Source organism: Tachypleus tridentatus, chromosome 6, assembly GCF_004210375.1.
Source record: "Tachypleus tridentatus isolate NWPU-2018 chromosome 6, ASM421037v1, whole genome shotgun sequence".
In the NCBI taxonomy this organism is placed as follows: domain Eukaryota; kingdom Metazoa; phylum Arthropoda; class Merostomata; order Xiphosura; family Limulidae; genus Tachypleus; species Tachypleus tridentatus.
In genome coordinates this window covers 111,821,961-111,934,933 of record NC_134830.1, presented here as the reverse complement: position 1 = coordinate 111,934,933, position 112,973 = coordinate 111,821,961, and the positions used below count along the sequence as shown (strand labels likewise).

The following is a 112,973-nucleotide window of genomic DNA, read 5'->3' as shown; positions in this document are numbered from 1 at the left end:
AAACTTGTTTCATAAATATTTAATTTCGGAAATGGCCGTGACGTAAGTCTTGCCCATGGTAACATTTCGCTGTGAAATTATTGAAATTTCAACGTGAACCAAATATATTGGTGCAGAACATTTCCCGTCGCACCAAGACTCGCATCTGCGGCGACATCTGCTGCATTGGTATAAGCAAATCGTTCTTATAAAGTACAGTGTCCCTCCTTAATCCCACTGCTGTTAAGGACTTATCCCCACTTTAGCCTAACTGCTGTTAAGGGTTTTACTTTCTCTCTGGCTTCCTCCTGCTTCTTTTTATATCTTGTTTAAGGATTATTTCATATTTTCGCTTTTCACTAATAACTTTATTGGGCGAAAATTCAACTTGTTATAGAAACAAACATTAGAAACACGATTTTGTACATGCAAATAAAATATGTCACAGTGATAAACAGTGAGCATGTGTGTTTTAATGGAAAATTTACTATGTTTAATTAATTTTTACGAAATTACTCTGGTGTGTGTATATATATATATATGTAAGTATAAATCAGCACTAAGTTCTGACCAACAAAAAATACAGGAAGTAAAAGTTACTGGTAAAAAAAAAAATTGAGATTCATATTTCAGTTGTTGTAAAATAAATAAACAAAAATTAGTGTTGTCGCTTTTACCGATTCTCATCATAATATGATGCAATACACAAGAAAACAACAGTAAATATAATTAATGCCGTGACGCTTGGAAATAGATCTATTGATTCTCTTATCTTTGCGAAATTAACGTTGAAGAACGAAACGTAAAAAAACAGCAACAAAAATAAGTGATAACTTTTAAAAGTAATCACGTTTTGTTCATTGAATATACCTAGATATAGTTCCAACTAAAACAACAATATTAAACTGTTTATTGTGAATTTTCGCCCAAAGCTACACGAGGGCTATCTGCGCTAGCCGTCCCTAATTTAGCAGTGTAAGACTAGCGGGAAGGCAGCTAGTTTTCAACACCCATCGCCAACTCTTGGGCTACTTTTTTACCAACGAATAGTGGGGTTGACCCTTACAATTTTAACGCCCCTACAGCTGAAAGGATGAGCATGTTCAGTGTGAGAAGAATTCGAATCAATGATCTTCAGGTTTCAAGTCGAGCATCCCTAACCACGTGGTCATGCCAGGCCGAATATTAAACTAACCAAAATGACTAAGAAATAGATTTTTTGTTGTTTATTAACTAGATAAACGTCTAAATTTTGATGTTTTAAACTAGCTTTTAACGTTGAAGTGAAAAATCGAAGTAAGGCATGTAGTTTTCTTTAATAAAGTATCGTCATAGTAACCTCACTTCTGGATAAATTTATACACCAATACACACCTATGTAACAAAACAGCTTTTTCATCGATTGCATAAGCATAGCTCTGTTAACATGAAAACTAACGTAGACATAGGTTTCTTTATATTTTATAAAATATCAACATACTATTCTTATATTTCGATACATCTTACAATAAGTTACATACATGAAAGTAACGGGTGTCATAAACCTTGTAATCCCAGCAACTTATTATTACATTTCTATGAAAAGAACAAAAACACAACTGTATAACATAACTGATGAGTGTAGTGAAATTCTAGAGTTTTAACTCTTACATACAAAGAACGTGCAGTTCGAAAACATGGCTTAAGAAAATCTTTCTTTTCAATCCCCCAATGCCTTCCACTTTGTAATTAGGAAAGTTTGATAAACAGCTCAAACTCTGAGTTGTTTGTTAATTCTGTGAACTTCTTCAAGTTACATGTCCAAGTCATTTGATCCGTCTGCTCTAAGTCTTTTCTACTGAGAGCTTAAACATTTATATATATATATATATATATACTTTCAAGTTTATCTTTATATTTTGTATTATCAAGTCTTTTATACATACATATGTGATATATATATATAAATAAAGAGAGAGAGTATAAAACATAAATAACACTGTATCATTTAAGAAACAGAAGGGAATACTAAATCAATATTAAATCAATGATGACTGTGCAGCTGCTCTGACAATTCAATGCATTTTTTTTAGACACATCCAAGCACTTACTACGCAATATCTAGATGCAACTTTGTGTCTGTAAAGCTATTTACGCCTACAAGGCAAATACTGTCTAGAAAAGAAAGAAAACGATGGTTCCTCTTGATACAAAGATACACAGTCATCAGTCGACTAAACGTGTCGCATCTTTTAAAGGCCACCAAACAAAAGCCACCTACTGGGGAGTTCCATTGATCGGCAGTGTCAGACTCTCCATTCCATCGGAGGTGTCGAATCTAAACACAAAGTCTGCTAGTTTCTGCACGAGCCAAGCGAGCTCCCACGGGACAGGAAAGGCTATTGAATCGGTTCTCTCTTCTACGATTAGTTTGCTACGTTAGAGGATGTATTTACCTAAAGCTCCGGTGGTGTCCAAAGTAGGACATACAGGAGATAACGGCATAATCCAGCCTTTATGAAAACTGTTTCTCCCGGAAAAGGGTTCAACGATACATCTACTTTGTATTAAGCAGTGGGATAAAATTGTGTTTACATTGCTATAGAAGAAGTGGTTGAAAAGTTCACCGTTTCTGTAGCAGCGAACACAATTGCAACAGGCAGATCAGCAACGTATTCAGATATAGAAAACTTCATTCTGAAAAAAAACAAAGTAGCTCTTACTAACAAGAAATAGCTATTCTAATGACGAAAACGTCTTAGATCTACTTTAAATCTGTGCTCAAGCGTGGATCTTGTTATTGTTGGCCCTAACTTCAAAACACAAACAATTTTTTAGTTGAACATGTAACATACATATGGAATCAAAAACATTTACCTAAGTGTTCAATATAAATGTTTGAAAACTAATGTGATACACATATATTACTGTATAAACTATGCTATATGTATATATATAACAGTAGCGAATTGATAACAACCTTAGTCGATGTTAGAGTTTTCAGTTTTTTTACGTGCAAGCGAAAGGGCGTGTCTTTAACAAAAAATGATTTTGTAATGTGCTCGGATTAACCATTTCAATATGTGGTTTGACCGTTTGAGCCTTGAAACGTAGCTGTTCAACTCATAACTAGAACCAGAGAAAACACCAACTATATACAACTTTAACATGTTCGTTTGGTGAAATAACATTGGCAACGATCAGAAACAAGACAAGTGAAGACAGAAGAGAAAATAGCAACGTTAACTCGCTGTAATGAATATATTCATTTGAGCGACTTTTGTTTCAGGTGACTTTTAATAATCATCTGACAATTTTTAAATATCTCCTTCCCCCTGCTGTAATTCTGAGAACTTATAAAACTAAAAAAGTATTTTTTCTTCTGTACCTACGATGGGCAGACTAAAATTAGCCAGTTATGTAGCTTCGCACAACAAAAAACAAAACCTTATCATTTTTTTTCTGTGATTATCCGATTATCTATTAATTTATCGTGTTGCTATTCACAATGCCGGTATTTAGTATAATGTGAGTCATCATGTTGACAGCAAGTTTTACGAAATGGTTTGACTGAACTGTGAGAAACGTTAGTTATACTATTTAACTCTGACGCCATCACAACGTACCACGTGGTCGAAGTAATCATAATCATAAAAGTCAAATTCAGTTGATCAGTCAGTCGATCACGCTCGATTTCTCCTAATTTCTCGAGATACATATTTTCTTCTATAATACTGCCGGCTTAGCACCGTAAGGTGGTTAAGATACTCGACTTGTAACCCGAGAATCGCAGGTTCGAATCTCCGTCACACCAAACAGGTTCGCCCTTTCAGCCGTGGGACGTTATATTGTGGCAGTCAATCCCACTATTTGTTAGTAAAAGAGTAGCCCAAGAGTTGGCAGCGGGTGGTGATGACTAGTTGTCTTCCCTCTAGCTTTACACTACTAAATTAGGGACGGCTAGAACAGATAGCTCTCATGTAGCTTTACACGAAATTCAAACACAAACTATAATACTTCCCCTTTTTTTCTATTGCATGTTCGCATTTTAATTAAATTCAATCGCTAACATAGGCGTAAATAGCTCCTAATTTTTGGCACTTTTTCTGCTACATAAAAGCCTGTTAAGGAAGGAGTTGTTTTGCCAAGGATTTATTTTACTCAAAGTGAAATTAATTTGTTGTTTATCATAGAGAGGGTTCCCCAGTGATACAGCGGTATGTCTGTAGACTTCCACCGCAATAAACTGGGTTTCGATACCAGTGGTGGGTAAAGCACAGATAGCCCATTGTGTTTACTTACAAACAACCAAATATTATGAAGGGAAGTTTTTGAACAATGAACAAGTATTTACAAGAAATGTGGTTTTAAGATAACTATTGTAATATTATATGTAACTGATATTATAAACAAATTACTTGGAATCAATGAACGCTCGAACAAGATCAATATTTGGAAGAAACACTCTTTAGGTAAAGAATATCTTGCTCATCATAAGCTATGGTTTTCTGAAACTAGAAGGCCTTTATTTTTATTACGACTATTCACGGGCGGTAAGTTACAAAAAACTTATTGTAGAACTCTCATTTCTGACGGGCTTTTATATTAACTCACATGACATTATTTATAAATTCATCAGTAAGGCGAACTGCTTAGTACCATATAATATGACATTTCTAGAAATAATATTTTAACTTGTTGTTCTATCCCTGAGAATCCGTCATTAAATTATGTTTAGAATTATTATTACATAATAATTTGTTGTTGTTTTTTATCTTTTACGCCTGTAACATTGAAAGATTATTCTTTGGATTTAAGCTATGTACTTTTTTCTGTTCTTGAAAATACTGAAAACGTTTAACGCTGTAAAATATATAAGAAAACGCTCATGTTCTGACCGTGCTAAGTAATAAAGCGTCCACAGTCTTACAGAGCGTTATAACGTGTTATATATCCACAAATATCATACAAAAACACACTACCTAAGTTTATATACCTATATATTTGAACATTGTTTTTTAAAGTTAAGCCATCTAAGGTTATATTGCACATTTTCAGACTGCCGCAGTGTAATGTTACACCATATAGCAGTGTGTTGTTGATTCTTCAGTGTAATGTTACACCATGTAACACGCTCATGCTTAAATACTTACAGTAGCGCAGCACAGGCTTCAATCGTAAAATAAGAGCTAAACATTTTGATCGTTTGACTCAGAAATCCGTGCAAGTCTGCACAGGAACTATCTTCGTTAGCCTTTCCTAATTTGGAACTGTTCTACTATTGAGGGAAAGCACTTAGTCAAAAGAACAAACCAACCGCGGGATTTAATGACACTCTTATAGCACACCACAGCCCCATAACGCAAAACGTGATTTTGTTCAGTAAAGGGACACAAGAAATGGACCCTCATATCCACAAGTCGGTATATTAACTAATAGGCAATGCCCGACCTAAAGAGAAACCAAACAAGAAGCGATTAAAATATTTATACCACATTTGTATTAAATACATTTTTACGAATTTGACTTCTACTTTTCCAGTTCATGGTAAAGTAGTTGTGTCAAAGTTGTAATTGTCACCTCTGTATTTTTGTGCATGTTGGTAAATAACCTGTGGTCTACAGGTGAATGCACTCAAATTGCTTCATAATAGCCCCCTACTGGCACAGCGGCATGTCTGATGACTTTCACTGCTAGAAGCCGGGTTTCGATACTCGTGGTGTGCAGAGCACAGGTAGCCCATTGTGTTTAACTACAAACAAACAATGCTTCACAATAATTAGTCTCAGATGTTTGCTGTATTCGGCTGATTTTCTTAAACATAAATACTACCAGAAGGTAATAAAGTAGCAAAAAAAATGAAGCCCCACGATAACATTCATGATGCTAATATTGCCCCCAAAACAAACGTCACTACATCAAGTTATAATTTTCAAAGCGGCACGTTTATATAGGAACTAGATTTCTTCAAAACAGGTAGTGGGTTCTAAACAAGCAATCACAGAGCATCGATGACATAAAATCGAAATACAATGACATTAAGCCTACAAGAATACCCCCGGTCACACTATCAGGAAATATTGTTGAATTCGGAATTCTTGGTTTGTTAATTTCATTCAACTTCACCTGAGGTAATTTTTACCTGTTAGTTATAATGAATTTGAACTATTTATTTAGTTTAGCGCAAGGATGTGTGGGATCTGCCTAACAAGGAGGAATCGAACCTTAAACATTAACATTGTAAGTCATTGACTCAAAGTAAAGTAATGAAACAGCCTACACGTTCCGGATAGATATGTTCGTTTTGGTATGTTAATAGTCGTGTAATTCACGTTAAAGTTGTTTCTATGATGTCTAACTACAGATGTCATCTTCTTCACTGAGATTATCTACAACTCTAAACTATCAAAACAAGACATGATTTCTTTAAAATATGAGCGACATATTAATTAAGGATTTTTTTTTCTATAGTATGTTAGAATCACATAAATTTACACAAAATTTTACCAAATTAACGAGTTTAATATGAGCATAAGTCGCTGCTTTTCAAAAGGAGAGGGTTCGGCATGGACAAGTGAGGGAGTTATTATGTAACGGTCAATCCCAATATTCGTTGATTAAAGAGTAGCCCAAGAGTTGGCGGTGTATGTTGATGACTAGTTGCCTTTACCTAGACTTTTACTGCTAAATTATGGACAGCTAAGGCAGATAGCCCTGCTGTGGCTTTGCGTGAAATTCAAAACAAGGCACTCGACTCGTAATCTGAGGGTCGGGGGTTCGAATCCTCCTCACACGAAACACTTTCGTCATTTTAGTCGTGGGGGCATTATATTGTCACGTTCAATCCCACTATTCGTTGGTAAAAGAGTAACCCAAGACTTGGAGGTGGGTTGTGATGACTCCAGTCTTACACTGCAAAATTAGGAACGGCTGGATTAGATATCCGTGAGGTAGCTTTGCGCAAAATTCAAAAACCAAACCACTCCTCTGAACTTTTCATTTGACATTTACTACTTCTATCATTGTTTTTAATCGTCTCGTTCCTAACTGGTACGTTTAAGAAATTATAATGCAAAAACTCGGGTTTCGATACCTGCGATAGGCACAGAACAAACAGACTATTCTCTAATTTTTTCTTTAACAACAAACAATCAGAATATTTATTTCCATTCTTCATTTCACTCCACTTTGATGAATTAGTTTCAGAAATTTTATTTCTCAACAAACTTCAGGAACAAGAATTATGTTTATAGCGTCATCTGTGTTGATGAGAATAGTTACATAAAAGTTCTGAAAAGTTTACGCATTCTTGAAGAACGTGAAAACTGGAATACAAACTAAAATGAAATTCATAATTCCAAGAAAACACTCACGAGCATATAATATGATTACTACAAATGAAATATTTGTTATTATAATTTTTATTTTACCAATTTATTTTTTAAATGCAAAAGATAACACAGCTAGCACACTTTCCAGGAAATCCAGCGAAAATACGTACGGAAACTGACTAGATAGGTAGATTAATGGGGCTGAAGTGTAATCTCGGACATCAAGTTCGTGCGGTTCGGATTAAAAACTGTTGGAAAATCGATATGTGAAATGGTCGCCATGCTTAGTCACGCGTAATAGGCAATGCATGAGACCATAAATAGTGTGTAACGGTGGATAATATATCATATAAAAACATTCGAGATAACTCCGGAAGTACTACTAGACCATGAAAAGTGATCATTTGAAAGGAATGTAAAAACATTCGGAAATCGTCTCTATAACAAATCCACGATGAACACGTATGAACAACGCCATCTGCGTGAGCTCAGTGTAGTGATGTTCTCCTTCAATTCGAATATTTTAGAATAAATTTCCACCCATTCTACACAATTCACGCCAAAAGCCCAAAGGTAAAAAAATTCTCATCCAATATATTTTTTCAACCGATGCCTTTAAATGGCTTTTGTGTTTTTATGCTTCAACATTTGCAGTAAGAAACGATAAAGAAACAAACAAAGAAAATACACAAGTCGTCAAGTTATATCAATTATTTACTTCTTAATTACTTCAACAGAAGAAGATCTGTGTCTTTTAATCAGTCCTAGCTATCTAGGAAGGCCATGGGCCGGATAGAATAGTTAAAAATAATACTTTAATTAGCCCAGAATTTTAAGAATTGTCAAGAGTTCATTTTTATAATTTCTTTAGAAAAACCACAGTTTTGTCCTCGTCTGTGAAAGTATCTTCTTTACTTCGATATTTTTAAACCTTGTGAAAAATCTCTTTGATGTCTGAAATCGATCCAAACGAAGTGCACCCCCAGTGGCACATTGATATACCTGCGGACTTATAACACTAGAAACCGAGTTTCGATACCCGAGGTGAGAAGACTACAGATAGCCCATTGTCTAAATGTGTGCTTAGTTACAAAAAACAACAAATTTTCTGTTTTTATAAGGATAAATAGAAATAAAATGTATACATTCGAAGAGTTATATAATCAAAAACTGTTGTTTTCAATTAAAGAGTTCTGTATAATGTTACAAGTATATACACGTACATATTTGTAATTGATAAAATGGGATAAAAACTTAGAGTGCCTTACAAAATTCTTCACCCCTTGTACTGGTGATTAGTTTTATTTATCTTCTTATGAAAGACATAACATAAAAGGTCAAAATATTCATTATATTAATGTCAGACCAGTTTCTAATAATTACGCAGAACAGATGGTGCATTGTCACCCAATTAGTGATACAACAACAACAAAATTTAAATACACGTTGCAAAAGTCTTCATCTTCTTGCCCATAACCCCAAAATACCAAGTCATAGCATAAATTCTCACCCCATAATAACAGCATTACAGCCCATTACACAGATTCTCATCTCATAACAGCATACCAGAGCATAACACAGATTCTCAGCCCATAACAACATACCAGAGCATAACACAGATTCTCAGCCCATAACCACAATATGCCAGGTCACCCCACAGATTAATACAGACACGGATTCTACAGATTTGTCTAAATGCCCTTTTTTATTTGTTTGTTGTTAAGCATAAAACTGAACCGTGGACAATCACGAATGTTAGTGATAAAAAATTTATCAAACCTACAAGTGAGGCACTAGAGTGCGTTTCTTTGTTTCTTAAAGCACTAAATTTATAGTTCTCTATGATCACATTATTTTTATCCTAAAACAACAGCATTTTAGGTCATTACATAGATTCTTACCCGATAGGCACAGTCTACCAGGTCATCCGACATAGCTGATTTATTGTCTTATCTACTTTTGTATAGTGAGTTCTATCATTTGCTGCTATGCCTAGTGGCGTTCACAACCAACGTGATTTGGCAATATAAGGCCAAGCAGAACAGCAAAAAAACAATGATCTCATTATTTTCAATCAGCCATCTCACAATAAATAGTTTTTTTCCCGAAGTCTGTTGTTTGCATAAATTAATGTCTTAAAAAAGATTATTCTAGAATGAGTTCGAATATCTTAGAGAAGATTCTTCTAGAGTGTGTTCGAATATCTTAGAGAAGATCCCTTTAGAGTGAGTTCGAATGTACTGAGAAGATTCTTCTAGAGTGAGTTTGAAAATGTTAGAGAAGATTCTCCTAAAGTATGTTCGAATAACTTAGAGAAAATTATTCTAGAGTGAATTTGAATATCTCGGGAAAGGTTCTTCAAATTCCTTTGTGATAGCTGTTTATAAGATTCCAAGACTTCACCAAGAAACTGCTTGCAAATGATACAATAAGAGATCCATGTGATCTGTATGAACCCAGCAAGAACGGATAATATATCTTGGTGTGGTAGTAACTCTATTTTCGACTCACAAAAACCTAGAAATAAGCAACTCGAAACAAATCACCAGCGGTCAAGAGCAAAACGAAACGCTTTCCATTTTAACATTTGAAACTTTTATTGTTGTTGTTGTTGTCTTTACTTTACTTGCTTTAACTTCCAAACATGAAAATACTTTCCAAAGAAAGAAACTTTCAGAAAAGGTACAGGTTTAATCGTGATTTTCTATTGTTTTCATTATTTGAATTATCGGAAAGTTGTACTCTTGATAAAGGCCTCAGTTTTCGCTTTGATATAGTATACAACTGGATTTCTTTTTACTTCTTTTTCTCAAGCTATAAGAAGATTGACTTCAGAAACCCTGGAAATAAAAACGAAATACGTGTTTGTTTCTGAATGTCGTGCAAAACGACATGAGGGCTATCTGCGCTAGCCGTTCATAATTTAGCAGTGTAAGTCGAGAGGGAAGGCAGCTAGTCATCACCACCCACTGCCAACTCTTGGGCTACTCTTTTACCAACGAATAGTGGAATTGACCGTCACATTATAACATTCCCACGGCTGAAAGGGCGGACATGTTTGGTGCGACGGGGATTCGAACCCGCGACCCTCAGATTACGTGTCGAACGTCTTAAACCACCTGGCTATGCCCGGCCTGTATGTGTGGATGGCTGTTGTTTACCTAATAAACTTACTCATATACAAAACTACTGTAAGTAAATGCAACTTTCAAAACTATGTGTAGAATGTTTAGTTTTGTCTAACTTTGGTTATTTACATGCCAGCAATTCCCACGAACTAAGAAAATCTTCTTATATTACTTAAAAAAAAAAAAAAACTGTAGATGCAATATATATATATATATACATATATATATAGTTTTATTACATTTAACGTCATCTATTGATTTCTATGAAATAAATGTCTATCACGTGAAAAGGAGAACGTGAGATAACAATATGAATCCGAAGAGTTTGTTTGGAATTAAGCACAAAACTACAGAATGGGCTGTTTCTGCTCTGCCCACCACGACTATCGAAACACGGTTTCTAGCGTTGTAAATCCGAAGATATACCGCTGTGCCACTGGGGTGAAACTCGAGGAAGTTTATCACATATTATGGTTTTCATGTAATAGGTATATCATTTTAAACGAAAAACGCTATAGTAAAACTGAAACACAAATAATTAAAAGAATGCTCTACATATGGCCGTTCATTAAGCATGTTTGTATTTGTGTGTGTGTTTCTTATAGCAAAGCCACATCGGGCTATCTGCTGAGTCCACCAAGAGGGAATCGAGTACCCTGATTTTAGCGTTACAAATCCGTAAACTTACCGCTGTACTAGCTGGGGATTTCTTTAAGACAGAAAGTTTCTTAACAAGTTTATTAAAGATGTATATTGGCTTGTTTTAATTTACGAAACAAAACATGTTGCGACATACTTGTAAAATGTAAAAATTGATCCAATCAGTTACCTGTTAACAAATAGGTAAATACGTGCTTTATATAAATATTGAAAGAGGTGCTAAAATAGTATTACTACGTTGTTCGAAGCAATGTCATGTATGCGTTATAGTGAATGATCACTACTCAGCCAATACAACCTAAGACAACTGGAGTGAATATATATAATATCTAGGACGTCATCAGTTTGTATAGCTGAAGTTTATACACGTAGCTCTTCATTATAGTGTTTTCCACTTGATTTACTTCATAAGCTAGAATGGTCTCGTAATTGAAAAATCATCGACTCCCTCTCAAGACATCAGGTGGTGCTTTGCATCAGAAGAATTATTTAGTAGGTTGGAAAGCAAGGGCCACAACATCCTTTGTTGTTAAATGTTCCAAAAGAATTGTTCACTGCTTGCTGGATCCTCAACACATTTTAAGCCCATTGTTAGGTAATGCCTGCCAAAATAGCCAAATTAATGGTTAGCTTCCTCATCACTCGAACAAGAAAGAAGATGGAAGATGTTCAGATTACGATCCGCCAGAGTCAAAACAGTTGCATCTGGTGTCCACACCGAGGCTCCGTCAACAGTTGATCACAGTATCATTTCCAAATGCTAACATTATTTTCTCTTGTGTTTTTTTTCAGTACGTACGTGTGTTTTGTTTTTTGTTGTTGTTGTATTATTAAAGATAATTTCTATATACATAAGTGTTTACTTGTATATTGCTTTTCTTTGTTAGAGGGTATTTCTAGTGATTATATTTTAGTCCCGAAGGATTTATTTTCGTATGTTTTAAGATATGTCATGTTCTGGTGATTGGGGTACTTTACTCGCAATGTGCGAGTTGCTAGTTCGAATATCTTCACTAAATATGCTCAAATTTTAGTCTAATGGTGTTATTATGTGACTGTCAATAGCATTAGCCTAATAGTGTTATTATGTGACTGTCAATCGCACAGCTAGCAGTGGGTGGTGTTGACTAGTTGCTTACACTAGTCTAGCACCTTTAACATTAAGGACAGCTAGCAGTAGACCTCGAGTAGTTTTGCATGAAATTCAACAAGCAAGTAAACATTTATTGCATTTATCTTCTTTGTTAAAGGTCTTCCTTTTGTTGCTTTTATTATTTAATTCTGTCATGGCATTTGCTACATTTTCGATTATAATTAAAATGATTTATTTTTACTATGTATTTAATTCTTTAACTGTAGTGTATTTTTTATATGTTAAGTAAAATTTGTAAAAGGTTTTTCTTTTCAGTTATATCTGAACTTGTAATGTTTCCTTTCAATGTTGATCTGTTCTCAAGGTTTTGTGTTACTTCGTTATGCGTTCCCTTCTGTTTCAAAATATGGTTAAATGACGTACAATCAAGAGGAATAGTTGAATAAAGGCGATTTTGGGGTTTAATAAAAGTTCTCTCCTGGAGGCAGGACTTTTGCTGATGCTGTAAAAGTCTATGACTTCCTTCTAATTTTGGCCAGTGACGCAAGAAGCAGAAATGCTAATATCTGATGCAACTAGGCCGTTGAAACAGATTCTTCTCCTGAAGATCAACCTCAGTGCAAGATAATCATAAACAAGTGAAAGACGTTATCGAAATGTGGTACCTGTTGATCCTGAGACTGAATATTATGGTCTGTACAGAACTCCCATTTTTTTACTAGCTGCAATAAGTTCGCCACAACTCTGCTCAAAGTTACAAAAAAAATAGGAGTTATCTCTCCAGCAAGTAAGATCGCATGCAAGCACCTAATGGTGAGAACAATTATCCATGGGGCAGTAGAAAGTCTATCTAAGCCGAAGGTTATCGTGTCAGGGCAACCTCGAATCACAGGAAAACCTGTAGTTGAATAGGCTGGGGGCTGATGCAGAGAGCAACTAATTGTTCTGCCACACTGGATCAGGGACTGACTATTCGTCTAAGGAATTCCTACTATCCCGTACCTACAATGCTGATGACATCCCGACCGCCGAGTGTTTGTATGGGAGAGCCTATGACTATAACCAAGTATCCCAAGATAGAATCAAAGTAAATTATGCCCCCAAATCCTTGAGAACGTTGGTAAATGTCCAATACTCAGAAGAGGTTTCTTTTCAATACCTGAAAACTCTAATACATATTACATAAAGAAAAAAGTTACTTCTACTAGATCAAGTAACTTTTTTTAAAAATTGATCAGGCCTATTAATATTATCTATCAGACTGTTTAAACTCAACATTCTTTATATTGCAGGTAACACCGACTTGACACATAGCAACTAGTAACTTGTCATTTTTGTTCAAGCATGGAGGTCTTAACCTCATGATACCATATAAAATATGATTAAAGACACTAGGTGTTGACCTCCTTGCACAACGTGCAGCATTACAGCCATACTACCCATGGGCAGAACAAGTTTGATCTTAATATAATAGCAAGTAACAAAAGCAGTTAGGACAACATCAATTGGCCCGGCATGGCCAAGCGTGTTAAGGCGTTCAACTCGTAATCCGAGGGTCGCGGGGTCGCGTCCGAGTCGCGCCAAACATGCTCGCCCTCCCAGCCGTAGAGGTGTTATAATGTGACGGTTAATTCCACTATTCGTTGGTAAAAGAGTAGCCCAAGAGTTGGCGGTGGGTGGTGATAACTAGCTGCCTTCCATTTAGTGTTACACTGCTAAATTATGGACGGCTAGCGCAGGTAGCCCTCGAGTAGCTTTACGCGAAATTCAAAAAAACAAAACAACAAACTGTAAAACACACAATACTTTAATATCATCTGCAAATTTAACTAATTTATTGACTATTCCTTCATTTATTTTATTAATGAAATAAAAAAGGATAAAAGTCCTAAGACTGAACCATGATGTATTCCACTTGTGACATTAGTCCAGTTTGACTGAACTCCATTTGTAACAACCTTCTGCTTTCTTCCATCCAGCCACCCTTTCGCCTCATTTGCTAACTTATTCTAACACCTATAGAGATAATCTCTTACAAGAATTTTTTGTAGCACCTTGTCGAATGCTTTCTGAAAGTCAAGATACATCAAATCTACACTCTTACCTTCATCTACATATGCAATAACCTTTTCGAAGAATATTAAAAGATTAGTATGGCAAAAGTTTTCCTTAAATGAAACCACGTTGACTATCCAATAAGGTCTTAAACTTAGTAAAAAGACCTGGCAAAGCAACTTTTAACAAACTTTCCTAAACTTTCTCACAATTGATATAAGACTAATGGGTGTATAATTACTAGGACGATTTTTATAACCTCTCTTGCAAAGAGGAGTTGCATTAGCTAAGTTCCAATCCTCTGGTACCTCCCCACCATTCAAGGACTGAGAAAAAATAATAGTAAATGGCTCACGAATCCAATCTTTAACATTCTTCAAAACCCTTCGGAAAATATTATGTGGCCCATGAGTCTTATCGTTTTTTAAACTTTCCAAAAATTTTCTTATCAGCTCAGAATTAATGCAGCCAATTTGATTTCGTTTCTATCATATTTATTAACTGTTCAGGATGTAGAATATGCTTAAATTTTTATTAAAGTGTAAAACATTTCAAACTGTAAAAATAACAGATATATGCCACTTTGTGTAATAAAACATTTTTTTCATAGTTAAAGATGGTAACATATTCGTCTTCGTTGCAGTCTTTGAACAGTGTTTCAAATAATAATTTTTTTGTCATGAGAATATTAGTTTGCCACCTATTGACAAATATATACATATATTCTTCATTGTAAACAAAACATTAAAATATTAAAAGGCTTCTTAGGTTCACGTTATCCATTTAATCATAATTAATTTTTACTGGAGATATTAAAAAACTAATACTGCATTATTAATCGACTGAACATGAAATTACGAACAGTATACACAGATAGAAAACTAGAAATATAGTACCATTGCTTGATATTGGTAAGTGAAGGCTAAATTGCAATTGTTTTTAAGTAACTTCTAGGACTAAGCTTACTTTTTTTGTGAGACTGGAGCCATACTATTGCTATTAATAAGTAATAGTAACAATCAACAATAAAGATAATTTTGTAAAATTAGATCAGAGTAATGCTACTGTCGCAGCTGTTCAATTAACAATATAATAATACATAGTGGAGTTAAAACCATTAACCAATAATCTAAAATAAATTTAGTTTGGAGACGGCTTGACATTGAGTGGGTAATAAATTTGTGGAAAAAAAAGTTTAGCATAAAACAAATGTTAAACATTTCGATGAGGTTTTACAATAATCACAAAACTTTGTTGAAACATTTTATACTTGTTTCTATGTTAATATTTTCATAAAGTTTTCTTCATTACCCATTCAACTTCAAGTTAAAAGTTCAAACTCTCTCCAATCTTTATTAGTCTCAACTTCGAAGTAGAGTTATTGTCATCATATTCAAATTGTAAAGTGTAATAAGTGCTTTATTTTTTACATGTCACTGTTATTGTCAAGATAGTTGTGATGTGAGGTAAAATAAAGTGTAATCCAGGTTGCTATGTGCTTCTGATCAAAAGCATCTTGCAATAAAGTTGTGATCATGTAGTAAATAATTTTGTTTTTCAAATTAGCTGTAATTATAGTAAGTGTAAGGTAATGCATTTTGGCTGTAGTGATTTGGATGGCATGTTTAAAATGGACAAGAACCAAACCAGTAGTATTACTGAAGAAAAACATTTTTGACATAGTGATAGATAAGTCACACAAGCCATAAGACAGTGCTGTGTCACTAGTAGTAGTAGTAGTAAAACTAACAGAATTTAAACATGTTTATAAACATATTGATTACAAATCAAAAGAGGTTATTATCTCTATACGTGTCACTGGTTGAGTCTTGCTTTGGATATTGTGTACAGTTCTGGCCTCCTTATCATAATATCTGAGAAAGTATTTTGATTTTTTGGAAGATGTTTGTAAGAGAGCTACTAGTAAAATTCCTGAGACAATAGGAGTTATATTAGAGAGAGAGGTTTTCTTGTGTTGATTGAGAAAAGAATAGTAAGGTTTGATCTTAAGTGTACTGGATTATTTAGTGAAGGACCTAACTTGTGAAAGATAGGCTAGGCACAGGTTAAAATGGTTTTACTTTTCTGACACTAACAGAATGGCTTATTTGTTTATTGAATATGTTGCTATCAGTCACAGTGAAGGCCAGAACTTTACAAGAGTGTAAGAGGTAAATTGATGCCATCACTGGATCTAACTTTCAAATCTCTTAGAGCAAGAAAAGGAAGTAGAATGTGAAGTTCTTCTGAAGGTGAATGGGTGATCCAGTCCAAATATAGAAATTGTTTCAATCTGATCATCTCATAAATTTTGTGTTTTATGAAATTTCTGCACTTGTGCATTAAATTTGTTATCTAGTTAACCACGGGTCCTTCATTTTTAACATTTTTTATTTTTGTAGCACTTCCTAGAAAACAAATATTGAGCAATAAGCAAAAAGTCAAAGTCTAGTAAACCATGATGAAGCATATCAAACTTAATATATGGAGCATTTTGCAGAACCAACATAGTTGTGGTTATATTTTGAACATGTAAATTTATAATGATTTTTGGAAAATAATCTTTAAATTTAAAGTAACTACTTGAATGAATTATTGGCTTAAAAACAATTCCAAATTGAGATTGAGAATAAATCTTACAATTTAAAACAGTTTTAATAATTTGCTTTAATTTTAAAGTATGTTTCCCTGTATAAGGCAAAATATAATACACTTTTTATAGTTCATTTGTTAATTTCAGTGGTGTATAGAGCCTCTGAATATTTCTTAATAGTATTATCAATAACATAAAAAAGAAAATGTTTTTATAATAATTTTTTATATTAATCATCTCTTCTTTTATTCCAGAAAGATGTATATTGTAGGCCTGAGGTATTAAAATGTGCATTAAGTTGTTAAATTTTAGGAAACTGTCAAAGCAAATGTTGGTGTATGGTAACAATGATATTCAAACAGTCTTCCTAAGTTATCTATTTTTTCTATCCAGATATGGTAGAGTCAATGTATTTAGTTCTTTGAGAGCATGTTCTTGTATAAAACTGAGGGTATCATGAGAATGAAAAAGTAAAATCTGGGTTTGGCCAGTAAGAAATACTTTCAGCTTTTTGGAAACTGTCTGCTGAGATTAAAGTTAAATAACTCCTCATATTTTTCATATACATTTTGAATTTAAAGATAATTTAAATATTGTAACTTTTTAAATTATTCTGGTTATATTTCACTTATGCTTGGGTTTGGCCATTGTAGGAATGAAAACATCTTGTAAGAGTGCCACATAAACATTAAATCATTTAGTTACATTTTTGTCAAATTGTTACAAATAGTGAGAAGAAATTACACTCATTTAAAGCAAAGAATGGTAAAAAGTGGTTATTTTCTCATTTTGTCACAAAAGTAATTGGCATAAACCTTTACTGGTTTATTTATAATCCAAGTAAATAGCTTCTTGGATGTAAATACCAGTAATAAGTGATTCCATTTAGAATATTTCTCTTGCCCAAGAAAACTTTCATTTTGTTATTTTGAAATTTTCTTGTTGACACCAGAATAGATTAATGATTGTCATATTTGATTTTGAGTCACAGAAAAATCATTAACATTGTAATTATTTACATTACTGCTAGAGTTCACAGAGAGAAAGAGTAATTTTATCTGATTTTTTTATTTATTAGTTCTTTCCATACAAAAAAGTAATAATAATAAATAATTTAAAGGTAAAAAATGGATTTTAATGCTTGTGTATCATACAAAATATAAAGATATTTTTAGTATCTTAAAAGTTTCTAATAGAAACTTCATTATAGGGTAAAGAAACATTGTTGGAATGTTAAATAACTTTTTCATCTCCATAGCCTAAAAGAGTTGTGGAAATATGACATCTATCCACCCTTCTATAGACATCTTTTTTTCCACACTATAACTATAAAAGCAGATTTTAATCAAATCATGGTCACTTTCTTTGGAGCTGGAGAAGAACCTATTTATACTGGGACTCAAAAGTCTAAGGTCAAGGTAACTGTTTCAAAAAAATAGAAGTCTGCTTTTTGTGTAAAAGAAAACATACCCACAAATGCATACACATACATATACTGTTCAACAATATTAAACCTAAAAATAACCTAGTAGTTAGAGGAGGGTTTAGTCATTTTACTTATGATTTTTATAAAGAAGGAGAAAAGATCCAGTTGATCAGTTACCAAAAAGTGGAGATAAACTTTTTTTGAAAGATCATAGAAAATACTGAGACTAAAAATCCTATTCTTATTGAGAGTTACTTTAATATGTACAGTAGTATTAAGATACTGCATGTAGATTCATGTGAAGTTAGCAGAAAATTTAAAAATTGACTTTTTGGTGTAAATTAGATGGTAGTGACAAACAGACTTCTTTTTAGCTGCAGTGATTTGTCTAATAAAACTAAACCTAATTATTAAATCCAATTGTCTTTACTCTTTATATAATAAAACTATTAAAGATTTTCACAGTGTGTGTTAGATATTGCATAATTTATTGAAAATATGTTTACTCCAGTCACAGAGAAACATAGTACGATGTCAGCTTTTACTGTTTGGAAAGAAGTGTTATGATTACACTAGATTTTCTCTTTGCAAAGATTGAAATAATGTATAAGGTGGAGACTGGAGTATTGTAAGATATTATACCAAAAAACCTCTACTTACAAGCATTTTGAATTTTTTTCAAATAATCATCAACATGAAAGTCATAAAAAATAATAACTTTTATATATATAAAAATCATCATAAACTTTTAAGTGGAAAGCTGTCAATACCAATATTAATATTCTACAGTGTAGACTGAAAGGAGCATAATAAACACACTGGTACTCAGAAAACTATAAATCAAACAAGTTAAACCTTAGTGTACAAGTTCATATTTTAGCAGCATGTCATAACAGTCAAACTTGTAATTCCTTTCCAGGGTTTCCCACTTAGTTGAAGCTAGTTGTAATGAAACAGAAGTTCTGTTTTTGTAAATGCATTAGCAACATAATGGTGTGACATATTGTTAGACTGTTATTAGTCAGTGTCTAGTAATTCTTAACAAAGTTATTAAATCAAGGAGTTATTCAGCAATCAACATTTTTTCTTGAGAAATAAAGAATAATGAGTATTAACTTGCTGTAACTTTTTAAAGCATTTTTATCCCAAGTAACACTACTTATGTTTGTAGCTTGAATTATGTATGTAAGCAGTATATTAATTCTTTCTCTACAGGTTTGGTATAATACACAAGTTTCTACACATTTGTACACATAAGTATTTGCTACAGTATCAGAAAATCTGATAGACTTTTATTAAAGATTACAAGTACTTTGTGTACAAAAAATACATATTTTTTAATGAAATATTTTTACTAAAAATTTGTTTATGAAAATACAGTATTTTTCATTACATTTTAGGTTATTTTATATACTGTTACTATGTGGGTTCTGTCACTTGACCTACATCGTGACCATCATAAAAATATCAGGAAGTAAATATAAATTATGCTTTTTTTGTGCTAGAATGATTACATATTATAACACAAAAATACAAATGTTTAGTCTAAGTAGCTTAAGTCTTATAATGCTATATATTTACATGTATTTTGAGACAGATGCATAAAATACATCCTGTAAACATATATTCATATTTTGTCATGTGCACTTGTATTCTCTTGTTCTTTTTCAGTAACCAGATGCCATAAAGCAAAATGTTTTCCCAAGGTAAGCCAAGTTCCAAGAATCTGTTTTTAGAGCAGACTAAAGCTGCTAGAGAAGAAAGGGCCCAGGAAAGGAAACGAGAAAAAGCTGTCTCTGTGATTCAGGTAACTGTGAAAATTAATTTTCTTTTAGCCAAAATATTATAAATGGGTGCATAGAGAAAATCAAGATGATTAAACTTAGTAACTAAACTATCATATAATAATAATATGACTATCATTAAAATAAGTATATATGCTACTTACACCTGTTTAAATATTTTATATCTTGTAATATATAACTTCAGATTATTTATTCAGATAAATTCAGAAGTGTTAACTTCTGCACCACCAAGAGCCATTACCTGATGCACAACTATCATGGAATTCATGCACATGCCACAAGTCTTAAACTCACACCCCTTCATGTGTCTGTGTGTATTGCATCAGCCTATGACATAATCATCATAATGCTATAGCTTTCCACCAGTAAGAGAATGACACGACCTATATGCTCAGTAATCCCTACTTGTGTTTAGGTGTGATTTTTTTATGTGCTTTTTGAGCTACCTGTCACTTTCATTGGCTGCTACTCTTTTTTTTCACCTTTTACAAAAAAACAAACAAACAAACATAGCACCTAATGTGGTTCTGCTTTTCCACCTGACTCAAACTTCCTTTACTTAATTGTAGTAGTCCAATGCATTGTCTTTTGGTGAAAACCAACTCCACATGATTGTTCTTAGTGGCAATGATCCACACATATGCTGTAGTATTCTTTCCTCTGTATATCCCCTCTGTTTTTCTTATGGAATATGAGAGAACCTGCACTTATCCACTTCTGAACCTCTGGGATTGTTGATATGTGAAGTTTTTTTTCTATGAGTGGATCCTTCCCACTTGGTAAAAAACTAGTTCGATCCACTTGTTTCAGATGTGAAACTGGAATGTTGTTTGGATGTGTAGCACAGAACATCCCCAGACAGTTCCTGGTGGATATGCCCAGCTGGATGGGAATTGGATTTGCCTTGGGATGCAGGTTAGGGTTATTCCTTCTACCATCTGTTGTTTATTATTCCCAGTTTGACAAAGGATATGGTCTAGTGTTCCATCTAAGCTGTACAGCCATACAACAACCAATCAAATGCCATGTATTTAATTATTTCAGCCATGCACATCCTCAGTCTCAACACACTGATGGCCTTAATGACTGTGAAAGATAATAAGCCTAAAGCCCAAATAACCAACTGGAAATATTGCAAAGTGGTCTAATGATTCAGTTGAGTTTATACTCTAAACATACCCCACCACCCACCTAGAAAAAAAAATGGTAGTGCACATCTGCACATTTACTTGATACTGGTGCACATTAAAAAAAATCATTCCATGCATGGATTGAAAAAATTAGAGGAAACATTGGTGTGTTCTACCAGATACTGCTCCACTGGGAAACTCCTGATCTTGTGGAAGTCTCATCTTATAGACTTTATATTTTTGCCACTATTTTAAAAAGGAACCAATCTCTATAATAGATCAGCACCACCCCCTCCACCATCTTCATGGTGTAGAGAGGTAATTAATATTTTTGAACTTAATATTTTCCTTCCTTGAAAATGTATTTTAGATATATATTTACTTCTCTACATCACCTCCCACCCTTTCTCCCTGCCTCTATAATCTTTTATTTACCTTATCAAGAATGAGCCAGTAATGTCATGTGTTGGTGCTCATGGAAATTACACATAGAGGTTATGTCACCCTCTGACTGATAAAGAGCTACAGCATTTAAATAATTACATCATAGGTTGGCATAATACACATAGACACCTTTTGGGGTGGGAATTTGTTAAAGGCTTGTTGCTTGGCCAGGAATTTCCACTGCAGTTGCATGTGAGGTAATACCTCTTAGTGGTGCAAAGAGGAAAATATCTATCTGAAATACTTTTTTAGGTAAGAAAAATATTAACATTTTGTCATTGGGTATTTAATGACCTTCGTATCTCTGCTTATTTGTTTCTGTAACGTAAATTGTTATCATTAACAAGTTTTAAGTTTAAGATGTTGTATTGGGTTGGACAGCATCCATGGCTGTAAATATTTTATGTTTGGCATTTCAGTTTCTGCAGAACAATAGAATTTTATGTAGTTAGTTTTTTTATTGATTTATGCGAGTAACAATAATGGGAATTTCCTATTTTATGTTCTAAATGCTACTGTAAGAACATGGAAGTATAAATCAACTAGAAATATGTTTCCCTCATTTGTGTTACTTATCCACCACTTAAACAACATAAATGAATAACTTTTTTAATTTTCATAAAATTAATCAAGGGAACTAAATTATTTCAAGGTTTATGTTAATATTCATCAAAAATATTTTTCATTCATTAGTTGTTTCCAGATGTTGGATAAGGCCACTTTGAACTTATCCAGTTTGGTTTTAAAAATAAAACAAACCAATAACTAATAAACCAAAAATAAACAACACTACAGTTTTTGCTAACTTGAATTAGTTATCAGTTATGGAGTATTAATCTGGTACTTGCAGGCTGCACCTTAACCTGTTAAGGGAGAAAGTATTGTACGTTTTCATGCACATGCTATATATAAACCTTTTTAATTGATAACACCATGAATCAATGAGAAGGATTTGAGCAAAAGCATGATTTATCTAGATACTATGTATGTGAAAAATAGAAAATCAAAATGAGTAGTTGAATATGAAAGTAATATTTAGGTAGGAGATTATCAAGAAATGGACACACAAGCTCCACAAAACTTTCCTATTATAAATGATGTAGAAAAGCTAAATGGAACAATTCTATTCTGAAGGGAAACTAAAAGCAGATTTATACATCAACAGGTTTATGATTATAAATTAAATCTTGACTAACTTGGCTACTAAAAACATTTTTGGCTAATAACTTCCACCTAAAACTCACAAAATTTCTAAAAAAGTTTCGTAGTGTAAACCCAGGATTATGATCTCATACCAAAGTACACTCAACAGGAAGTTTATTATTTATAGATCAACTGAAAACTGTTGGGTGAACACAGTTTACTGATACCAAAGTACACTCAACAGGAAGTTTATTATTTATAGATCAACTGAAAACTGTTGGGTGAACACAGTTTACTGATCTTTTTCTATTTAAAATGTATACATAAGTTAGAATATATGTGTTGATATTTGGTTTATTCACACAGGCACATGTACGTGGTTTTATTGCTAGGCAGAAACTGAAAAATGAGTTGAGGAAAAATTTTGATGAAATTTTTAAGAAGATTGAAGAAGATGAACAACCGCAGTTGGCCCCCGGTAACTGTTCTTTATCTTTGTTACAGAACTTTTATCCCTAATATTTAATTATTTAACATACATACTATAATAAATAGATAATTCTCCTGTAGATGGTTGAACTTAAAACTTTGTAATTGGATTCTATCAAAATAATATTAATTCTGGGATTGTAATTATATTCATACAGTATATAATATCAGTATAAAGGTGATTGTGCATGTATATATATTTAGTATTACTAAAATGTGATACTCATTTTTTGTTTAAGCAGTAAATGTAAATCATTGTATCATATGACAGTATGTCTGGAACTTATAATGAGACTGCATTATCTCCAAGAAAAATTAGTAATAATTAGAACTGGACAATTAATTTTATTAATTTATATAATTGATTACCTTGATTAATGCCACATAAAATAATCAGTTAATTAGAATTACTGTGGAACTGATTACTGTAAAAAATAGCCAACTAATGAAAATTAGTGTTTCCAATTATTATTCATTATAGTTATTCCAACAACCCATTATTATTTTTTCATTATCTCAATTTTTCCATCTTTGGGTGTGCATTGTCTGGTGATTATGAGGTTGCCTTATGATTTGAGGATATTGGATTTAATTCTTGTTGCCACTAACTTGCTTGCCCTTTCTGCCACAGTGGCATTATATTTGTTTTTACACCAAAACTAATTAATCTACATTGCATTCTTAATATTGAACTTCCAAATAAAGGGAAAGTAACTAGTTAATGGCAATGACTGCCAAGTTTTGAACTGCTTTAGTGTTAAAATAATTTAAATTTACTGTTTCTTTAATTGTTATTTTTCTTATTTATAATTGCATAACTGCATTTTTTAATGATGAATAAGTTGTAAGATCAGTCCCACATTGTAATTTGTTTAACTTTATACTTTAGTGTTAGATAAAACTATAAATCACTTTTCTACATTGTGTATGTGTTATGTTGTAACACCATATCTCTTAGTTTTCTAAATTTGTATTCTGATGCAAGTTATGACAGGCACTGGCACATCTCAAATCCAAAACTTTCTGATAAAGAAGCAAATTCTTGCAAACCAGTATTCTTTATCTGCTTAGTCATGCCAGCTTTTTGACAATATGATACATTACAGTTGTAATTGAACTAACTGATTTTCAATAAACAACAACAAATCAACAAATTAATATAGCATCAAAATGTGCAAATATCAACCACTTTATTAATACAAGAAAACAAATCATGGCATTTCAGTTTTTTTCCACATTGTACTATATAGAATAATATTTTAAAAACATATTATCTGATTATGTACTATAAATATATATATATAGGCTACTGTTGCAATATATCCTTAATAAGACCTAAAAATAATGGCAGCTACTTTCTGTGGTGGCTAGGATGAGCTGGCTGCTCATCATGTGGAAGGCTTTCATTTAACCCACTTACTATCTTGGCCATTTTGTGTCTTTTTCAACTCAAATATCTGTTGAGCTCTGCCTTCTCTTTCATGACTTAATTAAAAGGAATTTTAGTTCACCATGCTTGTGAGGTACTATTGCTTTTGAGGATTTGAACTTCCATAACATCATTGGTTCCCCTCAGATGCACCCATTTACAATCCTTTCAGAAGGAATTTCGTTGATCAAGATCCTCTTTCAATCTCATTTCCTTTACTCCTTTTCTTTGCCCCTCGGTGTGGATTCCTGTACATGGTAAGGGTACCTCCAAGGAAGGCTCTGTTCTTTCAGTTTACCTTCTCTGGGATCTAAACATCCACCCACATATTTGCTGTGCGAGGCAACCCATGAAGGGGAGGAGAAGATCCTGGTGGTTGAGGGGGTACAACCCTAACACACCACTTTGGTCTTGAAATCCTGTAGATAGGCTGCTTTGGGGTGGCCCCCTGGGGTCAGTCAGTTGGTCCACTCAGGCTACAATCAACCAAGTACCAGTGTTTGATGTTCTCAACAGGTGTTGTGGATGTTGTATCTGATGCTGGTGTTTGGGGTGCTCACAAAACCCTGGTGTTGCTGCAGTGTCCTTGTTTGACATTGTAGTGCATCCCCTCGTAGGGCTCAATGGTGGGTGGGGTCAGTGGGTGCTGAAATTTCCCTTTCTTTATTAAGGATACTCCAATTAAAAATCTTATTAAAATAGTGAAAGAACAGTCTATAGGTAAATGACCACATCTTGAAGATTCTGAGCAACAATCCTCATCATCTGTGCCACTTGTTGTCTTTCATTTTCTTATATTGCATTCTCTTTTAGACAAATCTTTAGGGCAAATGTCTCCCTTTTTCATTCAGAAGGGACTAGAGGGACTTGATGGATCTCCAAAGTTAGTAAAGAAGCTTCGATCTGGTGACATATTGGTGGAAACATCAACATCTCAACACAGTGAACTCCTCTTGCATTCAAAGGCAATTAGGGATATATTTATTGAGGTTACCCATCATACTTTGACTTCATCATGAGGAGTTATTGTTAAGAGGGATTTGAAGAACATCCCAGAATCAGAGATTCTCACTGGTTTCTCCACCCGAGGAGTTTCTGCAGTGAGGCGTATATCTACTCACAAAGATGGAATTATGGTGCTGACCAGTGTCCTCATTCTCACATTTACATCACCATGTCTCCCTGCCACCATCAAGACAAGTTATCTTAATTGCAGAGTATGGACATACATTCCAAACCCTCTCCAATGTTTCCAGTGTCAGCAGTTTGGTCACTCGAAGACGTCGTGTCCTGGTTCCTTGACGTGTGCTCGTTGTGGTGGCAAGGACCATGATGCCCGTGAGTGTGAAACAGACCCTCATTGCATCAATTGCAATAGCTTTCATCCATCCTACTTTCTTTCTTGCCCTAAGTGTTGGAAGAAAAAGAGGTGCAGCATTTGAAAACGATTCACAATTTTACTTATCCTGAGGCTCGAAAATTGCTGTCCACTATCTCATCTCGGGTGTATGCTACTGCACTTCATTCCACAACTACAGTGGGACTGCAGACAGATCTCTCTATGCCTCCAAAAGAATAATTCTCCAAATAAACGAAAAGTCTTTTGACCTCCATGGTTAAAAACGTTGATGAATCAACTTCAACACCTATCTCTGTTCTTTACATACATTCCAACAAACCCCAAGATCCACATCCTTTGGTTCCAGGTACAGGCATTTCCTCAGATACATCTTCTTCTCCCACCCCAAGATGCAAAACAATGATTCATTCACGTCCTCAGTCACTTGAATCCCCTTCCAACAGCAAAGACCTGCCTAATCAACCTAGGGTAGGATCCATGGAGGTTGATAGACTTCCTTCGAATAAGGACAGTAAGGAAAAAAGACTTGGTCGTAAGCAGGAGGGTTCTCCACCCAATTTGCCTATACATAAATAGAAATGGCCACCCTGATACAATGGAACTGTCAAGGTTTACGTTCTAATCTGGATGACATCAAAACACTGATTGCTTCCTACCATCCTGTATGTCTTTCCTTACAGGAAACATTTCTGAAACCTGCCAACATAGTCACCTTTCAGTGGTTTTCTTTGTACAGAAATGACAGGTTGTGTGATGGATGAGTGCATGGAGGGGGGGGCACTGTTGGTTGATCAGCATGTGCCCACCCTGTCTTTGCTACTCAATACACCCTTGGAGGCCATAGCCATCCGTGTTTCCTTTGGTCATACCATCACTGTTTGTTCTTTCTACCTGTCACCTGGAAAGACATGTGATCAATCAGACCTTAATGCTCTCATTGAACAGTTGCCATCTCCCTTTCTCTTCCTAGGGACTTTAATGGACATCATCCCCTCTGGCAAAGTGCTAATATTGATAGGAGGGGTCACTCTGTAGAGCGTATGCTCTCTGATCACAATCTTTCTCTTTTCAATACTGGTTCTTCTACTTATTTACACGCACCTAGTCAGTCTTTTACTGCTGTTGATCTCTCAGTTTGCAAGTTATGTAATGTTAGCCAGACACAACTGGAAGGTCATTGTAGTAAAAATAATTAATATATATAAGTATACAAGGTTATGAGACTGAAGCTATTTATACTAAAGATTTGTATTTTAATATTATAACCTGTAGTTATTCTAGAATGAAAAAAGCATAATATATATTTATTTTCTAATTTTTTTATGGTGGTTACAAGGTTGATCAAACCAACAGACCTCACATAGTTGTTGTAGAGAGAATAAGACACTGACAGACACTTAGCTGTGGTAGAGAAAATAACAGGCAAAATATAGTCTTACTGAAAACAAACATTTGAAATTTATTTAGGAAGTTTTAGAGATTACACAAATAATATTTGAATTTTTTTTTGATGAAGAATGGTATTTAATCATAACACTTCACACTGAGACTAGTAATAAAACACTTAATATTTTTACAAGCAAATCTTTAGTAAAAATACTTCATTACAAAATCTGATTTTTTTTTTGTGTACAGAAGTCAATCAAATTTTGTGAGATATACATACACTGCATCACAAGTTACAGCATAAATACTTTACATGTACAAATGCATATAGGAACTCGTGTATGTTTTACCAAGCCCATCCCAAAATAGTTAATGAGCTTTATTATTCATTGGAAACCTTACAAATAAATTGTTTTAAAAAATGTAAATGATTAATAATCCAAACAATTACTGAATCAAAAGATTCCACTAGTTACCCAGTTCTGATAACAGTACTTGTGATTCAGTATGATGCATTATTTCTACATTAGAAGAAGGAGCTTAACAGTACATAGCCTGAAGGTATGCAAGAGTAGTTCCTGGTTCAAAAGTTAATCATAGTGACAGGATTACAATGTACAATCTGAATGTAATGAATACCATCCTATATTAAAAGTTTTTGTATATGCTTCAGTACTTATAAAAACAGCACGAACTGTTTTATATATATATTACAGTCAGCCTCCACTTATTATGTTAAGTAAATTATTGAATGAAACAAGTAAGTTGCCAACCTATTCACAAAACTCTAGCCATAATCTTTTTTTCTAAATATGTATTGTTTGGCTCTATGTTTTTATATGGAACCATGTGTTATTATATGCTCTGTATTATATTACTGTAAGTCATATAACTGCCATGTTTTTAAGCTGTTCTTATAACTGTTGTTTCTCTTCCTCAAGCTCTAGAAATGAATGAAGTCATTCAAGGATTTATGTTTGTCTTGCATCCATCTGATGACAAGGAAGTAAGTTGATGTTTGCACACTGCTTACAAAAATAAAAAGAACAAATTGTACTATGTCACTGTCATTTACTAGAGAAGAAAAAGAACATCATTAACAGATAACTTAGAAATAACAATTTTAGTTATAGTTTGTAATTAGAGCTATAGCAGTTTTACTACTTTTATACACTTATATAGTCATCAGTGTGATATACTATGTTGCTTTAATGTGTGTACATATATTAGTTGGTAATATAGCACTTATTTGTCAGCAAAAGACTATATGTAAAACTCATACAGGGAAATGTTTATTGATATGAAGATATCTGCTATGTATATTTGTAACTGGATATACTTATTTAACAAGTTTTTGATGTAGTTTCATGTGTTTTTTTATTGTTGTTACTAAAACCTAGAAAATGTTAATAAAAGATAAAATATTTTACAAAAACACATTTCAAAGTTTTATCATCTAATTCCATAACTATAAGTGAAATCTTTTCTTCAACTTACAAGATCAACAACTATTTTGTGGATCTAATAGTTTATAGTCTATATATTTCAAGTTGGCTCACAACCTATTAATAATCTCTCAAAATTCACATTCTTAATCAAACATCAGTTTCAGAGCAATGCATACATGTTTCTCAGACTAGATCCTCTTAGAAAAACTGCAGACTTTTGATTTTTTTTTCATGTAAATTTCTTTTCAACTTTTTCTGGACTGAGGGGGGGGGTGTCATTGATATCCCATAATTTTTCTTCTCTCATTAGAAATACTTGAAAAGCTTGCACAAAAATTGTAAAAAAATTGACTAAATATTATCCTGTTTTGGTTTGTTTTAAATATCATATTTTTAATATAGGTTTTCTGTTATTTTTTATGTTGTGAAATTTCCAACATTTTTACAGTGTGTCGAAAAAATTAAAAACATACTTCCTTTAATGTTAAAATGTAATTTTTTTTAACTGTTGGTTATATATGCCAGTCAATTCCAACTTAATTTCAGTTTATTAACTTGTTTTTATATATGTTATTTTTCCAATTGTAGTTACCACTTCAGGCTATAAAATCTAAAATAAGAAAAAAACAAAAACATCAGAAATTGAAAGAAAAAAAACAGTAGCTTAGTATTTTATCTTTCTGTTCAAACTAGTTCATAATAATATTCCTAATCAAGATTAATAGATATTTAATAGAATAATAGATATACTTTGTATTCAGTAGATTATAAGTTGAATTTATTTATGCATGTCAGTGGAATATTTTGACATCACCTGTTACACTCTCTAAATGTAACTAAAATGACAGATGTTTTGTCATTAGAAGAAAATGTCAATGGCTTTTAAACATTTACAGGAACAAAAAGAGCACCTAAAGAAACTAAAATATTTCAGTTTTTTATTTGTATTCAAGTCTTCCTAACTTCCCATTGTATCCAGTTCTTCTGTACATGAGCTACATATATACTGTTTTTTCGTCTCATAAAATCATAAATTGCTTCTCACTCTATTTGCTCTACATTGATGTAAATACTTTATAATATGCACTCTGTCCTTAGTATTTATACTCTGTCTGTAGCTATTTTCAAAGCTGAGCTTCATATTAGTTGTTCAGTACATATCCTGTGGCATCTTTTTTAAAAAGGTTGCAGTGTAAACCTGTAATAATAATATCAGGTAAATCATTACAGAAACAAGACTTGGATGATTAAATTCTCATTAGATATTAACTTATTAGTAAATAAAAACCTATGCTTTGCAATAGGTAGAAAAATTCTAAAATATTTGTGTATTTGTGTGTTTTGTGGCAAGTTTCTCTGAAGGTGTACAAAAGTGTAAGTTTTCACATTTTTTAAAATTAAATCAAATAAAAGTTACAAAATGACAAATAGCAATTCTTCAAATACTTTTGAGTTAAAAATTATTGAAATTTAGTTAGATTTATTATTTTTACTTAAGTTGTGGAATATGATATGTAGTTATGGTCTCACCATTCAAAAGATGGTCTGTGGTTTGGAAAGGATTGATTAATGCCTAAACATAGTATGTCACATTAGATAAAAGAAAGTGTGATGCACTCTTATTGGTGGAGGATTGTCACATGATGATTTGCATGCAAGACGTATTTGAATGAGTTAGTTTCAGATGGGTGAAAGCTTCAAGGCTTATGGCATGTGCAAAGAAATTTTCCACATATAGGGCAACACTGAACCAGAATAGCTATTTATATGAGCCGAGATAAAAACATATTGGAAGTACATTTTCAGTATAGGAAGATTATAACTTTTGTGTATTCTATACTACTTTGTTGTTAAAAGTGCACTTCTTTCTACTTTCTGAGTTTTCATTCATGGACTTGTTTCTTCTCTACTTCATATTTTGATTCAGGGGCAAATTTTATATATTATATTCTATTGTTATTGAATCTTCTGTGAAGTATTTTTGCTTAATGTTTTAAAATATAACAGTTTCGGATGTCTATGTCAACACACATCCTCAACTGCAACTTTTAAAAATTGATTTTGTTTAATGTTAATTTTTATTTATTTTTTGGCTTAATATCAAATTCTAAGGTGATATTTTAAATTTTCTACTTAGATATAAATAATTTTAAAATGGATAATTGCATTTTAGCATTTAAATTGTTTACCAAAATGATAGATGTTATTAGTTGGTTCCTTTTATATGAAACAGGTTTATCTACATGTAGATATATCAGGTCATCACTTAAGTAATGTCTGATTTCAGGTTTAGAAAAAGAGAAAGGATTTCAAACACTTTTAATGTTGTTTAATCAATAATGCATATTCCGTTATTATTAATTACTTCCTGCCAACAATTCACAAGCTTCTGAATGCCACTTCTATAAAATTCTTGGGGTTTGTAGGAAAAGAATGTAGAGAGGATAGTTTTGTTCCAAGCTCTTTTCTATCAAGATAGTTGTATAAACTTCAGAATAGATGATAACCATATGGGGCAAAGTCTGGAGAATAAGGAGCATGTGGAAGTTTTTTTCCAGTCTAGCTATTCAATCTTTGCAGATGTGATCCTTGCTGTATGGTACTATGCATTATCCTGGTGTAACACAACACCTTTACCTTTCATTGAGAGACTCTGTACCTTTAATGTTTTGTTTGGTTTCTACTACATTATTGCCTTTTTTAAACTCATAAACCATTATATCCCTAATGTGCTCTTCAGACACATCCATCTTCATAAGGGTTTTTTATATTAATGATATGAAAAAGTGGAGTTGGGTTAGTTTATTTTAATTGTCTGAACATTTTTATGTGTCTTACTATATATTTTAGTCATTAAAGCCTTCTATAAAGACAGAAATCATGATGCATTTTCTGTATTAAATTATTGGACATTACTTATTCGATGACCTAATGTGTGTGTGTGTGTCTATATATATATAATTTTGTTTTCATTTTAATTTGAAAGTTTCACTGATTAATTGTACCAAGAAACTTCATTATTAGGTGAAGGAAAGTAAGTCCATTAACTTAAGAAACACAAAAACTTGTTGTTCATATAATACATGTGTATAGACATTGCCCAATCATTTATATTCACTTCACATCAATGTGTCATTTTCCTATGTCATCTTTCGTTTCAGAGATTTGAAAGGCTTTGTCGTTATATCATCACCAGCATGGATTCAAATTCTCTCAAGGTAAGATTGTGTATAATTTTTTGTCAAACAATATATTAGTATGTAATCCTTGAAAATATACTAATATTTTGTAATTAAGAATACTTAAATACTTAATGGAAGTTGGGAATTTAATGATGTGGGAAGTAGTGACTCTGTAATGAAATGCCTGTCTCCAAGTGGATTCTTCACAGCCATATGTTTACATAATTTTTGAAGACTTTGATTTAAATACCATCACAAATTTATTATTTCCTATCATTACATATTTGTGGGAAACTTTTCCTACATCATGAAGAGTATGTTTGGTATAACATTTGTTCATTTAATGAGGTTTAGTTTTGATTAACGATATATGTGTGTGTGTGTGTGTTGGTTATAACAAAGCCACAATGAACTATCTGATGTATCTACAAAGGGGAATTAAAATGCAGATATTAATGTTTTACATCAAAAGACTTACTGCTGTGCCACTGGGAGGCAGTTGATGATTCATATTGTTTACATTGTTATACATGATGCAAAAAAACGTTTAGTTGCTCAGTCTAATCAAAGTTAAACATTAAGCATAAACAGACACATGTCACTTTCCAATTGAAAAAAAGTGTGTGTGTGTGTGTATATGGCTATTTAGAAAATCTGAATTGATATGTTAGAGCAAAAATACTTTTATATCAGTGAGAATAAATTTATTGCTGTGTCTTTCAAGTTTTATGTTGTCTTTTAAAATAATTAACAAAATTCAACTTTTTTTTTGTTACTACAAAGACTGTCATAACTGATAATAATAATAATGACATCTTTGTATTTCAATACAAGAATCTCCCAGTGGCTCACTGCTAAGTCTGAAAGCTTATAATGCTAAAAGCCAGATTTAGGTACCCCTAGTGAGGACAGTGCACAGATATCAACTTGTATAGTTTTGTGTTTATCTGCAACAAACAAACAAACTAATGCAAGATCATCTCACTAGTTGACTGTGAAGTTATGTAATTTATATTACTTTGGAGATATCAGCCTCAGTTTTGAATGTGATGAAAATAGCTACAGATATGATCTAGATATTAATATTACTATCCTTAATGCTCGCTGTTTAAATTTTGTTTAACATTGGAAAAGAGTCTCTTTAAAAATGATATTTTAACTAACTAACTATCATTAATGTGTATAGGCAAAAGGTTCTCCAGATTATAAACTTTTTTGTTATAATGATAGACTGTGGATCAACAAGAAAATTGGTGGGTTGAGCACAAGATTGACAGCAACTCAAAAACCAATACTTCACATTCATGTACCTTTAAACTATAATTTGTAGACCTTCCTAATATAATGTATAATAATTGAAATGTGACTGTATATTACAAAATATTACACTAAAACATAGCCAAAACAAGGAAGACTTTTGGTCAATTTTTTATTACTGGATACATGACCTGAGTGCACATGCACTGCTTCATGCAAGCTATCTAATGTTAGATAGACATGACTGGAAGGTCAGTATCATAAAAAAAATAACGAATATATATATATAACATTATGAAACTTAAGCTACTTGGTCTAAACTTTTGTATTTTTGTGTTTTAATATGTAGTCATTCTAGCACACAAAAAGCATAAGTTATATTTATTTCCTACTTTTTCTATTGTGGTTATGAGGTTGGTTAAGGACCCCACATAGTTAGAGTATAGAAAATAACATAAAATATAAAGTTTTACTCAAAACACATGTTTGAAATGTATTTAGGATGTTTTCGATATTATCCACATAATATTTGAGATTTTTGGGATGAAAAATAGTTTTTTTATAATAACATGAAATCACTTTGCACAAAGACTAGTAAAAAAACATACTTTATTTTCACAAACAAGTTTTTTGTAAAAATAATTCATTAAAAAATACCTTTTGTATACAAAATACCTGTAATTTTTACTAAAAGTCTACCAGATGTTGTGAAGATGCACATGCTGTTGTATCAAAAATTATAAAGCAAACACTTTTTGTGTGCAAGAAGAAAACAGTTTGGATGTGTACCCTTAAACTATAACTTGTAGACCTTCCAAATGTTTGGGAACTATTCATTTCATAGTTCAAAGAAGAAACAAATGATTTAGAAACGTTTTAGCTTAACTTTCAAAAAAATTAGGGTGCTTGTATACCTACAAAATTGAATCATACCAGTTCTTGAATATTTACATTAATATAATAACAATTTGAAATAGCTGTGAGTGAATAGTGGTTTAGGATATAGACATATTGTTCATAAGGTTATATGTGTGTCTGTGTATAAAAACCTTGTAGCTAGTGAGAAGGAGAAGCATTAATTATACTTGACTATAAATGTTTTATTATATATTCTGTATTTGAATATTGGTTAGATAAGTGTTTAGACAAAAAACCAAAAGTTATGTAATGAGAGGTAAAAGCTGTTAATTTTAGCTACTAGGAATAACAGATATTATAAAACAAAGTTGAAGTGGTTTACTGTGAATTAATTCCTAAAATCATGTTCTTTATTTTCCCTCTCTCTCTGGATAACCTTTACAGGATGACTAAAGTTTTAGTGTCTTATGTTCAAAATTTTATAAAATTACTTTTTTTTTATGCTATACCACATAGTGTAACATAAAATCTTAGCTAATAATCCATATTTTAATAGTATATAAGTTTTAACTTCTCAATTCTACAAAGCAATATAAAAGTAATCATGAATTTTCCCTAGTGTGGCACACATGACACATTTTCTCTAGGTACCTTCTCTGTTTTATCCACCACCTTTCCAAAATATACAAAATTAAACACAAATTACTTACTATAATACTGTCATTGTTGAGACAAACCATAATTTTTATAGCCTTCAACTTTGTTTGCTTAGAGAGCTATCAAATAGAAAATCATACCCCTCCTGTCACACTCATCTGTCACATCGTCTCTTTCAAGATTTTTTTATCTTTCTCTGTTATATTTAACTGTACACTATCTATAGCCAATAGAAAGTCAAAGATTTCATCTATCAAGTGAAATATTGCATAACATTGTGTTCTGAACATATAAGTGACAATTTCACTCGGGAGCACAGCCTTCATTCCCATGAGAAAGCTAACAACTGCTTTGAATGAATTTGTAATGGCCTTATCTTATAGTTAGAAAGATAGAACAATTGTGAGATTCAGGAGAAATTGTCAGCTTTTTTCATGTTATTAGTCTATGTTCTTTGGTGCATTATTTGATTATATAAAAACTTTAATGCATTACTTTCATTAATATAAAAAAATAGGCTTAAATTTCATCAACAGAAGAAGAAAATGTTTGGATAAGTATTTTATTTCTTGTTTTTCATATTTATTCTTTATTTATTTTTATAGAAGTAACTAAAATGTAAAAATAGGGATATTTTTAAGTTAGTTAAGATTAGATTAGATAAAATAAATAATAATAAAAATGTTTCACAATCCATGCACATGAGCAGCTCATGGTAACATAATTCAGTAGGATAACATGAGCTGTACATTCCATTCCCTGAGTGATTTATAAGTTATGATGGTATGAGTGGTAATGACAGTTCAAAGAGCAATCAAAAATGCAGTAAAGCAATAAAATTTATTTATAAATAGATGTTTATTGTTACATGCTCAAAGCTACTTAGGATAAACTAAGACATTTCAAGACATTCTAAAATGAAAAAAAGGTACTTTAGATTTCTTTCAATTTTTTGGCAGTTACAAGGTCAGTCAAATTAATCAATCCCATATGGAGATAGGGTAGAGAAAATAACAGATAAAATATAAATTTTTACTGAGAAAAACATTTGAAATGTATTTAGGAGGTTCACAGAAATATAAAATGGAAATATGAAATAATTGAGATAAAAAAAAAAATTTTAGTCTTAATATAAAAATTATTTTGTACATGGACTATTCAAAACAAATGCTCAAAAGTTTAATGTACAGATATTTATTTTAGCTATTAACCAGATAATTCAAATTTGCTACATTAACATGTAAATGATTTATTTGCAAAAGTTTTTAGTTGTTTAAACTGTCTGGCAGTTATGGGTCTGCAGACGTACAACAAAATGTACCACTGTGTATAAGGTAGATAATGCCATTTTTTTTAATAAGGGTGGAGGTTGAGAATTTAATTAGTAGCAATGTTAGGGTAGTTTCTTTTCTACCTCAAGGAATTTAAGGATAACTGCCTTCCCACAACTGATGATAAACAATGAAAAGTAGTAGCAACTGAGATGTTGTAGGTGTAACCACTCAGCTTCATAACATTATTTGATTTTTGTATATTTATTTGATTTTCCATGATAGATAGCTAGATTATCATCAGCATTGGAATTTTGTCCGAGATGTAGGATTACCCAATGCATTTGGGTGCTATTGTAACATATGTTATCATCTGTGACAATAAGTTTACATCCTAGACCCATAACAGAAATGAGATATACACACACACACATATCTGTTTGTGTTTAACCTAAAAGCATATCCATATACTAATGAAAGATGTAAAGAGTGTGATTGAAAATGACCTTGAAGCTAAGGAAAATGTTATTTGGTTGGGGCATGATGGAAAATGTTTTAGGATATTTTTCTGTCGTCTCATGTGGCACTTTCAATTAACTCAGCCTTAGGCAGTTGTTATTATGAGTTGGAAAAATATAATTTTTGATAAAATTCTTAAATTGTTCAATTACTTCATTAGTTTTTCACTTGTTTTTAAAATATGGTTTTGAAGTCTTATATAAGAGTATTTATATGTCTTTCAGACAATAAAAAAATATAATAAAATGTGGCAAGAACAATATGTCTGTTCCTAACATTAAAGAAGATTAACTAGTCTCTTTGTTTTGTTACTTTGATATTATAAAGCTGTTAAAAAATGAAAAACTTAATGTTTTTATCAACACTAAAAAAACTAATCCAATGGGATAAATCTCATAGTAAAGGAACAACAAACAAGTTAGTAAATCTGGTCTTACAGTTATTAATTCTGTTTTCATTTGCCAGTACTGCTATGTAGCTATAGCTTTGAATAAGGATTATGCTGTCCAGTGGATACAACAGTTGAAGAAAGTCTTGTGGCAGTGTTGTATTTTTCTTAACAATTTAAAGGTATGTATATTAATTTCTACAAACTAACATCTCAGTAGAAATTTGTTAACAAACCAGGCTCAGATTTGTAATGTCATTTGTTCAAAAAATACAGTTTTTGTAATTTACACATAAATACAGATATTTTGTATATAAAACATTGAATGATAATAGGAAATGTTTGAAAGAAAGGCTTTTAAAAATGAAAGTCAATAAGTAGACAATTTTATCAGCAAGAAAGACATCATTACCAATTTTCTGCATTTCCAAAAGGAAAGACCCCTTACTTTGGTAATCATAGCAAACTATTTTAACAAAACATCAAACAGAGAATTAAGTTATTATAACATTTTATACCTTCTAATTTGCTTCTAATTGTTGTACTAATCTATTTGAAGATGATGGATCAGTAAATCAATACAGAGGTGAGAATTTTCTGTCTTATTTTTTTTATTTTCATAAAGAACAAAAATTGATAGAAGCTTTTGTTTGATGTGAAGGTGTTTATTGGTGATCTTAAACCATATTTGTTTATTTCTTTCATTTTGGTTCACAAGGTGGCCAAAGGTAACTTGCATATATATATTCAGTTTGATATTGATGTTTCCCTTGCCCATATTTTTGTTGACTGCATTGCTGTTTGTTAGCCTCTACTTGTAATTTTACTACACTGAAATCTCAACATTTTTTAATCACAGAGTTAACAGACATCTATTTGATAAAGATATGCTACTCACTTCAATTACTACTTCTTTTTATTGATTATATCTTAATCCAACAGTCAACTTTGTACACCTTTGCTTGTAATTTTACCAAAGAAACAATGCATGGATTTGCTGTAATTCTTGGAACATGGGGATGATACACAACAAATTGATATATATACGAAAAAACAGCTGCCATTAGTGGTGGTGTAAAAAAATAAAGAGGTGTAAATGAGCTGTATGGAGAGTTGGTACAAAAAAAATATTTCTGCATTGTATGCAACTGCTGTGTGAACTGTGGAACCGATGGCAAGGAAGGGAACTTTCTAATCATCATCATAAGATGAACAGCACATGAAATTACTTACAGCATAACTAAATTTAAATAATCAAACAATTCCAAATTTTGATCCAACAGTGGGAAAGATATGCATAGTAAATCATGTACCAGGTGTTAACTTACTAGTGAATGAATGAGCTGCAGAGGACAAATAAGCAATTGGTTAACTTAAAATGTCAAGGAAACATAGAATATACATGAACATATATTGGTTGATAAAGGTTTTAACATCATAATTATCTGAAATTTGAAAGAATATTTTGATATATAGTTGTTAAATGTTTACATCTCGAATGTAATATGATAAAATGTGTTTTTCACGTTATTGTGCACAGTGTGCATTTTTTTCTGTGGATTTCAAAATCAAATACATATTTGTTATGTATATATGCAGTTTAAATAACAAAAATAAGGTTACCTAGGCTGCTCAAAACAGGAAAAATCTTTGGATTGTGGGAAAAAGTATTCAAGATAACAACAATTTACATCAGTAAACTAAACAGATTACCTTCTCATTTTCAGTTTTGGCCACTTTGTTGTGTTTTTACCACTGATCAAAAATAATTGATATAAGGGGTAGATCATGGACAGGAAGATAATTTTGAGCCTTTAAAATAAATTTGTTTTATGGAGGTTTAATCTCTAAAATCTATATAACTGCTTAAAGAGCTTGTGGAAGAATTGTATTTAATCTTCATTTAATGTAGAAGGTATTATGATAATATATGTATAATTTGATAAACTTTATATTTAAAAGTGTTTACATATATTTTAACATGTTAAATTCCTGAATTTAGGAATAAATGTTCATTCTAATATTTATTGAATGAACAATATCTCATGTTTTGTGTAATCTCTCAGATTAGTATTTGATAAAGTTATGTATCCATCATATATGTTTGTAGTATTAGTTACCGTACACGTGCCTAGAAATAGTGATGCATGAGTATTCTCAATTACAAGGTAAGAATAATCATACTAAATTATTTGGTAGAAAATGGGAAACAACAGTGTTTAAAATATACACCCATATTTAGTTCTGTAGGGCGTAATTGATTATGATATAGCATCACTGCAAGAGAGAATTCACTAAACATAGCCTGTGATTAAATCAAATTCAATCTGTAATGTATCATACTTAGTCTTTACTTTTAAGGTATGAAGCAGCAAATTCCTGGGAGGCCTGTAAAAATTAAAGAATAATGTTAATAATGCATAAACTTGTGTCTCTTTCAGCCACCTCAACAACTATTATATAGCAACGTTTCTACATTTTTTATAGGTAGTTACATTTGTATGAGACAAAACCATAAGTTGCCAATGAAGTAAGTACAGCTCCAATCTACATGTCTCTCTGAAAGGATATATTTTACAGAATTGTGGAAAGACAGTTTGTTTCATATGTCATTTACTACATCCATGGTTTTCATCAGTAAAAGGATCTTCAGATGCAGACTGAATTAGTTAGCTTATTTAATCAAAGAAGTGGAAGTAGCTTTGATATTCATCCTGAGTGGAATGAGAAATTATTTGGTTGTTTAGAACATTATCTGAATTCATTTCTATACCTCTGTTTGTGTATAGAATTTTAGGTTATTGAGTTTTTCGTGATTTTCACAGCCACGTAAATATTTTTGATTTCTTTACTTTTTTCAAAGACATCTATATATTTTTTTAATTAATAAAAAATAACAGCTTTAAATACTCATAATACTGTTTTGGTACTTTGGAAATATCTTGCTCTTGATCAGATTTTATTCAATGGAGCAAGTGATGTTATTATAGTTATAATGTTATTTCTTTTATTATTACAGCCTGAAGTGTCCAGAGATACAAAATCTATGATGTTGTATCTGCACATGCTGGTAACATTTACTAATACTGCTACTTGGAAAATATTGAAGGAAAAGTCACGTAAGTATAACTGTCATTTTGTATTATCTTAAAATTGTCTCTCTCTGCTAGAATAAAATACATTAAAAATATTTACCATGCAACTTCAAAGATATCTTACTGTCTTCTTTATTTTCAAGTTAAGATATGTTAGTATAGGTCCAGTTTAAACTCTCATACTGTCCTTCATATATGTTCATTAATGTTTTTATTTCCCTTAAATACAATTTTTTGAAAGTTGTGTGTGTTTAACCCTTTGGTCTACTTTTGTATTTCTTAAGGTTGCAGTTTGTTTTGTTTTTCAGGAGAATCCTTGAAACCAGCCATGACCCAGCTCTGTAATAATGTTATGGGTCATTTGGTAACAAAAGGAATGTATGTGAGTCTCCAAAAGCTTCTTTACAAAGGCCTCGTACGCTCAAAACCCACACTGAAACGTGCAACATTGCTAGCAGTTTGCAATCTATCATTCAGGTTAGTGAAGGTTTGTTTTCTTACATTGTTTGTCAAGACCTACATGTACTATTTTAACTCTGCTGTGTTTCCTGGATGCAACTTGAACTATTTGTATTTAAACACATTTTGTAGAGCATTCTTAAATTTATATATGCTTTCTTTTTAAATGGAGATTAACATGTTTCTTACATGATTCAAGGTATTGAATCATACGCATTGTTTATTAGTTAGAGTTATTCACAAATATATTTCATTATTTGAAACAGTGCAGTTCTTGCATTTCGAAGTGTTGTACCAGTTACTTGTTTGATTTGTTGATAGAAAAATACTTGTAAATATATTTTTATAACATAGAAAATAGTACTTCTGTAAACATGACACAATTTAAAATTTTTAAAGTAGTCGTGTAGTTTGACTAATTAACAAAAAAAGCTTAAATGCCCATCACATAACAGGAAATGATTAATGTTTCTTCTCAGTATTATACCTCAGTAAATTTATTACCAACATGTTTTCTAAAAGTCAATTATAATCTTGTAACAATATATGTATGGAGATTGACTATCTTATCACTAGTATATCATGAAAATAGCATTTTTTATGCACATTTGGCCATTTCTTTTAAATATTGCAAGTTTCACAATTTGGCTTCTATCAAGTCCTTACAGATCAAAACAGTGCAAAAATAAACAACTCTCAAAGGCTTATACCTACTTGATCAACTGCATGAACCAGCAAGTTGTCAATTATAATGATAGGATAGATGCAGTGATTTTATTTTGAGTTTTGGGGTCTTCACTTTGGGCTGTCTACTAACTTTGCTAGTCTGCTGAACTAAAAAAAGTTGGCTTTAATTTAGGCATTTTCAAAATTGACCTGTGTGGAGGGTAAAACGTAAGTTATTATAGAATTGTAGAAAAGGGTTCCAATTGGACAAAAGCACTTATGTTGAAAATTAAAAATTGAAGTGAAAATATTTGCTTTAATGTAAGCTTTAAATTGTAAGTGAATATAAGGTCTTATAAGATTATCACTGTAATTTTACTTACATTTATTTCCATGTTAAGGACACTAGCAGCATATCAATTCTCTAACAACTTCATGAACTTGTTTCTTCTTCACATTCTCTCAGTACCAGCTTTTGTGTACCATTTAACCAACATATCACCCGAGGTAAGATCTCCTAGTAGAGATTTAACATGAGTATTAAAAAATTTGTACTTATTTAAACAGAGTATTGAATATTTCAACATATGCTTTAAACAGTATTTTTGCAGTGTTTCCCTAGTTTCAGTTTTTATGAAAGAGCTATTAAGATCTCTTTTTCAATTTATTATATTTTTTCTGTGGTTTAACACTCCAAGAACTCTTCCACTTTTGACATTAGTTAACTTTCCCTTTCATTTGTGTTGGCACCATTTAATTTTATCTGTAATTTCATTAAGTTGTTTACATTTACCATGAGCAAACCATATATGAGTTGCTTCACAGAATAGTAGGTTGTTGGTTTATATTTAAAGTATGTATAATTTTGTAGTGAAAACTTGGATTTCACAAAAGTTAAAGGCTATATCCTAGCATAAGTTGTTGGGGTCAACCTTCACTAGCATAAACTCATTTATGCATTAGTCCTTTTTTGCTTTTTTTTTGCCCCCCCCCAACTAATTTTTACACATGTATACAAGATCACTCACCCTGCTGTGAACTGTATAGCTGTTTAAAGTGTAAGACTTGTACATTTGTATCTTGTCTATTTATCTGTCAACCAACTATCACATGTCATTGATAAATATACAACCAATCCCAAGGTTTGAGAACCTCCAGTTGTTAGCAGACCTAACTTTCTCCTTTGCTAGTCATTCATGAGATGGCAAAGATATAAAAACTTGTGTAATTCACTGTATTATACAGTTTGAATTAATGTATTACACAGAATAATACTGACGGAAGTTTGAACAGATATTTTGATGTGAAATTACAGGGTTTTTTTTTTTCAGTTCCACACAAAGCATAAAGAATTGTTTTTAAGTAAATAAATACTTGAATATTGTTAATGCTTACATTTTAACAGTTTTTTTGTTGCTTTTTAAGACAAGTGTTCTTGATTTTCTAATCAACAGTGTGTTACTTTGTTGATGAATCATGATATTTTGAAGAAATCACTACAGCTTCTGTCAGCTGAACAGAACACAAGAGTTATTTTCAATGCTCTTGAAGGCAGCTATGCCCTTTGTCTACTAGGTATGTGTTGTGCTTATGAAGCTAAATAAAATGGCTCCCTTTCAGTATTCTAAGTTTGTTTATTATAGAGTTTTTTTTTAAATTAAAGACTTGAACTTATTGCAGATATAACCATTGAAAAATTGTAATTGCCAATCCAAACTCTAATTACATATTTATATACGTATTTGTTGTTCAATTTATTATCTGTATTTATCAAACTTGCAATACATCAGAGTAGATTTTCTTTAGAGGAATAAATGAATAAAAGTGGATAAAAAAAAGAAAAAAATGAGAAAGCCACATATTTTGTGCACTGTAAATGAACATTCTTGTTAAAGCTTTAGTAATAGGGTTTATCATATACATTTTTTATACTGTGTCTCATTACTGAGTTATAGGTTATGCTGTTTAGTTTGTGTGGAGAAATGGAATCTAACATTATAAACCAATAAACATAGCACATTACAATTCACTTAACAAAAATCATTTATGTCAAAATAAGATCTTTGTTCCACAACCAGTTTGATGATGTATTTCAAAACTGAAAGTAACTACTTAATTAAAAAAAAAATAGAAATCAAAATGATTATATAAAATGAAAAATTAATTTGTAATTTTAAAAATGAGACATTTTAAAATTTAAATCCACATCAAAATTAAAAGTAAAACTTCATGAGACTATCATTTAGATCTGAAGAAACTATCAGAGTTAAAACTCAGTTCATTCACTGATATAAAGAGCTTTTAGTTGTACTTTATCAGTGTTATTAATTACACTATACAACAAAATTTTTACTTTTTCTTGTTCCTGGGCAGAAAGTGTTATTTCCCAATTGCTTTTGCCTAAAGTGAATGGAAAAGACCTATTTTTCTCTTCAAACTTTGCTTTTGTGACCTGGGTAATGAAATTTTTAAATTTACCCATTTTCCAGAACATTCCAGGTAGATTCAATGCTGAGTAGCTGATATAGAATTTTCTCAAACTTTCAAGAACTTTCTAGAATGTTTTAGAACTTTCAAGAACCTTTTAGAATTTTCTAGAACTTTCCATAGTAATATATATATACAGGGGCTCACCACTCACCATTTCAGTTTAGTTCTAGCTGCTTAATTGAACACATAGACCTATCTGATTTTATCAGAGATGGAATCAAGAAGCTGCAAGCATTTTCCAGACACATTCTGCTATGTATGTGACTAATTTATCAAGACAAAAGCGAAAAAGTACTCTGTGACAGCATCTGCTAAAAATGTGTGAAGCCTGCAAGGTATTTTTTGGCATGCCTGTTGGGGATCAAGACAAACCCTAGGTACCTCATTTTACCTGCGAGCACTGCAAAAAAACTCATGAAGGTAAGACAGACAATTTTTGCTTGCTTGAATAGTAAGATTTTATATTATACAAATTTTAAACCTTTTAAAATTTTTTTTTTGATTTCCAATTGTATAGAAAAATATCACATAAAATATTTTGCATGAACCTCTTACACGATAGTTGTGAATGAAAGAAATTTATTTTTCATAATAATTTTATTTTGCTCTTTTGCAAGATGGTACAGAGGGGAAAAGAGAACCATAAAGTTCGCTATTCTGAATTTGGCGTGAACCCATTGACCACTCAAGCAATTGCTACTTCTACATGGTGGACCTTTCCAAATGTTGAGCTGGCAAGAATGCATCTGCTATCATGTATCCGGACCTTCCATCATCCATCGCCCCAGTGCCACACTGCCCTGAGCTCCCTGTGCCCACTCTGCCAGAGAAAAAGCAGCCATCTTCAGAAGAAAGCAGCAAATCAGAAGAGGAGGTAGATGTTGAAGATCTAGATTACAATTTCAGAGGTGCAGGTGGTGAGATAAACCCATACTACCCCAACCAAAGAGATCTTAATGACTTGATCAGAGATCTTGGTCTAACAAAGTCGAATGCCAAGCTCGCTTTTGACATCTAGGCTCAAGGAATGGGATTTGTTAGGTGAAAGTGTGCAAGTTGCAAATTAGAGAAAGGGTCATCGACATTTTTCAAGCTTCTTCACTCATCAAGATGGGCTCTGCTTCTGCCACAATGTATACGGTCTGTGCGAGGCAATTGGAATTGCCTGTAACCCTAATGAGTGGCACCTCTTCATTGATAGCTCATCCGAAAGCCTTAAAGCTGTGCTGCTCCATAACAGGAATAAATATCCATATCTTCCCCTGGCTCATTCAGTGCACCTCAAAGAAGGATACAACAGCATCAAGACCTTACTAGAAGCCTTGAAGTATGATGAGTATGGCTGGGAGGTTATCGGAGACTTCAAAATGGTAACATTCGTGATGGGTCTCCAAGGATGCTTTACCAAGTTTCCCTGTAATCTTTGCCTTTGGGACAGCAGGGACACTGCAGTGCACTACAACAGGAAGCACTGGCCACAACAGATCGAGTTCTTTGTGGGAAGGCACAATGTCAAGTATGAGCTGCTAGTGGACCTCCAGAAGGTGTTCCCACCATTGCACATAAAGTTGGGTCTTATGAAACAGTTTGCCACAGCTCTTGATAAGGAGTCTGCAACCTTTCAAGTACTTTCAAGACTTTTTCCCTAAGCTGTCTGAGGCAAAGGTCAAAACTGGTGTCTTCGTTGGACCATAAATAAAGAAGATCATAGAGTGTACAGAATTCCTCAAGAAGCTCAGTAGGAAAGAAAAAGAAGCTTGGTGCAGCTTTGTCACAGTAGTTTGGGTCTTTTTGGGCAAGTCACAATGCCAAAAATTATATGAAACTGGATGAGGCTCTGAAGAACAATGGCAAAATTGGTTGCAAGATGTCCCTGAAAGTCCATATCTTTGATGCTGATCTTGATAAATTCAAGGAAAACATGGGAGCATACTCAGAGGAGCAAGGCGAGCACTTCCACAAAGATATTTTGGACTTTGAACGTTGTTACCAAGGGGCATATAATGAAAACGTGATGGGAGACTATATTTGGGGCCTGATACGTGAAAGTGATTTACATTACATTCGCAAATCTCAAAAAACTACTCACTTCTAAACATATTTGTTCATTTTTGTATAACTTTAGTATAAATACATGTCAATCTTGATTCATATGTTGTTTTATTCAGACTTTATGTAAATGAAAATGTGTAAATTTGCCCGTTTTTACATAGAAAATAAATTTCATTATCCAGGTCACAAAGGCAAAGTTTGAAGGGAATAATGGCCATTTTCTGTACTTTTACAACATAAACAATTAAGAAATAACACATGCTATCCAGGAACAAAATTTGTGTTACATAATGTTATTAATATTTACATGTTGAAACTAGAATAATATTTATTTAAAGAGAATTTTTAAATTAATACTGAAACTGAATTTGATTAAATAGGTGTAGTTGCTTGTCGTCCATTAGAAATTATGTTTATGGTTTTTTATTGTATTATTTCACCAGTTATATAATTGACAGGAATTGAAATTGAAATAAACAAATAATAAATAAGAGTCATTGTGTTTGTTTAAGTGAAAATTGTAAGATTAAAAGTTACTTAGTTAAAATCTGTCTTTCTGAAGCTAAAAACTATGTAAGTACTTAGTTACACTTGTGATTGCTTATTTTGTTATTGTTTGTGTTAGTGAGTAAAAGATTTCCATAAGTAAACTTGAAAATTAACCTTGAAACCTATTATAGCTCTTTTTATTCCAGCAGCTGATAATCTACATTTTTGAAAACACAAATAGTCTGTTTCTTTTAAATGAATAATGTTTGTTTGTTTTATTTTCTTTTCAGCAAATCTTATAAACTTGGCAAACAAAGATCTGGAGGTAAGTAGGATCTGTATATAGTGGGCAGGGATAATTACTGCATAGATGTTAAAATGAATAAATGTACCTACATACTATTTGTTAATTTAAGCATTTCTTGTTTTGCTTTATTACTGTTGATCTACATACATGGATAAACATTTCAATACACATAGTAGCATTAGAAAAATAATTTTGTTAATTTTTTTAGGTTTATGATTCACAATTTTATAATTTCATGGAAATGGAAATCAAAGCTAAAACATTCATGCATCAACACAAGTGTTAATACTTAAAAAAAAAACAGTACAAGCTCATCTAATCTGTGATTGACCTTTAAAAAATAAGTTTTTATTCTGAAATTATAAATATAAAAGTGTAGAAAAGAAGTATACAATCTAGTTGTATGTTATGATGGATGTAGAACTTAAAATATGATAAACAGAATGAAATCAAACCTTTACTTGCTACAAATACTTTTAACTCTTTGAAACCCAGGTATGTTGGCTCAATACACGTATAATTTGTAAAATTGCATTGCAAAAGAAATCTACTTAATAAAATAGTTTGAAACTTTTGAATTACTTTCTACACATTATGTAGCTTCTGCAAATAAACTATTATATTTTTATATGTGACATTTGTATGAATTCACAACTTTTGAACATTCATAAATATTTACTGTGATGCCTGTAATTAAGAAACAGTTGAAAATGGTTAACTTTGTCATAGATCTTAATTACTGATTTTTAGTCTTCCTACATTCTTTTAAACTTCCTTAAAAAATTTTATTTAAATAACTGCAAATTTTTTCTTTGTTTTAATTTGTAAAATAAGGCGAACAATTTGGTAATTTCTTTGTGTCACGATAACTGAAGTACAATAAAAATAACTTTTTTACCATCTAAAGATTATAAGCAAGCAAACTTCTTTTGAAAATGTTAATCAGAAGGTTTCATTCAACATTTATAATAACTGGTAAACCTATTTTTTATTCTTATATATTTATTTTTGTATTTCTTTTTAATGTATTTCTTTGCCCATTTCAGTAGTTTCTAATGCAAACAAGGTTTAACACACCATCCTTGCCAGTGAAATTAAACTTAATGCGATATGTGTGGAAAAACGGCTGGTATGGGTTGAGAAAATGTTTATGTAAATGAGCGTTGTTCATTCTTCTGCATAAAAAATTTTCTCAACCCATACCAGCTGTTTTTACTTATATGCCTCCCCCCCCCAAGATCAGTTGGCTAGTCCATTTGGGCCAGGGTCAACTGAGTGCCAGTGTAGGACATTTCATACTGGTGTTCGTGTATAGTGCTCATGAAACAATGGCATTGCTGCAGTGACCTTATGTGGCACTGTAGTGCATCCTCTCATAGGGCTTCATGGTGGGTGGGGTCAGTGGGCACCAAAATATTCTTTTTTTATTATGGATACCCCTCAAATAAAAAAATAAACAAGCATGACAGCATAGAGAAAAATCCAACTACTGGCAAACGACTGCGCATTGATTACTCTCTAAAGTCAAACTCACAACTTGAATCTGTCCCGTGACTTTTAATTGTACACTCTTTAACTGAAAAACCTTAGTGCAGATGTCTCCATTTTTTATTCAGAAGGGTTTAGAAGGGCTTGCTGGTTTACTTAAATTGGTAAAAAAAATTATGGCCTGGGGACATTTTTGTGGAAACAGCTTCATCACAACATTCCAAACTCCTCTTGAAGTCGAAGGCCATTGGGGATATATTCATGGAGGTTACTCCTCATTTGACTTTGAATTCTTCATGAGAAGTTATAATTGAGAGGGATTTAAAAACCATTCCATAGTCAGAGATCCTCACAGGTTTTACCAGCCAAGGTGTTACAACCATGCCCCAAATTTTTACTCATAGAGACGGGATTATGGAGTCGACAAATGTTCTAATATTAACATTTACAACATCGCGTCCTCCAACCACAATCAAGGCAGGATATCTGAATTGTAAGGTATGACCTTATATTCCTAACCTTATTAGATGTTTTCATTGTTAACGATTTGGTCACTTGAAAACATCTTGCTGTGGTTCCTCAACATGTGCTGGTAAAGACCATGATGCTTTTGAATGCCCATTAGAACTGCATTGCATTAACTGTTAACAGTCCACATTCTTCCTATTTTACTTCTTGCCCTAAATGGGTGGAAGAGAAAGAAGTACAATGTCTCATGACAGTTCATAATGTTACTTATCCAGACGTTTGGAAATTACTATTCCTAATTCTGTCTCAGACTTATGCTGCTGTAATCCACTACAACAGTATGAGTCAAGACAGACCTTTCTGTGCCTCCTACAGAATCCTTAACAGTGTATCTTAATCTAGTACCCTCCAAAATCAACAAAGTTAACAAATCATAATCTACTTCTATCTCTGTCCCTACCACATCTTCCAGTCATTGCCCAACTTCACCTTGTTCAAGCCCAAACATTAAATAACTCATTTGTTCACACACCCAATAACTGGAATGTATGTCTACAAACTCCAACCTGCCTACTCGATCCAGAGCAGGATCACTAGAGAGTGACTGGCCCACATCCAGTAAAGAAAAAAAGTGCAGTCGCAAGCAGGTCTCCATGCTATATTCTCCTCCAAAATAAAGACAAATGGCCACGCTAATCCAATGGAACTGTCGAGGTTTTCAATGAAATGGGAATGACATCAAGGATTTGATTGACTTTTATCATCCCAAATGTTTTTCTTTTCAGGAAACATTTTTAAAACCTACTAATACAGTCAAAATTCGACAATTCTCCTTATACCAAAATGACAGGTCATTTTGGCAGTCAACTTCTATTGAGCAACGAAATAATAAGCTTTTTCAAATCAAGCCTTCTTTAGCTCTTTGGCCATCTTTTTTCTGTAAAGATTGAAGGGAGGAAGTTGTTTTGGCTAGGTTATGCATTGGTCACAGTTTTTTAATTCACCACTTCCTTTTATCTGGTACTGATGCACCAGTGTGTGGTCTGTGTGGCACTCAAGTCACAATCATATATATTTTATTATCATGTCGTTGTTACAACCAAGAACGACGACGCCATTTTAAACATATTTTTAAGGTAGGTTTGCCCTTGACATTAATCATTGTCATAGGTGATACTGGCCACCTCACTTGTGTTTTTACATTTTTTTGGTTTTTTTAACTTAATTTAAAGTTTTTATTTGACTATACACTGTTTTAGCATGATTTTTTTTACACATTTTAATTTTATTTTGACCTGAACACAGGACTGAAAAGGCAAACTTCAAGTGACTGACAGCAAGTTTGAACTTAATGCTTCAGTCTTCCTGGCAGGTCTTAATATTACATATCTTAACCATCATTTCCATATACCATTATAGTGTACCACATCTTGTTTGGCACACATAGCCTAGTAGCTTTGGGCCAATAAACATGAAATACCTACCTACCCCTTTAATCCATTGATGCACCTTTGGCCTCAGGGTTGGCTTCACACATCAGAGCATCAAAAAATTAAAATTATTCCTCAAATGAGTTGACACCCTTAAAAGAAATATATGAAGTTACCCATTGTAACTTGCATTTTAAAGTTTAATTAAATTTTGCAATTTTATTAATAATTGTAAACTAAGTGCATTCTCTGCATGAATTGAGAGCAGTAACACTGGTGTGAGGCTGATTTATTTCATTAGGTCACACCCGTAGTAATATTTCTTTTTTTCATAAAATTTCAGTTAAACAACTATGTAAAAGACATTTAGTATAGACTCTTAGTGTGTAGCTTAAAAAGTTTTATAAAATAATACTGTAAGATTGAAACAATAATAAACATGTTTATAATAAATTTAAAAAAAAGAACTTTTAGCTACAATAGTGAAAAATAGAACTTAAAATTTCATTTTAAATATAATATGCATTGCTACACCTGAGTAGAATAAGTAAACTGAGTTAGTCCCACAAATATGGTGAAAATTGTACAAACATTTCTGAACTACCAAAGAAGAAGAAAAACTGGTTCTTGTAAATTGGTTTTAATGTCCATGATTAACAAGCATGATAACAAGAAGCAAATCCAATAGTCAGTATGAAAACAGTTATGGAATAGTATAGGCCAAATTTGAGATGTTTTAGGAGAGAAATAGCTCAGCACTGTTAGATAATTTGTGGAAATTGTGTTTGTTCAAACAAAAAAATATGTATTTTGTTTTGTTTTAATTATAGCAAAGACCAACTGAGAAGCTACCTGCTGTATGTGTTAGTAAGCTCAAGTATAATAACCTAACTTCTCACTGCAATGCCCCCTTCAATATCTTACACATTTACACTTTTTTTTTCCTGAGGCTGCTTTTCCTCTCTTTGTTAGCCTGAAGATGACCTAAGAAAGTGGAAACATTGATTGGTACTTTATTTTAAATAAAGTTTTAATACCATACCAGCTATCTTATGAATACAAGCTCAAGTATTTTAATTTCTCACATTTTTTTTTTTAAGTTTTGACATTGTGTAACTGTATAAAATCCAATACATTATTGTTTATTATTTGCACATGTTGTGCTTAGTAGGGAAAGTATTTTTCAAAGGTTAAAATGTTTCATATGAACAAACATTTTGAAGATGCTTTAATTTAAGTATTTGAGTCTTTTTTATTTCAGAGTCTTTTCCCAATTATCCTGGATTTTGTTGTAAGTATTCATATTTCCTTTAATGTTTGACCAAATTGAACTATATTAATGATGAAGATTTGTTTGAAATGTATTTTGTATTCATATCAAAGTCACAAAAATGACAATCTTTCAAAAACTGGAAAACATGAACAGCCATTATTCACATGTAAAAAAATATAATTTTAAGAATGTTCTCTTTAATAATTTCTAATGGATATTGTAATAGTTATAGGCTTATAGGTTTGACAAACTGCAAGTGCATTCCAAATAATTTGTTTATTCTAAAGGTTTTCTAGCTTTGACAGAATTTTTGTCAAAGATCTGATGTATTTATAATATACAGTGTACCGTTTATTAATTTATGTTGTTCAGGTGTGTTATATGTACAGTTCTATTAAGCACAGGTGTAATCTGTAATTAACTTTTAGATTTTTTCCTACACATTTGAGATTAGATTTATGAACATATTACAACATAAACTTAAATAACAAAATTGTTCTTAAAAAACGTTTACTGTTATGATGTTTGTTAAATGTATTTTATGTAAGAATTACATAACCTATGTATAATTGTATCTTTGCAGAATGTTGTCACTCGTCTGATTGAAAGTTGCCAGAAATATGTAGTCAATAAGCAGTCCAATTTGACACATTGGCATCCTATTTTGGGTTGGTTTGCTCAGACAATAGATCGAGGGTAAGTGCACATTAAAACTTTTTCTTATGATAATGGATTCTAATCTAGAAACATTGGATAAAACTTTATTCTGATATTTATCATTTGTTTTTAAGTGCTTATGTTAGCAATATATATTATCTGAACCAGAATGTAATAAACTGAAAATTTTAATGACGTGTATGGTTGAAACTAACACATCATTATGCTGCCTGTATTGCTTAGATTGTTCTACATGTTTTTATTTTTTAATCTATGCGTAATTGATAAGATTTTTTAACTGCAAGTCAAGTGAAATTGATTTAGTATATTTACGTTACACAACAGGAAACTATTAGCAAAGTTATACCATTTATGTATAAGATATTGAGTATAATACTTGTCCTTTATATTTACAGGCCTAATGATTAGAAATTGTACTGTTCCTTGAAAATGTTTGTAGGTTAAGTAGTAACAAATATTATAAAAATTACAATACCACTTTATATTGAGTATCTGTAAAGTTAAACATTAAAGTTACTAAATACTTGAGTGATCTTTCCAAAAGTTCCAGGTAAAGTTACAAACAGAGTTTTGCTCACTTTAAACTTGTAAGCATAGAAATTAATCATTTTTAAATTTTGATTGTGAATTCAAGTTACTGTTTTAATGTTTTAAACAGAAGAGCACACGGGAAATCTCAATTAAATTCTTCTCATGTTCTCTGCCAAGCTTTATTCAAGTAGTTAGTTTATTAAGATATTTTTTATAAAGTTTCTCTGCATTTTTGTCTTTAGCGACATTTCTAAGATTTCACTGATAAGTTTTGGACTTATAAAGAAACAATTTTTACAAGAATGCTTGTTCTGGTTTCAAAGAATATATTGTTGTAATCAACAATATATAATATATAATTATATATTAACTTGTAATTATATCATATATGATGACATTCTCTTCATATGTGCTCTTTTACCTATTGGTTTCAGATCAGTGTCATACAACAGAAAAATGTTTTTTGTAATAATGTTTTTATTGTATTAAGTTCATATAGTAATTGTCTAAAATGTATCATTTGATTTTCATAAAAGTGGTTATAAGTATTGAACGTTTCTTTATACATTACCAACACTAGTAGTTAACTCTTACACTTTGCAAGTTTAAAATGTCTTAATTCTGTAAGGTTAGGACTTTGAGTTGACTGGAGCTAATTTAAATGTTTTAATAGTTTATCAAATAATTGGATGTTAACACTTACGTTTTTTTGTTTTTTTACATAGTCCATCTTTTCAAAATATTAATCAATTTAACTAAATAGAACGTTTGATATGTATTAATAGGCTATATTTTTGAATATAGCAAAATTATATTAAAAAAGTACACATTGTTTAAACTTCTTATCATTATATTTTTAAACTGTGGAATTTTAACTGCAACCAGTAATTTGTGTATTCATGTTTTTTAGTCTTCATGAGTCACTAGTGTATGTAAAAATACAACTGCAATTACTGTGGAGTGGACCTTTTGTCAAGATGCTTTTTGCTGGATTGTTTGAAAGTCTAGCAGCCACAAGACCAGTGGAGGCAACTCCCACAACATCTCAACCTAGCTCACCAAATAGATCAACTAGTATGTGTTCTGCAACTCCTTGCTCAGGTCTATATTCTGAGTAATTGATGGAACTCATAGTTTGAGGATGTTATCTAAATCTATTCCTTTTTCTGTATTTCAGTTCAATTAAGATCATTGTTTATAAAATTCACATGATTAAAACTCATAGTTGGTGATTTTAAAACTCTTTTTTCTGGTTTTTGGCCTTGTTACTTTAAGTTTTAAGTTCAGAAGCCTCTGCATAACATGTTTATGCTTAATACAAAACATAGTGCTTGTAACTGGGAGTTATAAAGACTTAATTGTGCTTTTTCATATCAACTTTTTTATGAAAATATACTTCACCACCAGGATTAGAAATATCTTAATAATATTTCCACAATAATGTATTAGGATACAAAATAGTTGTAAAATTGAATTAATTCGTGTAAAATATTGGAGAAAGCTGTTATTACCATTATTTCTGAAAACTTGTTTTGTGCATATTTTATGTAATTAAATATTACCATAATATTTCTTCTCAGTATTGTTCTTGAAAATGTCTGCATGTATGTTAGATCTCATACATTTCCTCTGTCTGTAAGGCTTACTGAAGAAAGCCTTTGAGAGAGCTTCATCTGGAAGATCCAATTCTGTTAAGTACAAAAGACTAGGCAGTCCAGAGACTACTGTAGTGGCAATGTCTTGTTGTTTATTTGAAACAGCTTTAGCTACCCTTAGACAAATGAGACTAGACATTCTTACTGGTAAGAATTAAAAATAAAAGTATGTGATGTGTGTAGTTTTATTCTTTGTAGCCTTTGTTAACTGGTTTCTTTTTAATACATCATAAAAACAGACAGATGGGCTGAAAACATAGTGTACAAATGAAATAAGAATAGTAAAGTGTTTTGTGTGAAACTTTTATCAATGATTAAGATAATGAACTTTTCTCACATGAACAGTAGTAATAAAATAAATGTTTATGTTATTTTACACAGTTATTCTTCACACACTGATTTTGTTGTTTTGTACATTTATTTAATGTTTTGCTTTATTGTTATTAGACAGAATATACAATTATTAGGGTTTCATGTGATGCTTCAGTAAAAAAAAGTTTAGTTTAAGACAAGTGCATAAAGTTTGTCAGTTTCCTCAGAATGAAAACTTCAGGGGAGGTATTTCAGGGGCTTTATTTTTTAATCCTTGTTATTGTGAGTGGCTGGGATATTATCTTGAACTTGACTTTTCAACACATAATTCACACACTAGCATCTCTTTATCTTACCTGTTACAAGTAGACTGTTGCTTGAAAAATGTTAAAAGAAGTCTTTAATTTCTGATTATTAATTTTGATTTGAAAGAGTATTTGGGTTTAATATTTCCACACAACCATTGGAACAGAAACCTCAAAACTGAACCTGCAAACAAAATTGACACTAAGACACCGGACAACACAATGTTACACTGCAGTGTACCATTTATCCCTCAAATCAGCTCAAAATAATTAAACTAGGAGAAAACTTGCCTTCAAAGATAAATTTGTTGTTGAAGTCAAATTAAACTTAAAACAAAGTACTAAAATCATTATTAAGTAAAAATTACGTAGAATCACACAATTCCAACATCATTTATAAAATTAGATACAATAACAGGCTAGAACTTTATATATGAGAAATAGATATAAAATTGGAAGCCAGATTCACTGAACATAATACCACTTCTCTCATGTTTACTACCATCACAACTCAAAAAAAACAGTATATCCATACAAAACTGTAATTTTAAACAAAAACCTAACATCAGTAAGTGCAAAATTAAAAAAAAGCTATCTTAATTAAAGAACACAGATTAACATCAGTATCCAGTCATGTGACCTCTTTGTTCTATACTACATATATACTCATACATCTCTCTAAACTACTTATACCTAAGGATGATAAAATATTACAGAAACATCATATGTTTATTATAAAGGTTTTTCATTACCCAGTCAAGCCACCTCAAAACTTTTTTAAAGTTTTGTTTCGTTTCCTATTTCTTCATTTCAGTAATGAAAAAGTGAAAGATGCTAAGTTATTAATCTGAAAAACAAATTTATAAAGCCATGGAAATATAAACAAAATATCTGGCTGTATGGACACCAGAGTTATGTCAGTGAAATACCAATCATTTTGCAGATTACTTTAAATATCTTGTTGTATTTTCAATAAAATGAAACCAGTTTCTTTGCATTAGTTTAGACTAAATCAGTTATGCATCATAAATCACAGTATTTTTTTGGCAAAACCCAAGGATTTCCATTTTTAAATGTTATATACTGAATGAATTGTTTACATAGCACATGAATTGTGATATCATTGCATGCATTAGTTTACAATAATGTAGTAGTTTTCCTAGTTACACAGTTAAGTTTTATATTTTAGATATTTTTTGTCATGTTATTAATAGCCATATCATAAAGAATACTTATGAAATGCTAAAATATAGGCATTAACAACTTAACAATTAATTGTTTTATGTTAAAAATAGTTATAAAACTGTTAAATGAAAGACAAGTACATGTAGAAAAGTGGAATATGATTTAAAATGTGAATATTTAAACAAGTCAGTACCAACAAACAGAATCATAATCTCTATGGATTTGCATATAAATATGAAAAAGAATGATAGCCCAAATTTAATGCATTAACAACATAACATTTTGTGATTTGTAAGTTAACCATAATATCAAAAATATTCACAGTTTTTTCATTAGACTTATTGAATGAAGTGTAATTTAGGTTCTCCAGACTGTGTATTAGTGGACTACATGATTAGCTAGGATTATGTTAGTAAAAGTCTGTCAGTTATTAAATTAAACCTTGAATTGAAATAAAGAACAAACAGCCCCATTAGGTAGTGCTATAATAAACATTAAAAAAAACTTCATTACTTTTAAGTAACTTCAGTTTGAAAGTTGTATTTTACTTGTTGAGTATTATCAGTTGTTTACACAAAACACTTCGAAAACACTTTGTTTTTTCATTGTTTATAGGGCTTTGTTATCAGGACATTGTGTTGTCAAACCTGTGGAAATTCATATGTAGTTTGGGACCTGGTGGAGGCCTAAAATCATTTCTTGATCATCTAGCCATGACGTCGAAGATATGTACACCTGAGTTGCAGATACTTATTTTATTCTGTGACTGTGCTACTCATCTCATCACGTGAGTCTTCCTGTTTAACTTTTGTTCTGATATGTTAGCTTGTGGCTCTATACCACAGTGCAAGTGATTTTAGCACTTCTACACAGTTTTGTATTACTGAGTAATATAAATATTTTTATTTAAAGAGAATATTATTCCCAAAATATTTTCAGCCATGTTTATTCTGTGATAATGTAACAATATGTGAAATAACCTGTTATCTGGCATCACCTTGACTCTGAAGATCACAAATAATAAAAGCAATTTTACCCCTGCACACACACACAACAATCTAGAAGTTTGTGTACCTTTTTGTTTCTTTGTATTTGTAGCATATAATTATTTTATTAGTATACATACATCATCCATTCTCTATATTGGTCAAGAAATGAGTGTATATTAGAAACATTTTTTTTTCATATAATCACTCTAGAATACTGGATGATATGGAGATGTATGATCAACAGAAACCTTTCAGACTTGAAGAACTATCTGCCATTTCTGCCTTTCTGAACCAGTTTGTCTTCAAACTGGTGTGGAACAATTTAATAGGTGCGTAGAATTAATGAAAATGAAATTTTAAACTATGTATAAAAATTATGTTGTGTACAGATGAAAGATATGTGATATTGATATTCTTTTGACAGACCACCTGACTTCTCTGTACTCATTTAAAATATTTATAAATTTAATACTTCTAACTTTCAATATATAACTGTATAATCAAACAAAATTGAAAGCTGCATAAATTATGGTATGTCTGAGCAATGATGATTTTATAGGAAGTAATTTACATTTAATGTCTTACTTTTTTGAAGGGTGGCAAATAAAATAGAGAAGATGCCAAGAGAAGAATGTGTCATGCATGTCACACTATGAGAAATTCAAGATTTTTCTTTAAAATTGCCTTTTAGAATTAAGAACTCAAAACTTATATACTACTTGAATATGGATTATTAACTAATATTTTATGCTATACTAAATTGTATAACATAAACAAAAAGTAGTTTAATAAAACTTGGTATCTTGCAAAATAAAGGATACCCAAGACAACATAGTTCATAGGCATTTGGAGTTTAATTATATTTTTAAAAAAGTTTTTAAATAACTACAATTGTGACTTGCCTCTGCATTTAATATAAAAGCTTACAGTTTTTAAATTTATATCCAAGATGTTTCTTAAAAGTGATATATACTTATTTTCAACAGTATATATATATATTCCAATTTTAAGTCATCTGTAATGTCTAAGTGAAGTGGTTACTTTACAGATCTAAAAACTAACAACAACAATTATCTACTCAATTCGGCACATACGCTGTTAATGTTGCTGTACAAACGTGATTGTCGGCGTCCATATACCTCTCCAGATCATTGGCTTATTAAGTGAGTAACTCAAATTCAATTTGTCTTCCCATTGGTTGACTGTTAAAGTATGTGGCTTTTTTTAAAAGTTTTATACACTAGTAAACTTTGATAAACTTTATTATTCCTGTATGATGAGATAAACTCTGCATTTAACAGTTATAATGAAATTCTAAGCTTAGTTCATTCTTCATGCTTGTTTTCTTGTTTCATTTTATGACTATAGGCTAATGCTAATAAGAGCTAGTTTATAATATTATACATGAAAGGATAGTTTTACAAGAGTTCATTTTACAGAAGCAATAACTGTTACACAAACATTTTAATGTTTTCAAACGAGACCCCAAACTTAACCACTTTTGAATAGTTGACTTGTCTTCTTCAAGAGAATAAAAGGTTTAATGAGTGTAACAAAGTATAGAGGCACAGATGTCAGTGTCACTTTAACCAGATATTCAATGTGAATTAGCCTGAAAACTAGCCAGTCATAACCTTGAGCTTCTTTCACAGATATTAAACAAAATAAAAATCATTGCAAACAATTTTTGTGAATTATTAAAAGCACTACTGATCCAATCCATTTGAAAGAATGAAAAATTAAATCTTTGTGACAACTGTAGTTACTTGTTTTCATTGTCATTTCCTAGCTACAGGGAATTACAAATGGTGCTATCCATTGTAATTACAACTTGTGGTTTCAGTTAGACTCTGTGATAAAAAAAATAGAACTGGTGTTACTTTCATGTAATAATTACAGTTCCAAGTGAGTTGTTGTAGTCAGCTTCCCATTCAGTTGTATCAGCATTTACACACAAACAGTATATATACATTAATGAGCTTACATTTATTCATAACAGAAGGAAGATATATGTGCTGTTTTTTATTAACTTAAAGGAAGGACTATTACAGAACTCTCCAATATCTTTAACTGTTTTAGAGATATTCGTGTAAGCAACTTCATGAATGACTTGGAGAAAGGGAAAAAAGCTGCTCAAGTCCTGATGCAGAGAGTTCCACACATAATTCCACATAAAGAGGTATATTTAACATAGCTTTTAGTGTGTATACTAAGTACATTTTGAAATCATTATATTAGCAGCAACCTAATTAAAATGGATTTAATGTTAATATTTTTGGTATAAACATTAAATCCATTTTGAAATCAGTATAATAGTAGCACACTGTGATGTTATGTATGTATGTTAAGTTTATTTTGTAACCACTATAATATAGAACACTTAAGTGTTTAGTATAAATATTGTGCATTTAGCAATAACTAAAATAGTAGCACACTGTAATTTCTGTTGTAATTATTAAGTACTTTTTGCAACCAGTTAAATAAAAGTTACTTCCTTTTGAAAACAGAAATATATTTTTGATTTATTAATCCATAAATTAAGCATTCAAATAAAAAAATGTTAGTCTAATTTCCCTCCCAAAATAATTCAGTAATGTTGTTACATTTCCAAACAATTCTGACTTAATTCTCACTAATAAACTTTAATGGTCAAAAGTCATATTTTTTTAAATCATCATTGTAACTTCTTTTGGATTATTCTACTGGTTCTTTTCCAATGAGATTTTAATGATGAACCTAAATTTTACTCTTTTTGTTTTCTACCCATTGGATAAAGTCAGGCCTGTAATATATATGCCATAAGGTAACTGGAACATCATAACTTTTCATAAACCACCCTTGCATCCTAGCTGATGGCAGCTACCTGCTGAATTTTATATTAAAAATAGTTTATGTATATTTATATGTATGATTTGATAAGAAATCATTCCTTTTAAGAGATGGTTTTAGAATATTTATTTTATAACTTTTTAAGATGAGCTACTCTGTCTGTATTATATTTTTAGGAGAAATAGTTGTTACAAGAAGTATTGAAAATTTATCACAGGGTCTTAGTTATCAAAGGTTTAAAGAAGCAAATCAAATTACTACTATTATTTTTTATTCAACTATCTTAATTAACTTTAATTTACTTTGTCTTTCATGAAAGATTTTAAGACACAACTAAGAGCTGTGTCATTCTTTTCTTACAAAATCATCATATTTTATTTCTAATGATAAAGCTACGTTTGATGGGAGATATTTTTAATTCAAAATTTTCCTGATTAATTCTTTACACATTTATTGTCATGAATGTAAAAATAGGATATTAGGTCTATTTTTGTCTGCCACAAGTCACTTTCCAGTAGGTCCTTTTGCTTACTATCAGAGCTTAGTAGCTAGACTGCCAAAATTATATCTCAAATGTTGTTTAAATCCTGTCAAATATTTTTAATATGGTATAAGACTCTTAACCTTAAGAGTAATTGAGGCCTTTAGACCTAAGAAAAGCTATAAAATCATGTTTGACTGTAAATGTTTGTTCATCATATCTTTTTTCATCCGTCTTTTATGTAAAAAAATTGACTTAGAAGAAGGCAGAACAAAAAGATGCAGTTCAGTGTGATTTCTTCCTCATTTTTAGAACTAACAAATGTCAAAACTTCGACAGTTTGGCCATATTATACCACTGTATTTCATTTTTAGTTACTTGAATTAAGGACTAGTAAGTTATACCTACTAATGATTTGAATATTATACATGATATTCATTCTTTGAAACTTACACCATGTTTAATAGATTAGACACTTTTTAAAAAATATTGAACTACCTTCTTTAATATTGCATTAAATGACATTATAATGATTTATTATTCCATTGTCATTTAATATAGATTTTATTTTTGACTGATAGTCACATTTAATATATGGATATAAACCAAACTACTTGTATTACTTGGTAAAATTTCCAATGCATATTGTTGTTGTTTTTAAATTTTTACTAGTAAAATTTCTTGTACATTACAGAGAGTGGTTCTATTTCGAAAGAATGTAGCAGCAGAGAAGAATGTACTAGGACTAACAGAATCAGCTTGTGCCTCCCCACAGTCGACACTTATTACAGTACATAGATCTCGGATAGTAGAGGTAACCTCACTTCTAATTCATATATTTAATATTTTCATTTACTACATTGCTAAATTTGTCTGTAATTTCAGTTTGTTTAAATACACATGATAATTGATTCAGTAACTCTTTGATTTCACTTATGGTTTACATTATTCACAATATTTCTGACCCATTCATTGTCTTGCCAATTTCCCTTATTATTATTCAGATAGATGAAACAAATATATGATCCAGTTAACTTTATAAGGCACAAGGATTAAAATATGTCTGAATAAATTCTTATAAGTTCACTGATAGTTTAGACAAGTTAACCATTTTGCAATAGGTCATGGGTCAAAGTCCACATCATTTGATTTGTTGACTTGCATTGAAAATTTTATTGAACTGCTGTTTTATGAATTTATTCATTATGTTTGATATCAAATTTTAGACTATAATTAAAACTTCAGTATTATCAGTTAATTTAGAAGAAAATACTAAAAACCATACCTAAATATTGATTTTTTATACTTCATGGGGTATGTTGAATAGAGAATTTGGTTCATTTAATATGTTTGTTATGTCCAAATACAAAGTCTATAGTTTCATACAAATGAGGAACACAAATTACTGATATTGACAAGCTAGAATATATAATAAGAGCCTTCTGTCTTTTATATATGCTGAGATATCACTCAGGTTTTGAAAAACACACTGTGATACCACTCAACACTTTCTGTTTTTGGAAACACTTTCTTATGTAAATGTACTTCTGTCTGTGTTGTGTGAATAACCAATTGAAAACTCCAACTGTCCCTCTTGTGACATTCTCAGCCATTATGAAATATTGTTACATTAACTCATTTTTTCAATCCAAGAACTCAAACTGGTAAGGTGAGTCTTTAGTCAGCTTGAAAATTTCATATCTTTTAGATCCAAATACAGCTTACTTATTAAGTTTGATAGATTATAGTGGAAGTAGTAATTTATGAGTTTTAATTATTTCAAATGTGTATATAACACCTATAATGAATTATTTCACATCCTCCACATGCAAAATTTGATAGACTTAGAAATCTGTTGCAAGCAGCAAATAGATTACAAGAAGAAATAATAGTTTGCTATACTTCTTTATTTACTGTTCTGTATTTTAAGAAAAATAACATTGAAGACTTCTTTGTAAATATTAATACTATACGTATACAAATATAATATATTATAAATGAAATGTATGTTACAAAATACGTCCACTAAAGCACAACAAAGACAGGTCACTTTGTAAAGAAAGGTTTCATAGTTTTGGGTCTAGTAATATGAGTGCATGTGTACCACATTAATGCAACTTCTATAATATTAGCAAGACAGAAAAGAAATCTAATTTTTATGGTGTGTGTGAGACCAAGTCAAATTGACAAACCTTATAAAGAAAATAACAGACAGAGTATAAAGTTTTACTGAAAACAAATGTTTAAAATGTATTTACAATGTTTCGGAGATTACACAAATAATATTTGTGATTTTGAGACGAACAGTTTTTATTAATCATAACATGAAAATCACATTACACTTGGACTAGTAATGAAACAGACTCAATATATTCACACAGCAATGTTTAGTAAAACTACTTTGTTAAAAATATGATTTTTGTATACAAATGACTTGCAATCTTTACTGAAGGTTTATCAAAAGTTATAGTACAAATACCTAACTAGTAGATTATATCAAGCCCATCACAAAAGGGTTAAAGTGGCTGAAAAGTTTATTATGTTAAGTTCATAGACAAATTAAAATATGTTTGAATACATTATTATATTACCAATCTTCCTGGGTAATTCAGAAAAGTTACAATATGTCTAATGCATTCAATACATTGTTGTTTTTATCTTTTTTTCTATCAAACACAAAACTACGTAACATTTCAAAAATATTATTAAACATTTAAAGTGTATTATTAAATATTATTTTGGTTCATAAAATTCATACTAAATTAACTTGGGATTGGATTTGTGTTGTTTCTTTGATTTTTCATCTTTTTTCATGTGTATTTATGTTAATGGAACAAAGTACAAGCTCTAAACTCAGCTAAACATGAAAAGTTATTGAAAATGAAAAAAAAATTATTACATACCCCAAACCAATCCTCATCAAAAGACCAAGGTGTAGAAATCAACAAACTGTGGAACCCTTACTCAAGGAAATTACAACCAAAACCACACTGCATAATCAACAGAAAACACTTAAGTGAAATACAGCTCTTTTTCTAGGGCTGTACTACATAACCAAAAGGAAACACCTAGTGAAATTCAGCTCTCTCTCCTCGGATCGTACTACATAACCAACTGAAAACTTCTAGCAAACTTCAGTTCTCTTCTAGAGCCACATTACATAACTAACAAAAAACACTTAGTGAAATACAATTCTCTCCTTGAGCAGGATTACATTACCTGTGAAGGCCTACCAACCTTCAACAAAAGAACAAGGTGTGGAAATCAATATACTGTGGAAACTCTTCTCAAAGAAATTACAACCTCAACCATATTATGTAGCCAACAGGAAACACCTAGTGAAATACAGCCCTCTCCTAGAGCAGCATTACTTAACCAGTAAAAAAGACCTACCTAACCAACCTTCAACAAAAGAACAAAGTGTGGAAATCAACAAACCATAGAAACTCTTCTCAAGGAAATTACAACCTCAACCATATTACTTAGTCAACAGGAAACACCTAATGAAGTACAGCCCTCTCCTAGGGTCATACTACATAACCAACTGAAAACTTCTAGTGAACTTTATCTCTCTTCTAGAGCCACGTTACATAACCGACAAAAAACTTAGTGAAATACAGTTCTCTTCTTGGGCAGCATTGCATTACTAGTAAAGAAGACCTAACTAATCAATATTCAACAAAAGAACAAAGTGTGGAAATCAACAAACTGTGGAACCTCTTCTCAAGGAAATTACAACCTCAACCATATTACACAGCCAACAGGAAACACCTAGTGAAATACAGCCCTCTTCTAGAGTAGCATTACATAATCAGTAAGGAAGGTCTAACCAAATAACCTGTTTATAAAAATAACACTGCCCCAGACTTTTCAACATGAAAAAGGCTATTTGTGTAGATCAAAACATCACTACAAAAAAGAAAATGCATCAGACAATTTCCAAAGATCCTAAAGACCTAAACTATAATGAACTGTATTGTAAAGATGGCTGGTATGGGTATTAAAACTTTAATTAAAATAAAAGTACACAACAATATTTCAACCTTCTTAGGTCATCTTCAGGTTAACAAAGAGCAAATTTTCTTTGTTCTGTACTTTATTTTAATTAAAATTTTGATACTTATACCAACTGTCTTTAGAATACATTTTGACTTTGTGTGGGTTTCTCATTATCACGAACTGACAAATATGGCCTATTTGAATGTTGTATATTAGTCTAGACTGACAACTTGTATAATAGTTATTCTTGTGTAAACCATTACTTTTAATTATATTATTTATAGGATGGCTACCAACAGCTAGCTATTCTACCTCCTGCTGCCTTGAAAGGAGTTATAAGAGTGAAATTTATCAATGAACAGGTATGTTAAGAGTAGGAAGATATTAAGAAACAAAAATTAAACTGCTTTTCTTTACTGAATTTATTTTAATACAGCAGTTGATATTCACTGATTTAGACTTTTAAATTATTGGTTTTCTATAGTTGGAGAGCTTATGATCTTAAAATAATCATAATAATATAAGTTATTTCAGTCTTTTGTATCCTGCTGTTTAACAAGCATTATGTACTGAAGAGCAAACCAGTTTCTTGAGAACAAGAAACAAGATAAGTTGTGTTTCTTTGCTATTCATTACAGTATTTAAGAAGTATGATACATGATTTATACATATGCACATGCATGTGTATATTACACATGAACATGCACACTATATGTGCATAAATGTAAATAATTAAGATTACATACAATCCTCAGCTGGGCAACCATATTATTAATTCTGTTTTCAGTCTTATATAAACCTTCATAAGGTTTCACCTGCTTAGCAGATTTGCACTAGGCTTACATTTTTTTACTAACCACTGGTGTAAATTAAATCCTGCTACAAGTTTTTATAGTTGTATAATACGTGTACTAGTGAATATGTAGGCCTACACATTAAACAAACAACTATCCAGTGTTTGCATTGAATACAATAAATTAAGATGTTTTTGGAAATGACAAGTCTCAAGCTTTTTTTTAAACTTTTAAACATGTGGATAATTGAACAACATTGTATCATATTATGTTACCAGGGCCTTGATGAAGCAGGTATTGACCAAGATGGTGTGTTTAAAGAATTTTTAGAGGAAACTATCAAGAGAGTTTTTAACCCATCTCTGAATCTTTTCAAGGTTGGTTGGAACTTTTCAGATGAATTGTTTGGCTGTGGTGGTAAGGAACTGCTCCCAAGATAAACTTAAGTTATCCTTCTGCACAAACTGAATTGTCAAATTAACATAGTATTTTGAGTCATTATCACTATTAAACTCATTTTATTATTGTTATTAAATCTGCTCAATACAGATGTTGCTAAACTGTGTTACAATGGTTTGAGCTATTATAGTTTATTGTTGTTGCTAAACTCTATCACAGTCATTTGAGTCATTATACCTTGTTGTTGTTGTTAAACTCTATCACCATGGTTTGAGCCATTAGAGTATATTGTTGTTGCTATATTCTGTCAGTAGTTTGAACCATTATAGTTCATTGTTGTTGATAACCTCTATTACAGTTGTTTGGACCATTATAGTATATTTTTATTGCTAATCTCTGTCAGTAGTTTGAAGTTTAAACCATTATATTTTATTATTTTTGTTATTTTTTACAGTGATTTAAATCATTATGTTATATATTACTGATGCTAAATCACAGTATTTTGAGCCATAATAGTGCATCAATTATTTATGTTTTTATTTCATGAAATAGTAATAATATTGTATCATAAGAAATAATATTAGATATTTTTAAGTGAAAAAATGTGAACTTGAGGACCTCTGACTAACAAGGCCACTCTCATCTCTAAGCTACCCAGGAGTACAAGAGTTTCCATCAGTGTTCACTTTGAAAGCTTGTCACCACAAATAACATCAGCATACCATGTTATAAGTACAAGGATTAGATCACAGAAGTGTCTCACAGACTTATTGGGTTGAGGAATAATTTGTGAGCATTTTCTCAAGTTAAAAAAATATATTCATAAATGAAATGCTTTCACAAAATATTTCATATCATTTGGTAGATAATTTTTTGCTCTAATAGATGGTGTGTTTGATTTTCATATGTCTTTAATTTTTGCTTTCATTTTCAGCTCATTAAATGGAATGTCAAGTGGACAAAATCGAGCATTTTCGACACCATCTGCTTTTCGCATTTAATTTCTTGCAATTTCGTTTAAAACAATGCATACTATATACCTAGGTATTACATGAAATAAAGTATCATAATAAATGTTTTGGGTTAATGTGTTCATGCATTGAAATATTGTATAGTCTTGCATGTAATGCTTGAATGAAATTATTTAAAAATGCTCACGAATTATTCCTCAACCTAATACAATGATTTATTAAATTTCATAAAATAAATCATTAAATAATTATCATATTATACTGTACCAATTTATATTAGCTATTTTTTGTGAAGTAAAACTTATTGTCTTTCTGTTGTTTGAACATGTAGGTTACAAGTGAGCAGAGACTTTATCCATCTCCCACTTCTTGTATTCAGGAGAATCATTTGTCTCTCTTTGAGTTTGTGGGAAAGATGCTGGGAAAAGCTTTGTATGAGGTAGGTTTCAAACAGGGTTAAATTAATGGTTTAAATTTAAATTTTCAGTTCCTTTTCCCTTCAGTAATTTTATTACTATTGCTGATTGTATATTTCTTAACATTATGAGTAATTTTTGTTTCTTGTTTCTCATATACTTTCATGAATATATCAGTTGATATTATCACTTTGAGTGTGATTGTGACATTTAAGAAAGTAATGCTGTGTGTTACCTCTTGTTAATTCTTTTTCAACCTTAACTAAATTATTCACTGATTTTAATAGCTAGAAATTTTGAAATTCTTTAAATACACAGTAGTGGTTACATAGAATTAAACATTTATTAAGTGAGTTTTCAAAATGTTTTGTATTAAGAAACAAGTAAAGAAATGAAAAAAAAATGGAGCTTTTTTGTTTTTTTTATCTAGAAGGTCTTTAACTTTGGTTTTGAAATTTTAGCATTAGACAAAATAATTCAGAGATAGTTCTGTGACCCATTTTGGAACTAAATTATTGTTTTGAAAGTACTGTTTTTATTTGCAGGGTATTGTCGTGGATGTTCCGTTTTCTTCATTCTTCCTTACTCAAGTTCTAGGACATCAGCACAGTGCTCTATATAGCTCTATTGATGAGTTGCCATCGTTAGATCCTGACTTGTATAGGAGTTTAACTTATATCAAAGTATGTCACTAGGCATGTGGGTGATAGTTTTTTAAATTGGTTTGTTATACATCAAAAATATTATTATAAGAGTGTATACACCGACAGGTACAGTTGGGATGTGAGTTAAAACGTAATTGTCCCCTACAAGTTTTTTTTTTAATAGGAGAGCCAAATTCTTGCTTTGCAGTGATTATACGTAGTTTATCAACTTACTTATCCTTGTTGTCAACTCTGTTAATTCTCAAAGCCCAATAGGAATGTGTATTTGTACAATTTACATTATACTTTCCTTGCTCTCACTCACTCAAAAATGTTAGGTAAAGTTTCAAAATAATTTTAACAATTTGTTTTTTAATTCAGACAGATAAACAGGTTACAGTTAAAATGATTCTGGGAACTAAGTTCTTCCAGGATAAACAAAACTGGTAGAATGTGCATATAGAAAACCAAAGTAGATGAGATTATCTGAAATAGGCAGATGTGTTACTTAGCACCCATTATTTAATTAAAACATTGTATTAAGTAAAAGTTTTTCAACATAAAGTTTAAAAGAAATGAAACTTCTCTTCCATAAATGCAAGTTAAAAAATAAAAGCCTACTATTATTAATACTACTTCTAAAGAATATAGAATTTTTTTATAATTTATGTTACCTTTAACTTCATAAAAAACTTATTACATGGGTCAAAATATTGTTTTTTTTAAATGAACTCACTGTTCTAATTATGAAGTATGTTACTGAATGTCCAGCCATCCATTTGACAGAGACTTCATAAACCTACTTACTCTGGTTTATTGCAGAAAGTTTGTTAAATAAGAGCTGGTAATTTGATTGAAGTTTATCTCTTAGCTGATGATGAATGTTTATGTACAGTCCCTTCTTTCTTTGCACTTTGTAGCACTACGATGGAAACATTCAAGATCTGGATCTAACATTTTCTGTGGATGAGGACTGTATGGGACAACTAGTTACCCATGAATTGATTCCTGGGGGAAAGGCTGTATCTGTAACAAATGAGAACAAGTAAGTTGGTGTAATTTTAGTCCTGTGAATAATACAGAGAATGAAGAACACATACTGTTTAGATTAGAAAGAAACAACGGAAGAGGGTGTTTATGTATAAATTATTTGTATATATTTATTGTGAGGAGAGGAAAACCACTATGCACTTTAAATAAAAGTCCAGTGACACAGCTTTTGAATGGATTGTTTATTTCTATTTATCGTTTTTACAACATTTCAACCATTTATGCGGTTATTATTGGGTAACTATGTCTATTTTTTGAAATAATCAAACAGTATTTCACAAAATGGAGACAGTTACCTGATGACAGCCACACAGATGATTAAAACATCATAAAAAAAGTTAAACAAAAATAAACAACCCACTCAGAAAGCTGTCATTGGACTTTTAATTGTACATATGTTTATTTCTTGACATATGTTATTTTCTCAAAAGGCCCTGGTGGTTAGGGTGCTCGACTCATAATCTGAGGGTTGCGGGTTTGAATACCCATTACACCATACATGCTTGCCCTTTCAGCCATGAGGCATTATAATGTGACAGTTGATCTCACTATTCATTGGTAAACGAGTAAATAACCCAAGAGTTGATGGTGGGTGGTGATGACTGGCTGCCATCCCTTTAGTCTGAAACTAAATTAGGTCTGCTAAATTAGGTATGGCTAGTGCAGATAGCCATCATGTAGTTTTGCTCAAAAATCCAAAACAAACAAACAAATACTTTATAAAAAGTTGTTTTAATTGAGAGATTTTAATTTTGGTACTTACAGAAATACATAACTGTACAGATCCACTAAGTTACTCATCAAAACTGATGTCCATTACTTCTCTTTTGGACAGGATCAGCTACATCCACTTAATGGCACATTTCAGGATGCACGTCCAGATTCATGACCAGACAGTAGCTTTCATTAGAGGGTTTCGCTCTATAGTGAACCCTGATTGGCTGACTATGTTCTCCACTCCAGAACTTCAGAGATTAATATCAGGAGACAACAGCCCAGTGGACCTTCAGGATCTCAGGTAAAATTAACAGTGCATAAAATATTTCAGTCTACTCTGCTTGAGAAAAGATTTAGACAGAGGAGAAGATACTTGAACGTAATACATTAACAAGCCTTTTCAGAAAGTTGCATAAACCATAATAAAGCATACAGTGTTTAATTCCAGTATACTATATGCTTTATTAATCATTATAAAAGAAATTAACATTTTAGCTGTTATTATAATTATGTATACACATTTCATAAATGTTGTTGGATTTCTTCAAATAACAGTAAGTAGTTCTTGTTGTTGTTGTTTTTAATATGTGCAGTATATACAATTTATTACATTTCAGAAAAAGTGAAACATTAACACTAGCTTCATTTTTATATTTTTTTTCTCATTGGCAGGCATGATCTAGTAATTAGCTTATCAGACAGTCGTAAGGCCTGTGGTTTGCATCTAATTGTTATAAAACTGTGCTCCACGTTTAGGGGCTGTGAGTGCATCATAAAAGTGATGGTAATAACCCACCAATCAATTAGAATAACTGTGATTTATTAGTCAGTGTTATTGACTAGATGCCTTCTATTTTATTTGTCAGTTCGAAATTAGTAATAACTAGTACAGGTAGCCTTGTAGTTTTACTCAAATACTTGAACCAAACTAAATTTGTGTATTCTTTTTATAATATTCTATTTTGTTTATGCTTTTTCAGAGACATGATAGCAGTAACTTCAGGTAGAAAATATAATACGATTACTGTATTTGTCCCCTGTTCTTTCAGTTTATTTGTTTATATATATATATGGCAGGAAACACACAAAATACTTTGGAGGCTTTCACAACAACCACAGGGTAATCAACTGGTTGTGGGACATCTTAGAAAAAGACTTTTCACCAGAAGAGCATAGTTTGTTTCTTAAGGTGAGTGATATTAATTACTAAGTATCACAATGTTAAACAATTTAAGTCAGATATAAGCTCAATATAAAGTATTGAAAAAATATAATCTTCATTTCTATACAAAGCTGAAATCTCCATTATTCATTGATTAACCTTATCTTTGTTATTGATTGTTATTTTAAGTAATGTAATTGCATCATACCAAATTTTTCTTTAGAAGTATAAATTGGTGTATCACTCTCCACTTACACCAATGTAATGAGCTTGAAAACTTAATATCTACATTGTATAAGACAAAATTCATAATGGAACATACAGAATTTGATGTAAAATTTATCTTTATTAAAATATACTATGAAAACATTAGTTTATACACCTAGCTGAACACATACATTTGAGAATGGTACTATTAGCTGTCATCAATCCATGATATAATTCTAAAGGCACTTCATATCATCTTCTGGTTGTCCAGAGTTTGTTTTCTAATTTTAACAATTTTGTTCATATTAAAACTGTCCTAAGAAAACGTGTGTTTTATCTAGCTAGAAGGTTAAATGGCCATAAATATTTTCAAATAATGAACGAGTACAAAAGTGAGGGTGTCAATAAAAAAGAAACCTAAACCAATTTTTACCATTATTATAATTTTGTTTTTCTAGTTTGTCACCAGTTGTTCCAAGCCTCCTCTTCTTGGGTTTGCTCACTTAGAACCACCATTTTCAATACGGTGTGTAGAAGTAGGAGATGATCAGGTATCTTAGATAATAAGCTTATGATTTATTTAATTGTTAGTTTTTACCCCAGGCTGGAGGAATGAAGGCTGTAAATATTGTAATTATGCTTTTTAAATAACTAATGAATAAAATATTATTATGTTATCATTCTTTTTTTCCTTTCTGCCTTAGATAAATCACCTAATGTTCTAATGTAGTATAGTAAAATATCACATCATAGGTGTAATTCATCAGCTTTACATTTATTTTGAAAATCTAAAACTAACTTGTTACGTTTTATTGAGAGTTAGTGACAACAACCACTTAATATAAATGTTTTCTTTCATTTGTATTTGTATATTGGTTTTCTTTTTTTCTAAGGAGTAGTAATATCTTACTTTGTGAATTTTAGCCATGTCACGGGAGTTAAGTATGCTTATCAGAAGTTTAAATATTTATGCATTTTCATTATACTTAGCTAACCAGTTGGGTTATATTATTCAAATTTGGGAGTTTGACCTTTGTAGTGGACATAGCACTTAAAAAATAAAAAAAAAATCTTAAAGCCCAAATTTAAACTCATGTTTTGTGATACAGATATTAAAAAAAACATAAAAATCTAATGTTCAGTTACAAAGACCAACATTATATATTTTTAGAAGTATAATTCTAGAAAAGAAATTTTCAATAGGGATTTCTGAAAGAGTATAAAAATACATTCTTATTAGTTTAACTACCATTGAGTCATTTGAAGCAAGATACTAAGTTTTCTTTGTATCATGTCATAGCTTTAATACTACCTTAAAAAAGCATTTCAGGATATATCTAAAAAACTTAACATAATTCTGTTAATAATTTGGTCAGTTGCTGCTTTTTAAAAAAATTAGTTCAAATTGTATTTCAAAAATTATTGCACCAGAAGAAAGCTTGCTGTCAAATTACCTCATTTTTGGAAAATCTTCATAAATTCATGAAATATTCTAATACATTGCAAATAGCACCAAGTGTTTGTGTATATCATATCAGAAGGCTCTCAAATTAATTGTTGCCATACCAGTAAATAACATAAAATCATGTAGCACTTTTTTTTTACTTTATTGTGGATAATTTTTTCTGAAAAATAATATGTATTTCATAAATACTGCAGTAACATTCATTGGTCTCTCAGAAATAGTATACCAATATGAAATATTTGATATATAATATTGAAAAAAACAAGAGTTTATTGTTGAATAGAAATCAGTATCGTGTGTAACACTTTTAAATACAATGAAACGTATGATAACGTTACCTCAAATTAATCAGTACATTTGTAAAAACAAATACTTTACTATAGGTATTGCTTCTTTTTTATTTCATATCTAAATATAAAGTGTGTACTTTAATATCTTCTGTTTTTTAATTTAGAACATAAGTTAAACCAGATAGATTAATCACTCCAAATTTTGTATGTCTTTATGCTTTTCTTCTTTTTTACTTTATTTCAATTTAATCAGAGTTACAGTAATGAAATCTGAACTTTCATACATGGAAAACAAGCAAAATTAATAAAACTTTGTTGGATTAATATCAGGACACGGGTGACACTGTGGGCAGTGTCCTGCGAGGATTCTTCACCATCAGGAAACGAGATCCCATCAACAGACTTCCCACGTCCTCCACTTGTTTCAATCTCCTGAAGCTACCAAACTACCAGAAGAAGAGTACTCTGAGGGAGAAGTTGAGATATGCCATCAAAAGCAACACTGGCTTTGAGCTCTCTTGATTTGCTACACTGACAAAATGTGTTACATCAAGTCATGAAATTGTGTTTTTAAGGGAATATAAATTTTTTAATTTAAGCCACCATTTCTGGATGGTTGTTAGATGTATATATTGATGAAAATAATTTCTAAAAACTATACCAAAATACATGGGTCATTAGGGTGTCCCATAAGAATAATATTCTCATGTATCTGGTGATGGCCAAAAGATGTTAGTATATGTGAGGTTATTACACATGTATAAATGTGCATTATCTACACACAGTTCTTTTATACTAAATGGATCCAAAAATACACATCGTTTCGCTGCTACACACAATCTGTTGAGCTTACAAGACTTGACACATTTTTTTTATAACAAAGAAAGAATAGGTAATTTAACTTAGAGATACCAACAACTCCTAGTATTACATTTTGTTCAATAATGTTTCTTTCAAGAAATGTTGTATGTGATCCTGGAAGGTTTTTCTCCATGAATAACATGACTGATTGTTCAAACATGCCATCAAATACCAGTTCACTTTGTATTTTACAAGTGTTTCTCATCTTCCTGTGAATATAATATAATAAGGTTTTTTTATTCACACTAAGGAATAATTTAGCAGTTGTATGAAACCTTCTAATAATTTTCTTTTTTCAGGCTGCCCCTTGTAAATCTTTCAGTTGTTGAAAGAAAACGTCTTTTACACTAAAAAATAGCAAAAGTCTGGGGTGCCGATGTTGATTAAGCAACTGTGTGCTAAAATGGTTATATTCTGTATTTGTATGTTGTTTAATAAGAAATGTGAAAAAAACTGATTTGGTATAGGGGATTTAATAGCTGTTTCTATAAAACTTAATTATAAACTTCATATCAGTTTGTACTGATCAGCCCAGAAAATTATAAAACAAAGTATGTGGTAAATCACTTGATATCTATAAAAACAGAAATTTATGCTTCAGCCAAAGTTCTATAAACTGTTCGCCTTAATATACTTAATGTAATCTTTAAGCTAGATTCTTCACAAAAGTTTTGTAGTGTACAAACAGTCATAGAAATTTCCAAAAAAGTTATGTATATATTCTTCTACTAACTAGTGTTTTCTTCTAAAACAAGCAAAATCTTTGTTCTCTTGTTATTACATGTAAAATATTTAAAATTACTTATATTAATAAAATTTTATACAAAAATAAATGTAGGTTTATAAGAATAATGTAGTGACACCAGCAAAGTTTTATTCAACTTGTGGATATTTTAGGTTCCTCATTCCCAGAAGATTGGAGGTTCTTGAATCTAATGTGACTAAGAAGTCACATAGTAAAACAGATAGGTAAATAATGTGACTAAACACTTTCAGTAGGTTAACCTTCATCTTTCTGGTGTAAAAAAATTCTTATATACATTTGACCATTATCATTATTATAGATACAAAGGGTGACTCTGAGCTTATATATGTATATGGACACACACACCCAGAGTTGAATTTGTATACTAAGTTCTGAATGTCTTCTTTACGTGCAGCTAGTTACTTATTTTGAGATGTGCACAAATCTGTATGTAAGCTGATGCACTTGTTCAAGTTAGAAACGAAATGTACTGTTGGTGATAACTTTTGGTAAAGCATGTGTGTGTGTCAACGTCTTAATAGGTGAACTGTGAGTGATAAAGTACTAATCACTTGAGACGAGTTAGATTGCACATCATTTTACATGATGAGGAGTTAATCTTTGTGAGTTGTATAAACTCAAAAATTTTGATACAAGTTTATTTTACAACCAGCTTATTACTAAAAATATGACTATATTTGAATAGAGGTTTAACAATGCCTAACCTTTATTCAAATATAGTCATATTTTTAGTAACAAGTTTATTTTACAACCAACTTATTACTAAAAATATGACTACATTTGAAAAGAGGTTTAACAATGTCTAACCAGAATAGGAAGTTAAACAAAAGATTAAAAAAGATTCAGAGCTAGTACAATGTTTCCCTGGCATTTGAAGCTAAATGTAATTTAATGTTTTAAAATAAGAATATTTCTTTTCAAAATACTCTTATTTTACTAAGTGTTATATCTTAGAATGCTCCTGAATTTCTTGGCTCCTCTATCCTCCTCTTGCTGTATAACTCAAGTACAGCTAAGTTCACTCAGTTTCTACACACTGAATTCTTCATTAATTTTTTTTTTCTTTCTGTCATTAGGAAGAAAATTTACCAGGCTTGTTGAGAGCACCCTTCATTCTTGGGCTATTCAGTTTAATATTATTTTCTCACCAGATGTAGCTCTGATCTATTCTGATAAAATAATAATCTATTGAAGTTCAATAGCATTTCGACCTTGAAGTTTGGTATAAATTTGACCACTGACTTCTCCCTTAGCAGAAAATTTTACTTACAAATGCTGTATGATGTTTGTGTGTATTTAAGAGTGTGTACTGAATTTCCCGTCTTTCAGTGTGGTTAAAGAATTGAAAATTAGTGTCAAACATATCTTTATTTTATTTCAGTAAAAACCAAAGACTGCATTGCAACAGTTTCCAATGAAGACACAATGGAAACGTACATAAGTGACATTTATTTCTAAACGTTTGGATCACCCCCAGTGGCACAGTGGTATGTCTACAGACTCGCACTTCTAGAAACCAGGTTTTGATACCCATGGTGAGCAGAACACAGATAATCCATTGTATAGCTTTGTGTTTTGTTCCAAAAACAAACAAACATATTGATTCTTATCACTCGTGTATTTCTTTTTAAGTTTTTATTTGTGTAGGTATGGTACCTCTTCATAGGACCAGTTTAAAGTGTTTGTGTTCTCCAGTAACAACTACAGCAGTAAAATAAAGCTCAGAAGAGAGGCTTTTTCAACAATAGTCCATACAAAGTGCACCTAATAAAACATATGCCAGAGTCTAAACTTTACAGAAGCTCAGGACAAGTTGCAAACTGTTGTGAAAGTTCAGTAAATGTAGAAATATTTAATTATTATTATTTGTTGAAAAACATATCAAATTTAACACACACAAAAAAAATTGAAACCTCTGTATGGTCTAATTTGCAAAACATTTTTTTTTATAAGTTTACTTCAACTGGTATTTTGCCATTTTAGGAGCTGTGAAAGATTAAACTTTAAGCAGAAAATTCCAGCCTTTTAAAGGATATCCATTTTCTTTATGTTGCCGTGTACAACATCTGTGGGTTTAACAATATATAATATAATGCTATTTTATTTTCATTTGGGGATTTATTCACAGCTTGTATTTCATATTTACTTACATAACTCGATTACATAACTCAGTTTCAGAATAATTATTATTTTTATTACTCATCTAAGGTCTATCCAATCTACAAAACAAACACTTACTGTTGGTCAGTAAAAAATAAATTCAGACACAAGGTTCAAAGCTCATAATGTATATTTTTATTTCCTGAAATAATTAATGCATTACTGTTGTGAACAATCCAGAGAAGATTTTCTTTTTCCCAGAGTACAATACTTTTTTTCTCAAGTAATTAATGTTATACTGAAGAAGATAGAGAAAAACTTAGTTTCCTAGAAAACTAACTCCTGTCTTACTGCTATTTCTCTCTCAAAAAATGAAATACACAGTACGCAATATCAATTTTTATCATTACATCAAGTTTCATGACACACACATGAAAAATCATACAGAATATTTGAGGCATTATCTTATGCTTAGTAGACTTTATATAATCTCATGACAGCGAGATTTTAGAGCGAATTCCTTTTTATTCTCTTGAGGCTTTTGTTTATTTAATACCAGCTGCAGTAGATATTTCTTTGTTTAATGTAAGTTTCGATGACTATTGCTTCGTTTTATGTTAGTTTCTGTGATTGTTGCTTTGTGTTTGTTTCTATAACTATTTATTGAAACGTTGTTCTCTTATCAATATAAAAATATACCTACACCAGTCGTTCTGAGATACATTTTTATTTCAAGTGGATTTCTCGTCATTAATAACTATTCCTGTGTTTAATGTTAGTTGCTATTGCTTTGTTTTATGTTAGTTTTGTAACTATTCCTATATTTAGTGTTTATTAAAGAGTGCATCGGTATCTTCAGCACCTAAACTAATATAAATTATGTAGTAAGATATGGCAGGGTTTGTTACATACTCATCTGGTAGGAAGTTCTACATCAGTATCAGTGGTAGAAAGTTCTACATCAGTATCAGTACTTAAGATTCTGTACGCTTTTACCATTATAACTATTTCAGTCCAGAAAATGTCCTGGGTTGTAATGTTTATAACAGCTTTCTGTCACAAAACGTAACTGCTTATGAATTTTGTAAATTACAAAACCGAGACAAAACGTGGTGAGGCATAAAAATAAAATGGACTAATCGTTTTTAAGTTTTAGTTCTCATTTGAATGAGTTTAAGTTTCAAATAAAAAGTTAATGACTTTCAAAATACACGTAGCACCAAAAACATTGGTAAGTCACATAAATAAAAACGATAAAACTTTACTGTTTTCAACAGCTGGATCTTCCCCTTGATGAGAACTAAACCATATTTGTCAAAGCGCTAGGATTTTTATAACGTGTGTGTTAGCAGTGTTTGTAGTTACTAGCAATGTTTCTGTTAAACTTTTGGAAGGATTTTAAGTTAGTAATATAGTATAATTTATTGTCATCTTTGGTCATCACTTAGCAAGTGTATATTTGTGAATTTATATTATTTTGTTCCGTGAAGTAAAATGCATATATTGGTTATAGTGGTTCAGCCTTAAATGTTTGTCTTGTACAATTGTGTATAAAGTTCCTAAAGCAGAACTAGCTTTGCTTTTAAGAAAATGAATTGAGTAAAATCACATAAAGAATGACGAATTAAAATGAAAACAAAATCTCTCGTTTCAATTTTTTTGTCTGCATCTAACATTCTCACATAATGACAAAACTGAGATCGTCAAATTACTAAACATTCACTGCTTGCATTTCGAAGTGTAGAAAAAAAAGGCCTAACTTAGTATTGTTATGCGACATTTATTTTATATACTCGGTCCTATTAAGTGACCATGTATCTACTTATGATTTGTCAGATCTCAGAGTTGTTTAACCCATTTTTTCAAACATAACGTGATTAGTTTGTTGTTGTTTTCAATTTAAAGGTGAATTTTCAACAAATTTAATAATTGTCTTAGAAACTGTACTTTGGTTAGGTATAATTCCTGTGTAGTTGCCATATTTTTAAACATTTTAGTTTTTGAGTAAAAAATGAAACAAAATATGCGGGTCCTGGAACTCAAGTTCCTCTCTATCGTTCGGCTGTTTCCGTAACGTTTTACAACTATGACGTAATAGTTGCCAAACACGCGTCGTTGCGCGCCGACCATTGTGCTCCTTTCAGTGCTGGTGTTTTATGTAAATCTATCTGTGCTTTTTTTCAGATTACATACTTTGTAAGACTATTTTTTGTCTTTATGTTTGTTTTATGATAACATGGTTTACTGCGTTACTTATGGTTGTAAAACGGGTTGGGAACCGGGAAAAAGTTTCTTTTCGTTTCCGTGCAAGGAGAAGGAACCGGCAAGGTGGCGACAGTGGGTGCAGATGGTCAATAGGAAAAACTGGACTCCTTCACACCATGCAAAGCTTTGTCAAAATCACTTTGAACGCTCATGTTTTGTGTCGGATCCCACAGTTTTGGATTCCGTGGGTTTCAAGCCAGGCAGGTTGAGACTGAAAAAACCATCGGCAGTAGATAGGATCGTCCCCACCATCTTTCCTCGTGTAGAGCTGGGGACTGATCTCAGCCTGCAGAGTACAGGTTCCACCCCTCCAAAGCCATCTCTTGCCATCAAGAAAAGGACAAACTTAAAGGTATGTGTGCAGTATAAAGCGATAAACAATAACTAGTATAATATAATAATTTAAAAAGTACAAGTTTTTGAAGAATGTAACTAGACATACACATTTCACATTCATGAGCGTGTTTTGCATTTGTGGCACCTGAAAGTCAGTGAAACCTTGATTTCCTAGTCTAGACAGTGGACAAATCTATCCCAAATAGAGTATATTCCAAGTTTAAAAGCTGGTAAATCATTCTGTAGATGTTTTTTGTATTTTTAAATATGGAAAAATTTGAAGAATTCCATTTTTCAAATTTAACATTTCAAGATAAATTAACTATTCAGACTGCTACATCTAGTTTGATTTTATAAACAGAATTATGACGTATAATTGAAATTCATTTTGTTGCAAGTCATAAATACCCGGTACAATGATTGTGGAAGTGCCGAGTATTAATTACCACAGTCGGTAAAGTATAATCAAATAAAACCCAGTCTGTTATACCAATAATTTATAAACACCAGACAGGTTTCGAGGTGTTTAAAATTGTACGTGAAATAATACAGACCATATTTGTTGTCATGACTTAGGCTTACTATTCTTCCACTGGAGGTATGACCGACTTGCAACCGGTCTGGGCGCTATCAGTATCACTCACAGTCCTCATGTGGAACTGTTCTCATCACTAGAACTTGTCAGATCTGTGTCAAAAGTAACTGTTCTAGGTTCGTTCAGAGTGGGTTTGAATTGATTATGGTGCTACTCGACACTGTTCAGAACACAAAGTCAAAACAGACTCCGCCTCTGTTTCTCCGTATGCACTGGCCATGTTTATTTACATTCAACGCGATGGCGTGGGCAGTTTGTTTGGCAACTATTACGTCACAGTACTTTTCCTAGCGGCAAACGTAAAAACTAAAACGTTCGGATTGCCGCTCGGAAAGGGCTCTTTCTGCACCAAGTTCTATGTTTCATTTATTAGCATATATTTTTTATAAAAAATGTGAACCTGCAAAATTAATCGGTATGAGCAGTTCTTTTGACTGCAAAGTTTTCTTTTTTCTGTAAAATTCACCTTTAAGCTAAAGTAACTGGATATTCTGTGTAAATGATAACTAATAAAATGATACTTAGATGTAGACATTACTTTTTCTCCATCATCTGATAAAGGTTTTCCGTATATGTAAATTGAATAACAAAGAAAGGATAGTACTATAAATATTTAAAACTCGTCTTTCTGCTTTTAGTCGATGTTTGACAAAAATCAGAATGGTAAGGTTTTTCTTTTTGATGACTTTAAATACAAGTAGAAATAAATAAAGAGACATTATTTATAGTTACTGATGTTTGAACGCTAACCGTAAACCAGTTGTGATATTCTGGTCCTAAATATTATCTAGTTTCATATACCATGTAATGTGTGTTATAAATATTTTTTTTATTCACTAGTTGTTGAATCTTTTGTTTAATAATGAATAAAATATGCACACATTGACACACTTGATGTTTTGTACTCTTATTATTATATAAGTTTATAAAAGGTTCGATTCCAAATAACGCAAACATTACCCAACATTAAGTAAATATAATATAATTTCTATTCTAATTAATTTCTATGATGTGTAAGGAAATCAAATATCAGAAAACATCAATAAAACATGAACACTTTTTTCTGATATTTTCATGTGTGAAACTAAGCCTATTAGTTTAAGAAACTAAAAACATGTTTTTGAGCTGGATTTTGAAGTAAAGTTATTTTAAAAATAATAATTATACAGATTACATTGTGTCGATTGTGTGTTTAACTTAGTCTCTTCTTAGAAACACGCTCTTAACTTCTCTAGCTCAAGGAAACTAAGACAAGAATAATTTACTGTTAGGAAAACTGGTCCAGAACGTTTTTACTAGGCTACAGAGAGCTTTCAGCGATGAAAACTAATAAACATTTTTACTAAAGCAAGAACTCCGTTCGGAAAACTGGCAAATGTTTCAACTAGGCCGTTAACACTTTTTTACCCTGCCTCTTGAGTTAGCAAAACTGCTCCAAACTTTATTCCAAGGCCAAGAAAAACACTCATCAGTAAAACTGGGGAAAAATTATTAGACCTTAAAAACTCCTCCAAACTTTGTTTACAAAAAAAAAGCTTATCAGCAAAACTAAAAAAAAAATGTCTTTGTTAGGTCTAAAAATTGGATCAAACTGTTCTCAGGAAACCATCCAGTATTGTTTTTTTGCTATCAAACATTCTATATTGATGATACAATTTCTATTAGTATATAACCATTTCTTTATGGTGGTTGGGGTGGCTTATCAAGTGTGTTGTTTTGTACTGATAATAGCGTGGTCATGTAGGTGTGTGCTTCCTGCGTACAGGTGTTATGACTGTCAGTAGAAGAGCCCTTACGTGATCTGTTACCTTTTGAAAATCATAAGTGATAAAATCTAGGTAGATAGATCAAAGAAAGTAAAGAGTTCAAGTACTGAATATATTTGATAGCTCATTAAATAATGAAGATTACAGCTAACAACTAGGTATCGTAGAGGAAAGTTTTTCGAGCTTTATCCAATCAAATTTATTGACAGTGGGCGTTTCTCTCACGTATACAACTGGTAAAAAACGTAGAAAAAAGTACTCCAGAATACTAAACCAGTTTTACATTCACTTTGACAGCAGATAGATTTGATCATGCAAGTGGAACGTTTCCTGATATAGTTATTACATGCATTAAATATTGGCTACGATGTAGGAATAAGAAAAACAAACAGGAAAACCACACCATTTTATTGTTTATGTCACTATTATACTAACACCTTCACACAGCTGCAAAAGCTATCTGCACAGAACCGTTCCTAATTTTTAATTGATAGATTAATGTAAGACAGCTAGTCAACAGAACCCAGCGCCTTCTTTCGGTCTATGCCCAGCCCTATTACGCGAAAAGTTCTTTGTCCTAGGATAGACCAGATGAAAGAGAAACGCGAAATTGAAAGAACTTCTGGCAGAGTTTCAGGTTATTTTAATACATTTGAGTACGGGTTTCTACCCTGTGGTAGAGCTTAATATGGATCGTAAGGTACTGCTCATTGGTTGCATTCCCCCTAGTCAGTAGTTTAAACTTCGAAATGGCAGCAAATAGTCTTAATGGTTTTGCCACAACTACAAAGGCAAAATTCAAAGATTAACATGTTCAGTCACTATTTCCATCTTGATACTTTTGTTCATATTGGACGTTTATGTATCCTTCATATCGTATACTTCACTTTTTGTTTTATAACTTACTGCGTTTTATTACGACTATCAAACCTATAATTTTATGACAGATGCCGAAATTAAAATTTTTAGCACCGAATGAAAGAACTGATGACTCAGTGGATAAAAATAATAATGTAAACATAATAGTACAACTTACAAACGTATTTGTAAATTAAATATTTAATTGAAGTTTGCTTGACAGCAATTGTATGTGTGTGTGTGTATATTAATATTACAAGTATAAATCACGAAGTGCAGTATATACATAAAACTATACTGAACAGTACTCAATTAAGGTCAGAATTTCAGGAAGCTTAGTTTGTGCATTAGATTTCAGTGGTTAAGTTGAAACACATAACAACGTATTTCCATGCTCACGGGCTTCTATGATAGTTAAGACATTCGAATCGCAGAATCAAAACCTTGCCCTCACCATATATTCCTGACATCAGCAGAAAAATGACCAACATTTGGCAAAAACTAGCAATAAAATATGACATTCCAGTTAATACCAAGTTTATTCAAAAATCAGGCACAAAACTGAGTTCTATACTATGTAAAAACTACACTGACAAACACCACACCAACATTATTTATAAAATACAATATGATAACTAGCACAACTTCTATGTTGGAGAAACAAGTAGAAAAATGGAAACCAGATTCAAAGAACACAAAAAGTAACCTTCACACGTTTTCGAACATTGCAAATCAAATAAACACAACATAATAATAAAAAACACCCAAATACTAAATAAAGAAACAAACATAAACGCAAAATTAAAGGAGCCTTACTTATACAACAACTCAAGCCCCAAATAAATCAATACAAAGGAACACTTTACACCTATATTAATAAATATAATCAAACATCTAAGTACGCCCTCTACATTCCTACACTGAATTACACAATCCCCTTGTAATGTGGTCAGCTGTCGGTCAGTTACCTCTTTCTTTTTAGATCGAAACGTTGTTCACTCTTCTACATAAACAAAATTTCTCAACCCATACCAGCCGTTTTTACATAGATATTGTATGTCCTTGCCCTTTTAGTCTTGAAGCACTGTAATACGACAATTAGTACAATTATTCATCGGGAAAAAAAGTTTCCCCTAGTCTAACACTCTGAAATTAGGGACAGGTAGGAGAGATAGCCCTCGAGCAGTTTTGCGCGAAACTTCAACAAAACAAACAATTCTATAGTCAGCTTATTGTGCTCTCGATAGCAGGGTTATGATGAAGTTATTTTTAATAGCCTTAATTCTCTTTGAGTAGTAGTTTTCAATGGTTTTAAAATACGTATGGTTATCGTCAAGTAAGTTATTTGTATTGCACAGAGCTTAAATTTAAGATATAAATTTATTTCTCAGTTAGAATCATAATTTTTTTTTTTTTTAATTTCGCGCAAAGCTACGCGAGGACTATCTGCTCTTGCCGTCCCTAATTTAGTAGTGTAAGACCAGATGAAAGGCAGCTAGTCATCACCACCCACCGTCAATTCATGGGCTACTCTTTTATCAACGAATAGTGGGATTGACTGTACATTATAACGCCCCCGCGGCTAAAAGAGCGAGCATGTTTGATGGGACGGGAATTCGAACTCGCGATCCTTGGAGGAAGAGTCGAGTGCCTTAACCACCTGGCCATGCCGGGCCCCAGAATCGTCAATCATGTCACTGACAAATCTCGAAGCGAAATTCTATCAGGACCTTGATTTCATCAAAGTACTTTCACTTACGGTTCAAGCGACACTGTCACAACATATTTGTAGTCGTTAATTAAATATTGTCTTCAGTCTTTAAAGGTTCTCTATTTTGTGAAGAACAAAGAAGTAATATATTTTAATATGCCTGTTCCTAAAAAGCCTCAGACAAATGAACTCATGTAAGAATTACTAAAAAAAACAGTTGTAAATTGAAGGTGTCTGTGTGTGAAACTCCAGTATTCTATTGTTTGTTTTGAAATTCGCGCAAAGCTACTCGAGGGCTATCTGCGTCTAGTATTCGAAAGAATTGTTTGAACTTTCTGGCCCGGCAAGGCCAGGTGGTTAAGGCACTTTACTCGTAATTTGAGGGTCGTGGGTTTGAATCCACGTCACACCAAACATACTCACCCTTTCAGCCGTGAGGGCGTTATAATGTGACGGTCAATCCCACTATTCCTTTATAAAAGAGTAGCTCAATAGTTGGCAGTGGGTGGTGATGACTAGCTGTCTTCCCTCTAGTTTTACACTGCTACATTAGGGACGGCTAGCGCAGATAGCTCTCAAGTAGCTTTGCGTGAAATTGAAAAACAAACTATTTATCTTCAGTCCCGAATTGTCTCTTTCTGTAGAAGTTACAAAAACAAAACACTTTTTGCGGTGCGCACAGTGCAGATAGCCCATTGTGTGGCTTTGTACTAACAAAACAATATATTTACAGTGATATAAGCAATATATATATGTGTAGTGCACTAAGAAAGCTTGTTTATTTTTGAATTTCACGCAAAGCTACACGATGGCTGTCTGCGCTAGCCGTTCCTAATTTAGCAATGTAAGATTAGAAGGAAGGCAGCTAATCATCGCCTACCGCCAAATGTTGGGCTACTCTTTTACAAACGAATAATGGGAATGATCGTAACATTGTGACACCGTCCCCCGCTGGTACAGTGGTATTCAGATTTACAACGCTAAAATCAGGGGTTTGATTCCCTTCGATCGACACAGCAGATAGCCCAATGTGGGTTTGATATAAGAAAACACAAACACACATTATAATGCCCCCACCCCCGACTGAAAGAGCAAGAATGTTTGATATAATGAAACTACGAAAACAACAATAACAGATTTACGCTAAAATAAAATAAATATATTGTAGCGCCACCTGTCGATAATTTTTTCAGGTTTTTTAAAGTTACTAAACGCTAAACCAGCTATTTTGATTCATAACGAGTCATTCTCCTTAACCTACATCTGCTTGCAGTTACTTATATCTGATAATTCTTAATACGAGACAACCAGAAAGCATACCCACATTTATACACTATTTTAATTTGATTACAGAATAATTGAAGAGAATTTTCAATTTAATGTGGAGACGAATTTGTATTCTGTGTATAAGAGGATTTGTTTCTATTTAGATATCCGCTTAAAGTTACTCGTTGTATATTATAACGTACATATACAGTGTTAATTTTGAATCAATAGACGAGAGAGAAGTTAGTCAACAGCTCTCATCGCTATGTTTTGGGATTTTCCCCCTTCTTCTCAAAGAGCAGAATATGACTATTGTGTTTTTACCATAATAGTCCTGACAACTAACTATTTCTTGATGGCCAGGTGTTAAGGCACTCGACTCGTAATCCGCTGGGCTGGGGTCGAATCCCTGTCGCACCAAACTGCTCGCCCTTTCAGCCATGGGGGCATTATAATGTACGATCAATCCCACTATTTGTTGGTAAAAGAGTAGCCCAAGAGTTGACAGAGGATGGTGATGAGTAGCTACCTTCCCTCTAGTCTTACGCTGCTAAATTAGGTACGGCTAACGCCGATAGCCATGGTGTAGATTTGCTCGAAATTCAAAATCAAACAAACAAAACTTACTGACAAAATATAGTGAGCAGACACCACGTGTTTGTGTCGTTTTTTTCCATGAACAGATATCTATACATGTTCTTCTGTTTTGGTTTTCGTTACTATTTTGCTTTCCTTTGAGCAGACAGGAAGAAATCGATGATTATTACCCGTGATAACCCACCTTTCATAATTATTATACGTTTGTCAATTTTGTTGTTTTTTTCCGAAAAACTAAAAAGTGTGTTATTCATGTATGGCGAGATTTTTATGTGGCTTCTATAAAATTTATTGCTAACAGTGTTTGTCGACTAAGTTTTGTCAATCATATTTGTTAATACGTTAATACACGTGTTTGCCTTTCTTCGCCACGGCATAGCCGCTCATAGAATGGCTCTCGAATTTTCAGGTACAAACTTTTAGCTCGTAACTCCATCTTTCGACGACTTGAGATCCAGTTACAGTTTTCGGCTTAGGAGGTCAAACCCTTTCGATTGATGTATTTAATCACGCCCAAAGTCTTATAGATTATAGATTTACTCTAATCTTTCTTTAAATAATTTCAATTTGAGGATAGGCTGGTAAACAACCTGATGGGTAATAAAATCGAATCGAGAATATGAGTGCGCCATGGCGTGGGGCACAAAAATATAGCTAATAAAAAAGTCTCGTAGATTAATATACTCTAATCTTGCCAAAACGAATTTCAAGTGCTGTGGCTATTGAGGATTCTCTGTTGTTTTATCTTGTTATGCACGGTACTTTCCTCCATTCTATTTTATCGTCTATAATAATATAAGAAGACATAGAAGAGTCTTTCAAAATTATTTATCGTTGTTACTTATGCGTTTTATGTAGCAAATCTTCGCGGGATATTTCGGCCAAACATTTTTTTTTTCCATTGCATAGCTTTATACAAAAAATATGCAAAATAAGTTAGGTAGTAAAGATGACAGTCTAAAAAAAGATAATATAAATAAGGTAAAGGTTGATTTGTTTTTGCACAAAAAATTAAAAATGAAAAACATTAAAAAAGACCCATGGCCTTTAACAAAAAGGAAAAACAAACAAACATAGTCGATCTGAGCAGTGTCATCATTGCGAACGACAACGTTTAATGGACACCATTTATTATATATACATAATAGTGTCATTGCGAGAACCACTTCGTTTCTCAAATTACTGTGCAGCCTAGAGAGCCAATCAGCGATTGTAGTTTTAATTTGAAAAAAGCTTGTTCAAATTTTGCTCATCGCAAATCGCATGCCAATTGGCAAGAAGATTTGCCTTGATGATAAGCGTAAAGTCCATATGTGGAATAGGTAAAATAATTATGTCACCAGTGGAGAAGGATTTTGCCATGATGCTAGCAAATTTGTTCTCATAAGTACCAACATTACTAGAAATTGATGGATAAATACAAAAGAGAGAAAAAAGCGATCACTTCTGAATATTCAAAAGAAATGGATGACGACTGATGTTAAGCGATTCCATGCTTTACAAAGAATTAAATGGTTTCTTAAAGATAAGTCGATGCTTATTCAAGTAACTCGATGAAATATCGATCACAGTAAGGGATAATAACAAGTCATGGAAAGTTCGGCTGATCACTGGTCTCAGTATTACCATCCAAATCAGATACCCATAGTTGAGCTCATACTGGAAGTGGCACATTACATCATGAGCATAAAACATCTATCCAGTCCCAGAAAAAAAGAAGAGAGGGCACGAAGGGTGCTCAATGTCCTTGTACAGTTGACTTTAAGCTACTTGATATGAGAAATAAAAATCCACTTATTGTCAAGTAAAAGTCATAAAATCCTTGTCTCATCCAACAGTAATTGATGAAACGAAGTTTTTCTCGCAAGGATTCACATTGGTGACAGTTGTAGTACACATCGTTTTCACTTAAAAGGGATTGAGCCCATAACATGTATGCAGTGTGACGCTCCAGTCACAGTTTCTTATGTGCACGACCAAGATGGAACTCGGTATCAGGGTGCAATTTGTGTTGGCAGCCAAAATGTATACAAACAGTTCGAAATTGCGACCATTTGCAGTCGTTCACTTTCATAATTTATGAAGAGCAAATAGTTTTTCATTGCTGTTCAGCATTCTCCATTTCCAAAAACAAGAAGGAAGTCTAAAAGTCATCAATATAGCGAAATTTGCAACTGTAGAAAGAAAGTTTATCAGTAATGGGACTGATCTTAATGTTAAAAATGTGTGAAACTCAAAACGCAGCTCTGAGGTACCCCAAGTTATTGTAGTTAGTATTGTAATATTATTTATTGCTTATAAATACAAAATGATTTATCTACAAAAAAAATATGGGTGAAAAGAGTATATGATAAAATAACTATTAGAATTGGTATCAAAATCCTTCTCTAGGTTAAAAAAGATATTGTTTCTTGAGAAAGAATTACCTTCATGATGTTTCAAACTGGATCAAGTGGTCCGTGACGGATTGTTGACTACGAAAAATACATTGGATGTTGCAGATTCTATAAACTAAACAAGACGAATGTAATTATCTCTTCCAAAATATTACATACCTAGTCTGATCAAATAAATAGGTCTACAATTAAAATGAAACTTGTGACTCTTTTCAGACTTAGAAAAAGAGAGTTGTCAATAAATGAGATGTCGTAATCGGGAAAAATTCTTTGGAAATATCTGGTTAAAAAGAGTTGGAAGATGAGTGACTGAGTCAGATGTGACATTTTGCAATACAGTCACCTGATCCAAGTGATATATTACTAGACTGGAACCGAGAAATTTTGAATTTTACCAGAATGAACGGTTGATTATATTAATATAATAACAAAATTTCTTGATTTTAGAAAAGATAGGTGAAAAGAAGGAGGTGCTTGATAAGGAAGTAAAATCCTACAATTATTTTGGTAATACCCTGTAAATCAGCAATTTCTTGGCCTCTGGAATACAATATTGAAAAGGGATGTTATGCATAGTTTTCTTCATCTTCCGAATTTAATTCCAAATTATCTTGGAACTGGTGATAGACAAGATGCCTAAAGTGAAATTAATCCATAATTATTTTAAGCTTTGGCATATGATCAGCTGAACCCGAGTATGAGCCTTCTGAAAGGTTATTCATTTGACAGAAGTGGTATATCTATGAAACACGTACCAGGCTCATTCTTGAATTTCCGTGCCATTTGGTGCCCAGATGTCCACCATGTACGAAAATATCGTGAATAATCTAGGGTTAACACAATAAACAATATTTGTAATTCCAACAGAAATATGTACTTAAGAAATAAACAATTTGAATGTACAAATATGCCAAAGAAAATGATAACTGAGACACAATTGAGATAGTTAAAATGAGTTTAAATCCAGTGAAGACTGTTTTATTTAGGGACGGAAGAAGAGTTTTTATGTACCATGTTTCTTTTATAAGAAGTTCAGTGTCATATTTAGCTGTTGAAAGAATTTAAGAGTCAGAGAGAGAAATCGGATGTTTTATTTCTTTATTGTGTTGATTGACAGATAGCGGAGTTGGGAGAATTTGTAACCTTTCTTCAAGATTCATATAGATTGTCCATATGTTCACATGCTTGTACATGCTAAGGTGATGTTTGGTTTCACCAATGCAGGAGGCCTTACAGTCTCCTTACGTGTATAAGTAAGCAAGATGTGACAAATTGCTAGTCAACAAATAATCTTTGAAACACATTTGAGTTTCATAATAATTGGCAGGTCAATTTGGGAATAGTAAGTGTTACGTAGTTTTTCACCTACTTTGTTATAAGGGAGCTATGTTTCTCAAGATATGGTAAACAGATGTATAAGGTAAGTTTGAGTATTGTGGGTATTTTAGGTAGCTTGACAAACAAATTAGTTAAGAATGAGGAAGTTATTTTCTCCAATAAATGCTTAGAGTAGCCGTTTGCAAATAGAATGTTTTGTATATTTCAAGGTATTGTGGATAGTAAAGATAGCCGCTTAGATCATGTGATCATTTACTGTATCCATGCAGTTGATGGGTTAAAGGCAACAGGATCAAGATTCGAGGAAAAGTTCAGCCGGCCGGAGGTCTCTTATCTTTATGGGTTACCACGCATGGCAAACATGTTGATGAGTGTATGGATATTAGATAAGGTAAGCTGTACTGGCAGAAACTTCCCTGATATATCCCCTTCCAACTTATATGAATCTGTGTAGAGGGAGTTAAAACTAGAATCAAGCCCCAATTTTCAAAATTAATTAATTAAAGAGGGTTTTTGCACTTTGTTTGGTAACTCCTCAATGTTTATCTAATACGTTTAAACGTTTAAAGTGTAACACTTACTAGCTAAAAGACCTACTATGGATCTTAAGTTCATGCTTTGACGCCACTGAACATACTTCCCACATTTAGCTGTATAGCACTCAATATTGCTAAATGGTTTAACCTGAAAAAAATAGAAAAAACGCACACTCACAAAAAACACTTGTAACAGCTGGTACAACTTAGTGGTTAAAATTATTCTGGTCGTATTCTAAAATTGTGGATAACTGTATTCGAATCTTCATAGTATCTGGCCTGACCCTTTAGCCCAACTGCACATAAGATGTCATTCATATTGAAGATATCAATACAGCATTATGTGTAAATTTAAAAAGAAAATCATTAATACAACGTATTGAAATTCTCGTTTACGTATTACCAAAGTTTATTCAATAAATATTAATAAAAAAAACACACGCACACGTGTTCTTGTCTTATAGATGCAGCAGTTATGAGCAATACATAATAAAACGTGTAATGCTCACTCTACACGTGAGGGATAAAAATAAAGTATGTGTGCAAAACGATTATGAGTACCCCGTTTATACAGATACAAGGGTATTCATATCTTATGTAAAATGTATTTTTTCCAAATATAGTAGTTAATTACCTGAGTATGGACAAATTACATTGCTATACTTTATTTAATATTAATAATAAATTGATTCGTATGCTTGGGGTTTCCAAGCTATGTTACCTAACTGTCTACTAGCAGCTTTACTTGTAGCATTTTTATAAGTATTAATCGTCAGTCTATAGTACACGTCTTAATTATTACTTGTGAAGTTGTTTAATTTTTAATAAGTCTATCAATACGGAATGGTTACGAAGTAAGAGCTTTAGGAAGAAACTTGTATAAAATTTACATATTAAACCTTGTCAACATTATATTCCATTTTAATCAGCAAAACCACATTTTGCACACAAGTGTAGCTGTTCTACGTCTTTCTATGAAAAATTTGATGCTGAACTTATTCTTACATAAAATAAACCTTATACTGATGTTAGGTCAAAGCTAAATTCTTATGCTATTCTTGGTCTGTTTGACTTTCTAATAATATTTGGTATGCAGGTGTGCATAATTTCATAACTTCTTTACTTAGAAAGATGAACGTTTCGCCATACACATACTCATTACCTTTCGTGTATATATTGCGATAAAATATTAATAAAGGAATATTTCTGTGTTCCTTTCCTTCTAGTTATCTATTATTGTGGGTCATTCTCATGTAGTGTCAAGAGCTATTTCTCTTAGGATTGATTGCTGCAAAGTAAAACGCACTATGTAAAGACAGGCAGTGATATTTTCCCACTGGTAGGTCAGATGATACCTAGTGGAAAATATTCTATGATTTTTTTGTAAGAATGGCCATCAGCAGCGTGAATATCACATGTACACTAAGAGAGCTGGTTTTATAGAACATTGTATATAATCCTGCACTATATTAATCCAGAACAGATAATAAGGTGACCACTGATGTAGCTAGAAAAGATCTGCCATGTATCAAAAATACAAGTAATTCTAACTTAAAAACATTTTTGTAAGTTCGGTACCAAGTACAAACTTTATCCTGACATGAACTTACACCAGATTCTTTTACAGTTTGGTACTGATAAATATCACCATGAACAACAAGAAAGGGAACCAGGATCATCTTCTGGCTCAGGAAATGATGCTGGTTCCCTTTTAATGCCTAGAAATGTTGAATAATCTAAAGTGATATCACATAGCTCCAATGACAAGACATGTCAATGGGTTGATGACTTGTGAATTTTAGAATGTACCACAATAAAACATAGGACTATCAGTAGCAATACTGAGCTGAATAAACCTATCTGACCATTTTATTCTATTTAATAATTTGTCCGTATTGTCCGTAGTCTGTCCACGTAACTACTTCGCAGAATGTAGATGAATCTTCACCAAAGCTAGTATGAAGTTTCATTGGATCAGTATTGGAGTACATACAACTTTTCAGTTTAACATTTTGCTTTTGGAGGTTTTTATGGACTTTTTTTTACCACTACCTTATTTCCTGTAAATGGATCTTCACCAGATTTGGTATGAAGGTTCATTGAATCCATGGGAAGAAACATGTAAACTTGCAGTTTCATATTTTGGATTTTGCAGTTTTTTATTAGCACTTTGGCTTTTTTTTTCCCCAATCACGTATAAGGGAAGCAACTTTTTATGTCCTAAGATAACCTTTCATTAATCACGAATTTACTAAACTTCCGTCCATGGGACAGATACTTCAGCTATGAGAATAATAAGTTTTCCTTCTGTAAAAACCATGTTAATCCCCCTTCATTACTTTGCAATTACTCTGAAACACCATCCCTTCTCACAAGTACGGCATGCGTACATACGTATTTTTATAAAATTTTGAAATTCGTACTTTATAGATGATTCCTGAATGCAACTTATATTAATATCGATAACACTTTGCGAAATAATAGGATAAATTAAATTAGAAGAACTTTGTTAACTCTGATCCAAAAGTGTCGTTTAGTGTTATTTTACTCCGCCAGAGGCACAGTGTTTTAATACTCGTGGTGGGCAGACCATAGATAATCCATTGTGTAGCTTTGTGCTTAACTTCAAACATATAAATACTAGTATTATTTTTAGTGCCACTATCATTCAATAATCTTTTTTAAATTTGAATTTTTTGTTTAGGGCCCCCTAGTGGCTCAGCTGTAAGTCAAAAGGCTTATAACGAGTTTCGATACTCTTGTTGGGCACAGCACAGATAGCATCTTGGGTAGCTTTTTGCTTAACTATAAACAAACAAACCATGTTTAGGCCTACCTTGTTGTAGAAAATACTTTATATTATCTGTTGATACAATATGGTTTATAAAATATATTTGCTGAGCAGATAATAAACTACAGCTCCATTTCTAATATTATATTAATAAATTTATGTTCCTCAACATATCGTGTCGGTTTTTCTGTATCTGTATTGTATTCCAGCGTTTATCAACACACTGTGTGTGTTTTTTTAATTTGTCAGCTATTTTTTCTCGACCGGAAAAACATTTTGTTATCTGTTATAACTGTCATAGGTCAACCAAGCTTAGAATCAACAGCCTTTGGCGCAATGCAGCTGGGAATGTCAAGACAAAGGGCACGTGATGCATGTGGACGTGGGTTAAGTGGCCAGATCAGAGACCTCTAGTGTTCATGCACAGGCTTTCCTTAATTTAACCTACTGACTAGCTAGAATAAGGCGAACCAGCCAAAAACACTCGCCACCGCTAGAGTTTTGTCCGACTCTTGCAATTAAGTAACGAGAGTTACTGTCACGTTTATAGCCCGCCCACAGTTCAAAGTTGAAGCATATTCAGTGACATCGCATTTTAAACCTTGGATCGTGTAGTCCGCATTCCTATACGCTAATCATTCTAATGGCAAAGCGACATCGGGCTACCTGTTGAGTTCACCGAGGGGAATCGAACCCCTTATTTTAGCGTTGCAAATCCGTAGACTTACCGCTGTACTAGCGGGGAACTCATTGATGATATGTATATTTTTTTTTTAATCAAAATGATTTGTTAAAGTCTAATCGAGTATCTATGAAAAAAATAAAGTTAAATTAAACAGTCTCAAAATTGTTGGTGGAAATGCATACTTTGAATATTGTGAAAATGTGGAGATGTAATTCAGTTGGTAAACACCAGGAGTATGGTAATCAAAATATACTGATTTTGATAAAAGTAATAGACAAAAACGTTTGAAACTCTTTAAGTTACCTTTTTCAAGGCTTCAAAATGGCTCTTAACACACGAGTTTTAGCATCATTTTAATATGTGTGATTTATGAAAAGAAATAATCAAAAAGCTTCAGTGCTTATGAATGTAAAGTAAACCTCGATCATACTAAATAGAGAAAAACTACGATTTAATTCAATAATATTCACGATCTGCACAACAAAATCACGTGACTTTAAATTGAAGGAAATAACTTAAAGGAAATATTCTAAAGTTACAGCTTTTTTTATCGGTATAAAAGACAAGAAATCACACAAAATTATTTCTTTTTTCAATACGTATATGTCTATATACGTATATACTCTTTATATACGCATATAAAGATATTACTAACTTAATCCCAATGCAGTTCCTGGTCATTAGAGGCCATAACGCTTTACGTCTCATTTGATATATAGGTTACTTTTTCTACAGCATATTAAAGAACAGTTTTGACAACCCGTGCAATGTACCAAAATATTTCCCGCACTTTAAGCTCTAGATGCATTATACAAGTAGCAGTCAATCCCTTAGGCTGGATAGGAGGTGGGAAGGTACTGCTGGCTAACTGTCTGCTTTCTCTATCACCAGCAGTTCAAAATTAGGGGAGACAGACACCTTCAATAGCTTTTCTATAAATACAACACAAATTTCAGTACCAAAATTCATATTTTTTGGTTAATATTTAACAGTCGTAAAAAATATCTTCTTTTTTTTAATCAACGAAATTGTCAAAAGTTTAAGTTTTATTCCTTAACTATATAAACCCCAGATGTTTATTATACTCTAAAAGAAAATAAAAATGATCAAACGTAGCAAAACCATTGAGGCCGATTTAACAGAATCGATATATTTATTTGTTTTTTGAATTTCGCTCAAAGCTACACGAGAGCTATCTGCGCTAGCCGTCCCTAATTTAGCAGTGTAAGACAGCTAGGAAGCTGGGAAGGCAGCTTGTCATCACCACCCACCGCCAACTCTTGAACTACTCTTTTACCAACGAGTACGTTTGGTGCGAACCCGCGACCCTCGGATTACGAGTCGAACGCCTTAACCCACGTGACCATGCCGGGCCCGATATGTTTGTGTCGGAAAGAGTAACTTACAATTTACACGCTGTTTTCTCTTGGAGATTTGCTTAATTGAGAAAGAAATGCGTTTAAGTGCCTTAGAACCATGAACGTACTCGTTTGGTATCGATTATCGATTTTATAGGAATGTTATTTATTAAAGCTTCGTCTCCCATTAATTCTTAGATAATAACCAAAAAAAAAGTTGACAAATAAGAATTAGTTAAATCTCTAGGTTTAGGCAATGTTTTCTTTAAAATTTTAAATAGTTCGTGTTTGCTGTTAAATTTGCCCAAAGCACAGCGTAGCTGTCTCCTAGCTCTTCAGAGTGTTCTAAAAGTTAGGGATATTTGGTTAGCTACCCACAACACCAGGTTAGTTATTCTCCAGTTAACAGGAATAGCCGTGATATATATTCTGTCAAGATTTGATCAACATTAACAGGTACAAATCGTAACCTTAAAACCAAAGGTAAAACCACAGTTATCCCTGGTATGTTTGTAACTGGTGCCTTCATGATTTAACTAATCATTCTTTGTAGCTTACAGTTGTAGGACTAAAACGTCTAGGTAATACCTGTATCTCAATTCTTAATGCTTTACTCATTCGTATCACAGCCGTTAGAATCTTTTACTACATCTTACTAGAGTTTCATGAAAAATATATTTCTCATTTCAGATTTTATTATTTGATATAAAGATCTTCCAGACAATATTCTATATTATTAGACTCGAGTGTACCTTGCTGTTACGATGTCTTTTTTTTATTATTATTATATCCTTTATTATTAGAACCAGACAAGTTAGATGAATTAAGGACAACGTGTATGTGTATGGTTTAGTCTAGAGGTTTGCATGACTAGCAGGTTATCTTTAGCCTCAAGAGAACATCTAGTAATTTCTCAAACAGGAAGTTCCCTGAGAAGAAAGCCAAGAGATAGACTTCAGTAAGCTTTATGCTACCCCCCAGGCACGTGTTGAGGACCAAATGGAAATATACACTCTTAGCAGCACACGCTCACGTGCAGATACGTTATACATAAAATACATATATATATAATAGTCAAATATTTGTAAGTTTATTACTAATGTAAGGCTGAGTTAATAATACTGTGAGGCACAAACTTTTCAATCTCCTGCTATTTGTTAAGTGTAAATGTCATTTTGGTGAACTTTTAATAATAGATTATTCAAATAATATCCAATAAGAGCTGTGTTGTACACTTATGATGTCCTTACACGTCATGGATTTATGACTTTAGCAACTATACCTTCTTGATGTGGATTTTTATTGTATTTATTTAACTGACTTCCCAAACTTGATAGCAACTGACAACGAAAGTGCAAAAGCTAACGTAAGACATTTTTTGGTACAAGTATGTAAAGGAGATAAATCACATGATTCTAAAATTACTTTGAAAATATGTGTTATTTCGTTTTATACATCCTGTGCACGGTAAAATATTGGCGTAACAATTTAATTGTTCCTTTGTCGAGTGTATTGTAGAAGAAACATTTTCCAGTTCAAACAAAAAAATCGTTCATCGTTCGACGATTTTTTGTTTCAACCAAACACTTCAAAAATCAAACAGGAATAAAATGATTTTGAGCTAGCTCTTCGATAAAACGTTGTAAATAAGCTACTCGCTGGCACTTTCTTACCCCCTAATGTCTTTCTTTGGCAAAACTGCGATAATGGAGATACACTCGAAATACGATCTATTCTGAAGCGTTGAACACTGTGAATTAGTTATATTCTTCATTATTTAAGATCCTACAATCTCTCTTTTTTTTAATAAGACTGCCTACGTAAATCTTTGAAACTCATAACAACTATATTTTCTTTTACGTTGTGTACAATGAAGTTTCGCGAAAAAACAACAACAAACGTAGCTGTAAAACAACAACTAGCTCGAACTCTTTTCCCACCAAGTGTTTAGAATACGTCATTTGTTCTGTCACAGAGCAGATCCGATTGGCTGGTAGCCCGGTCGTTGGCTCGTTTAGAGACCAGTAAGCGAGAGGATTAGAAAAGCACGCCCTTAACCCACCTACAGATGAATTCACAGTTTTAAGTTAGAGAGAGAGTGTCAAGACTATATTCGGACATTCTAATAGAACTAATCTTTCTTCAGTAGCTTTGCATGTAAATAATAATAATAAAATAGTTGTCTTTTTCGAAGATGAAGTAACTGGTATGATCTGTAGAGCGTAATGTAAACAAAGACCGTAACGAAACGAGTGTGTACTTTGGCACACGAGTGAAATGACGACCCCTATCTGCCGTTGCCGTGTTCTCTACCTGGGTTCTGCAGTGCCCCACTTTACAAAGGATGGCCTACAAGGAATACAAGAACCGCTGCGGGATTTGTACCCAGGGCAGGGTACACTTACTGCCAAGGGAATAGATTCGTGGCTGAGCGTTTGGAGCAACGGCATTCTTTTAGAAAACGTTGACGAATCGAGACGTCCCGTGACTAGATTTTTCTCTATTGACACTCTGCATTATTGCGCTGCTGTTCGGCATGTTGTCGTTCTTGATAAAGACGGAGAGAAGGTAGAGAAATTTTTGCCTCTAGATAGTCCCTTCGTTCAAAATGCTAGCCCTAACCACCCGCCTCTGTTCGCTTGCATACTGCGACGTACTACCGGAATCAAAGTTTTGGAGTGTCACGCTTTTATATGCAAGAAGGATGCCGCAGCCAATGCTATAGTTCGATGTTGCTTCCATGCTTATGCCGACAATGTAGAAGCTCGGCAGTTAGAAGAAAACCCATACTACCTTGAAACCCGCAGAAGCCGTTCCGTTACCGGACTGGATAATCTTCAAAAGGTAGAAGATGGGCGCCATGAAACCATTGGCAATGGCCACTTATATGGTCACGAATCTAAACGAGGGACCATCTCACGAGCTGCTGCGGCCAACGGAGAGGATAACTGTAAAGTGTGGATGGGAGCAGCCCCAACAGAACAGGAAGTAATGTATGTGGACAACACTGGCACGATCCGCAGCGTGAGATCATTAGGGATTGGGTCGATCAGATCTCTTCAACCACGACAGATGCCTTTCCCACCTCTTCTTCCTATGTCTTCACACAATACGCTTTCAATATCAGGGAAAGAGAGTAAAAGCAAAGCCAAAGCTGAAAAATTATCGAAAATGAAGAAAAAGGAGAAGCATGAACAACTTGTTAAAACAAACGGACCTCCTCTTGTGGCCGTACCATCTAAAGCTATTTATGTCGGCTCGGGCTTATACACAGAACGGAGGGGGAAAAAGGGACAACGGATCCCCATCATACCAGTGGAGGAACCTGTGTACATGCCTTCTGTCATGCCAATCACTCCCAAAGCGTCTTACCAGCCAGGCACGTTTCCGCAAGAAAATTACATCTTACAACATTATGGTACAGTTCCGAGACCTCCTAAACTCTCTCAGAAGAAGAAAAGAGATGAAAAGGAGAAGACTCCATCAGAGCTTGAGGCCCCCTTCAATAATGGTATCTACCGCAAGAAAGGTCACATTAACGAGAGGGCGTTTTCTTTTTCAATCCGGCAAGAGCATCGCTCCAGATCTAATAGCCTGGCTAACCTCCACTTTTTGGCCAATGGTTCTCGTGACAGCAGCGACCATAACGGAGACGCTCCAGGATCATTTCAAACCGTGAACAAGAAAGAGTTAGAACTTGCTCAGTTGGTAAAGGATCTGGAATTGAAGGGGAATGGATGTGAAAGTCGTGGCGATCAAGGCAATTTTATCCGTAAAAGAAAACAAAAACTTTTATGATTGAGGTAACCACTTGTATTTTAACCAGTAAACTATATGTTTGGTCATAAACGTTACTGGTAATATTATATATATATCATTGGAATTAGCTCATTATGTTTTTACTCAACTATCATTGTTTACCTCTTATTACAACTTTTTAAACAATGTTGTTACAATGCTTGGAAAGCTTGTTGTTAAGCTTAAACCTGCACAACAGGTTTTTTGTGCTACAACAACTGCAAGGATCGATCCCTGAATTTTTGAATTATAAGTTCTAGAGTTTATTGTTGAACCATCAGGGAAACAGTTTGGAAAGAATATGTAACTGTAATTGCTTTGGCTATCGAGCTAACTGTTAAAATCTACGTATCATATTGTTATCTTTTATGTGTACTATATGTAAACATTAAGATTTCTTAGGCTCATACAATGGATGAGCTATAGAAAGTATGTTTGTATCATTTCAACGTAAACAAAAAGACAAACGCTTACTGGAAATCTCAAAGCAAGAATATCTCAGTTCTAGTTAATTACCTGTCTATCTATTAAACTTCGAAATAGGAAGTATAATGAAAGTTTTAAAATGTAGATTAATACGCTTGTGTTTTTGGTCAAGTTTTAACTTTTTTAAAGCGCTCCTTTTATTATTTATGTTAAATAATTCAATTCCAACATTTTACGTTTACAGAACTTCCAGTTCACGCATGACCGTAACTTCGTACTGCCATAGAATCACAAGAATACCGAAAGGTGCAACGAAAAGCTGCTAGTATATGTAATTATAATTAACAAGTTAATTAATCTGAAATCGAAAGCGATCAAATTTAAAAGATTGATCGAAAGACCTAATTTTTTATTTGCTTATTTTGTTGTCGGTTACTGGTTAACTTTTAAACTGTTCCAATTATCGAATTAATTAACATTTAAGAGGCTTTAATAAATATATACACACTGTGTATATCTAGAAATGCATACGAGAAATACGCGTGATGACAGTTTAGTAACATATAAATTATAACAGCTGAAGAATGCACATTATAAGTTGAGGAATATATATGATAACAGCTGATAAATATATCATATTTATCCATAGCTGAGATTGTTCATAGGATAACCGATTATTTTTATCTAGATCTTTATTCTTCTAATTAATCACCGACGTAGTTTAACCTAAATGTGTTTTTGAATAATATATGAAACGTTTATATGGCTGTTGGTTCACAACTCGCACTTAGGCAAGCAAAACACCGTTTCTGAAAATGTTAAAATTATACTATATCTTCCTCACGGTTTCCTCGGTGTTCAACTATCAGCTTCATTTTTCAGAACCAGAGATTAAGTTAATTAAAGGTAGTTATTAGTAAAGGTAAGCATTTTATCTCTCCAGAAAGAGATTTGACCAAATGATTAGTGGCGAGTTTGTCCACTCAGTGAAGGTGATATGTCTAAGCACTGAAGTGATAATTTCACGCGATTTTAACTGCTCGTGAGCAGGTTGAAAATTAATTTGATTATGGTAGTGATTACTTAATTAAGGCAAGTGCAGTAACGCTGTTCCATTATATCTTTCACTTTTTTAGTTTCCCTTGTAGCTTTCCGACACACGGTGTACTGATGAGATAATTGAGTGTTAACAGTTAACCTAAGTTGCCCTCGACCAAATCTTCCCATTATACATATATATGTATGTGTTTGTAGGTTATAATAAAGGACTCTACTGCAAAACTTGGTCTATCTATCTTCTGTATATCTATCGAAACAAGTATATTCAGTGTTGTTGAACCTTGAGTTTTGTGTTAGACTGAATACAACATCCTTATGAATGTGCTGAGACGTGATGTAAAGATCAAAGTACTGTAGGTCTTGATAGAATTTTTTTAGTTTATTTATTTAATTTGGTTGGCATCATTTCAACATGCTGTATTCTTAGATGTACTGACAAAATCAGTTACTAGTTTCACGCATCCCCCTGAACCCAGAAAATGATGGTTTAAGATAACCATACAACTTTGTGTGGTAGGTTTATTTGAATGTGGTAAAAGTGGTAAAAAGTGTTTTAAAAATCTAACACGGCCAGACGCAGAACGCTGACCTCTTAATAACAAGCATGTATCCCCCAAGTGGCACAGTGGTACGTCTGAGGACTTCCACTCCGAAAAACCGAATTTTGATACCTGTGGTGGGCAGAGCACAGATAGCCCTTTCTGTAGCTTTGTGCTTAACAACATCAAACATGTAGAATTTAAATTTGCGAATAAAAAATATTAGTCACAAAATTGGATTTGGATTCTGTAGAACCAAGGTGTCCAATATGGGTGACACTCGCCACATGTGGCAAAACGGCTGTTCATCTGTGTCGAATTGGTGCTTTACTTCTAACAATTTGTTTTAATATTATTAATTCTATCGATAAATAAAAACATTATTGTGTATTTTTCTACTTCTCTTTATTTATAGACACACAGTTAATTGTCATGCAAGGAAAATGTTAAGTGTAACAACGTTTTTTCTGGTTTTTTTTGCGCAGTGTACCTCAAAAATAATACTGCAAAAAGTCAGTACATTCTCCAGAATTTTGTCTGCTGTGGAATGTTGGTTAAAGCCGAGAGAGAGAGAAAATCGTTACTTTTAAGGGATAAGCCATAAATGCTAGTCTTACGTAAATGTTTGCCAGCTTTTTAAAAATATCATACAAAGTTAGGGTAAAAAGTCAGTATTTGTTGAAAAGAAGCAAAACACCGGAAGAAATTGAAACTTGCGTAGTGGCAGACTTTTGCTTATGTTTAATGGAACACATAAAATAATGTTGTTGTTTTTGTGTTTTTTTCATGCACCGTGAAACTTTTCGTTTCGACATTATTACGATGCCGTCTTTAGAACTGATTCTTATATTTATAGAGAATTATAAAATAAGTTAATTATTGGGCAAATTGCCCCATCTTAAGTAATCTCTGCGTATGTGCCTCCTGAACTGTCTGTATTTAATTTCATTGCATTTTGCACCACCAGTACATTCCAGAGATAGGGACCATTTCCAAAATTTGCAGAGATTAACTGATGTACAGGTAGCGCACTTTCCGCTTGGTGTTAATATTTAATAGAGTTTTATCAAAATCTGACTAATTATTTCCTGCTTCTAAACAAATTTTCGGTTATTCTGTTGGGTTTGAACGACTACCTTTTTAATGCGAGTACTAACAGGGTGATAAAATCGAACGCGGGCAGATGCAAAACAAACTAGGTCCAATATTGAACACGTGTATGCTAAAATTAAAATTATAGAATAGAAATAATGCTAAAAAAATGTTTAGTTGAAACAATAATGTTTGATGTGAACAACCTGGAACATCTTAGAACGGTAGTACATACTTACCTACCTACCTTACCTACCGGAAATAAGTCGTCACATTATCTGTTACGGCAAGCTCCCCCACCCTACCCAACGCAGTGTACCTGTTAAGAAATTTATATAAGAAATATACATGCATAGTAGCTGGGTGTTTTCATGAAATACCAGTTGAAATGTTAACATTTCTTCTATATGGGAACCACTAAGGCATTTCGAAGTTGGAATGGTAATTACAGTAATTGGGCTTCAACTAAAATTCGTAAAAAACAAAAAAACACTTTTATATATAAGAAAGAACTCCAAACCATCGTTTATTCTTTTGATCTAATACGTATGTAGTATTTTCAACCTGGACGGCACCCTCTGCAACACATGGGCTAAACGGTCAGGGTCAGAGATCCCAAAAGTTAAGGATAGATATCCATAATTTAAAACTGTTGACCAGAAGGACGGCAAACAGTCAGCAATACCTGCTGCCTGGGGAAGTAATAGGATCGCGTCATTGTCGAAAGGGAACAGAGATATGTCACGGTTCGAACCTTGGACCTCTTGGCACACTAACTACTAGGCCATACCTAGTATATATCGTGTGTGTGTGTGTGTGTATAAACACATGAAATAATCAAAATTTCAAATTATTGTGCACATACCTTCTCTAAATTTAAATTTCAGACACAACATTACATAAGTCTATTTCACACAAGTACAATATGTGTAAATTAAAATACACTATTCTAGCTTCACTGCATTAGATTTGCTGTTTTCGAGAAATCAAATGGTTAATTTTATGTACACTATTATATATATATATATATATATAATATTCTACTTTCATACGCGTTTAATTTATGTTAAGTAGTTGGCTCTTTGACCAATAGTAGATTCCAATAAGATAAAATTTTGAAATGTCTTGACTGGTTAATGAACAAACTAGCTTCGTCCTAGTCTTAAGTTCTGAAAACAGTTCACATTTAGCGTGGCCCCTTTCTATCACGAAGGAATCATAGCGTTGCTTATTTATTCTACATTCTTTGTCACGTTACAACTTATATTAAATATAAGAAAGGGTCGAACATATGGTGTTCCTAAGTTAAAAAACAAAACATTTTCTACTCTTAATACTTCCTAACATTTTGTTGACCAAGCGTACCTTAATGGTTAACATACTGGGTTGAGGATCGATGGTCCTAACATTTTGTTGACCGAGCGTACCTTAATGGTTAACATACTGGGCTGAGGATCGATGGTCCTAACATTTTGTTGACCGAGCGTACCTTAATGGTTAACATACTGGGCTGAGGATCGATGGTCCTAACATTTTGTTGACCGAGCGTACCTTAATGGTTAACATACTGGGTTTAGGATCGATGGTCCTAACATTTTGTTGACCGAGCGTACCTTAATGGTTAACATACTGGGTTGAGGATCGATGGTCCTAACATTTTGTTGACCGAGCGTACCTTAATGGTTAACATACTGGGCTGAGGATCGATGGTCCTAACATTTTGTTGACCGAGCGTACCTTAATGGTTAACATACTGGGCTGATGATCGATGGTCCTAACATTTTGTTGACCGAGCGTACCTTAATGGTTAACATACTGGGCTGAGGATCGATGGTCCTAACATTTTGTTGACCGAGCGTACCTTAATGGTTAACATACTGGGCTGAGGATCGATGGTCCTAACATTTTGTTGACCGAGCGTACCTTAATGGTTAACATACTGGGCTGAGGATCGATGGTCCTAACATTTTGTTGACCGAGCGTACCTTAATGGTTAACATACTGGGTTGAGGATCGATGGTCCTAACATTTTGTTGACCGAGCGTACCTTAATGGTTAACATACTGGGTTGAGGATCGATGGTCCTAACATTTTGTTGACCGAGCGTACCTTAATGGTTAACATACTGGGTTGAGGATCGATGGTCCTAACATTTTGTTGACCGAGCGTACCTTAATGGTTAACATACTGGGTTGAGGATCGATGGTCCTAACATTTTGTTGACCGAGCGTACCTTAATGGTTAACATACTGGGTTGAGGATCGATTGTCCAAGATTAGAAACACAATGCCGATGAACACGCTCCACACTAACAAAAAAAAACGTCATGTGGTGATCCATTTTTAGCACTTTTTGCATACTTACAATATCTGCAGCGTTTTTTTTTTAGTTTTTTTTTTAATGTGGTAATAAAATGCACATTAAACCACTCATATAGTAGTGATACCTTGACATTCTGTACATATACTGGTAACATCCTTTCAGTAAACATCTGTGACACATTAATAACTCCCTATAAATCAGTGCATGTATTAGCAATACTCTTTCAGAAAATATCTGACACACTAGTAACATTCTATAAATAGGTACATGTGATACTAACAGCCGGTTTTCCGCTGGTACAGGGGTAAGTCTACGGAGTTACAATGCTAAAATCAGGTGTTCGATTCCCCTTGGTAGACTCATCAGAATGCCCCATATGGCTTTGCTATAAGAAAACCCACATACTAACATCCCATAAATATGTATATCTTGGCAACAAATACTTATGATACATAACAATAGATACTTTTATCGATAACATTCTGTTAGCAAATACCTATAAATGTGAAACCAGCAACACCTCGTAAATATCCACGTGTTATAGTAAAACCGTTTAACAAATTACTGTGACACTTTTTAGAAAATCACTTATGATAATATCGTTCCATGAACAAACACAAGTGACATTTTCAGGTATCAACTTGTAGATGTCTATATAGAGTAATAATATTCTGTCAACAAATTTCTGAGACACACTGGTAAAGCTCTGTAAGTACATGCATATGATGATAATGTCTTCTTTGTGAAGGTAACTTTTAATACAAATGATGTGTATACTATGTAGTATTACATTGTAAGTACCAGACTGTTGTAGAACATCTAATGTCTATTTTGCCAAACTTACGTGAGTTTTTAAGATACTAACGACATTCGCTGATGAAAACAGGACATAATCGTGACACAACAAACTTCTTCTCAAAGATTCCATCGTTTCCTCTTATTGTCACACTACAAAATTGCACAATGAACTAGCTGCATTTTGGACGTCAAGGAGATCGAACCACTAATTCTGGCGTTATAAGCCCTGATGCTTACCGCTGGTAAATAGAATGTATAAATTACAGTTGTGATTAGACAATAAATTATTACTTTGAAAGTTGGTTTTTGTAAAAATGCAAATAAATAAATTTAACTTTAGTGCCTAATTTAGCAGGTTAAGACTAGAGGGAAGATAGCTAGTCATTACCACCCACCGCCAAATTTTGGGCTACTCTTTTAACCAACAAATAGTTGGATTAACAGTCACGTACATTGTCCCCACAGCTAAAAGAGCAAGCGTGTTTGGTGACGTGAATTCAAACTCGCTATCCTCAGAATGCTAGTCGAGTGCATTAACCATCTGGTCAAGACAGGAAAAAAAAAGTTTCGTTTCTCGTCTCGACTAGAATCACCCACCAAAGTCGTTTTATTTTCTCTGTCTCTTTTATTGTAAAGTGCTTTGATTACTTAGTGTAAAAACATAGTGCTTTTTTCTATCTTAGCTAAACATATATATGTGTGTGTGTGTGTTATTTTTCTGAAGGTTAATCGCACTCAATAAGAACAGTGTTTGAGATCCTGAACAGTTGTGTTATCTTTGAACTGCTTTCTCCGTCGTCGACAGTAATCGATCTTATTACGTCTGAAGCACAGTATGGCAAGTGTTAGATCACACATTTTGACACACTTTTCACAGGTCTTCCGCTGTCAAAAGTATGTTGAAGACGCACTGGGTATGTGATGGATATGGGATCAAATATCGTGATACCTGTTTCTTTAGGCATCTTTCTTATTAACATTAATTAATTTCCATTTATAGCTGGAAACTTTTGAGCTTCTTCTGGCTTGTGAAACTTTGGCCAATCACATATCCTTGTTTAGTATCTTATTAATAGTACTATGAGATATGTCCACCTTCATTGCAATGTATTGTTGTTAATTGTTTATAGTGGCTCTTATTTGTGTCCATAACCTTCACTTTGCAGATGAGGACATTGCTTCAGATGGGGTTGAGGTATGTTGTCAGGATCTGTTGCTGATTTAGACCCTCTTCCTTGTCAGATTTTCCTAATTCCATGAAGAACCCCAAAATCTTTCTTCTTCCGAAGATAATGTCCTTTGTTACTAAACTGTTTAGCCACTATAGCTGTACGAACGTTTCTCGGTACAGAAAAGCTCCGTAATGTATGAAAACCAGTACAGGATTGCGCTGTCGAATAGTGAAGAATTTCGTCGCGAACCAGTCATACAGTTGCTAAATGTATCTCCCTTGGTGACACGGCACTGTATTATCAGATGTCTATTGTATTTATATATAAAGTGTGATTGACTGATTCCTTGCATTAGATCAAACTTGTCTAAGAAAATCACGAAGTGTTTATTTTTAAAGAGCTAAGGTGTATGTTTACTATGTTTACCTTGGATAAGAAGGAAAGAAGTTGCTTCTGAAACAAATAACAAAAAGCAATACCATGACGTAATTAAAGAAAAACGCTTTGATTGCATACAAAAGTGGCTAATAGTAATATCCACCTTTGTTCATTTTACGAGTATGTCTATTTTGCATTTTACATGCAGCCATTTTAATGCTTTTAGATTTCTTAGTCACTGTAATACTATTAAAGCTCCTGCATGGAAAAGAGCATCATCTACCTGCCTGTTTCGATGTAACTTGTTTTTGATTAGGTATTTGGACGCACGCACATTGCCGAGAAAGCACAACCTAAGGTGGCACGCTTACCGAAGAGTTTACCAAGACTATTATGGGATGTAAAACAGGATTGGTGAGCATAACTCGTCAAGTTGTCTGGAAAACAGCTAGGGCTGTTGCCACTGTCTGTCTACTACAACCCACGGACATGCTTTGGGCCGAATCACACTAACAGAAACAAAAACAACCATTTTCTACTTACAAACTGTGCGGAAGAAATTAGTTTACATTCAGAACTGTAAATGGGGAAGAAGCATAAGTGATAAGGGAATGGGTAAGGAGGCTTAGGTGATAAGGTGTTCTAATCCACATACTTAAGTATAACACTTCACAGGTTTCTGGAATAAGGGGATATTTGGTCAACGGAATCTAGGTCGTTCCATAAAGGATGTATTCGAATAGACCAAGTTTGTGAAAGCTAGAGTTTTATTTATCCATTTCACATAATTAATTCGCGTAACACTTGGAATAGAAATTTCATTTCTGGAGCATTTGTTGAATGATGTAACCCAAGGTAATTACATTCAAATATTAACTGCTTCTATTAAATAATTACTTTCCCAAACTTCCTTTAATCATACCAGAAAAATTATTCTTGTGTTCCTTCTTTACAGATAAGTTGTTCGGGGTGACGAGAAACCCACTTAAAGTTGTTGTTGTGTTGGAATTTCGCACAAAGCTACTCGACGGCTACCTGTGCTAGCCGTCCCTAATTTAGCAGTGTAAGACTAGAGAGAAGGCAGCTAGTCATCACCACCCACCACCAACTCTTGGGCTACTCTTTTACCAACGAATAGTGGGATTGACCGTCACATTATACGCCCCCACGGCTGGGAGGGCGAGCATGTTTAGCGCGACGCGGGCGCGAACCCGCGACCCTCAGATTACGAGTCGCACGCCTTACGCGCTTGGCCATGCCAGGCCTCCCACTTAAAGTAAAAAATGTATTATCGAGACATACCAGCCATCTTGAGACACGTTACTGCAACCGAAAAGACGATATTATTGAAATTTTAGTAATTTTGATGTAAAAATACACAACTATTTTGAACGACGTTTTGTTAGAATTACAAAACATAACTAGATGGGTAGAATTTTACATTCATTACTTGTACAATGATAAAATAATAATCAAAATCATAAAATTAAAATGCCCTGCGGCCACAGTTATACTCCTTCAACATAGAAACTAACCACACTGTATGCTAAATATGGGATGACGAGAAACTCACTTGAAGTATCGATGTATTTCAAGACGGCTGGTGTGACCATTAAAACTTTTATTAAAATAAAATTTATTTAATAAAAGTTTTAATACCCATACCAGCCGTCTTGAGATACAAGTATGCTAAATGTTTAATAATCAGTGTTATAACTAAATCAACCTCGAATCTGTTCTTAAATGCCATGAAATAAAAATACTAATAGTTAACAACAGTGTGTAAAATATCGTACGATAACATGTTCTATTTTCTCAGAATAAACTTACTTATTTCCATTCTTGTCGAGTGAGAAGCCAGGTTTTGTGTCATGCTACTACTGTTCTAGGCTGCCTGACCTTGGCATTTTACCTGTTTAGTACATATATATCAGACATCCCGCCACCCCATACACAGCTGTAAACACATAGATCCCGACCTGTTGGCAGGTGACCCGACTACATCCGGTGGCGTCACCTGTGGGACTTTTACAGATCAAAATACCAGCTAACAAACCAGCTCTCTGTCTCTCTCTGTCGTTATCAGATTTGAAAAAAAAAACCACCAAAAAACTCTCTCTTTTTTGTAAAAATAAAATCATACAGGGTTGTACAGTTTCGATGTCACTTATCGGGGATTGTTAAAATTTAGTGATGACTAATTTGTAATTATTCTTTTTTTGTACATTTACGTTAAATACAACAAAAATTGTGAACTAGATAACTTGGTAGATATAAAAATAATAAATATAATAACTTGATAAACATATTTACATTTACTTGTGCCTAAAACGTTACTAAACCTTCCTCCCCCCAAAAACAAAAATGAACGAAATGAGTGAAACAAAGTAATATGTTCAAACAGTTTGCAGGTTCTTTGAAAAAGTCAGAGAATGAATCATTGGTATGCTGCTGCTCCCATGTTAGAGTTAATCACGGTGAGCCTTGTAAGCGCAAAATACCGCACCGAAGCACAAAACGTTGATAGAAAGCACTGTGGACAAGCTAACCAATCATTTTCGTCATTTGTGTGTGGGATTCAGTGAGCTAATATACTTTTTATATCTAAGTGGTCCCCTGATAGATTAATGGTACGTTTGAGGGCTTATATCATTAGAATTCGTAGTTCTACCCCCGCAGCAGACACAGTTCAGACGCTCCAAAATGTGACTTGGTGTTGAAACAATCAAATACTACCTGAAGTTGTTTTCTGGTGGAGACATTAAATATCGGATTTCGTTACTCGTGGTGGGCGAAGCACAAGTAACTTATTACGTAGTTTTGTACCTAACAACAAACAAGACCCTGGCTTAGCGATACTCTTTAGGGCTTATAATACTATAATTCAGGGTTCTAACCGTGTAACCGACACAACGCAGAACCTTATTATGCAACTTTGTAGTAAAGCAAACAAATTTTGTACATGTCTCATACTGAAAACTAAAGCTATTAAACATACGTGAATACCGTATTTGAAGAAACGAATAGACCTTTCTGATAATCTAATTATTGAAGATTGTATTATTTGTTTGTTTGTTTTTTGAATTTCGTGCAAAGCTACACGAGTGTTATCTCCACCCGCCGCCAACTCTTGGGCTACTCTTTCACCAACGAAAGGGCGAGCATATTTGGTTTGACAGGGATTCGAATTCGGGACCCTGAGATTACGAGTCAAGCACCCTAACCACCTGGACAAATTATTTTATATCTCAAGCTTATGTTTGCGTAATATGCAATGGTTGACTGTGTATTAGAATATTTATAACGATACTCCAATATACGTACAGTGAAAGTGAAGCTAACCAAGAAAAGACGAAGATGATGAAACTCCAATAGCTTTCTTGCTGGGAAACAAATATTTTGAGCAAGAAGCTAGTTTATATTCAGGTGAAATAAAAACCTACCACACAGTTCCTACTGGACCTCTGGTGCAGCTAATGTTGTACTGTTGTTCTGAAGAAGATAATTACGAAGCAGATGAAACCAGTTTTATTAAAGTTTGTTTCGGAGTAGCAGTTAGAACTATGTTCCCAATTAAGTAACCATGCAGTCATGTTTACTTTACCCTGTATGTTATTCTATACCGTCAGTCCCTCCGGTGGAACAGCGTTAAGTTTACAGACTTGCAACGCTTAAATCAGGAGCTTCGATTCTCCGCGGTGGACACAGCAGATAGTCTAATGTGGCTTTGCTTTAAAACAAAGTATGTCATCATAACGAGTATATTTACGTATTTTAACAAGTTTAAATTTAACGCATTTTTATTTTATTTTATTTTTTTGCAGGTGTTTCCAAGGAAGAAACAGTTAAGTATAAAACCCAGAACCGAAGTTATATAGAAAAGCTTGTTAAGTGGTATACTAAACAGGACATCCAGCTCCGATGTCTTATGTTTGACGTAGCCTATGGACTTTTCAAAATAGAATTTACTACATAAACTAAATTTGATCGTGTGGTCTATATCCAAATTCACCTTCACGTGATTTTTTTAAGTTTCTGGAATGAGCTTTGCTTATCATGAAATAAAACTTCGTTTATTTTTTCTTCTTTCCTTAGTTTTTACGTAATACATAATTCTATAGTTATACCATTAGTCACATGATATAGAACATTCGAAACTCAGGATGATAAAGAAGTTCATAATATTGTCATCACTGGTGTTTTGTGTGTCACCCAATAGTGTTGGAAGACCGCTTTTAGTGGACATATAGAGTGCAAAACAAAACAAAAAAAAACAACATATATATAGAATGAAGCGCTCTACTGAAGTTGCATCCTGATCGGATTACATTTCTGTTCATAATCCTGAATATGATTCAGTCTATTTTGTATTAACCTTCTTTTTTGAAAATGGTTATCTTTCGTTAGTTACTGTTGAAAATAATTTTAAATTTAGATATATATATACATATTATCAACCAGAGAGATAGCTTTCAAGGAGGGTGGGTAAATTAAATATTTATGTTGTTTAGTTTTCAGTTGTTACTAATAATTACTGTTCACGAGATGAGTGCAGAATAATAATGCTTTATCGTTATAAAACCATAATTGTTGAGTATCTATTTGTAACGGAACATTAGCCAACTAGCCACAACTTAACTGCTAACATTACTGCAGAAATTACGAGAAAGGGAACCATTTCACGTTCATAAGTGTGAAAAATATAATGAAACTGAAAGTGTTAACGATGCATCTAAAACGCCTGGACACCGTTTTAGGACATCTCAATTCCATGTTATTGGATTTTGAATAATTTTGTCTACATGAAGATTTGAGAGTTTTATTGGGTAACGTATTAAGTGTTTTTAAAGTTCTTTTTTTATTGGCTCACATATTTGTAAGTATGTCTACTACATGATGTCACTAATTTTTATATATTTGGTAATTTTTAATTTAAAAAAAACACAATTTATGTGGTATTTCTGCCACGAGATGACGCTGAATGTTAATGATTTAAAATGATTGTGAATACTTGAATTTTAAATATTAAATATGAATTTACCATACGGTGTTACTAAGATATATATATATATATATACATCATAGCTTTTAATCAGCAAAACCACACAATCAAGATTTGCGTGATATTTCTTTTGCCACAAGATGGTGCTGAATGTTGTTGATTTCAAATCACTGTGAATAGTTGAATTTTAAATAATAAATATAAACCTTAAATAATAGTGTAGTATTTTTCTCTTTTTTTTCACTTACTTAAGCCAGATAAATATTGTGTGAAGTGTGGGTATGCCTGACCATGTGTAATGAGAGAAGAGATGGGTGAAATATGGGTCACCAATAGAGAATGGAGTAAAACCTGTTTGTGACACAAAAATAGTAACTTAAAAAACTGGCGAACCACATAGTCCAGCTGTACTAATAAAATAAATAGCATAAGAAACATTAAAAAATGCGGAACAACATGTTGTTAATTGTCATAATTATCATAGTTTAAATTGCGCTTATTGAGCTAATTTGTTTAATACTAGCACGGAGATAAGTCTAATGGTTAACGTGTTTAGACTGTGAATTCTAATATTTACAGTTCGCGTCCCCTTGCCACAAAAACTGCGCTCTATACTTTAGGGCTGGTGGTGCATTGTAACTGTGACCGTCAAACCCCTTATGGGTGTTATTTACCACCAGCAATTTTTCTACTCTATCCATTCAAAATTACTGACAGTTATGTGTAACTTTGTGCGAAAATTGTAAGAAATAAGAAAATTTCAATACTTATGAGGGCGTAGTAACTCAGCGTTATGTCTGCGGATTAATAATGCTAAAACTTTGGGTTTCAATGTCCGTGTGGGCAGAGCTCCGTTAGACCTTTATGTATCTCAGAACAGCTGGTATGGGTATTAACACTTATTGATAAGGAGAGAACAACATTTCGACCTTCCTATGTCATCTTCAGGTTGAGAAGAGAGAGTTTGGAAGTGACCGGTGCCGGACACATGTCTTAGAGACGAGAGTATAAACGGGTACGGGATTTTAAAGGGCGTCGCAACCTGAAGATGACATAAGTGTTAATACCCATACCAGCTGTTCTGAACGTTGAGAAGTCATAAACAGTGGTGAGCTTCATGTGAATGGGTTAAGAGGTTCTCCATCGACTATTATTTTTCTGTTTGTTTTTGAATTTCGCGCAAAGCTACACAAGGTCTATCTGCGCTAACCGTCTCTAATTTAGCAGTGTAAGACTAGAGGGAAAGCAGCTGGTCATCACCATCCACTGCCAACTCTTGGGCTACTCTTTTACGAACGAATAGTGGAATTGACCGTAACATTATAATCTCCCAAGGCGGAAAGGGCGAGCATATTTGTACGACGGGAATTCGAACCCGCGATCCTCGAATTACGAGCCGAGCGCCTTAACCCACCTGGTCAAGCTGGGCCCCCATCGTCTACCAATATAAATGAAGTATTAAAGGATGTACTTTGTCTTCTCTGTTTTTCTCAATTTTTTTCTTTATTTAGCGAGTTGCGTAATAAAACATGATCAAATATTAAGTCAGTTTAGTATCACTTGGTTGAAAAATAAAGTAAGCTATGCGCAAATATCTTAAACAATTTCCTTTCTCTCGTACGTAGCATGCTTCAGGTTAAATCCTGTAACGAACCAAGTTAATTATTGTGACCTGACACAAATACGTACAACTCTCAAACATAAAAACCAAGAAGAAAACATAATTATTCAATTATTTAAACTAAAAATACTGGTTATGACACACTGAGTAATCTAATTGGAAAAAGAAAAACGAAGCAACAGATTACTTTATAATGTTATTTTGCACAGTTGAATAAAGTGAAAATCTTTCAGTG

The 112,973-nt window shown here is 32.6% G+C and overlaps 2 protein-coding genes and 1 long non-coding RNA gene across 8 annotated transcripts; 2 read left to right on the top strand and 1 right to left on the bottom strand.

The window, feature by feature from the left end:
- The first annotated feature begins 14,935 nt into the window (after nt 1-14,935).
- LOC143253314 (ubiquitin-protein ligase E3B) lies at nt 14,936-80,121 on the top strand. Of its 5 annotated transcripts, none has more exons than XR_013029500.1 (30): nt 14,936-15,136; nt 19,916-20,051; nt 23,133-23,244; nt 28,372-28,436; nt 32,040-32,096; nt 37,088-37,192; nt 40,030-40,129; nt 40,414-40,582; nt 41,632-41,737; nt 42,685-42,805; nt 46,552-46,586; nt 51,216-51,245; nt 51,811-51,923; nt 53,347-53,510; nt 54,077-54,238; nt 56,509-56,680; nt 57,093-57,211; nt 57,931-58,045; nt 58,962-59,061; nt 60,887-61,006; nt 64,476-64,553; nt 65,264-65,362; nt 66,687-66,794; nt 67,317-67,454; nt 68,336-68,460; nt 69,301-69,483; nt 70,260-70,371; nt 71,010-71,102; nt 72,637-74,136; nt 75,315-80,121. XR_013029500.1 is itself a non-coding variant. In XM_076506988.1 (29 exons), exons 2-29 carry the CDS (start codon nt 19,938-19,940, stop codon nt 72,826-72,828), a joined length of 3,234 nt encoding a protein of 1,077 aa, XP_076363103.1. In that variant the 5' UTR covers nt 14,938-15,136; nt 19,916-19,937; the 3' UTR covers nt 72,829-80,121. The 5 variants fall into 5 exon arrangements, 1 of the variants encoding a protein (XP_076363103.1); XR_013029502.1 differs by having other exon boundaries at nt 14,938-15,136; nt 53,347-53,537; nt 71,010-71,077; XR_013029499.1 differs by having other exon boundaries at nt 14,938-15,136; nt 53,347-53,537.
- LOC143253316 (uncharacterized) lies at nt 72,507-108,129 on the bottom strand. Its single transcript, XR_013029503.1, has 2 exons — nt 107,946-108,129; nt 72,507-72,832 (listed from the first exon to the last, which is right to left on the bottom strand). It is a non-coding gene; the product is annotated as an uncharacterized LOC143253316 (long non-coding RNA).
- On the top strand, nt 96,597-110,201 carry LOC143253315 (uncharacterized). 2 transcript variants are annotated; one of them, XM_076506990.1, is made up of 2 exons: nt 96,597-98,334; nt 109,940-110,201. In XM_076506990.1, exon 1 carries the CDS (start codon nt 96,809-96,811, stop codon nt 98,327-98,329), a length of 1,521 nt encoding a protein of 506 aa, XP_076363105.1. In that variant the 5' UTR covers nt 96,597-96,808; the 3' UTR covers nt 98,330-98,334; nt 109,940-110,201. The 2 variants fall into 2 exon arrangements, with proteins under 2 accessions (XP_076363105.1, XP_076363106.1); XM_076506991.1 differs by lacking the exon at nt 109,940-110,201 and adding an exon at nt 99,000-100,099.
- Nucleotides 110,202-112,973: the final 2,772 nt, after the last annotated feature.

Coding starts and splice junctions, on each gene's coding strand:
- LOC143253315 (XM_076506990.1), top strand. CDS start 96,809: ATGACGACCCCTATCTGCCGTTGCCGTGTTCTCTACCTGGGTTCTGCA.
- LOC143253314 (XM_076506988.1), top strand. CDS start 19,938: ATGTTTTCCCAAGGTAAGCCAAGTTCCAAGAATCTGTTTTTAGAGCAG. Junction 28,437..32,039: donor ATCCATCTGATGACAAGGAA/GTAAGTTGATGT, acceptor CTTTCGTTTCAG/AGATTTGAAAGGCTTTGTCG. Junction 56,681..57,092: donor TGTGCTACTCATCTCATCAC/GTGAGTCTTCCT, acceptor TAATCACTCTAG/AATACTGGATGATATGGAGA.